General features: G+C 45.3%; 2 protein-coding genes across 3 annotated transcripts; one reads left to right on the top strand and one right to left on the bottom strand.

Annotated features, from left to right (window-relative positions):
* The first annotated feature begins 33,898 nt into the window (after nt 1-33,898).
* GRHL3 (grainyhead like transcription factor 3) lies at nt 33,899-96,008 on the top strand. Of its 2 annotated transcripts, none has more exons than XM_055000082.1 (16): nt 33,899-33,989; nt 58,676-58,862; nt 61,291-61,352; nt 63,193-63,529; nt 65,430-65,509; nt 66,381-66,534; nt 66,736-66,847; nt 68,340-68,434; nt 70,925-71,083; nt 72,662-72,740; nt 75,698-75,831; nt 76,897-76,934; nt 78,907-78,995; nt 80,181-80,266; nt 84,469-84,533; nt 95,031-96,008. In XM_055000082.1, exons 1-16 carry the CDS (start codon nt 33,973-33,975, stop codon nt 95,143-95,145), a joined length of 1,809 nt encoding a protein of 602 aa, XP_054856057.1. In that variant the 5' UTR covers nt 33,899-33,972; the 3' UTR covers nt 95,146-96,008. The 2 variants fall into 2 exon arrangements, with proteins under 2 accessions (XP_054856057.1, XP_054856056.1); XM_055000081.1 differs by having other exon boundaries at nt 76,894-76,934.
* Nucleotides 96,009-101,373: 5,365 nt separating this feature from the next.
* On the bottom strand, nt 101,374-141,187 carry STPG1 (sperm tail PG-rich repeat containing 1). Its single transcript, XM_055000083.1, has 9 exons — nt 141,171-141,187; nt 138,094-138,240; nt 135,035-135,138; nt 128,229-128,330; nt 123,130-123,303; nt 116,553-116,664; nt 115,242-115,410; nt 110,496-110,686; nt 101,374-101,647 (listed from the first exon to the last, which is right to left on the bottom strand). The coding sequence occupies exons 2-9, from the start codon at nt 138,125-138,127 to the stop codon at nt 101,571-101,573; spliced, it is 963 nt and encodes a 320-aa protein (XP_054856058.1). The 5' UTR covers nt 138,128-138,240; nt 141,171-141,187; the 3' UTR covers nt 101,374-101,570.
* Between the last annotated feature and the right edge of the window lie 2,992 nt (nt 141,188-144,179).

The raw sequence follows: 144,179 nt of genomic DNA, 5'->3' as shown, positions 1-144,179 counted from the left end.
GTTGGCGGAGAATACCATTGCAGGAGATTGCCTGCCATTGGTGGGAACCTGGCAAGTCTAGCCAGATATTCCCTGCTGGGAACTCAATTCACAAATGTGTGGGGACTTAAGTGGGGAGAAGGTGCTCATGTCTTCCTCCTGTGCCATATTCCCAACTGGGGAAAGCAGGGCCGTCATCACACGGGCATCTGTTCCGTTAAATTTACAGCATATAGCATCATCACTGATATCGGCACAGTAACATTTCTTTGGGTCACCTCGCGTTTCTTTGCGTTCCCAGCTGTCCACACCTAAGCGCTCTGTTCTCTCTAATGGACGGAGAAGCAGCTCCTCCCCCTTTTTAAAAAATATTTCTTTGGTGTTTAATTCCGCTATAACGGAATAACATTAGATAATGTTAAAAAAAAAACCGGAAAATGACTGAACACGGCCATTTTTAGCGAGGTGTGGTTTTGGGTTAAAATAAAAATTTCTCTAATGGCAATTCAGTCATTTTTACTTGTTTTCTTCAGCAGAAAATTTTCATTGTGTGATGTCGTTATAGCGATATAAGGACATTATTACAAAAAAAGGGGGGAGTCATGGGAGAAATGGATTCTGGGATTGAGGAGAGAAAAAAAGGTGGGCCTATGGTGTGGCGAGGCAAAAAACGTCAATGTGAGGCATTCACACTAAGGCGCAAAATATCGCGATTATCAAGCACAAAGCAGAAGAGAGAAAATCGCATCAGTGTTGGAATAAGGTGGGTGTTTGCCAGGAAATTGCGCCATTTTCGTGCTAAATAGAAGCCCGTGTGACGACGGCCCAGGTCTGCCACATCAGTGGAAGATAGAAACCCTATTTCCACCCTCAAATAGAAACCCTATTTCAACCCAAAACAAACCCACAGGACTGCTATTCGCCTCACTGGGGAAACTTTTTGAGTACCCTATCTGTATGCATGGTTTCCCACCCAGAGCAAGTAGCAGCCCCATAGGGCCATTTCAAGTTGGGAAAATTATGGGGAGGGGGAGGCTGAAGCCCAGTCTCTTCACACTCCCAACAGCCCTGAGCCAAATTGGGTCATGTTTCCCTGGGAATTGAGTCCCAGTTAGAAATTCACAAGCAGATTGGATCCTGCAGATCTAGGGGAAAATGTAACATGTAATTAGATCCTCATTACCTTCCTTGTTTCATTTGCAGTTCTGGTATCTGAAGGGGATACAGCCAGAAGGTGTGCTTGTTGAATGTATCACAAACATGCGGATATTATCTGTTGAGTTAATATTATAAAGTAGCACTCTCATCTCTACCCTCTCTCCCAATAAAGCTTCTGTGGGCAGAGTTCAAATATAGAAATAGGCACACATTTCTTCTGACCTCCTGCCAGCCCACCACCTATTTATGTCATTTTTGGAGTAGGGGACTAGAATTTTTCATTCTGATATGCAAGACTGAGTGTGATGGTAATGTTACAACTAGAGATGGGCATGAACCTAAATACGAACCAAAAAAACCCCACGAACCAGCCCGGTTCGGGGTTCGTGAACCAGGGTTCGTGGAAGCTCATTTCCACAAACTTCCTCAAACTGGACTACTGGTTCGTTTGGTTCATATTAAAGGGCCAGTTTAAATGGCCATTTCTCCAGGGGAAATGGCCATTTAAACTTTTCCTGCCGCTTGCAAGTGGCAGGGCCCTTTAAACTATCAGCTGGCAGGGGGGAATTCCCCCCCTGGCCCACTGCCAGCTGATAGTTTAAAGGGATCTGCCGCTTGCAAGTGGCAGGGTCTTTTAAACGGCCCAACCACCAGCCCCACCCCTGCCTGCCAGCTGATAGTTTAAAGGGTCCTGCCCCTTGCAAGCGGCAGGAAAGGGCCCTTTAAATGATAAAATGCCCCTTTCCCTGCCGGAAAGGGGCATTTAAATTCCACAAACCATGAACCATGAACTGGTTCGTAACTGGGCCAGTTCCGTGCTAGTTCGTGGTTCGTGGAAACCCCACGAACCATGAACCCCATGGTTCGGGTTTTCTCTGGTTCGTGCCCATGACTAGTTACAACCCCAGAGGGATAACGCTTTAGCCCTGCTAGTTTGTGTAACACCAGCCTGTCCGGTGCAAACTGAACAGGTGCAGTTTTATCCAGCATGCCAATGAAGTATTCGAAAGGATAAATGTCTGTCTCAACAATATGCCTGTCTAGGGTTACCAAATGGCTAGTCTGGCCTGTTACTGTCTCTGTAAGAGAGAGATCAGCTAGTGACGCTTGTAGTGGCATGGAGCAAAAATTGCCAATCCTATTTCCAGCCTCACAAGCAGTTGTTAAAAGCATGGGAGCTCTGCCCCCCCAAGCCCTATGGCAACTGTATTACAAATATAAAATTAAGTAACATCTCACTTGCCTCCCTCGCGTACACACACGCTCATAATTCTTTCATAATGCATTCCTACAAATACTTGCAGTCTGAATCATGTTCTTTTTTGGCTGACCCAGTAGTGTAAGTAGGGTGGGGCAATAAGGGAACCTGCCCACCCTCCCGGCATAAGCTGGACCAAGGCAGAAAAATTGGTATCAATGTTCATGTAACAATATCCACATGCAGGGCTTTTTTCTGGGAAAAGAGGTGGTGGAACTCAGTGGGTTGCCCTCGGAGAAAATGGTCACATGGCTGGTGGCCCCGCCCCCTGATCTCCAGACAGAGGGGCGTTTAGATTGTCCCTCCGTGCTGCTCAGCAGCACGGAGGGCAATCTAAACTCCCCTCTGTCTGGAGATCAGGGGGCGGGGCCACCAGCCATGTGACCATTTTCAAGAGGTTCCGGAACTCCGTTCCACCGCATTCCAGCTGAAAAAAAGCCCTGTTCACATGTATTTAAAATAGTTTTTGAATAAGTGATGGTTTCCATTCTGTTTGGAATAATGAGACAGATTTTCAAGGCAGTAAATGAAAACCCAGGGTTCAGAGGCTTAGTCAGGCAGCAGGCCAAGTAGAGTGGCAGCGCTGTAGCTTTTCCTTGCTTTGTGCCTGCAACCCAACCCAATAAAGCACATTAAAACTTGAATTGTGACTCCTCCCAGAATAAACCTGCGAGAAGAAAATCACAGCACGTGGCTATTGAGAAGCTGGCATTTCAGCAGTAGTATCCAGAAACTATATTAACTCACTGTTGATTTTTTTTTCCAGTCACTCATCGGAAATGAACATTTTAAATATTTTAACTTCTTTACACATTAGAGTATCAGATCATATCAGGACCTGGGAGCAGGAGTAAGGACATTTGAACTGAGAGCCTGGTTCAGAGCTGCCTTAAAAAGTACCATGTCCTCAGTATTCATGGCAGAAACACAGGACAGGGAATTGCGGGGGGGGGGGGCACGATTACTGTGCAAATACTTCTCCATGCTTTCCCAGGGTGTGGTCAGAGCATACTCGATCCCATTGCTTGCTTCTTTTTTTTTTTACCCCCATGTGTGCAAACAGAACTTCATACCGTACTGTAAGACAGCCTATGCGGTCCAATGGCTGGAATGTTTGACTTGGAAGGATGAGGCCTGAGTTCAGGATACTTGTCAACCACCAAGCTGAAAATGCATTTTGCCCCAGTCTCTCATCTGACCCTATCTCAGAAGGTTGTTGGGAATGCTCTAGCTCTTTGGACAAAGGGAAGGATACAACTGCTATAGGTTGTTCAATCATACCTGCTGCTATTCTTTTTGAAGCGGGTCTCCTGCCATGCAGAGAAGTATAAAAGCAGAATGGCATGTCAAAAGTTACACACTTCCATATACCAAATTAGCAAAAAGTAGCTAAGAGCCCCTTTTCAATGATGGGCATCACAGTATTTGTGTAGGAGTCTCTTTTACTTGTGTGAGTGTGTGTGCTGAAACCCAGCTTGCAGACCCTCCAAGAACACAAAGTTTACCCCTGAATGGCAGATGCTGGGAATGAACAGTGCAATATCTACATGTCCTGTTTGCATGTTCCCCCAAAGCATATGGCTGGCTATTTTTGGAAACAGAAGATGGACTAAACAGACATCTGTCTAATCCAGCAATGCAATCCAGCTAACAAATATACTGGAATCCCTTCCTAGGCTTTCTCCACTTTCCGAGCTTCTGAACAGTCCTGCATGTTCCTCTGACACCATGAGGACTAGTGACTTTTACAAAGCCGGAATGCTATGCAGAAAGGGGGAAATCGAAGCAAAGCAGCAGCTACAGTGTGTGAACTGGAAAATGTGAATATGCGTTTCTTAAGACCGAAACTTTCAGCACGTTGATAATGATCAGTGGCTGTGATGGAGCTTAACTAACCACTTCCATGCGATAAAGCGCAGCTGTTGCCCAAATGCTTGTTTATGCGAAACTGTTCTCATGCATGTGCTGCTGTAGCGTACATCAGCTGAGAAGGAGAGGCATGCTGGGATGAGCCAAGAAATAAGGAACTGAGATCTTGAGCACATGATAATGGGTTCACATTTTTTTAAAAAAATTTAAGCAGAATCATGTGATTGCTGCTGGTTGTTTGGCAGGAAGTTGTAAGATGCTTTCTTTCATCATATTGCATTTCTCCTTGTCAGGTTGCAGAACACAGGAATTGTATTTCTGGATCAAGCCAAGAAGTCCACCTATTTTTCAAGCAATAACTTTGGAGAAGGTTGCAAACTTGCAATGCATCCTTTTCCATGTCTTTGTCGCCAATATTTGTTACTCAGAGGCATGAAAGGGAGACCCACAAAGCCTTGCAGGGGACGGGGAGTGATTTTCCCTCTTATTTCCTCTCCACCTCCTGCTTGCCCTTGCCTACCCAATCACCACTGCTTTGCCTATCCCCTCCCCATTAACATTGCCTTACCCTTGTCCTGGCCATCTTGGAGGCCACCAATTGAATCACCACACAGATACCTTGATATGAGATGTGTTTGCTTTGACAATCCAAAATACAGACCAAACTTCAGTCAGAAAATTTTCAATGACTGCACAGACAATGCACTTAAATTTGGGGGTAGTGTGTGTGTGTGTTAACCCTTTCTTTCCCCAAATTTAGGGGGGGGGGTTGTCCTGCAAACCTGGATTTGCAGACCCCTAGGCAGTTGTTGTGGCTGGCCTCATTGCCTAGAAAATGTAATCTGGCTGTTAGATACAGGGTTTGGTATACGACGATTTCATTTAGCTATTGCGGCGACTAACTGTTGATAGGCTGCTCCTGCATGTATATGTCTAAACCTTTATAAAATCATCCAAGCCACTGGCCGTCACATCTAGTGGCAGCTTAGGGATGTGCCACACCTGTCACTTTAGTTCCAGTGCATAGTCCCAAGATAATCACAGAAACTCTATGCGGATATCATAATTTTTCAGTAATGTAGGCGCCTGATGTGCGTTTGATTGTGCATCCCACATGCAGATTCTGCCCTTTATTTACTACAACCTGTACAATCAGGAGCACATCTTGTGCAAGAGTTGACGCATCCAGCTCTTGGATTGCTGCTGATAATGTAACTATCGAGTGCTGATTCTCCCACAGTCCACTTCTTGCGCAGCCCTTCCTGTGCCCCAGAAAGCTCATTCTTGGGGTCCTGGCACCCAACCTATGGGGAGATCTAACAGCAACAAAGTGGAGATTAATTGATTATTGGTTTCTAGATGTGCTAAGGAGCATTCATCTCTGACAAACAGTGCAATCCTAAACACAGTTACTCCAGTCCAGTTAACAATTATTAAAAAGAGATCAGGTTGGTCTACAGGCTTAGAGTCTCTCTCTGTCTCCCTTCCAATGCTCTTAGATGGATACTGATGTGTTAGGTCAGGAGAATGGAGTCCTTTCTTCTGGGACATTTCACAAGTTGCATGGCTTTTTAAAGTCACCCCTGCCAACCATGTGTGGATTGTTGAAGGGCGTGCTTGAGACAAAGCAAATAAAGTTTCCCTCTACTGAGTTAAACCATAGGTTTATCATGGTTAGTCTTGTCTACTCTGACCAGCAGAAGCTCTCCAGGGTCTCAGGGCAGAGGACTTTCACATCACCTACTACCTGATTTTTTTTAACTGGAGATGTCGGACATTGAACCTGGGACCTTCTGTATGCCGAGCAAATGCTCTGCCTCAAAGCCATGCTCCTTCTCTTGCCCACTGCAGAGATCAGGTGCATTGAAAAAACAACTCATGGAACCTCCAAGAACAGAGGCAACGTATCTCTGAACACCAAATGAGAGGGACAGAAGAAAAAGAGATTGTTTTCATGCCCAGCATACAAGTTTCCTGGACGCATACAAGTTCCCTGAACAAACAAACAAACAGACAAACAAACAAACAAACAAAAACAAACAAACAAACAAACAAACAAACAAACAGGTTGGTTGTTCTGAATTTTCCGGGCTGTATAGCCGTGGTCTTGGCATTGTAGTTCCTGACGTTTTAAAAATTAAACCATTAAAACAACAAACCATTTAAAATGAAAACCATTAAAATTAAACCATTAAAAATTAAAGCATTTAAACAACAAACAAACTTGTTGTTTACATTTAAAAAGAAACAAACAATGAAAGCACAGGACATGTGCCCTGTACCAGGTGAGCCTGTACACACAAACAACACACATGGCACTGCCTGTTCCCTATCCACTCCCTTCTAGTTATAAAACCGTACTACCTATAACATAGGGCGTTTTCACACGCGCCCCGGGAGATCGCGCAAACTCATGACATGAAGCGTTTTCCTAGCACGATCTCCTGACACGATCCCCTTTAATGGCCTGATGATGTCAGAAAAAGGGCCATTAAATGGTATCGTGCTGAGAAATCGTGCTAGGAAGACGCTTTTATGCCGTGAGTTTTGCGCCATCTTCCAGGCACCTGGTCATGTGAAAACGGCCATAGTTAACTGCCACCTGCATTCTTTAACAGCTGCAAATGATGCCATGCTGGAAAATACCGATGCAAATGGGCTCTGACTGTGCATGACACACACATGGAAATGTGAAACCGAAGTCTTCCCAGATTGATTCCTTGGATCACAATTAGGAAATATCAGCCTGCTGCCAGCTACTGAGAACCTCCAGATGCCCTTGCATTGGGAAAGGATTTCACATTTGTACGCAGCTCAGAAGGTGAACCGACAGTCACCTACAACTGCTGTTTTTCCTAATTAGACTAATGGTTTAATTTTTTAAAATAAAGGAATTGGAACTCAAGCCTGCCTGAAAATCATTCCTCAATGTCCTGAAATCTGTTGCAGTACAATGTGTGTGTGTGTGTGACCATTCTTTACCTCCTCCCTCGCCAGGTGTGTCCGCCCTGCACCTGATACCCCCTGATGTTTCCATTTAAAGAAAGGAGTATAGGCATTAAATTCCATGTGTGTAGGCATAGAAACTGAACAGTTCTATGCCTGCTCCCCACATTCAAGATTTAACCATGCAATTTGGGCAGACGTGAATTGGATTTTCCATGTTTACCTTTTTTTCAAACGTTATAGCCAGGCATCAGAGGCAGGGCAGAAGAGTGGGTTCCAGCTTTCCTACACTGAGTCCAGCTTGAGAGAATTCTTGTGTATTTGGACGTGCATGGAAGCAGCCAGGAGAAAATATTACGCGGGCAGGAAAGGAGATGCAAAGGAAAGGCAGCAAAGTGAGGCCAGCCAGTGCAGGCTTCTTTCCCTGCCCTGGTTGCAGTGACAGAATGGTGAGAATGGCTCATCTGTGCTGTGTCTTTCCTGCATGAGCATCCTTGACTTTTGGTGACCCTTAGAAGGGTGGGAGAGAATTGTGTGGGGACCAGGAGGCGCTGATTGCTCTGCATCAATCTTATCTGCATCTTAACTGGGATGTCCCTAAGGCAAGAAATCCCCCATCCCCTATGATCCTTGCCCTTTTGCCAATTGAATCCAAGAGAGGTATAAAAGCAGATAAGTACAGCAGGGATCTGCATGTGACCCTTCTAGCCACCAGCCATCCTGTCTCCTATGGGGAGATCAAACACTGCAGTCTTCATTCTCCCAATAACTCTCTGTCACCTTCTGGTATCTGCCATCTGCAAACCTCTGGAGTGGCTTATCCCAGCATCCACTCCATACCATTCCTGGAGGCTGCGAATATCCCAGAGTCATTGCAATAACTTCAGCTTTCTCTTTAGCCACCTACAAGCTGCAGAGCACACCTTTGGCAACACAGCTGAGATAACAGAACGGGGTATTTCATTAATTCACATTATATGAAAAGGGTACTGGGTGTGGGATTAAAGAGCAGCACAGAGAATATGAGTTTTCTTTCTGGACTTTTCTCCCCAGTGGCATTTCAGAGGCAGTGAAAGGCCTTCACCCCCTAATCCAGCTGTCCTAAAGTCATGATTTAACTTGTTTGATTTGCAAGTTAAATCTGAAAAGACACGCCAGAACAATATCCATCAGCAAGGAGTCCTTTATGGTCACGTTTACCACAACAAGATTAAATTGGAATACACCCGCAACAGTACCCTAAGATTTTCACATCCCCGTCCACCTCCGGACATTTGCAGCCCTACAGCCTATGTATCTATTTATTATGGACTGATTTTTTTACAATTTGCAATATTGATTATAATATTTATTGTACTGTTCATTCAAATGTTTATTGTATGTGTATATTTATTCTTGTAGTGTTTGTCAATGAGCGGCAGCCATTAGGGATATGATCAGATGATTATCGTGTATGAATTTGTGAATGAAGCCTCTGGTGAATAACTAGTTTAGAGTGTGCCAGTGGCCAATGTATCAACTGTAACTGCTCATAACAGTCAATTTCACTTGTATTTTTGAGCATTTTGCAATTTAAAATTGTAAGAAATCACTACAGAGACTTTGTCAATTGCCTTTACAGGGACGTGAGTCTATTGGTTATTTGTGGATTTGCAAGTTAGGACTCTTCTGTTCCATTGGTTCCAATGGATTCTAGTACTGACTAACTTCAGCTGTATTGCATCTTACAGCTATACTACAAATGTATATTGGTTTTATATCGGTTCAACTGTCATAGCTTCCCATATTTCCCAAAAGAATCCCTGGGATTCTTAAAATTCTCTGACAGACATCCCTCATCCATCCCCTACCCTTGCAAACTGTAAGTCCCAGGGGTCTCTTGGATACCGCAAATAGCTATTAAATCCATTTGAATTTGTGGTATAGAGATGTCTTAAATCAAGGATCTTAGATTTTTGGATCAAGAGTTTGAGTTTAATGCTTCTTGTACAAGTTTATTTGAACCAAGGCCATTCAAATCTACTGTTACAAATCACTTTTACAGGATGGGGGAGGTAGTTTTCTCAAACAGAAATGGACCACATGGATGTGGCCCACTAAACCTTGATACACACACCCCAGACTTATTTTCTCTGTAACAGTACACAAACAAGTTGGGTTAAAGATTATGGAGAGGGAAAATGGACTTGCCCTACAGATCACGTCTTTGCTGTGTAGAAGCCTTGGAAAAGTCTTCAGGAAATTCAGCTGCCCTCTAGAGTTTGTTCACATAAGGAACGTATTATTTCTCTGCTACTCAGGTGGTCTTCACTGGCATCCCCAGTCACAATGTAAAGTGCTGATATGGACCTCAATGTCTTGGACGGTATGGAAGCAGGGTACCAGAAGAACCATCTTCATCCATACAAGTTACATTTGGAGGTCTATCTCTGCCTTTACCTTAGTAAGCTAGGCAGGTGTCTGTCTAGAAAATACTGGTGAATACTGGTGAATATCTCCAGTATACAAAGACTGAGTTAAGATGGAGATGGGGCTTTTTCTGCAGCTTTGCTTTGTTTATGAATGTCCTTCTCAAGGGATGTTCGTCTGGTGCTACGTCTATAGAACAGGTGACATTTCTCCCTTCTCTTGAGTCTTTTGCAGCTAAAGCCCCTCCCCCCCACCTCAGTGCTGTAGTTATTTTAAAATTAGTTTTCATTTTTACTGTTGCTAGTCTTATTGCTGCTTCTCATTGTGGACTCCTGTTACTACATATTGTTTTTCTTTTTAATGTTTTGGGAGACACCTTCAAAACCCCACAGACAGAAAGGTTAGGTATATTCTTTATTTAAAAAATAAATAAGGACATTCTGATCATAACATCAACTTTGGTCCTAAATGTTAAAAACAAAATAACTCTGACATCGGAAGCAACCCTGAGTTAAGTTCACACCAAAATACCTGTTTGTCTCACAGCATTATTAAAAAAAAATACCCCAGAAAACATTCCTTTTGTAATACTTGGTTGAAGAAGGACTCTTAAAAACACCATGGATGGCAGTTTAGAAAATGTTACTGCAGGCCCTGAGGGGTATGGGGATTTTCCCTCCTGCTGGAAGGCGCCTGCGTCAGGACAACGCACGTGATTGCAAAACAACACGCAGCTTCTGTAGCACTGCAATGGAAAAAAAATAACACCCCCCAATCCCATTAGCGCCCCCTCCTTATCCAACTGATGAACATATTGATACATTGACTTGCTGAATCAGACCAAAGATCCATCTTCTTTATCCCACCAACAGTGTGTGACAACAACGGCCATTCCTTATTGTTCCTTCTGGTATTCAGAGATATACTGCCACTGTATGGGGAGGCTCCGTTTAGCTGCCATGGCTAATAGACATTTGGTAGGGTTGATGGGAGCTGAGTAAGTTTAGCCACGAGAAGGCCGAGAGGAGATGTGACCCTGCTGTTGAAGTACTGACTCATGGCAGAAGGCAAAAGTTTGTTCTCTGCTGCTTCAAAGGGCAAGATCAGATCTAACAGGCTTAAGTTAGCAGAAAGGTAGATTTTGGTGGTAAGAGCAGCTTGACACCAGAATCAGTTCTGGGGTGGGAGTGGGTTCTCCCTCACTGGAGGTCTCCAAACATTGAGGTGGAGGTTGGACTAGATGGCCCTTTCCAGTTCTAGAACTCAGTGGGAGGAAATATTTTCTGTTTTTTGCATAAGACTGATGGACAGTCTTATACACAAAAGTATGAATGGACACATTTGATATAAACAGCTGTTCATTCTATATATGGTAACAGCGGCATGGCTTTTATACGCCCCAAAATGGAAGGGCAAGGATCTACCTTCATTGGAAGATTGGACTGGAAAGATGATGGCCTTAGCAGAGATGGCCAAACTTACAGCGTTAATGAGAGACAAAATACTCTCTATATTCATGGCAAATTGGAAACCCTTTAAGGACTATCTGCAAGAGATGAAACGAATGAATTAATGATTTGTGGTTTTGATTTTTAGGAATAAGGATCTGGGATATCAAGAAGATGGGATATAGAAAAAGGATATTTAGACCATAAGCTAATTGATACTAAAGGAGGAAGTGTTGGAAGCGAAAAACTGTAATGGGTTAATAATATGCTTATTATGTTTTTTACTTTTTTATTTTGTAGGTAGGCCACTGTGGGCTCTTTGTAGTTGTGTAGTTCCTTCTTTGCTCTATATTTTAACTTTTCAACAATAAAAAATAATTAAAAACAGGTGTAATATTCAGAAGTCTATGGGAATATATTTCAAACTACTGGGATGCATGCCAACCTGTTCTTCAACAAAGGAACTTCAAAAGGAGACACCAAAGTAAAAAAAAAATAGCGGTTTAGAATTCATCACTTGGTTTAATTGTATTAATTAGGGCATGACACCTTTCTTAGATGCTACAAGTGTGAAATTGCTTAACATAACTAGGGAGACTTGTCAGCTGTTGTGAATGTTCAGTGGCTTTAATTCATACACTTTTGAGTTTTGATTAGTAATGGCACAGATTTATATCTCTTGCATTTAATGCCCTTTTAACCACATAGGTCACAATATTCTCTCTCTCTTTTCATCTATATATCTATATCTATATCTAGTGACATCCGCATACTGAGGTTTCACTTCATGCATCTAATCAAGTGTGCCGCAGCTCAGGAATGCTTTATAATACAATCAATTAGTTGGTCTTTAGGGTATCACATGCCTTCTTTTTGTTATTCTTTTGAACAAAAATTGTGATAACTCCATATAGATTCAGACTAGAGTCAGAATAATATTTATTGCATGTGGCCAAAGGTCATCACAATTAAGCAAATAACACATATAACTAAAACATGAACAATAAACAATAAAAAATATAATGTTAAAAACACATACAAGTACATTTCAGACACATTGCCCCTTTGTTATACACAATCTCAACCATGGCCATTTCCACACGGCTCCCTGCTGCTTGTAACAAGCTGGAATATTGCGAAAAAAACGTGGAAGATCGCGTTTTCTCGCACGAGATTTGCGCGACGTCACGTGACGTCACGCAAATCTCGCGTGAGAAAACGTGATCTTCTGTGGTTTTTTCGTGATATTCCGGCTTGTTACGAGCAGCAGGGAGCCGTGTGGAAACGGCCCATGAAACACATCGTGACCCCAGATTTTTTTAGCTGCCAGGGCAAACTCTGCTAGTCTGTAGCAAATGTATGGATCCAAATTGGAATGAAGGAGGGTTAGTTTTTGCACCACAGGAGAAGAATCCTTGTATACAAAGGGCAGAACAAAATATAGAGTGAACAAAAGGGCAGAACAAAATATAGTCTTTGGGGACAGAAGCTCCACAAATACAAAAATCGGCAGTGACGGTGTTTGTGTGTAACGACTGTCTAGAATGGCTGAGGGAATAGTCAGAAACCTCAGAGAAATTAAAGGCATTCTAAGACTAGAAAAGATGATTTTGATCAAATAAGAGGCTCTGCCATGGTCCCTTTTGAACAAATTGAACCAGGAAGAAAATTTAGGGCAGAGTTGTGCTTCTGTCCAATGCAGCATCGATCTTAAAGATCCTGCCTCGTATATTGAGACCAGGCAAGGAAACACCCTGAAAGTCATCCACCAGAGAATAATGACTGAGGATGATAATTCCATATATTCCATAATTCCCTGATCTCCTTGAAGGAAAGAAATGTGGGACAGAAATCTGATAAATGCAAACAGTTGTAAAGCACACCCTCTTAGGGGATTGGCTTCAGGTGTCACTTTATGATGTATTTTTGCATCATTTCTCTCTTCCCTGTGTCCATAAAACAGGCACAGGGGTCAAGCTGGTGTTTGAACTCCTAGCAAAGAATTATGCCATAAATGGACATACCACATTTCATTGCATTGTCTCACTGCCCGAATGAGATATCGCGTTCCAGGGCATTGACATATTTGCTGGTCCTTTAGAAAACAGCTGCAGGGATCATGCTGGAGCCTGACTTAGGGCCAAGCTCGTCACTTCTAGCTTGGCCTTTAGTATGGTACCATCAGGGCTTTTTTTCAGGGGGAACGCGGGGGAACGGAGTTCCGGAACCTCTTGAAAATGGTCACATGGGTGGTGGCCCCGCCCCCTGATCTCCAGACAGAGTGGGGTTTAGATTGGCCTCCGCACCACTCAGCGGCACGGAGGGCAATCTCAACTCCCCTCTGTCTGGAGATCAGGGGGCGGGGCCACCACCCATGTGACCATTTTCTCTGAGGGCAACCCACTGAGTTCCACCACCTCTTTTCCCAGAAAAAAAGCTCTGGGTATCATAACAGCAAACTGGAAAGCCCCTGTGTTGATAATGATAAAACAGTAAAATTCTGTTACCCATAGACAACGTCGGGGCCTCTAACTAATTGTGGGAGCTCCCTAGGTAGGCAGAAAAATATAACAGTAAATTAAACAAACGGAGGAAAAAGAACTCTAAAAAAAACCCAGATGACTGAATATGCTCCAGAGGGCAGGAAAAGTCTACAGCAGCAGAGGATCTGTTATTCATTAATTGGTTTGTTTACATCATCTCATTAATTAATTTTAAAAAAAAATATCACTGAAGAGCCAGAGGAAAAAATGGCTCAAAAATGGCCTCCACGGTGACACTCTATGAAATTTTCCATGTCTCTATGGTCTTTACCATAGAAATTAGGGGAAATCCCTACAGAGTCACCCAGAATTGACATCATATCCTCCTCAAACTCCACTCTTCCTGGCACCACCCTCAAAATCTCCCAGTATTTACTGAGGCAGTGCTGGCAACTCTAATGGTCCTACAAGAAAACGATGGGTTGGATCCAGACAGACATCTAATTAATTCTTTCTGAAGAATCCTTGCCCCTTGTGGCTCTTGTCCATACAGGTCCCATAATTCCCAGCATAGCTCTTTTCAGTGATCAAAGGAGACCTCTGCCTACCCTTTCAATATCAGAAAACTGGCTAGATCCAACCCAATATTATTACAAAATGTTACCTACCTGGTTTCTTTGTAATCTCCCAGTCTTCAAGGGGGGGGTCCAATATGTCATCATAACATCATCATAAACAGGTGTGCTTGTTGAGGTCGGTTGTCATCTGGGAAAGCACACATCAAATTTCACTGAGCTCTCTCATAATAGAACTGGTAAATGTGTGTGTTCCCAAATTGAGGTCATGCGATTGTGGGGCTAAGAGATGGGCACAGGGGAGAGCATCCCCTTTCTTGTACCCACTGGTCTTCCCTGTAAATGCCCCTGAGTCTCATATCCCTCCCAGGCAAACTTTTCCCCACCTTTGGAACATAGCTGGTTAAAAACACCAATGGGAGGGCATTGACAAAGGAGAATCTGTGTACGGGGAAAAGGTTAAGAATGTTGTTTTGGACAGGAAGATATTGGATAAAAATACATGAGGAGATGCAAAAGATATTGAAGTTCCGCTTTGTGCTAGACCCTAAAAATATGTTATTAAATATTTTACCAAGTACTATAATAAAAAGATAGCAAACTTTTTAAATATATGCTAACAGCAGCAAAAGTAGTATTTGCAACAATATGGAAGGCAGAATCTTGTCCAGGTACGACTGACTGGATGAATAAATTGTATGAATATGCTTCAATGGCAAAATTAACTTCTTATATACATAATAGACTAAACCAAGCATTTCAGAAAAAAATGGAAAGCTTTTTTTAATATGTAGCTGTGAATTAAGGAGAATTAAGCATAATTAATATTAAGATAGATCAATTGTTAAATTAAATAGTTAAATTAGTAACCTAATATACTGAACATAATATGGTTGAATATAATGTTGAATATAAAATGCAAAATATAAAATGTTGAATGTAAAGTATTTTAAGTATGTATGGGGATGGAGAGGAGAAATATTATGTAGTGCCACTACTCTGATTTACATTTTGTTTTTACCTCTTATGTATTGTTCACTGTTTATTGTTTAAATAAAAATATATAACATTTAAAAAAGAATATCGTTTTACTCTATGATTCTTCTCTGAAAATACGTATACTTCCTCCACACCAACAGAAAACTCAAGGCTTGGAAACTCCATTTTTGAGTGTAATGTCTAGTTCCCCCACTCCCACGTCTTTAAGTCAGATATCTCAGTACATCTTCCTTACCCTCCCATCCAAAAAAGGCATGTTTTTGTGTCAGTATTCATACTTGAAACATAGAATTATGTCCTGAAAGTGTTTACCAAATTTCATTCCAATATCACATTGCAAACAAGCAAGCTTACAATCAAATAGGATCCCAAAAGGGAAATTACATAAAAGGTTTCACTTGGCCAACAGTTCAGAAGATGACTCACAATGGAAAAAATGGGGCAAGTTAGTTGTGGCTGACATACGTCCCCTACTTTTTCAGTGCAACTGGACCCTCCCTGGATTGGGGCCAGGACAAAATGTACTGAATCATGAAAACAAGCTGATTGTAACAAAAGGCATTCTTTTTTATTTTTACTGAGTCTGTGAATTTGGTTCAGACAAACAACATCACAACCAGATTTTGATGTCCTCTTGTTATCAAAGGCCTCGAATCAATGGTTTTTCCTGGGGACAACACTCCTTGTTTCCATTTTGATGGGAATTAGGCCAGATACTTTGCATGGTATGTTTTGCTTCCAAGCCAACCAACTCTTCAGATACTGCACATGAATCAGAGACCAATCCCCCGGCTCCTTTGATGGCTGGCTTGTTAGAATAGGAATAAAGACAGAAAGGTGTGAAGAAATAATATTTGCATGGTTTGGAAAGAGGCCTTCTCTTCTTCCCAGGAGAGGCTGGGGATTTTCAGTGTTTCCCCAATCAATTTACTAATACCATCCAATATGATAGGCATTGGTGAGTCAAGAGGGAGCTTTCCCCAAATGTCCTCTTTGATACAGGAGTGCCAGAGAGCAGTGATTCAGGGCTGGTTCATGGAAAGAATATGTAAGCTGCTGCAGCCTTTTCCTTCTTTTTTTCCTTTGTAAAAGAATTGCACAGAGCACATGGCGAGGTACCAGAATAATTGCTGTAATGCTACCACTGTACTTGGCACTTCATGGGGTTTCAGAACAGCCATCAGATCTTTCTATCTCTTAGAGCTTTAACCTGCCCCTTCCTCTTGTACATTACAAAGTCCTTGTGTGCGTTGGAGTGCAACAGGACAACTTTGCCTCCCAGATGCACACTGGCTGTTTTCTGTTTGTGACAAAAACTAGGAGAAAGGAAGGACTTTAGCCTCTCATCCCAGGTGTTTCTACCTTGGGCGAATCCACATTACTCGTTCTAAGTCGCATGTTCCCCGCATTCCCCACGCAATCCCGAGTGCTGGTCACATTACCTCATTAAACAGACGCATTTCATTCGCATTTCTCCCGAATATGTGGTCACAGGTTTTCAACGGGAGTTTCACGGTGGCCGTGAACGAGCCAATGCGCAATTTACGCGGTTTTTTTAAAAACCACCCCCCTTCCTGTCTCTCCGGCCGTTCCAAGAGTTCCTATTGGCTGATTCAACTTGCAAGTGCTCCGTAGTCTGCAAAAGACTGTTTTTGACTTCATAGCATTGGATTTATTGCTGTTTCTGAACCAAATCTGGTAGTTTGAAAAATCATTTTGGGGTGAATCCATCCTCAGAACGGACTCGTGAAACTTCCTTTTTAACTGTTTTTTTTATTTATTTTATATTACTGTAATATCGAAATTACAATATCCTTATAAGGAAATGCAATATCCTTATAAGGCAAGATTGAAATAACGGAAAAGTAATTAAAAAAAAAAAGGCAGGAAGATTTGTTCCCTCCCTCAAAAGCGGAAAATGCGGGTGTGAGGTGAATGCGGATTCGGCCAGTGACTATTGGGAACATAATGACACTCCAAGGAAGTGAAACGTCAGTAAAATTCAGGCACTGAACTGTCCTGCATAGGAAATGCCCACGAAAGCTTCCCACATGCTTCCAAATTTCCAAAAAAGAAACAGGAGAGAGCCATCAGTGCTGTCAGTGGGGGAAAGAGAGGCATCATTATCTTCAATGATGTTTCTTTATAAGGCAAGATCGAAATAACGGAAAAGTGCACTCAAAAAAATTTTAAAAAATGGGCGGGGAAAAAAAGGTCCCGCCCAAAAAAGCGGTTTTCAAGCGGCCGTGTGACCGGAGGGACGCGCGAGAAAGATGGATTGGAAGCAGGAATGTGAACGAAGAGGAAAAAATCGCGGATTGGAGGCAAACGGAAGATATCCGATAAACATGCGGGTAATGGGTGAATGTGGATTTGACCCTTCTCCAACAGTGGTCAAATCCACATTCACCCATTACCCGCATGTTTATCGGATATCTTCCGTTTGCCTCCAATCCGCGATTTTTTCCTCTTTGTTCACATTCCTGCTTCCAATCTGTCTTTCTCGCGCGTCCCTCCGGTCACACGGCTGCTCGAAAACCGCTTTTTTGGGCGGGACCTTTTTTCCCGCCCATTTTTTTTTATTTTTTTGAGCGCACTTTTCCGTTATTTCGATCTTGCCTTATAAAGAAACATCATTGAAGATAATGATGCCTCTCTTTCCCCCACTGACAGCACTGATGGCTCTCTCCCGTTTCTTTTTTGGAAATTTGGAAGCATGTGGGAAGCTTTTGTGGGCATTTCCTATGCAGGACAGTTCAGTGCCTGAATTTTACTGAAGTTTCACTTCCTTGGAGTGTCATTATGTTCCCAATAGTCACTGGCCGAATCAGCATTCACCCCACACCCGCATTTTCCACTTTTGTGGGCAGGAAGAAATCTTAGAATGAGCGCGCGATTCTCACATTTTAGCCAAGTATTCAATTTTTTTTTTTGCTTGAAACTTTGGTATAACGATATCATGATATATAGATAACGATGTCTTGTCTCTCTGATGCATTGACAGAGACCCAACAGTGTGCCCGCATGTCTCGCGCCCCATTTTCCTTGTGTGAGGTTATAGAACATAATCCCTGACAGTTTTCGAGGAAATGTAAAATGTCATTGGGGACCGATTATAACTTGGGGGAAACATGGAGGAGTGATGGAGGTCCTGCTCTGTGTTTTCTTTATTTTGAATGATTGATTCACCGTAATTTCGATATTACAGTAATATAAAATAAAAAAAATAAAAAATAATTAAAAAGGAAGTTTCGCGAGTCCGTTCTGAGAATGGATTCACCCCAAAATGATTTTTCAAACTACCAGATTTGATTCAGAAACAGCATAATCAATAAATCCAATGCTATGAAGTCAAAAACAGTCTTTTGCAGACTACAGAGCACTTGCAAGTTGAATCAGCCAATAGGAACTCTCGGAACGGCTAGAGAGACAGGAAGGGGGGGTGGTTTTTAAAAAACCACGTAAATTGCGCATTGGCCCATTCACGGCCACCGTGAAACTCCCGTTGAAAACCTGTGACCACATATTCGGGAGAAATGCGAATGAAATGCGTCTGTTTAATGAGGTAATGTGACCGGCACTCGGGATTGCATGGGGAATGCGGGGAACATGCGACTTAGAATGAGTAATGTGGATTCGACCAGTGCTAGGGAGCTGTTGTAAGTTGTGAAACTTACATGTAGCTATTTACGTAACATAATTTTTACAATAACTGACCAATGGAGCTGTTTGAGGATGCAAAAACTCAGGTTAAAGCCAGAGACTCCATGACTTTTCAACAATAACTACTTATTGTCTCCTCTGAGTTCTTTTCCTGTGTCGTGTTTCTGTTTCCCTCTACTCTCCGTTAGGACTACTGGATCCTCTCCTTTGGGCCTTGTAGAAGTTCACATTTCACTATGAAAACGGTGGAGGGAGAGGCTACAACCACTTCTCCCTGCTTGCTTTGGTTGCAAACAGAAAAAAGCCAGGCTGCATCTGAGAGGTGCAAAACTCCCTTTGTACATATGATACAAAGTTGTTCCCCAACAAACAGGAGAACTTTTGCGATGTGTAGCTGAGCCCTAAGGGGGTCTGTGACATGACAGAGGTTATAAAATTATGCATTGGGTGGAGAAAGTGGATAGAGAGAACTTTTTCTCCTTCTCCCATAATAGTAGAATTTGAGGGCATCCAATGAAGTGGCTGGGCAGTAGATTCAGGACAGAGAAAAGGTATCTGAAGAAGTGAGCTGTGGCTCACGAAAGCCTGCACCCTACCACACATTTTGTTAGTCTTATAGGTACTACTGGACTCTTGCTCTTTTCTACTGACAGAAGCTACAGTCACACCAAGGGGTGATTTTTAGTGAATCCCCCTCTGAGTGACCCATAGCTTCTGCATTGCACTAGAAAATGGCATCATTTTCCAGCACAATGGGTGGGCATGGAAGATAAGTACCCACTGCCCCGCATCCCCCAGTTTGGACTCTGGGGGACCTGGTAAGGCTAGCCATTTGGGGGACATAGCAACAGCTCTTAAAAGAACTGACTGTGAACGCAGTTCCAAGAATTTGGGCCCTGGTATGATACATTCATATCCGGTGTGAATCAAGAAGAATAGAATGGGACATGTAACTTACTTCTGATGAGCGAGTGCTATAATTTCCTACCAGTTCCAGGGACTCATTTCAGGCAACTCCCCAGGCGGCTTGTGGTGCTGAATGACAAGAAGAGAGAGTGGAAAAAAAATTGTTTTGCTGTTTCCTATTGTTTCTAAAGGGTCAGATCATCGGTCACACTCCTATTAAACATTGAGAAGCTGTTTACACAAAGCTTCAGGCTAAAGGTATCCTTTGGCATCTGAAAAACTCATATTCTGGTATAGATGATTGCAGGCATACCTGAATGTAACCTCTGTTATATCCACGCATACCAGGAGCCTGGCAACTGTGCATATTGGGAGCAAGTTCTTCTCGTGATCCTTCTAATATACACACTTGCCATATTGTTTGAAAAGGGGCAATACATAAAGCTATGGTATGTGCAAACCAGGACCCCGGAAAATCTGGTGGTTGCTTTGCACATACCTTGCAAAATGGGCATATTGCCCATGTTCAGACAACATAGGAACCACATACATTGGGAGGAATTATGTGTGGTAGCTGACCTTCTGATGTACATGGATGTAACATTTGAAAATGCTGAGTGCCATCAAAGTTCACTGTATTTTATTTATTTACTTTAGAATAAGTATCCCATGCCTTGCATAAGTTCAGGGCAGCTAACAAGAGAAAAAGCCACCTGTAATTCCAGCACAGATCAACAATAAAAAAGGCCAGAAAAATAACCCAAAATGCCAAAACATCTTTGAGAGAGATGTCTTACATGATCTCCAGAAAGAGTGACCTCCACACTCCTTCCACACATGGTCACAGAGGTGGAGAGCAGCAAGCAGGAAAAACCGTGCCCTTGTGTTGCTGAGATATAATAATAATAACATTCGATTTATATACCGCCCTTCAGGACAACTTAATGCCCACTCAGAGCAGGTTACAAAGTATGCCATTTTAAATATTTATTATATTGTTTGATATTGTTTTAAATTGTTATACGTACGTTTTATTGAAATGTTTTATAGAGACAACACAGATCACTTCCCTTGGAGAAAATGGCAGCTTCAGAGGGTGGCCTCTAAGGCATCATATCCCTGCTGAGCTCTCACACACCCCAAACGCACCCTTTATGGGCTCCACCCCAAAATCTCCAGAAATTTTCCAGCCCAGAGTTGGCAACCCTATAGCATGGGACAGCTGCTCTGATATTACCAGAGGCATGTGTGAATGGGTGGCTCCATGGTGGGACTTCTTTCTGGAGTCCACAGGGTAGTTCCATAGTGAGATGAGGTCTTCAACATTACATTATTATTGGTGTCCCCTCCTCTCCTTCTTCTTGGTGGTGTTGCCTGGGGCCCCTCTATGTCCTTGCCAGTATCTCCTCACACACCCGGAACAGAAAGGCCTTTAAAAGGCAAAGAGCAAAGGAAAAATGTAATAATCTGTGCATTTGACAATGCTAGAGATTAGTTTTAGTTGGTGCTCTAAGTAAAGAGTAAATCAAATCGTAGTAGTATGTAGCATAACTTCCTAGGTTCTCTAAAAATAATTGTTCTCGAACTAGGTGAAGGGTGCATGTGAGAGTACCCTTAAACAGAAATACAGAGTGTGTGTATGAAATTTGTTTACATATTTAAACTGAAAGCAGTTGTCTTTAAGACAGTTAAACTGTTTACAACCCAAACCTTTTTACTATATGAAAACTGGTAGAACCAGCTAAAGCACACACACAAAAAACAGGAATTTTCCTAGAGACTTTATTCTACAACCCCTGGCAACAAACTAGGGCATTTGTTTGTTACGGTCTTGTGGCTTCTACAGTCCATTTGGGGAAAAAAATATATTGCATTTTTCAGACAGAGGACTTTGTGTATGGGTCAGTCGTCCTGAGCTTTTATGTGTATGCGTGCTACAACAAAAGTCTGAATTTTTGTGAATGTGTCTACTTTACTTTGAGAATGTTGCTGACATGATGGCCCTAAACGGATTTTCATGCATGATTGAAAACTCAAAAGATACATGGATGAATGTTGACACTCTAAATGGGACAGGTAGAAGAGTGAAGAAATATGTATCTATTATTCAGGACTTCACAAAGCTTTCACTGGGATTGATTTATTAATATACAGACATTACTTTTTGGTACAGAAAGTGGCTCATGTCATAAAATATGACTAAGCATTAAAGATTTTAAAAAAGTCACCACTAAAACCAATAAAAGAAACCAATAAAACAGTAAGGCCAGGACTGTGAGCAGCAAAAAGAGCTGGGAATAGGAAACACGCGTGAAGAACCAGGAAGTGGACCATTGTGAAGAACAAATCAAGAGTCAGAGCCAAGGAGAAATCCTCTTCACCACTGAGTCACCCTCTTGTGTGTGCAAAAAGAAGCAAGATGAGGTGGCTTGCCAGGCCCTCTGCTTGTTTCCTGAGCAGCAGCAGGAACATTTTTTAAAAAATGGCTGCCGGACTGACAGGGTGACATCACTTCCAAGGAAACCCTTGTAGTGACTTCAGTCCTCTCTAGGAATCACCAGAAACTCAATAGTTCTATGGAAGTGGTAGAAATGCTATGGTCTGTAGGTAGGGTTGCCAGGTCCCTATGCCCACCAGCTGGGAGGGGGGGGACCTGGCACTTACCTTCTGCTGGCAGCAAGCAGCAAGATCTTCTTTGTGTGCGCATGCTCCACCACCTGCGCAATGACATCACCCCTGGAAGTGATGTCATCATGCCTGCCACAGGAGCGTTCCTGTGTTCTGTGCGGAGCTGATTCTGCTGGTTTGTGGCCCAAATCGGCCCCAAATGAACACTCCTATAGCTGGCATGACAGGATCACTTCTGGAGGTGATGTTGTTGTGCCTCTTGTGAGCACATACACAGCATGCATTCCTGGGGTGCCTGTCACTGGCAGGCAACCTCCAGGAGCTTGCCACCTCCCACTGACCACTGGGGGTTGGCAGGCAAGATGGCAGATCCTGAGGAGTTTGCCTGTCACTGGTGGACACCTGGGAACCCTATCTGTAGGAGAAGCATAATGCCACTTCTGGGTTTTCTGGGAATTGATGGCATGGTGATGCTGACAGCCACCCCTCATATTCCTGCTCCTTTGGGTCGGTTGTCTTCCTGTGGTGTCCTTGCTCATGTGCACTAGACGTAGAACCTTCCCCTGGGTAGCCAACTCAAAATGGCAGCTGTAGAGGGCTCATGACTAGGGACTGCCAATGCTGAGTTGGGAAACTTCTGGAGATTTAGCAGTGGAGCCAGGGGAAGATGGGGTTTGGGAAGGTAGGCCCCTCAGCAGTAGAGGTGGCCACGAACTGGAAAAAAACTGAACCGTGCGGTTCGTGGTTCATCACATTACAAACCACGAACTTTCACGAACCTGTCCCAGTTCACAAACTGGTTCGTTTGGTTCATGAAAACATCACATTCAAGTCAGTAAATCTTCACTTCCAGGTCAGCAGAAGGTCACTTCCAGGCCAGCAGAAGGCCACTTTTGGGTCAGCAGAAAGTCTGCAGGAAGTCCATCCCCTGTTGCCTAGGAAACTGATTGAGCGGCGCCAGGCTGTCTACAGTGACAAACCAAAAAAAGAACCAAACGAACCAACCTTAAGTTCGTGGTGGTTCGTCAGAAATGGGCTCTGACAAACTGCTGATTTGCGAACCTTGAACTGGCTCGGTTCATGCTGAACTTTGGTTTGTATTTTGGTTCATGCCCATCTTTACTTAGCAGGGTATAATGCCATAACGTCCAACGTCCAAAGCAGCCATTTTCTTCACCAGAACTGATCTCTGTAATCTGGATATCAGTTGTAATTTCAGATCTCCAGGCCCCACGTAGAGGTTGGCAACCCTACTTCTGACCCACCTGAAAGTCCCTGGTCCATGGGGGTTTCCAACAACTGGATTAGGCCACCAGTTTATTAGTGCTTTCCAACGGATCTCACCAACTAAACCATTCCAAGGGAACATACCATCATTGCACCAGATCTGTTGCTACTCCTGCAGTCAGGGTTGTCTGGTGGTATATCCAGCACTGCCAATTCCCACTGTGATTATCAAACCACCTGCTCAGTTTTCCTAACATATCAAAAAGGCACTTGAGCAGATTTTGCCAAGATATTATGTGTTCCCAAGAAAGCAGTCCCATGTGTTCCTCAGACATATTGTTGGTTACGAAACACACCACAGCATTGTCATTTCTTCAAAACCTCCTCTTAAACACCATCTCTTGGTCTTCAGTTTATGTTAACTGCCTGTCTCACTTTATTTTTAGAATGTCATAATGAGCTTTTGTTCTGAAGTATATTTGGCAGGGGAGTGGAAGGAGAGCTGGCCAGTCACATGCACAGAGAATGTCTTCCTTCTTCTGTCTCTCCCTTCCCACCCATGTCCCCCAAACACTCCCAGAAGGTGGAGTGTTATATTTTTAAAGGAGAAAATACTAATTAAAAATACCAAAATCATAGTAATCTCCAGGTGCCCAGGCCTAGAGGCATCTGGGCAGCTTGTAAGAGAGACTATTTCAACATGCCTCCAAATCATGTCAGAGGTGGAGCAGAGGTGGTCTTGTCTGACTATATGTTACTGTGAAATCAAAGTGTCTTTGACAATCAGCAAGTGCAGGTAGCAGCAAACTAAAACAGAGGTCTTGTGGCACTGTAGAGACTAACAAAATTTATTTCAGCACAAGTGTTTGTGAGTCAGTGCTCACTTTATCTAGGGTTTCTATTCCCCCAGTGGGGACGGGGGATCCCCTACTCCCAGCCTCCATCCCCCACTACCTCTCACCTGGTTGATGGGACGTGTGTGCAGGAATGGACCCACGGAATCCCTGAACCCTGCTCCCACGCTCTCTGGAACACTTCTGGTGGTACTAGGAATGACATCTTTCCCAGCGTAACACGGAAGTACTCCGGATCAGGCCCCCACGTCCCCCCACACATCATTCCCCACTTTCATGCCCGGCAATCTGGCAACCCTAACATCACCGGATGCCTGAAGTGTGTATCTATAGCATATTAAGTATATATCTTGGTATGGATGTCCACTTCATGCATCTGATGAAGTGAGCTCTGCCTGATAGAAGCCCATGCTGAAGTCAATTTTGTTCGTTTTTAAGTTGCTCAAAGACTTGATGTTGTCAAATAGCTAAGGGGAGGGGGAATGTCCTCTCTCATTAATAGAAGTTTAATATTCAGAAATGAGCAGCTGAAGCTTTTCATTTATTTGTTTAGAAAATGTGTACGCTGCTGCCTCTCCAGAGAACTGTCACCACTAATAAAACAAAACTATTAAAACACAAGCATGACACATAGTGCTAAATCACATCAGCTGATAATTGCTGCTGACCAAACTCATATTAAAGGGACAGCTAGAGGGATCCAGTGAAAAACTGGCAACACTGACTATAGTTTATTTCACTGTAGGTCTGCCACTCTTCATAGAGGCATGGCAGTCAGATATTCAACAGGGATTGCCCCTTGCAAGAGGGAAGCTGCCTCAATTCCTACCTGTCATGAACCACAATGTCTTGGCTGCATCTGACCAAAGTCCATCTAATTCAGTATTTCCGCTCCCAGAAGAAGTTAGCTTGATGACTCTAGATGCCCACTCTGTTCGTCCCCAGTGTCTCATACTCAGAGGTATACTGCCTGTTTACATGGAGGTTTTATCTTTTTGTCATTGTTAGTTAGATGTTGATAGAAATGTCCTCCATGAATAGTATCTAAAACTTGCCTTTAAAGTTAGATGCCTTCTCCACTTCCTGCAGCAGTGAATTTCATAAATTAATTTTACCATGGGTTGAAGAAATATGCATGGTTGTAAAAGCCACAGATGCTACACTGGGCAGAGGGTGGGGGGAAGCCACAGCCCTAAAAACGGAAGCAGAGAAGCACGGCTCCCACATCTCTGTGGCCACTGCAAAGCCAAAATGTTGGAAAACTTGCCCTGTGGTATAGTAGTTAGAGTGTCAGACTAGGATAAGCGACATCCAGGTTTGAATCCCTATGGAGGCTCACTGGGTGACCTTTGCCCAGCCTCACACTGTCCGCCTAACTACCCCACAGGGTTGTTGTGAGAATGAAATGAGAATGATGCAAGCCCAGTTGGGGTCCCCACTGGAGGGAAAGGCAGGTTATAAAAAAAGTAAGTAAATAAACAAGTATTTGCAGTATTTTTCATGTTGATATTTTAAATTCTGCTTTTTTATGTGTATATATTTTATATTTTTGTGTCTATACTGATTTTTTGGTATTTTAGTGTTTATACTGATTTTAATGTATGCCACTTTGGGTGCATTGTGCGAAGAGGCAACTACATGATCTAAATAGGTGAAGTTTTAAAAAAATTCTTTATCATACATCTCAGCTGCTTTGTCTCATTTCCCTGCATCACCTCATTCATATAGAGGATTTAAGGTTGAACTTTGCCAAATCTTTAGTTTTTTTTTCACACTGGGGGAGAATGGGTAAAAGACCTTTGGCTTCTGTCTTGGCAGAGCCAAAGTTAGTCCTTCAGCCCTTCTGCAATCAATTCAAAATAGGATTGCTGTCAAAAACTAAACAGGAGCTCTGCGCCACCTTCAAGACTAACAAAATTTATTCAATTTACATAAGACAGAGCTTACTTCATCAGGTACAACAAAATGTACACGGATTAGGCTGATGCATTTATATTAAAGGTAAGAAACAGTAGAGCCTTCCTGATATATTTCCCCAACAATCCTGGCTTTTTGTTATTTTCTACATTTAATATATAAATGCTTTGGACTAACCAATGTATACTTCATGCATCTTGGAATTGTTAAAATGAGTTGCCAACCAGAGTAATACAGCTTTTATGTTAAACTGAAGTTAGCGATCATCAAAAGAACATTTCACATTCAGAAACAAAAGGCATATAAGGTCTTGTATTAGTAAGAAACAGAATATCACAAAACAGCGTGCAAGCTTTCGAGTTCTATGGAACTCTTCATCAGGCTGCCTGTTGAAAAGAGGGGGAAGGGAGCAGTTTCAGGCATGAGTCAGCACCTTTTGATCATTAGATCTGTTTAGGAGTGCTCTGCAAAGCTCTGACTCTGCATATTGAGCAAGGTCAGTTGCAGATTAGCACTACAACATGTTCTTTGGAAGTAAGTCTCACTATGTTGTGAAGCACACTCCCAAACAAGTGGGCCTAGGCTTGCTTGCAGCCTAAATTCTGTAACTTTGTGCTGGACAGAGACTGTTTCCAGTTGCACCTAAGCCTTCTTGAAAGAAGAACAGAAAACGGCAGATACCATTTTAAAAAGAAAAGCCAGTAGAGCAGCAGTTTTTCCTCCAGCGCCAAATGGAACATACAGGTCTCTTAAAAGGTCAAGAGCAGGGCAGGTATGTTTTAGTACTTACTTCTATTACGAAAACTGGAGACTAACCAACATATGGCACATTATGTAGGGCTGCCAACTTCCAGATGGGAGCTGGAGCTCTCCTTGAATTACAATTGACCTCCAGACTTCTGGGATCAATTCCCCTGGAGAAAATGCAAGTTTCAGAGGATGGCGTCACATCTCTGCTGAGCTCCCTGCTGTCCCCACACCTAAGATCTGCTCCCAAATCTGCAAAAAATTCCCAACCTGGAGCTGGCAAACCTATGCCTTAGTTAATGGAAGCCAAATTGGGTAGGAACCCCCCCCCCATAAATACAATCTCATCACAATATTTATCTTTCTCCAGTTGAAGAAACCTTCACTTGCATAGGTAAATTCAGCATTGCCAAAATTAGACAGAGATCATAGATAAACGTGTTAGTCCACAGAAAAACCCACAATTCTTTTGCGTTGGTTGGTTTTACATTAACATTTTTGTGTTTGTGAACTGAGAGGTAAAGGGAATCCTTGCAATTTGAAGCGCAACCTATGGTTTGTTCTCCTGCCTCTAAATTAGGAGTCCAACCAGGGTTGCATCTTCACGGATGCGCAAAAACAGGCAGAGGGACTTAACAGGGGCCTCACCAGCAACGTAATGACATCACGGGTGATATGCAGATGTCACTCCTCATGTGCTTGGAAATGTCTGTGTCTCACTGGGGACTCTCTGGCAATTGGGCAAAACTCTGTGGTTTAACCATAGAGTTTTGTCCAAATGCCAGAGCATCCCTGGCATCCCCAGTGACATGCTGAAATCACTTCTGGATGTGTGAGAAGTGATGTCAGTGTATCAGATCCTGCACTGGATCTCTCCCATTTTCCTACCCATTTCCCTTCCACCAGCCAGCTTAGTAATGGGGGGAAGTGAAACTTACACCAACCACTACCATGTTCCTGCTCTACTCCCTGCTACTGCATTCCCCCTACTACTCCCCCTTTCTCCATTGTGGTGATTTTGTCCCCCTGCAATGGGTTTGGGGGAAAAAAACCTTCCCAACTGAGCCATGCTGTAAAACTGCAGACATGGCTCAGCTGGGAAAGGTTAAAAAGCACTTTAAAGGGCTAAATGGGGATATGGCCTGGGGATATCCTTGTCTCACACCATCTATGCTTGGGCAGGAAAAATTCTGGCTCTGCTGACGTCCTGGGTGTTTTTGCTGGCTGAAGCAACTCCCTTGAAAAAATGAAAAAAATGAATGAACGCCCCGGGACGTGCCTTGCAGAAAGGAGGAAGGCCTAGCTCTGTGGCTCTCCCTTGGGCTATGTGCTACAGAAAGATTTTTCAAGAGTGCACCCATCTCAGCTTCCTGCCTGAGAAGGGGAGCTTTCGAAACACCACGGCCCCTTCCCCTGCCGAGGCTGCAAACAGCAGTGTCTCTCTGCCTTGTTCCTGGGCCTCTTTAGAAACATTTTCTTTTTTCACCATCCCTCCCTCAGTGATGCAGAAGAGGAGCTCCAATCCCAGTTTTGGGGGTCCAGCTCATCCCAGTCCCTCCCTCACCTGCCTGTATCCCATAAGCCAAGGGTCCCCAATATGATGTCTGTGTAGGGTTGCCAAACTCCAGGCAGGTGGGGTTGGGGGAGGGGAGGGACCTCAGCAGGGTATAATGTCATGGAGTTCACTCTCTTAAGCAGCCATTTTCTCCAGGGGGATGGAGATCAGTTGTAATTTCAGGAGATCTCCAGGAAGGATTTCCAGGTCCCTATACCCTCCTACGGGGAGGGGGGACTCGACACTTACCTTGTGCTCTATAGATAATGCTTTTTGCACCCACGCTTTGTGAGCGCATGCCCCCAGCACTTGTGTGAAGATATCACTTTCACTTCTATTGGGTTTTCTGCCCCTTTCCTCCAATTGTGGATTTCCATTTCAGTTTAATATGGAGGTGTGTGGCATGATGATGTCACTCCTGGAAGTGATGTTGCTGCACCAGCCACGCGAGCAGTCCCACGCTCTGTGCAGGGCTGATTCGGCCCATTTGGGACCAAAATTGCCCCCAAACAAAGCGCGGGAGTACTCTCGCGGATAGCCAGGAGGATCAAAACAGCATCCAACAACATTCAGCAGCCTAAAATGATATCTGGAAAACAGTTCTCAGGCCAGAGGCAAACCATTTAAAACAGCTTTTCAAGGAAGAATCCCTCAGTTATAAGGCTGGGCAAAGAGAACTATTCGGGCATCACACTTAAGGACAGTATAGAAGATGCTAGGTGAGCCTTCAGGCGGAGGGCGCTCCAAAGGTAAGGTGCCACCACTCAGAAGGAAGTAGGGTTGCCGCTTCTAGGTTGGGAAATTCCTAGAGATTTGGGGGCAGCACATTGGGATGGTGGAGTTTGTGGAGGAAGCTTATTAGGGATGTTATTTCATAGAGTTTTCCCTCAGAAGCATCCATTTCCTCCAGAGGAACTAAGGTTCCCATACCAAGCCTGGCAACCAATGGGAGAGTGGGGGGCAGGGACATGGGGAGGGTACAACATCGTTGGTACACTACATCGCTTCCAGGAAAAAAAACAGAAGCAGGGCTCATTTTGAGGGGGAACGCACAGGAACGCAGTTCCAGCAGTTCCCCAAAGAGGTCACATATCAGGTGGCCCCGCCTACCTGACTCTCGGCCATTTTTGGCCCATTACAATCTGGATTGGGGCCGAAACGTCCCGGATCGGGCCTCTGACGGGTGGTGGATCACTCTCCCACTCAGCAGTAGCCCAATCCTGACCATTTTGGGCCCCTTTTTGGCTATTTTCACCCCCTTCTTGCCATTTTGGGCCCAATTTCTGCCCTGAATGGCCAGGATTGGGTCCAAAACAGCCAGAATAGGTGATGTCAGGGGTGTGGCATATGCAAATCAGTTATGCCAATGACACACTTCCGGTGATGGCAAGGGGCGTGGCATATGCGAATGAGTTCCTCCAGCTCTTTTTCTATGAAATGACCCCTGACCAGAAGTAATGTAAGTAGCTTTAGGAATTGATGGAAAATTTATGACTACTCTACATCATGCTGTGCTAGTTTTCTACCTGAAATGAGGTTTTTGTTTTACATTAAAACAATGTGATGCTCCATTAGGGTTGCCAACAGGCCTGGAAAAAATGTCCTGTCACTTTAACAGAGGTTTAATATGCAGAAATGGGCTATGCAGCTTTTTGTGGCATGGAGGTAAATAACACGCCCTAGCAAATAACACCCCATGAAGCCTTTTAAAGGGACAAGACATTTTTTTTCTCCAGGCTCCCTTCTTCTTTTCTTCATAAAATCACTTGTCCCACCAGACTTAAATGTGTTGTGAATTGTCTACAGTGAGGGATATATGTATGTAACTATGTACATATTTGCCGTCAAGTCACACTCACGACTGACTTATAACAATCCCAGCAAAGGGCTTTCAAAGCCAGTGAGGAGCAGAGGTGCTTTGGCAGTGCCTTCCTCTGCAGAGTGTTCCTTCGTGGCACCGACCCTGCTTGATCTGGCCACATTTCAGAAAAATCTGACGGAGAGTGGGTGACATAACAGTCACATGCGAGTTCCTCAGTTCTGACACGCATGGTGCCTGATTTGGATTATGACTGCGGCACGTGTGGAGAAGGAGCTTCGACCTCCCCCCCCACCCGCCCACACACACACACACACACACCAGGACTGTTCCAGGTCAAGAAAAGGGGGGAGGAGAATAGTGGATCCTCTTTTCTACATGCACCGCAAACATAATCCAGATCAGGCACAGGAAGCTCATAGGTGACTTTCGCACGGGGTGGAAGTACCACAGATATAACCAGTGTGCCCCATAATGTGGAAATTGGCCCTTATATTTATTATATTGGCCCTATATCCTTTTTACCTAAAGAAAAAAGGTAAAGATGCAAGCACTGAGTCATTACTGACCCGTGGGGGATGTCATATCACAACGTTTTCTTGGCAGACTTTTTACGGAGTGGTTATTGCCTTCCCCAGTCATCTACACTTTACCCCCAGGAAACTGGGTACTTGTTTCACCGATCTCGGAAGGGTGGAAGGCCAAGTCAACTTTGAGCCAGATACTTGAACCCGGCTTCTGCCAGGATCGAACTCAGGGCGTGAGCAGAGCTTGGGCTACAGTACTGCAGCTTACCGCTCTGCACCACAGGGATATGACTACCAAAACAACTGCCATTTTGATGGGCAAGGGGAACTGAGAGTCCATATCATGTTTGAGAGGGTGGGGGTATCGAAGAGGACAAATTCCTCTTTCCCTCTGGGGTCCTTCTCAGCAGAGACTGTCCACCCTGTACTAAGGGAACAGCCGGAGGTTTTGTCCCCTCCCTCTGTTATGGACCACATTGCTTTACGTTTTCTTTCTAGAAACTTCTGCTCATGGGAGAAAACACTGTGTGTATTGGAAACACTGTGGGGCAGGAACTAAATTTGTCTCCTTCCTTAGTGACCCCAGTTTCCAGAGGGTCGGAAGCACATTATTGCACCTGGTATTCTGGCAGGTTTATCCTGGAAGAAGGAGACGGAAGCAATTTTTTGTCCCTTGGTTTAGTTACCAGTTGAGGTGGGTGGATGAGCTGACGCAGATTAAACAGCAGGTGGAGGGAAAAGAAAGAGAAGGAGAGAGAAAGATGTGAACTTTTTTTTTCGTATGAAAAGGCTTGTTCTAACAGGTCTTTTGGAATCCTTTCGTACCCAGCCAAACTGAGTCACACGCCAAGCCCATCTTTTGCCTGTTCTTTGCAACGTGGGTGACAGAAACTCTGCAGGAGGATGGGAAGAGCTTGAATTCTCAATGAGGTTTGTTTCTGTTGCATAAATCTTACTCCGTGCTTGAATGTGCTGCAGTGGCGCGAGAGCCCATGGCCTGAAATCCCTGTAACAGCAGCAGCAGCAGGAAATCACCTAAAGGTCTCCCTAGAGTTCCCTTCCCAATGGTTATGGGGTTGTGGAAGGTTAAAAATGCCAAATAGGTGTCTGGAAGCAACTCCACATAACCTTTGCTCCTAAACCGATGGATCCCATAACCGTGTGGTTAGCAATTGTGATATGCTAATTCAGGCAGCAGAACTTTTTTTTTAATTAAGCAGGATTGAAGGATCTGCTGCCTGCAGTATATTATACCAGTTTGTCTGTTCTGACCCAGACATAGAAGGAGCTTTAGTGGTTGGTGCTGGATTGTCCAGAACCCCATAGCCTGCAGACTGATCCATAAGATCCACACACCCTCATAAGCCTTGACCTTTTGAGAGCAACATGAATACAGAAGGCATGTAGCTATCTTTTTACCAAGTCAAATTTTTACTCCATCTTCTTTAGTATTGCCTGCTCTGTCAGGCAGCAGCTCTCTGGGAGAAAGAGGTCATTCACCTACAGACATCCTTTAACTGGAAATGCCAAGGAATTACCTTAGGAACTGCTGCGTGTAACTACGTGCGTTCCTAGTGAGCTGCAGACCCTTTCCAATAGTGTATGAAGCTCTCTTATACTGGATCAGACCATCAACTGGCTCACTATTGTCTGCTCTGACTGGCAGCACCTGTTCAGGGTTTCAAGCACAGAAAGGTCCTTCTTTATACCAGAGATCTTGTTTACCAGATTCCAGATTGAATCTGGACTCTTCTGTACACACAAAAAGTCATTAAAATCAACCTCCAACTTAAACATGTTGCAATGCAAATAAGAAAAATCTACCAGTGCAACATTGTGCATGGCTGGTGTCTTGTCAAAACCAAGCCTACAGATGTTGTGTGCGCAATGTGAACGCTCCAGCACAGACTCTGCCCATATTCCTATTTGTGCACGTACTGATGAGGCATCTCAGGTGCCGGAGGAGTCCAAGATCATGTGACTCTGCATGTCTAATTTCTTCTTGTTTGGCGACATTCACGGTAATTTATTTATTTAGATATTTGTACCTGGCTTTTCTCTCCAATGGTGGCACAAAGTGGCTTAAAATGTCATCCTCCCCGACTCCATTTTAGCCTCACAACAACAACCCTGTGAGGTACGTTAGGCTAGGAGAGAACTGACTGGCACAAGGTCACTCAGTGAACTTCTATTACAGAGTGGGGTTTGAATGTAGTTCTCTAAGATTCTAGTCCGACTCCAAGACTCTAGCCACTATACCATGCAAGCTTTCATGGGTAATATTCCAATCAATCTGTAAAGTGTCCAGATGCTGTGTAAAATTGCTGTTTTTTAAAAGAAACATGCAGAAGGGGGAATTTTAGTGGGTGCAGCTTCTCCGGAAATTGTGCTGCATGGGTGAGAAAAGCAACTGAAATTCCCTTGTTTACAAAAGGGGCTAAGTCTGGTCCCTCTTTGGAATTGGTCAGCCCAACTCTGCACCATAGTTATCACATGATGCATATCACAAAAGAACCAGACAATTCTTTCCTCACAGACAAAGGAAATTAATTTTTCCGAGTGTCAGGCAGACATTGTGGACACTTTACCCAAAATGTGCCTAAAATTCACAATACTGATAATTAATATGAAACGAATTATTTCATAAGATAATTCACTCCTTTGTTTTATTTCCCCTTGAGAAACATTCCCTGGCACTTCCCTCCTCCTTCTCCCCAGTTCAGAAAGGGGCATCTCTGTTGGCTCAGCTTTATTGCCCAGTTGGCAAAGGGTTAAAACTGCTGCACCTGCTGAGGTGTACCTGTCTTCTGGCACCTGTCTCCTCCAGCCAATCAGCAGCCAAGCTCAGAGGGAGCCTGCCTGTCAGCAGAATGCTTGCACACATAAACCTCTAAGATGAATCAAACCCTTCACTTTGCAGGTGATGTCTCTGTTTAGAAGGTACTAGGAGAGAAACGGCGAAAGGTCTGATTGTTGGTGACGGACTGGAAAACTTTGTGGGAAAGATGTCTAATGAGATTGAGTAAGTCAAATGGCTTTTATTCTTCCGAGTAATCCCCCCGTGTGCATACGATGGATTTCAGCGGTGAGAAACTTCAAGACTGCTTGCCCTTTGAATGAATTAAGGCAGTTGCCAAAGGGGGAAAAATACCTAGGAAAGTTCAGCTCTTTATTTTGTTGTGTGGAGTGCTTTGATATTCTCCTTACTATTGCAAGCCTTTGGCATGTGCGTGCATGCACATGTGGTTTGCTATAAGGTATCTTAAGTACAAAGTAAGAAAAATGATCCAATCTTAAGTTAAACATTCTTGGAAACTCCTGTTGATTTTAGTGGATGAAAATCAAATGCTTGCTTAGTTTGCATGATGAAATAAGTTGAAGAACAGCTTCTAAATTTTGAGAACTAGCAATTGAAAGAGATGTTTCTCTGACAGTCTATTTTATGGATGTTTCTCAATTAAAACCACCCTGGACGTGAATATATATTGGATGTGATCCTTGTTTAAGGTTATTTCTCAATCAGGTTTTCCACGGATGTGTTTTAGTTTTGGATCTGATTCAGGATTCTTCTTAATACACAAAGAACAGCAGTAGAATTAAGGAATTTGACAAGCGGTTCTTCAGACCTTTTTTTCTTTTTTTCTTTTTTGCTGTTTGGGATTCGATTCTGAGAAGGTTCTGTAACCAGGATACTGTGCATAAGACGGGTAAAATTTTACAGTTTTTTTTTTAAAAAACAGTTCCAGATATTGTTAAAAATACAGTTTTGGGGAGCTTCCAAGATCCAGTGAACCACTGCAAGGCAATGCAGGCTTACTCTGTATTGTCTCAGTTTTCTTCAACAGATCTACTCTTGAGCTGATGACATGGATTGGAGTGATGGGTTTTGTACCTAATGACCCATCATGGATTAAATCTAGGAAGTTATTTATTATTGTTGTAGGAGAAAGAACCAAGAATGTTGTGGCATCTTAAAGACTAATTGATTTATTTGAGGCCGTAAGCTGTTGTAGGTCGGGTTCTGGGTCGCTGTTCAAAGTTGTTGCCTCTTGGACTGATTTTTGTGGTTTTAATGTTTTCATGTAACTAATATATTTAATGGATTTTAATGTGATTTTTTAATTTTGTTGTTACCTACTCGGAGCCCGCTTGTGGGGAGAGCAAGTTATAAATTTAATGAAACAAACAAACAAACAAATGAAAACCTGTTTCTTGGGATGTATGCTGATCATCACCCTGTCAGATTCTGAGAAGCTTGTGTTGACTTGGTTAAAGTGAGACGTGGTGGTGGCAGCCTTGAAGTTGCCTTGCATATGATTCACTGGAAAATACTTTCTTTGCACAATTGGGCAATGGAAAACAAACTCTTAGTTTACAACCAGGAGAGAAACAAACGGAGGGAGAAAATTCCAGAGGAGGAGTAGTTGGATGCCGCAGTAGAGAGTCTGGTGGCATCTTAAGAACAAGCACATTTATTGTGGCAAAAGCTTTTGAACACACAAAGCTGCCTTAGACTGGAGTCAGACCATTGGTCTAGCAAAGTCAATCTTGCCTGCTTGGACTGGCAGCAATGTCCCAAAATCTCAGATGGGGGGGTCTTTCCCATCGCCTCCTACCTGATTGTTTTATCTGGAGATGCCAGGGATTGCACGGGAGACCTTTTGCGTGTGAGGCACTGAGCCAGAGGCCTTTCCCATAACACACTTTCCCTAGCCCGCAAAAGTTAATCTTTAGAGTGCCAAAAGAATCGTTATCATTTTAGATACAACAAAATGAATGTGTAACATTGGCTGATTCCGCACACGTTGGATAATGCACTTCCAATCCTCTTTATAGATCATTTGGAACAGATTTTTTCGTGTGCGGAACAAAAAATCCACCTCAAATGATAGATAAAGTGCATTGAAAGTGCATTATCCAACATGTGTGGAATCAGCCATTAAGTGGTTTTTATGGCACTGCGGGAAGTTGTGAGATAATAGTTGATGGTGCATTTCTGCCATACATACATCTGGCATTAACTTTTCCAGATCTGAGTTTCTGTGTTTAGAGGGGGTGGAGCTGCGGGGTCCAGAACAGGGTCCCTGTGCTCTCTTCAGTGAAACTGCAGAATTCTTGAACAAACATGAAGCGCCTTCAAATAAAGAGCTGTTTGGATTTAGTGTGCACAGATTTTGTTCTAGATGTCTCAAAGAATAACTTGTCTTATTGGACCAATCCTTTGTTGCTGTATGTTTTTCACCTTAAGAGTCTTTGAAAGTAAAAAGTCAGCATATAAATGAATAAGTAAATAAGCAAGTTTCCAGTGAGATGTAATTCTCTGAACGGGGGAGATAACTGTCATAGAGGATTGTGAAAAGCAAGTTGGTTCTTCTTCCAAAGTGTGTAAAAGCTTTAGACGGTGGCCAAACTCAGCTTTTTGAATGCAGCACGGGAGGAAAAACTTCTAAATCTTTCAGGCGCAGAATACTGTAGCCAGTGGCCACTAGGGGGTGAGTTCTACAAACGATCAGACTCTCTGTCCTGTAAAGGTTATACATTCAGAGCTAAGCTACAAGTGACGCCTGACACAGGTTGGACACGTGTCAGCTTCCCTCAAGTTTTGATGGGAAATGTAGGCATCCTGGTCTTGCAGCTGTAATGGAGAGCCAAGCTGTAAAACCAGGATGCCTACATTTCCCATCAAAACTTGTGGTAAGCTGACAAGTGTCCAACCTGTGTAAGGCGTCACTTGTAGCTTGGCTCTCAGATTCTCTTTTTGTCTTGGTTACCTTTTTGGAAAGCATACTTTCCTATATTGCCGTTTTGTTTTTTTTTAAGCCCAGTATGCTGTACTGATTAGAGTAGCAGACTTGGGTCTGAATGGTTAAAATTTGCACTCTGTCGTTGAAGCTCCCTGGGTGACCCTGGGCCAGTCACACTCGCAGCCTAATCCACCTCACAGGGTTATTGTGAGGTTAATAGAGAAGAAATGCTGTTGTAAGCCAGCAATGGGAAGAATAGAGGAGTATAACACCCTTCCCCCTTGTATGGTTTTTTTCCACCATTGACATCACAGAACATAGATCTCTCTTACTTCAGAGTATTGCTGTTTATATAACCCTCATGATGCTTCATGAGGATTTTTTTCCAATTGCTCAAAATGTTTCCCAAGAATCACCTCAGTCATTCTGGAGTGCAACTTGAAAGATTATGCCATAGTGGTTATCTGCTACGACTAACGCTAGTTTAGCGGTACAACCCCTTTTCACCTTCTCAATGCCATTTCAGGCACGCTGTGATCTGTTTTCCAGGGTGACCAAGCATGAGTCTGCGGGAGCAATCCTAAACCAGTCTACGATTTTATTTAGTGGGACTTGCTGTCAGGAAACTGTTCTTGGGATTATAGCCCTTGGCTAAGAAACTGTAAGATACGGCATTGTTGTTGCAACATACTTTTGGGGTACTTACACCACGGAGCCTGTAGATTTGAATGTCTCTCCAATTTTTGTTCTCTTTAGATCTCAATTGAGACTACTTCCTCCCACTCGTATAGATGTTAAATTTAGGGCTTTTTTTTGGGAAAAGAGGTGGTGGAACTCAGTGGGTTGCCCTCGGAGAAAATGGTCACATGGCTGGTGGCCCCGCCCCCTGATCTCCAGACAGAGGGGAGTTTAGATTGCCCTCCGCGTGGCAATCTCTCAGCCAAATCTAAACTCCCCTCTGTCTGGAGATCAGGGGGCGGGGCCACCAGCCATGTGACCATTTTCAAGAGGTTCCGGAACTCCGTTCCACCGTGTTCCAGCTGAAAAAAAGCCCTGGTTAAATTTACATAGCAAAGCTGTGTTGTTGCCAGTCACTGCAGTTGTCATCTGGTATACATTTTCACCAAATTTGTGGATAGAAATGTCACAAACTGTCCCTACTGCATTTCACAACCATTTGAGTCCACTGTTCACAATTATTATTACACCTATATCTGCCAGCTAAGAAGAATACTTTGCATACCTGATCCAGCGGGCTCTGTGATCTATGAAACTTTGTTATAAGAAATCTGTGCACCTTTAAGGCAAAGGTGCTACAAGATACCATTTTCGATGTATTTTATTCAGATACCAATAGCCCACATTTCTTTCCAACGAGGTGGCTTACAATGTTCATGGTGGTGGTAAAATGTGCTGTCAAGTCATAGCGGACTTATGGTGAACCCCCCCCCTTCACTGGGTTTTTCAAGGCAAGAGACTAACAGAAGTGGTTTGCCATTGCTTGCCTCTGCAACCTGGGCTTCTTTGGAGGTCTCCCATCCAATTGCTAACCAAGCCTGCCCTTCTTAGCTTCTGAGATCTGACAAGATTGGGCTTGCCTGGGCTATCCTGGTCAGGGCGACCTTAATCTTCCCTACTCCATTTTATCCTTGCAACAGCATCCCTGGGAGGTTTGGGTGAGACAGAGTGACTGGCCAGGACCTGATCCAGTATGCCTTACATTTTTTGTCAGAAGCAACTGCAGTTTCCAGTGTGGTAGGGTGAGCGAGGGCAAGCTCTCTGCAGCAGAATTGCAAGAGTGTATGCAAGCTGTATGCTTGCACATAGAGATAAGCCATTGCCATTCATTATCATATCATCATCCTTTGATGCAGCTGGTGTATATGGTCATGGTGCTTTACAAAACAACGTGAAACAGGCAATTTCCCTACTATGGAGCTATCCATCAATGGCTTTGTAATAAGACAGTGTGCTTCAGCTGTTTGTTTTTCTTTGTGAAGTTTTAAATTGGTAAGAGTTTGATTTTCTTTTTGGTTGAACTAATAGACCGGTCTGTGTATGTGTGCGCCTTGTTAGCTGAGGTTTGGTCTTTGTTTTTAAAAAATTCAGAGAAAGGAGACTACGGTGTGAGTTTACTAGATCATGAATGCTCATTTCTTCTGTAAAACCAACTGGCTTATATACTCTCACCTTCAAAGGAAGCGGACAGCTCTCATGGCTGGGGTCCCCTTTTTGTAATGCTGATTTTTCTGATGGCTGATTTTTTAAAAAAACTGCACTTGCCCTCCTCTCTCTGATCTGTATGGGAACTTGTTTTTGTTTCATCCCTGGCTCGAGGCCTTCAGCGAAATGGATGCCTCTTTCTATCACCTGGAACCTCATAGATATAGCTTTGTAGATGGAGGCAAGCATTTGAGAGTGATCAATGAGACAGCTGACGGCTCTCACTGCAGATGTTGAGAGAAAGGGAGAGATTTTTGTTTTAAGAATAATAGGAGTCATATCCCCTCAAGGGACAATGGAAGAGAGGAGGGTAAAGAGGAAAGATGTGAGGGATTGTTCCAGAAACTTTTCTGCAATTGCTGGCCACTGGTTCCCCTCCCTGGAGGAGAAAACTCCAGGTTCAAAACAAATTTCCAAAATGGTTGCTCACCAGAGTGTGTATGTTAGCTGATTGCTTGAGCTGATTACCTCCTATCCTGAGGTAGTTTGGTTGTGTCTCTGTCATCATTTATTTATTAAACTAATTTCAGTCTGCCTTTCTCTAAGGACTCAAGGCAGTTCACAAAATTACCTAGTGGCTATGGTTGCCAGCCTCCAGGTAGGGCCTGAAGATCTCCCAGAATTACAACTGATCTCCAGACTACAGGGATCAGTTCCTGAGGAGAGAATGGCTGGTTTGGAGGGTGGACTCTATGGCATTATACCTAGCTGAGGTCCCAATCCCAAACTCCATCCTTCCCAGGCTCCACCCCCAAAGCTCCAGGAATTTCCCATCCTGGAGCTGACAACAGGACTAGTGGCACTTAAAAAAAACCTGCACTAAAATAATACAGTATAAATCATATATAAAAAAAGAATGGTCTGATACTACTGACTCATTCCGCTTGATAGACATTCTGAAACAAAACTCATGAAATAATTCCCCCCAATTAAAAGTGCTCTGAAATAATACACATACCTTCCCCCCCCCAAAAAGGTGACCAAAGTACTTGACCTTCTTCAGCTAGGAATACTAACTCCAGGGTGGAACCTGGGGAGGACAGGGGTTGGGAGGGGAGGGACCTCAGCAGGGTATAATGCTGTGGAGTCCGCCCACCAAAGCAGCCATTTCCTCCAGGGAAACTGATCTCTGTAGTCTGGAGATCAGTTGTAATTCAAGGAGATCTCCAGGACCCACCTGGAGGTTGGCAGCCCTACCTTCAGAAAACTGCCTCACAGAATTGGTCCAGTGACTGAAAAGGCTCTGGGCTGAGCAGAGGAGGTATGCATGGATCTATGGAAGGGCAAACTGTGAGTCACAGGTGAGCAAAGGACAACAAATGGATCACGGGTTCCTATGAGGAAATGAGCATTTCAGATATGTGGGTTTCAGGTTGTGAAGGCTTTAACTGTCATCGGTGTTTTACAACATATCAGATATAAGTGGGTGGTAAAATATTCATCTATATGGGTTCTTCTCTGTATTGTCTTGACAAGTCATGAGGAACATTTTCTCTCTCTCCAGCTTCCCTACTTTTTTTAAAAAAAAAAATCAAGTCCAAAACCATGTTAAACTCCTCTCTATTGGGCAGTCCAACACAGATGACCACAAATGGACTTACCAAGTAGTTCCACCTGTACTCCAACTACCTCAATATTATCAGGCTTATTTTCTTCCTCACTCTTCGACACCTGTCCTTAGCAAAACACTATAGTCCATGTTTTGCCCTGGAGGAGATTTGGGTGCAGGTCTTACTTTAAAATGTAGTATGCTTCCTTTTGCCCTAATGTCCACATTCTTCAGATCTCAGTCTCCTCCTCTAACTCTAGAATTTTAAACCTACGGTTGGGACTGGAAACATTTTGAGTTCATAAATGTGCATGCATGAAATAGTAAGGCACCATTTATGGTACGCTATCTGCCGTATTTTCAGATGGGTAGCCGTGTGGATCTGCAGTAGAAGAGCAAGATTCAAGTCTAGTAGCACCTTAAAACCCAACAAAGTGTTCAGGGTGTAAGCATTTGAGAGTCAAAAATCCCTGAGTCAGATACGAATCTGCCGTATCGCATGCTGTGGACAGTGTGATTTATTTGCAAGTATTACTTAAGAATGAGACCAACTATTGCAGAATAAATTACTGCAGCAGGGAGACAAGAGTTTTCAGAATTTGGGGCAGGTTTACTGGTGTGAAAACAAGGGTGGAGTGTGTGTAACATGTCCCTAGTAGTTGGAGGGCATCTGTACACCCTTCTAAGTAACCAACTGGGTTGTCTACTTTTATTTTCTGTCCATAAATGGCAGATCAATCCCAGTTCAAGGTTCGGGCGGGGGATGACACTTGCTGTGTTGGGCCAGCACGGGACTGGCGGAAGATGCATCGGTCCGCAGGGTGGCCCTCCGATGCCAACGGGGATCTGAGCCCAGATGCTGGGCCAATGCTCCATCAAGCTGTAATCCATAATGCTGTGGCCATTTTCTAACCCAAGACAGTTGTTGTGTGAGTCACTTGAGCCAAACGCAGACTGACATAACACATAGGTGACAAACGGCAAGCTCCAGCACCCTCTCCCCTTCAGTTACCTCCCTCTCTTGTTATTTGAAAAGAGGGAATATAGCATTTTGTGGACAGCAGAGTTGGCCAGGCTCCTGTGTTCTTAGAGCCAGATGTGTTAAAAAGTGCAAGATTCGAGTCCAGTAGCACCTTAATGACCAAAAGATTTCCATGATAAAAGCTGTTGAGTGTCTCAAAACCCTATACCCTGGAAATCTTCTGGGTCTTTAAGGTGCTACCGGACTAGAATTTTGTTCTTCTACAGCAGACCAATATGGCTACCCACCTGAAACTATCTTCATGGAATGTTAAAATGGTATTTCTAAGGGAAGGACCGTGTGTTTGGGGCTGCTGGTAGTAGCCTTGCAAACAGAGCTGAAACAAAAGTTTAAGAGACATTCCTTGCTAAAATGTGAACGTGCATATGTGATAATGTCAACCACATTGTACTGTATGGGTGCACAAGCTTGAAATGGGTTTATTGTGTTCTGAACTGCTTTAGAATTTTAAAGTGGATGTGATCTTGCATATGCATGATTTGATGGATCGGTTTTTGGATCCATCCAGTTAAGACATTGAGATGCCAACCTAGCCCTCCAGGTAGGTAGAGGTATGCCTGTGTGGGATCAGAGCCTAGACGGTCTGCAAGCATGCCCAGAGCAGTAACCATCGCAAATAAATCCATCTCAGGTTTTGTGCTGAACCAAGAGGTACCTGTAGGGCAGGAGAAAATAGCTGGCAGTCTCATTTAGATTGGGAGGTAATATCTTGAAGATGCCTGTCTCTTTCGGCTGGCAAGAGCTCCAGGCTGTGATGCTTTCTGCATTGAAGGTGCTGTAAGTGGACTCCTAGAAATGGCAGGAGCAAAGGACAGGTGCAAACAAGCCTCTGCCTGTGTTTTGCAAATGCATTTATTATCCACATGAAAGGATGGTTCACACATGGGTTCATCTCTTGTGCGGGGTTACCACCAGCGGGCCTGGAAAATAATGATCTCTCCCTTTAATAAAGGCTTAATAGCATGTTATTTACTAGGTGATGTTATTTTCCTCCATGCCATGAACAGGCAGTATGGTTTAGTGTTTAGAGTACCAGATTAGGATCTGGGAGACCCAGGTTTGAATCCCCACTCCGCTATGTAAGTCACTGGGTGACCTTGGGCTGGTCACACACTCTCCGCCTAACATATTTCACAGGGTTGTTATGAGGATAAAATGGAGGAGAGGAAGATGGGGCAAATCCACATTACTCATTCGAAGTCGCATGTTCCCCGCATTCCCCACGCAGTCCCGAGTGCCGGTCACATTACCTCATTAAACAGACGCATTTCATTCGCATTTCTCCCGAATATGTGGTCACAGGTTTTCAACGGGAGTTTCATGGTGGCCGTGAATGGGCCAATGCGCAATTTACGCTGTTTTTTTAAAAACCACCCCCCTTCCTGTCTCTCCGGCCATTCCGAGAGTTCCTATTGGCTGATTCAACTTGCAAGTGCTCCATAGTCTGCAAAAGACTGTTTTTGACTTCATAGCATTGGATTTATTGATTATGCTGTTTCTGAATCAAATCTGGTAGTTTGAAAAATCATTTTGGGGTGAATCCATCTTCAGAACGAACTCGCGAAACTTCCTTTTTAACTGTTTTTTATTTTTTTTATTTTATATTACTGTAATATCGAAATTACGAAATATCAAAATAATGACACTCCAAGGAAGTGAAACTTCAGTAAAATTCAGGCACTGAACTGTCCTGCATAGGAAATGCCCACAAAAGCTTCCCACATGCTTCCAAATTTCCAAAAAAGAAACGGGAGAGAGCCATCAGTGCTGTCAGTGGGGGAAAGAGAGGCATCATTATCTTCAATGATGTTTCTTTATAAGGCAAGATCGAAATAACGGAAAAGTGCGCTAAAAATTTTTTTTAAAATGGGCGGGGAAAAAAGGTCCCGCCCAAAAAAGCGGTTTTCGAGTGGCCATGTGACCGGAGGGTCGCGCGAGAAAGACGGATTGGAAGCAGGAATGTGAACGAAGAGGAAAAAATCGCAGAGTGGAGGCAAACGGAAGATATCCGATAAACATGCGGGTAATGGGTGAATGTGGATTTGACCATGATGTAAGCTGCTCTGGCTCCCCCACTGGGAAGAAAGGCGAGGTATAAATGAAGTAAATAAATAAAAAGTTTCACCTGCATATTTCCACACATTCTGGTTATTTTATTTACTTCATTTATACCCAGTTTTCTTCCCAATATGGAACCAAACTGTCTTACAACATTAAGTCTCTATTAAAACAACTTTCTCAGCCATCTCTTTCCCTTTATCATGCACAAACATGAAAAACTTTTTTTTTAAAAGTAGCTCTTCATGCTTCTAGCCCATACTGTTTCCTGTTGTTCTAATTTACTACCTCCAGTGACTTTTCTTCCAGAAGGGGAAAATCGAAAATCGTGTTCCCCCCCCCCCATGATTTGTCCAGTCTATTCTACTCCCTCCATTATTGAAAGGATAACAAGACCAGCTATATTTTCCCCTTAGTATACATTAATTGACCTTAGTATACATTCATTGGCCACTGATTAAGTGTACAGGAGTCCATGAAAAATAATGTACGCATTTGTTAGGGTATCAGGAGAAGATCTGCCTCTTTGTTACAGTACGCGATCAGAGGCAAACCTATGTAGCCCTATGCCAAGCCGCCACCCCTCATCCCTGTAAACTTTCTGGGTGAGGCAATGGCTAAAAATGACATCCAGTGATGTCACATCGGCCCCCAAACCCAGATGTAACATAAATGTGTCAGGCAAAGCTCTGGCCCTCACCCAAAACTCCACAGTACTTACTACAGAGCTTGCAGGGACTACCAGAACATTGCCCAACGTGGTTAAGCCACATGTGGGTTTTTGGGTGCTGCAGGATATCATTTCCAACCTGGGGCTTTTCAACCACCATTTGGAGGGTCAAGGGCTGGATCCCATTTCTCTGGTGGGTTGGCGTATCCCTGTCCCCTGCTCCCATTGCCTGCCTTTTCTCTAGGGCTGCCAGACCCCTGGTGGGGGCGGGGTATCCCCCGCCCCCATCCTCCCAGTCCCGCCCCCACCTACCTGGTCAGCGGGGGGGGCGCACCTTCAGTGCATGCCCCCCTGCGGTGCTACATGCCCCCGCACACAGCAGCAGCCAGGATCAGGCCTGTTTTGGCTTGGATCGGGGCCCCTGTGGAGCGCAGGAGCGTCCCTGAGCTCCGCAAGGGCCCACAACGGACCCAATCCACGCCAAAACGGGCCTGATCCACGCCAAAAAGGGCATGGATCGGGCCCATTTTGGCACGGATTGGGCCCGTTGTGGGCCCCTGCGGAGTGCAGGAACGCTCCCATGCTCCACAGCGGCCTTAAATGGACCCGATCCATGCCAAAATGGGTGCGGATTGAGCCTGTTTTGGTGTGGATTGGGCCTGTTGTGGGCCCCTGCAGAACGCAGGAATGCTCCTGCGCTCCGCAGGGGCCCACAACGGGCCAAATCCGCACCCAAACGGGCTGCGTGGTGACATCACTAAGTGACGTCATTGTGCTTGCAGGAGTGCGCATGCATACACACACACCCCTCAGGTAAGAGCCAGGCCCCAATCTCCCACTGGGAGATTGAGGGGGCCTGGCAACCCTACTTCTCTCTGAGTGGTGGTGGTTCCTAAAGCTGATGTCACTTCCAGTTTTTTAACCAGAAGTGACTTGATACCATAGCTGGTATTATGTATTGTGATTTCTGCTCATAGTGATTTCAGCTAGTAAGGATTTCAGCTCATAATAACATCTTTATTGAAGACCAGAAGCAGACAGACAGCACAGGCTCAACAGGAGCAAATATATACACATATAGCCCACGCCCCTTTCAAACAGTAACCAAGAAGAACACACACAACTGGAATCCTTAATTTGCATCAACTATATACAGTGTAACTGATTTGCAGCCCTTTGGTTGGTCTTTATTTCTGTGGACCGATTGGCTGCTGCCTATGAAAAGTAACCAATGAACATTAAGGCATTAGGAGCCTAACTTAGCCTGAAGCTCAACCCAGTACACAACACCTGGCATCACAGCCCACCCCCACCCCACCCATATCCATGCCCACAGTCTTCCTGCTGGTTGCTGGCACTGCCTAGGCTAGAGGGAGAGCCAAAGCATCAGGAGGCCTCCTGCCATAAGCAGACAAATGGCGTCCCTGCCTGTGTCATGAAACAGGTGATGGCAAAAGTCCAGGGCCAGAGGGCCAGATTTAGGCATTCCAAGGCCCTAAACTATGTCAAGTTTATGGAAAAATGGCCATTGAGTGATTTTTTTTTTTAAATTTAGAAGCGCCTCAATAATCTGAGGCCCCGTGCTATAGTTAATTTAATTTGTGCATCAATCCAGCTGTGCAAAAGAAGGATGTGACTGGCGGCCTGAACTCCTTTCAACGAAATTCTGTTTTCCAGAAGGAAAGCAAGGTGGAGATCAAACTCCTTACGTGTGACTCCCCCCCACCATTACCAAACATCTAGCCTAGTTGGTGATCCAGATGTGCATTACGATGGCAGCAGCAGGCAGCCCTGAAAGAGTTAACCAAGAGCTGCTCCCCGCTGTGGTTTTGTGGTCGAAACCATGATTGCCAGGAGCAAATTTTTGTCATGCAACAAGGTGTGCTATTAAAATGTCGAGTTATACTTTTTTAGGGGGGAATGAAAAGGTTAAAGGCTTTTATTAAATCCCGTGAATGCTTGTCACCCTGGCAGCAAGGGATCCGTTTCCAGGCCAACTGCCTTTCTTTGTGTTTTTGTCTTTTCTTTTAAACACATTTATGTGTGTGTGGGGGGGGGAGTTTGATGGCTTGACTTGCAAGTGTACCTATTTTTTTAAAAATAGATACAGTACCTGTTTCTCATTAACTGGACAGGTTGGTAATGCATACTGCGTGTGTCCCTCAAATAGTGTTCCCAGTTCTGGGTTGGGAAATGCCTGGTGATTTGGAGAGGTTGGGCCTGGGGAGGATGGATTTCGGGGAAGGGAAAGACCTCAGCAGTGTATCATTCCATAGAATTCACCCTCCAGTGCAGCCATTTTTTCTAGGGGAACTGATCTTAGTAGGCTGGAGAACAGTTGTAATCCTGGGACAGCTCCAGGCCCCACCTGGAGGTTGGCAACCCTAATTTCAAATCGTATTTTCTTTGCCAACTAAACTGAGGGCAGGTGTGTTCTCTAAATTGGCAGTTGTGTTGGGCACACAGTTCCCCAGTAGTCCACTAGCCAGTTCCCAGAAAAGCAGCTGGTACCTCTCGGTAGGATTCCTGCAAAGAATGCGGGATTAAGCAACTCTTATTATAATCCTGCAAAACTCAGTTTAGGTTCCGAAGCAGGACTGCATGCTCCAGACAGACAAACACAAGTGAATTATTCCTAGAATGTTACATTTGCTTTGCAAATTTCAATCCTGCTGGTGGGTCGTGCAACTGGCACTGTGCAGGATGATGCTCAGCACCTACATTTTCTTCCCAGCTGGAATCAGTGTCATCTCTTCCTTCTCCTGCCCAGGGCTTTTTTTCAGCTGGAAGGTGGTGGAACGGAGTTCCGGCTCCTCTTGAAAATGGTCACATGGCTGATGGCCCCGCCCCCCAATCTCCAGACAGAGGGGAGTTTAGATTGCCCTCCATGCCAGTGGTGCGGAGGGCAATCTAAACTCCCCTCTGTCTGGGGATCAGGGGGTGGGGCCACCGGCCATGTGACCATTTTCTCCGAGGGCAACCCACTGAGTTCCACCACCTCTTTTCCCAGAAAAAAAGCCCTGCTCCTGCCCCACAGGCATTTATACCAAGAAGGCATCCCTCTGTATTGCTCTGAATTATCTGGCACTTTTTAAAATAGCTGCGTCTTTAAATCTAGAAGGCGGACTTTGCAGCAGGAACCCTTAATGAAAGAAAGGGTTTTTTGTGTGCACCGGAGAGAGGCTATTAATTTTTTTTTTTTTTTTGCCTGAGGTAAGAAGTTAGGCTGTATGTGATTTTTAAATTTGTGTAAACAGACATGGATTATATGTACAGTTAAGCAAATGAGTGTGTCTCTGTTTTCAGCTTTGATCAGGGATAATGTTATGTTATCGTCAGAATCGAACGTTAGGAGGGCAAAAAGATTAAAAGAATTTGAGGAAGAAGAGTCTGCGTGCATGAGCGTGCACACACACACACATAATGTATTTGTGCAGAAACAGGTATAAAGAAAGGGGGGGACAGTTATCTCCTGGTTTGACTACTTCATTGACTAGTCCCCCAAATACTGTAAGATAGATCAGCGGAGCCATTCCACAAACAGTAGCATGTTTCCCCAGGCAAGGAGGCTTCCCCTGAACCTTTGTATCAACAGAAGGTCCCGTCCATTGGAGAGGACAGCACTGCTGTTCTTGGAATGGATCTGCAACCAACCCTGTATCCTTGGCACAGTATTGAAGATGGCTAGGAAGCTGTTGCAAATCCATAGAAAAGCAAAATCATTGTTGAGTAACAAATGGTTTGGCTCTGCTGGTGGTCTTGGGGACTGGGCCCAAAAGGAGTTCCTGGCAAAATGCTTGAGCTTCTGTTTTAGTAGGGTCCAACTAGACAGAAAGTTGCATACATGGTCTGTCTAGGCCATGCACAAGGACGAGTCCTGCAACCAACTCCCTTGAAGACAGTGCTAGAGAGCATTTTCAGTTTGTGTGCATGCGCGCACATGCATACACACATGCACATTCTTCTCCACCCATCCCCAACAGTGATGTCGCTTCTCCCCCTTCTGGCCAGTGAGAGGGTTCATAAGCCAAGTAAATCATTAAAAAGGAGGCTGGGCAAACAGATGGACCAGTCTAGCCCAGTGTTCGGTTTCCAATGGAGCATAGCTAGAAGCCTCTGAGAAGGCTGCCAGCACAGCCCGGAGGTGTGATCTTCTCCTGTGGTTTGACATTTGGAATCACACTGCCTCTGCACGTGGCATGGAGGCTCCAATTAGCAGTTGGCTAATAGTCATTGATAGACTGATCTATCATCCATGCATTTGTCTAATCTCTTTTCAAAAGCCTTTTCTGCTATTGGCCTTGTGGCAATTGTTCCATATCCTAATTATGTCTTGTGTGTGGTGGGTGTTTCTTGGACCTACTGCCAAATCAGAGCCAAGCTAGAAGTGACGCCTTACACAGGTTGGACACTTGTCAGCTTCCCTCAAGTTTTGATGGGAAATGTAGGCATTCTAGTTTTACAGCTTGGCTCTTCATTACAGCTGCAAGACCAGGATGCCTACATTTCCCATCAAAACTAGAGGGAAGCTGACAAGTGTCCAACCTGTGTCAGGCGTCACTTGTAGCTTAGCTCTCAGTTTCATTGCATGACTTGGAATTCTACTGTTAAGAGAGAGGGAGAAAAAACGATTCAATACTTCATAAACCTTTCTCAGGTCAGTATCACTGGAAGGATCCAAGAAGCTTATTAATAACACCGTCTCAGCTTAACATACTTTGGAGGGTTGTTGTGAGGATAAAATAGAAGAGAGAAGAACTATTTAAGCTGCTTTGGCTCCCCATTGGGGAGAAAGGTGGAGTATGAAACAAATAAGTCGAAATAAAGTTTGAGCTGTGATGCAGCAATTTGCTGGTTTGAATTTCACTCTTGTCATGAACTCACCCAAGTGGCTTTGGGTAAACCACTCCCCCAGTTCCCCAGCGAGGATAATAACACTGACTTTATTCGCCACCCTGGGTAGCCACTAATCTGTCCAGAAGTGCGGTATACAAATGAACTATTATCGTTATTATAAGGTAGGGTTCCCAACAGTCCCTATACCCTCCCAGTGGGAGGGGAGGGACCCAGTACTTACCGGGAGTGTGTTGTTCACACGTGTGCAAAGTGCGTGCTCCCGGCACCAGTGTGATGATGTCACTTCTGGAAGTGACATCATCACACCAGCCGCAGGAGCAGTCCTGCATTCTGCGTGGGCCTGATTCTTTGAGAATCAGCCCCAAACGAAGCACAGGAGGACTCCTGCGGCCGGCACAACAACATCACTTCCGGAAGTGATGTTGTGTCCGCTGGGAGTGCACACACACCGCACGTGTTCCCGGAGTGGATCCCAATCTCTGGGCAGCCCAAAACCTCCCACTGGTCGCCAGCAACCTGCTGGCAAGCAGGTAGATTGCCGGGAGATTGCCTGCTACTGGCAGGCACTTAGGATCCCTATTATAAGGTCAGAAAGTCCCAAGAACTACACTTGGTGAACGTGTGTAGGCCAGCTTTGGAAATGTCCATTAAAAACTTACTAGCCTGCCAAAGAAGAAAAAAAAAGTAGCAGCTCATTAACACAAACGTGGTGGATCTGTAACACTGCCAGTGTGATGTAGTGGTTAGAGAGTCAGACTAGGATCCGACAGGCCCAGGTTAAATCCCTACTCTGCCATGGAAGCTCTCAGGGCAATCTAGGGGAGGCTACTGTCTATCAGCCTGATCTACCTCACAGGGCTATTGTATGTAACTGAGGAGGAGAGAAACATATATGCCGCATTGAACTCCTTGGAAGAAGAAAGGGAGATAAGGATAAACATATAGATCAACAACCTAAGTTTTCAAACACTCTGCAGAGTAAAGTAGATGGGATAAGTCAGGCTAATTTATAAGGCCAGGCTGAGCCTAACAACCAGCAGGTGGGGCAGGGACAGTGGAAATAAATAAAAATAAAGCTCTGATCTTGTCACTGGCACATCATTCTGGAGTCCTCTCGTAGAAAAAGAGCTGGAGGAACTCATTAGCATAACTCATTAGCATAACTGATTTGCATATGCCACACCCCCTGACATCACCTATCCTGGCTGTTTTGGACCTAACCTTGGCCATTCAAGGCCGAAATTGGGCCCAAAATGGCAAAAAGGGGCTGAAAATGGCTGAAAAGGGGCCCAAAATGGTCAGGATTGGGCCGCTACTGAGCGGAAGAGTGATCCACCACCTGTCAGAGGCCCAATCCAGGCCATTTCGGCCCCAATCCAACCCGAAATGGGCACAACATGGCTGAGTCAGGTGGGCGGGGCCACCTGTCATGTGACCTCTTTGGGGAACTTCTGGAACTGTGTTCTGGCGTGTTCCCCCTCGAAATGAGCCCTGGGCACATCGCTCTGGGGTACAACATAGAAGTGACAATGGGTAGCTCTAGGAATTGCAGAACTTTATGATAAGACTCTGGTTTTACCATAAGAGTTTCCAGGAACTCCTAGATCTACCATTGTCAGGTTGTACATAGGGTTGCCAGGTCCCTATACCCTCCCAGTGGGAGAGGGGACCTTGCACTTGCCTCATGCCTTCTAGATTGCCAGTGAGCAACTGGGAAGCCTAGTTGTACCTTGGAAGTGATGTCCTGACGATAGGGTTCCGAGGTGCCTGCTGGTCGCCGGCAGACTCCTGGTGGCTTGCCCCCGTGCCTACTGATTGCTGGCTGTTGGCAGGAGGTGGCAAGCCACGCGGCTATCACCTGCCACCGCCAGGCAACTCGGGCAAGTACACAGCGGGTATGCTCCCAGTGGGGCACAGTGATGTCACTTCCTGATGTGGCATCATTGCACAGGCTGCAGAATTGCTCCTGTGCCTCATGGGGGCCAATTTCGGCTCCAAACAGGCTGATCCCAGAAGAATCGTGGGAGCATTCCCACAGCCAGCACGATGATGTTGATCCCAGAAGTGACATCGTTGCACCCTTCTGGGGGACTGTGGGGATCATAGTAAGTGCCAGGAACTCCCCCTTCTGCCAGGAGCAGAACCTTATTTTTAATTAATTTTTTCCTGCCTCAAAGAAAATTATCTGGACATTGCCTTCCAGAAGTGGGCAAACGGTAAGGCTTCCCACAAACCAAATGCATTTCAGAGAACACAGATCTGGCCACATATTGTTGAATTGCTCTGGTACTATGTCCATGCCACACGTGTGCCTAGAAATGGAAGCAAGAGAGCACCGTAGGTTTACAATCCTCCAGGTGGTAGCTGGAGATCTGGAATCACAACCAGTCTCCAGACAACAGAAATCAGTTTCCTTTCCCCTCAAGGAAATGACAGCATTGGAGGGTAGACCCTGTGGCAACTCTTGCCCTCCCAGGCACCAGCCCTGAATCTCCAGGAATTTCCTAAATCAGAGTTTGTGATCTTAGGGCGTCTAGAACAGTTATACAAAGCAGGCATTCAGACAAATCATATGTACAGTGGGGAACCTTATGAAATTTCAGAGTTGTTGAGGGCTCCTACAATGATCCAGTTGTGCATGGGCTCTTGCAGAAGGTGTGCTCTTTACACATTGACTTCATCCATGTGCACCGTTTTCATGAGCCACATTGAATAGAAATGGAAAGCTTTTTTAAAAAGACATTTTACAAAAAGACTTTGCTTTGACAAAGGTCACCTTGTCTAAGGCATAAGTTACAACAGCAGATTTCCCTCCCACCCTCTCTTCCATCACCCCTTTAAGTCTGACAGCTACACAAAAGAGGACAGCTTGTAAAAAAAGAAAGTTTGTTTTGCAAAGAGACTTCCCGCACACACACATTACATAGAGCTCAAGATTAGCATGACCGAGTCTGCAGGAGGTGGGGGGGGGGGAGGTTTGGGGGCATTCAGCAGAGCTCCTCTCTCCACTAAGAAAAGAAAGCTGCTAAACTGGGGAGGAGCAGATAGACGGAGGGCTTTTGCAGTTCCATCATTTCATGGCACTTTAAACTGAGATTTGTTCCCACAGCTCAATTCTGTGCCTTGCTGTTAGCCACTTTTTACAATTGGGGAATTAATGCCAACAATACTTGACCCTGGGCCTCTTGAGAAGATTTTTTAAAAGAAAAACCTCCAGAGATTATTTATTTAAGAATTTATAGGCCACCTTTATGAAAATTCTCGAAGACAGCAAACAATAAAATCAGACTTAACTACAAAATCATAAGGAAACAGACTTAATAGAGCAGAGAGAGTCCATAAAACTAATCACAGAAGTGAATAACTGTTGGGTAAAATGGAAGAGACACAAATCAAGCAAAGAAAAGCCTTGGGGGAATAAAAAAAGGTATTTCCAAAGGAAATTAGGGGGCTCAGGAATTTGTCTGAGAAAGCTATTGCATAAATGGGGAGCAACCACTATAAAGGCCCTGTCCCTAGTTTCCACCTGCTTTTTCTCTGAAATCATTTGAGGAAGGCCCTCTGATGCAAAATGTAGAAACTGGAAAGGTTCATTTTATTCTGTACTGTGAGATTTGGCCAAACCCGATCCAGAGGCCAGCCCTGTAGTGCAGTACGCTGCTCCCATGTAATGGATAAGAGGGTGGTGTGTGGGCTGTAGGTGTGATAACTGCAAAGCTTGGTGGTAGGAAATCCTCAGGCAGGATCTGTCCTGTCTACCATGTTACATTTAGTTTAGCTTTCCCACCAACTGACATATCTTTGCTGAAGCCAAACTAACTTGCTTTGCAATCTGCAACGTGCTCCTGGAAAGCTTAAGAAGTCAAAAAACTGATTTAACTTGAGCAAGAATCTTTCTTTATAATCATGAATACAGGCTGGCCATTGGCACAAAATAAATGGATAGTTCGGGGTTGCTTTTTAGATGGGGAAGAAAACGGTTTGTTTGCTTTTAACATACCTTTTGGACCTAGAATCTGTAAAAAAAGAATCTTAAATATCGGAATGTGTGACCTTGTTTTATTGGGTGTTTACACTCTTCAGCAGATGTGGAAATTTCTAGGTTGCAGTCAGAACCTTAAATCTTATCGGGCAAGTATCTTCGGATATTGACAAGTATGATAAAAGGATGCGGAGCTGGAAAGCTCTGCCTTATCATTCACTGAATAGGCAGATAATTTTTTGAACTCCTCTCTGTGTTTGGGTGATCCTCAGTACTATATAAACTCTGGAATAAGTTCAGATAAGACTGAATACCATGGATAAAAGATATTTCCAGTGGACCTGGTGCCTACTGCCATGAAACTCTTTGGAAATTCTTCCAAAGAGTGCTGGATCAGGTGGACCTTGTATAGATGTAGGAAGGCACAGGGGGGAGGATGGATAGAAAAGATGTCGCTAGTGAAGTCAGACACAGAGTTACACCTTTCTGAACTGATTGCCTTTAGAAAGGTGTAACTCTGTTTTGGATCGCAGTGTAAAAAGGTCCCGGGGCAAGCTAAGCCAAGCGCTGCGAGAAATGCAGGTAGTACTTGATTTTTTTACTTACTTACTTCATTTCTACCCTGCCTTTTTCCCTGATGGGGGACCCAAAGCAGTTTACAGGTTTAATTTAATCCTCACAACAACCCCGCGAGGTAGGTTAGGCCAAAAGTGGCTGGCCCAGGGTCACCCAGCCAGCTTTCATGGCAGCGTAAGGATTCGAACCTGAGTCTCATGTATCTTAGTCTGACACTTTAACCACTATGCCACACTGATTGCAGGGTCTGCTTGGTTGAAACCTGGGGTGGGTCAACAATGACTACGGTCTGAGCCAAGGCGAGCCTGCCGCGATGACAAGAGTTCCTTGTCATAAATACTGCAGCCTTGGTCCAAAATAACTGACCCTGCAGAGTTCCCACCACTTGAGACGCCGCATGGCTCAGCAGCCTTCCTTGGGAGCTGCCCTCCGGGAACTTTCCTGGTAAGTGAAAAGGTTGATCCGCCTCTGAACTGAATGCACTTCTTAAGAATTGCATGCTCAGACTTACTAAACACAGATGCTTTACATACACTCTTGCTTTGTAAATTAAAAAAAACCAACATGTTGGGGATTCTAGTAAAATACAGAGGACCACGCTAGACTACATTCTGCTTACCCTTGGGGTAAACAACATCGTTGCTGACTCTTCTGCTCTCCCCTCCCCACGCTCCTTTTCATGTGAATATTTGGGATTCACGCCGGTGAAGGTTCTTGTCTGAACAGGATTAAACAAAGTCGATGGTTGGTGAAACCTGAGTCATCCTAACGTGTGCTCCTTGGAGACAGCCAGGGCGGCACTGAAGGGGAGGAAGGTCTGCGTGAGAAAATTTAAAGACAACGAAACTTGCAAAAGAAAAAAAAACACACCTGTTAAAGAGGTTTTAGGCAGTGGGTGAAACCAGCTAGCTTTAGAGCATCGTCCTAGCAGGGGAGAGGTGGGGGAATGCGGGTGGGGGTGGTTGTGTGTGCAAGGACATAAAAGACGCAAAGCAAAAGGCGAAACTTTTTGCCCTTGGAGATCTGGGTTGGATTTTGGAGTGGGGTTTTTCCTTCTTTTCGCTGGCGGCTGCAGCTGGAGAAAGGGAAGAGCTGTAGGGTGATTTAGGCAGGGGCAATCACTGTAAAAAAGAAAACTGCTGTCTTTGGAAAAGCTCAACGGGATGAGTTTTGCTTTCAATTTTTAACCACAAATGAGCTTCTCTCTCTCTCTTTTTAATACACATTGTAAAATCAGCTTGCCATCAGCAGATGAAGGTTTTGAAAGGTTTGTGAAGCTGCCTGCTACTGTGTCAGGCCATTGGCCGATCAAGGCCAGTATTGCCTGCTCTGACTGGCAGTTGCATTCCAGGTGGGGAACTTCCATATCACTTATTACCTGAACCTTTTAACTGGAGCTGCCAGGGATTGAACCTGGGACCTTCCACTGGCCAGTCAGATGCTGCACCCCTGAGCCATGGCTAGGGAGACCAGGTCTTTCTTCCTCCACCCTGCTACTCAGCAGGGCAACGGTGTGTGTGTATGTGTGTGTGTGTGGGGGGGAGATACCAGGGGAAATGGGGGAATTGGTGTGGCACTGTCTGCATGATGTCCCTTCTGGTGTGACCCAGAAATCATGTCATTGTGTCAGGTGATGCTCTAGTATTTGCCCCAAATGCTAGCACGTCACGTGGACACGGAAAAGGGAAGTCTCGACACTCTGTGATCTGCTGGTTGCCAGTTATGGTCAGTTGGTAATCCAAGATGACGCACATTCAGAAATATTAGATGGCAGATGAAGATGAATGCAGATAGGGACTGAAGCATTTACACAGCTGCTGCTCACCAGCGACATCACTGCTGTAACATTTCTCTCTCTTTTTAAACCCCCTTTTAATTTTGAAAATCATATATAATCCATTGTAATATTATTGCATAAATTTCAGAACAATATTCAGTTTGAAAATCAGAGAACATACTTTCATTTCTAACTATACAGCACTCTACTACTAAATTTATATGTCTGATTAAAGTTTTCCAGCTTTCTTCTTCATACCTTGTATTTCCCAAATGTCACTGCCTGTAACATTTCATCTAACTCTTTGTCTCTAGGAGGCAAAGTCAAAGAAAAGGGGTGGGAGAAATGGGGTGAACTCCTTGGAGCTGGGCAAATTTACTACCTACGATCTACTTTATACTTTAAAAAAAATGTGTATAGGCAGATTTGGTCCTCCATGGCTATGGCCCAGTTTGCTGGTTCAGCATTTCTTATGAAAAGATTATTCTGGATGGGAGAATCTTCTCAGTCGTCTAGCCTTGTTAAAAGTTTGTGACTATCAACAGCAAATAATAGTTCCCATTTTGTTCTGGATGTTGGAGTCAATAGCGATCTGAGGAAAAAGTCTGGCCCCTATGGCCATGGTGTCTCCATGTAAGAGTGGGGTTTGGCAAAGATGTATTTGGCCCTGTCCCCGAGGGCCATGCAGCTCTGTGTCTGCTCTCCTGATTCTTTTTCACTTCCCATCACCCTCATCAAAGGCTAAAAAAAACCCTGCAGAAGATTCTTCCTCTAATTTATCCCAACAGCAACCCTGTGAGGTAGTCTAGGCTAACTGACAGTGACTGGCCCAAAGTCTCCCTGTGAGTTTTGTGGCTGAGCAGGGGTTTGAACCTAGATTTCAGAATTCATCCACTACACCCTATGTTGGTTCTCCAGACTGGTTCCATTTGTTTGATCCAAGGTCTCCGAAAGTGATCATAGAAGCAAAGCCTAGACTGTTTGCTGTGCACTACTAAAAATCCTGCAAAGTCCCAGCCTAACCTACCTCACAGGGTTGTTGTGAAGAGAATTATGAAAAACACTTTGGGTCCCCATTGGAGGAGAAAGGTGGGGTATAAATTAAGTAAATAAATATCATATCTATACCACTTTTGAAGGGAGGGGTGTGCCCATAGCTCAACAGTGGGGCATCTACTTTGCATGCATACCGTCCCAGCTCTGATCCCTGGCAGGTCCAGATAAAAGAATCTGGTAGGAGGTAATGCGAAGGACCTCAGCCTGAGACCCTGGAGAGCCCTGTCGGAGCAGACAAGACTGACCTTGATAGACCAAGGGTCTGCCTAAGCAGTTTCATGTCCTCATGGGAGGGGGCAACCCTAGTTACTGGCCAAAGGTGACCCAGCAGGTCACCCAGCAGGCTTCTGTGACAAAGTGAGGATTTGTGAGTGAAACTGTACCTGCCAGACTTTAGTCCCACATTCTAAACCATTACTTGCTATGTCTGAAGAAGAACAGTGTTTAGTGATTCTGTGTTTCCTGTTGACCTAGAGTGTGTGGTGGTTTCTTATCACTTATGGGAGCCTAGAGGTTAAATAGTATGGATAGAGTTTTGGGGGGGGAGTAGAGTGACAGTGTTGTTTGGAGCACTTGCTATCACCTGGCTTTTGCGTTACCATGGATTCGTCCCACGCCTTTCAAGTAGAGCGCGACGTAAATCCCCAGAACCAAATAATCACCCAAATATTCCGAAAACAAGAGGTGAAAAAGAGAAACAAGCCCAGATGTGTTGTGTTCCTCCATTCTCAAGCCTTTGTTCCCCTTTCTGTTTCATAATATTTTGAGAAGCTTTTTGTAGTTGAGATTTTATAGTGGCAGCATGAGAATGTCATACAGTGCCATCTATGTAACTGTTGTCCTGAGTGATGCATATAAATTTGAGAAAGTGAGAGAACGGCCTGATCCTCTGAGTAAAAAGGGCCCTCTGAAGCTCAGAGGCATGATCTGCAAGCTTTGAATTCTCTTTTTCATGGGGGCCACATGCAAAATAAGGATAGTCATGTGAGAGCAACTAGATGGAGTTGGGCCAGTCAGACACACTCAGCTTAACTTACCTCACAGGGTTGTTATTTTGAGGGTGATCTGGGCCGATTCTGCACGGCTTACCTGAAGCTGGAACATTGTGGAACATGCCGGAAAAAAACGTGGAAGATCGCGTTTTCTTGCGCGAGAAAACACGATCTTCCACGTTTTTTCCAGCATGTTCCACAACATCCCAGCTTCAGGTAAGCCGTGCAGAATCGGCCCTGAAGGAGAGGAAAATGCTCTTGTAAGTTGCTTTGGGTCCCCACTGAGGGAAAAAGTGAGGTATAAACAATGTTGTTGGGTTGATAAACCTTTTTGCCAGTCGACTTTTTGGAGCCATCTTTCCTTTATGCACATATTGAAAGTTATATGGTTACCAGTTTGTAATTTTCTCATGATAGGTTTGCCAGTCTCCAGGTAGGGTCTGCAATTCTCCTGGAATAACAGCTGATCTCCAAACTATAGACCTCAGTCTCTCCTGGAGGAAATGGTTGCTTTGGAGGGAAGACTGTATGGCATCACATCCCCTCTGACCTCCCTAAACTTCACCTTCCCCTGGCAACCCCCCAAATCTCCAGGAACCTTCTAAGTCAGAGTTGGCAACCCTATCTCATCTTGATTTATGGACCAGTGAAATTTGTAAAATTAACATTCAGTTTGAGGTATTGCAGTCTAGGTTATTTTTTGTGTGGATCAGAGTATAATCGGGGCCAGAGAAGAACTCCCTGCAATTTACCTGTCTAGTGGCAGGAAGTATTCTCTGAAGGTCACTCTGTGAACCCCCACCTTAGTGCTTTGGACAAAGCTACGACAGTGTCATCAACACAAGGAACCCTGGGACATGTAGTGTCCAGAGCCTCTGATGTCCATTCTAAGGACTGAAATGAAAACAATGTTTCACAGGGTCCCTGGCACATAAGGTGCTATTCTAGTGGTGCTCAGGGGGGAAAGAGAAAGAGAGAGAGACCTTGTATGAAGGTCTCCCTGGTGAAAAGGGAAGAAAACACCCATGAGAATAAAATCTCTCCTCTTAATAGACATATCCAGGTCATCTCTCCTTTCAAGTTGGCTCATACATTTTTAGCAATGATTAAAAAAGAAAAAGATAAAAGTGTCCCCTGGAAAGATCTTGGAGTTCAACGTTTGCCCTTTGTGTTTCAACTCAGTTTCAGATCCGTGCGCCTTCTGAAGAATGACGGGATGGGCTTTCAGAAATATTCCTACGTCAATGAAGATGAGGCTTGGAAGAGCTACCTAGAGAATCCCCTGACGGCAGCCACCAAGGCTATGATGAGGGTAAACGGAGATGATGATAGCGTGGCTGCCCTGAGTCTCCTCTATGACTATTACATGGTATGAAATGCAGCCAGCATTAGAATAATAATAATGTTTATTGCTTTTCCGGCCGAAGCCATAAGCCATACAAACACCAACAAAATATGAACTGTACACTTGAACATACCCAATTCACATAGACATAACTCGTCATTATCACTTATCGCTTCTCGGCCTTTTGGTTAAGATCAAGTGTAGTATCGCATTAGAACTGGAAGTAACATTGACTACTCCTCTGGCGTTTCTTGCAGGATGAAGGATTGGGTTCAGATTACTCTTTTCTGTGTGCACAAGGATTTCTGCCCACAGAGTGCAATTTTCCCACCTTCCTTGTCTCAGAAATTATATTCTTGGGGGTTCTCTGAATGCGATTGCGGTGGGGGAGGGTGTATTTCAGACTACTGGTGGGGGGAGTCTGGAAAACTCACTCTATACACAGAAATTCTTGCGCCTGCATAAACGTTAGTCTGGATCCAACCCAAAGACTGATATTGATGGCCAAACCACAACAGAGTAGGTGGGGCATCCAAATCATACTGCCAAATTGGCTTTACAACACGCTGGATGCAGATGTGTTTTTGTGCTTCATTCAGTTTTGGAATCAGTTTTCCCTCAGGAAGAGTCAAACCTTTAGTTTAAAAACATCTTACCTCTTGACCCAGTTATGGAATAACTGGACATAAAAACACTTGATTTGTGCCCCCGGTTGGTTGTATGCCTCTTAAGGGCACCAATGGCCTGCTATTCATCTTACCATGTGGCCAGTAGCTCTCAGTCCCCTGCCCTCAATAATTTGGACAATGGGAGAAAAATTGGAGGGAGGTTAGATTAGCATCAATGGTAACACACTAGGAATCCTCATAGTCTCTATGGTAAAGAAATTGGTGGAGATTCCTAGAGTATCATCTGGAAGTGACATCACACCCATTGGCCCTGTATCCAGAAGTGACATTCTGCACCAACCCCAGGCACTATCCCCCAAATCTCTTGGTATTTACTAGTGCTGGGCTGGCAATCCTAGTAGCTGCTGTTGGTGTTCGTTATGGTGAATTGGACTTGATTTTTCCTTCAAGGTGTTCATCCTGTATAGGAGTTCTCAGGCAGCCGCCCAACCAAAGTATTGGTCTGATGCAGCCCTGTTCCACTTCAGCAATGGTGTCAGATGCTTGCCTACCATTCCCTGGGCCCAAAAAAGTCCTGCTGGGAAAATGAAATCTATACTAGGCCTCTAATGGGGCATTCCTAACCAGAGCTGCACCTTGGAAGCCCATTGACTTTAAGGGCCTCTGCTTTGGATAACACTGATGTAGCCAGTAGTTGAGGTTCTCATTGTACTCTTGGTACGTGAAGGAACATCTCTGTGCATCTGTTCCCTTCTTCATTTTAGGGTCCTTAGGAGGGGGGTCTTGCTTTGGACATCCACACCATCAAATGTGTATTGGGTGGTTTTGGGACCTGAATATATTTACTTCCAGTCAGTACTTTGTTACTCTCATGGGGCAAAGAATGGGTAGTCTACTCTACAAACCTCCATTGGTTTAGCCCCACTTTAACTGATTTGGCTCGCCCCATTCCCTCCCCCACCTTCCCACCCCCTGGATTTCTGGAAACTATAGTTACGTGAGGATATAGAGAGCTGCAGATTAAAATCCCCACAAATCCTTGGGAAGAAGTAATGAATGTTAAATCTGAGTCCTCAGTGTTGGTGTAGTCCTAGCTAGTCCTGGGGTCCCCTACATAATGTCCGTGGGAGCCATGGTGCCTACTGATGTCTTTCCTAGTGCCCACTTCCTTCATCTCCAAAGCACAAAGTCAGCCCAGGATTTCCTCTGCTTCATTTGCACAGGAGGTGTTTCAGAACAGCCCAGGAGGCATCACCTTTTGTATCTGCAGGTAGCAGATTCATTCAGGAACAGATACCTCCATCATAGGAGGATGTGTGGCTTGGAGACTCCCTAGGTTTTGTGAATGGACCCATCCCCATGGCAGCCATTTTGTGGTAGTACCAACTACCTGTTCACAGCGTCCAAAAACATTGCCCATGGGCGCAACAAGGTTGGGAATCTGTAGTCTAACCTTGTCTCTTTGTTCACACCTGGAGTCATTTTCACTCAATATTTTTGTGTTCCCTGTATGGGCAGGCAGACATCTTATCTTAAGAGAAGAACTTGCTCCTTGATAGAAACACAGTCAACAACCTGTTGACAAATCAATTTCGTGTATTGCTCGTTTATAAGGCATCTGTGCATGTAGGCAGGCATGAAGGATTGATAGGCAGGAGTCGATCTGTGTATGAAAATTATAAGCTTTGGCAAAACAGATGCAGATGAAAGCAGCTTTGCTCAGCAAGCATGAAATATTGACCTTCCATCAAATGGCAGTGGAAGGCCAACTCCATAGGGTGCTTCCTTGTTGTGGAGTCAGTGTTTCCTTTTTCCCTCTGCAGGTTCCGAAGGAAAAGAGGATCCTTCCATCAGGAACGATGGGACGCAATGAACTTGGGAAGAGGTGAAAGAACATGATCCATTCTGCCCCGCATGTTTTTGCACGTGTCCATGAACACTGGTGGCCACAGTAGATCAGCTTGGCTTACATCTTACCAAGTTCCAACTGTCATCAAGCGGAAGCCAATGACACAAATTTTGTGATTCCTTGTTTTAATGTTCACCCTAAGCCTTTTATTTATTTATTTAATTCAGGACATTTTCCCCTCACCCAAGGAGGTCAGGGTGACAGATGTGATTCTCTCCCATACTCTGTTTTTATCCTCACAACAACCTTGTGTGGTAGATCAGGCTGAGAGAATGTGCCTGGTCCTAAGCCAGGTTTGATGGCAAGTGAGGATCTGAACCAGGGTTTCTCAGGTCCTAGTTGAATACTCTAACCACAACTCCACACTGTCCCATTTAAGAGCATCATTACTTATACATGTACATTGTATGGATGCCAAAGCTGCAGGTCTTCAATCAGCAGACCACCTTGTCATAATAATACTGGAACTGCAGAAAGCCTTAGTTTGTTAGTGTGATTAACTGAACTTATTGTAGCTAGTGCAGTTTCAAACTCATTCATCAGCCAATGTACATTAAAAATAAAACTTGCACTGGTCTGGGGTGGGTGGAAGGGAGATTTTAGTCTATCAAACTTCCAGGGGAAGAGAATTCCACAGTGGAGGTGTGGGCCTTGGGAACTGCCACCACCACCACCCCAAATACTAGCAAAGGACACAGAGAAACTTGGAGTCTCTTTGTGGTCTTTCTAAACTTGCCGTGAAGGTGATTAGCTGGCTTTTGTTTCAACTGTTTCCAAAAACAGGCTGCGTTCTTCCTTTCATCCCTTTTGGCTTCCCTGCAATCCAGATAACCCTACCAAAATAAGTTAACGGTCACTCTGGTATCTCTCCATTCAGTTCCACTTCCTGGACTCGGTGTACCCTTAGCTATGTGTTATTTTTTATTTTAAAAAACTATTTTCTATTTTTAAACTGCTACCCTTCCAGCGAGTTTATAAGGCTTTGTTTCTTTCCCTCCTTTTTTGCCTTTGGCCTGTGAGGGCCATTGGGGAAGCCCGGGCAAGACTAACTTCTGAATCCCAGTGCCAGGAGGTAACATCAGGAGAAGGCCTCAGCCTCTGTGCCCTGTTTTTTGGCCATCTGAGCAACTGGTTGGCCACTGTGTGAAATGGACTGGATGGACTATTAACTATGAAACTCTGTAAAGTTCTAAGTATGCTGGTGGATTGGTATGGATGGTATTCCTGATACATATTAATAGATCATCCTGATTCACTCAGTCTAAACATCCATCTATATTTATAGGGTATAAACACAGGTAGAAGGAAATATATCACAGGTTCTGTGTACCACCTGCCAAGGAACAATAATAAGCAGGGCTTTTTTTCTGGGAAAAGAGGTGGTGGAACTCAGTGGGTTGCCCTTGAAGAAAATGGTCACATGGCTGGTGGCCCCGCCCCCTGATCTCCAGACAGAGGGGAGTTTAGATTGCCCTCTGCGCTGCTTGGCATTGCAGAGGGCAATCACAACTCCCCTCTGCCTGGAGATCAGGGGGCGGGGCCACCAGCCATGTGACCATTTTCAAGAGGTTCCGGAACTCCGTTCCACTGCGTTCCCGCTGAAAAAAAGCCCTGATAATAAGACTGTTTGATGATATATGACCATTGCTAGGAGCTTCTGATACCAATCAAAAATCTAAGGAAACAAGAGGCTGATGCAATTCTATTAACCTCTATAAAGGACGGTAAATCTCTATAAAGGATGGTAATGCAGTAGTGGTTGTACTAAAATGGTCTGGGTTCCCCTGATTGGCTTCTTTCCTGTTCTTTGCTCTAGACACTGCCATGGGATGGAATATGAACCAGAGATTTCATCCTTTGAAAGTTCTGCTCATCTCATGAAGCTCCTGGCTGAAAATGTCTCCATGAACCAGGAATATTCTGACGTGCCCAAGAAGAATGGCTTGGGCTTGGACAGCATCCCTCCTCCTCACAAGCCACCCGCGCTGCCGCCTGGCACCAGCAAGCTAGAGACCAGTCCGGACAGCTACATGATAAATTCAGGGGACGTCTATGACAATGGCTCGCTCAATTCTCTCTTTGACGCGATCCACGTAGCCCCTCCACAACAGAGATGGCAGCCAGACAGCACCTACAAAGACGACCCTCAGGAGGTTAGAATTGCATGCTGGTTTGTAGCTTTTTTGCCTGAGTGGCCGATTATCCTGTAAATAAATAAACTGGCGACATGGGAGGAGGAAAACAACAACAACACCTTTTGACCCAGAAGACCTGATGGAATCTGGACTGAGAAATTGTGTTTGTCGAGCTTTTCCAGAGCCAAACTGAGAGGTTCTGCCCATCTCTGTACAGGATGTGACACGCATGGTGTATAAATGGGAGCAGCACAAATTGTACTAAATAGGCATGCAGAGGGAGCGTCCTTTACATGCCATGTTAACCGTCATGGATATTCAAGAGATTTTTTTTCTTTTTTTTTAGTTGTGGTTGGAAAGACTTTTTGATGTTCTTTCTCCTTCGTTTGGTTATCTCCACCCCTTGTATGTAGGCTGGGGCAGCCTGGTCCTTTACTTTACTGAGAAAGTTCCTGGAGGATTGCTGAGCTAACTGGCCCCTGTGGCACTGGCCACACTATAGGAACCACTTAGCTCAGATGGGCAATCCTACACCTGTTTCCATAGCCTCTATAGACCAAGTCCAAGCCAATCACCTGCTGTGGTTCTGGCAGTGCTATAGGGACCCCTTGGTGGCCTTGCTCCACGGCAGTTTCAATTGCCTGGTCTGTTCCAGACTTTTATTTGCTGCGGGTAAGGTTGCCAACCTCTAGGTCGGGCCTGGAGATCTCCCAGGATACTCATCAAATCAGGATCAATCCATCCACTGTGACTGGACAAAAGCAGAATTGCCAACAGATAAAAATAAAAAAGGAGATAGAGACACCCCCGCTGTCCCTAGTGAATGCTGTCTCTCTATCTGTATACAGGGGATACATCATTTTTTATACTTACCATGGTTGCTATTTTTTGTTAAATCAATTAAAGTTTTGGTTGAGCCTGGGTGAGGCGAATAATAGGGTGGAGATCTCCTAGTCAAAATGATACAGTGGGCATTGTGTATTCACATGGGAGTCAGTTTAAGGTTCTGGGTTTATCAGGAGCTGTCCAGCCAGCAGCCCTTTCCACGTATCAGCTTGATGCCCCGGCCCCGAGTAGGATAGGAACAGAATGAAGAAAACTTCCTATTATCTCCTCAGCTTGCTGGAAAATTTTCTGAGCAGGAAATGTTTGGAGTAGCTCATAAGTCATAATTTGTGCAGCTCATATTTTACCTGACACTGTCTAGAAAAGATCACACTCTTATGTATAATGATCTATTACCATTTTGACAGTACATTTCCTGGGATTTTCTCTTAAGTTCTGTTTAAGAAGCATAGTGCTGCAAAGCTGGTCTCAAGAATTGTGCCTTTTGTTCAAGGCCTGACCCTGCTGCCGTTAAATTGCTAGGGGTGACAACTTTCTCTTCAGGCCACACAAAAGATTAAATAAATTAAGCATTTGGGGGGAGGGGTCATTTCTCTACATCAGCCAAAGCTTTATTGGTTAAATTTCTGCACATTGTCAAGGTAGGGGTTGCAGTGAAAGGCACAGCAGTTGGGCTGTTCCAAAAATGGAAAAGTTGCCAAACATTCCAGTTTCAACCCCCCCCCCCTCCCACCTCCAAATGTAAAAATGATTTTCAGCCTTGATTCCAATAAAGGTTGGGACGTACCTTTTAGGGTATGTGTTAAGATCTGTTTTGTTTTCTTTCAATAAGATGGCAAATTGCATGCCCCCCCCCCCCCAAACAAGGCAGAGAGCTATTCCATGGCCAGAGGATGGAGAAATGGCATGGGGGCGGGGGGATTGAACGTCCATGCCCCATACAGAGTCCCAATCAAAGGCAGCTTTTTACAAAACAACAACCCAGTTGCGGATCTTCCTGAGACACGACTGATTTCATACCTACATTAGAAAATAATTCATATAGATCTTCTCTGGTTTTGTATCTCGACAGTCAGTGATCTTCAGTGATATTCTCAAGTCCCAGACAGAAGCACCATGTTCAGAGGCATACTCCACTGAGGATTCTAAGAGGTAACAAAAAAAAAGTTGAGGAGAAGGGTATAAGTAAATATATATATTTTAAAAATGATCCATAGACTTTATTAAAGAAATAACAATCTAGCGAAGTCAGAAATATATATCTAAAAGACACTAATTGTGTTAGTCCATTTCGATGAAGTCTTCATCAGCGGTCTGTTATCACAAAGTAACCATACAACAAATTTTCAAAGAATGTGTTAATCTATTTTCAGCTTAGTGGGTGACAGATTACCCCCCCCCCTTTCTTTTTATTTTCAAGACTTTTTGTATCGTTGCTCAGCATTTATCTTTCTCTCCCCATCCCCAAAACCAGATGAAACTCTCTGGATTTTTCTGAAGAGAGCTCTGGGGTGACTTCAAAAATCATGCAAGGTGGTGATTCTGGTCAAAGCCACAGTGGGAGGGAGGGTTTAAGCCTGATGGTTTTTAAAATAATTTTTAATACTTCTTGGTTTTTAAATTTTTCTGTCTGTATGTTTTAAATAGAATTGGTGTTTTGTGGAGATCTTAATTATTTGAATATACCAACCTCAAGAATCAGTTCTCTGACTGAAGGGTGGGGTACCAATGTTTTCAAATGAATAAATAAAACAAAACAAATAGCTGTTTGCCTGGTCATCTGTAGCATGTAAGAATCATCCTAGACAACCAGGCATGGAAACCTGATACAAGTTGTCTGTTGTTCATATTTGTGTGGTTATTAAGCTATTGAAGTATTTTGCGGCCTAGTATGAGGGGGAAGTCAAGTCACTCCAGTTGCACTATAAAAATACACAGTCTAGGACAAGTCTATGTCATTCAGGGTAAAATGGCACAAACAGTTCTATTCACAATCCTTATTTTTTTTAATTGTTCCATCAAGTGACTTTGAATATACATTGGGATCCCCCAAAGCAATTCACATCAAATCGGGTGATTCGCCCATGGCCTACCTCAACAAAGGGCAGTTTTACCCAGTTACTCTGAGGACTGTTGGAGACGCCAAATGTTTACACTTGACTTCGAATAAAGTGAAGGTAAGAAAGGCTCCAAGAAGTTACTACCCAAATATACAGCAGGTTTCTGAGTCAGTTGCTGTAGTGATTTAATTTTACCTTTTTATAGAGAAGCCCCTGCTGTGACAGCCAACTTCTGTAAAGTGCCGTAAAATAAATGTATATGCTAAGACTGTGCATCAGTGACTTGGGACCTAAACTGGCTTTCCCTTCCTTTTTCAGAGTGTTGTGATGGTTGTTTTTGACAATGAAAAGATCCCAATGGAACAGCTCAAGTTTTGGAAGCACTGGCACTCCCGCCAACCCACAGCCAAACAAAGAGTCATCGATGTTGGTATGGAATGGAGATATTTTTGGCTTGGGGGCACTTCTTGCCTTGAAAAGAAATATATCACAAACTCCTTTTTGTTCAATTGTCTCCAAGGACTTGTGGCAGTCCTTGGAGGCAATTGAATTGGTTTCCACAAAATGATTTCTAGCCCCCCCCCCTTTGCTATCTTCCCAGTTTGGTGTAGTGGTTAAGAGCGCAGGACTCTAATCTGGAGAACCGGGTTTGATTCCTCACTCCTCCACTTGAAGCCAGCTGGGTGACCTTGGGTCAATCACAGCTCTCTTAGAGCTCTCTCAGCCCCACCCACCCAGGGGCGGAGCAAAGGTTTACCTCGCTCACGGCTGGCCGGCCGGGCGCCCCCACACGCGCGCGCGCACCGGCCTGCGTGATGACGTCACGCGTGACGTTATCACAGGAGCGCATGCGCCGCTGCCGGCTCAATTGCTGCGGCGGGCGGCCTCCGAGCTCTCCCGCTCGGTTGCCTGAGCCGCCGCAGATGCCTGCCCGCGGTGGCTGCGCCTGGCCAGGGGCTTGTGCTGGCGGCGGCAGCAGCGCGGGGTGGGAGGGATAGGAGGCTGGTGCTTTGTGGCGCGCGCTCCTACCCGCCGAGCCTCCTCCGGCGCTCCCTCCGGCACCCTGCGCCTGTGGCCACCGCCTACCTGGCCTCAATAGGCCCGCTGCCCCTGCACCCACCTCACAGGGTGTTTTGTTGTGGGGATAATAATGGCATAGTTTGTAAACCACTCTGAGTGAGTGTTAAGTCATCCTGAAGGGTGGTATATAAATCGAATGTTATTATTATTGTTATTGTTTCTGTAGTAGCTCCCTGGAAACTCTATGTAGTAGCATCCCATAAGGCGCAAGGAGCTGCCCCCAGAATGGAAAATGGCCCTGTTATCTGTGTAATAACTTCCCCTTTAAGGCTCTTCTCTTTTCGGTTCCAGGAGAAAATATTTCTTTTTACCCAGGCTTTTAACTAGGATTTTTTAACTTAAAAACTCTTTTTTTGCAATCTGCTTCTATCCTGAGGACTGTTAATGAGGATTGTTTAGGCTGCTAAATATTTTGTGTTCTGGATTTTAATGTGCTTTTATACTCAGGGGCTTTTATGCTTTGTTTTTAGTTTGCTTTTTTGATCTAGTTTTTTATTACCTGTTTTTTTAATTGTTGCTAATTTTAACTATTTGATGCTTTTTGTGATTTTTTAAAAAAATCTTTTTTATTTTGTGAGCCCTCTCAAGCAGAACTCTGACGTGACAGCTTATAAATGTTTTAAAATAAATGAAAATGGCGAAACCCTTCTTTCCATGAGTGTGTATGCCCAAGCTTCTCTGGATTGTGACCTTTGCATGCAGGTGGCGTTTAGGAAGAGTTTTTAATGGCTTAGCAGGGTGGGGTTTATCACACCTGTTTAAGAAGATGGGAGTTGCTCAATTTTAAAAAAACCCTAGAGTTTGGCAATTAGAAGAGTCATTATGTATTTAATGCCTTTCAGCTGACTGTAAAGAGAATTTCAATACCGTGCAACATATTGAGGAAGTGGCCTACAACGCCTTGTCGTTTGTATGGAACATTCACGAGGAAGCAAAGGTATGATTCTGGAATCTTGCGAAGGACAAGAATCTGGGCCTCTTTCTGGGTCAAATTTAATGTGACAACAGCCATGAGTCCAACCTGTGGCCACCAACACCATTTTAGAGGAGAATTTAGTCACTTAACAGTTGCCATAAGGGTCTGATCCATTGGGCCCACAGCATGCAGTCTTGTTCTGCCTGCAGCTTTTCAAGTGCCAAAACAGTCGTGGGGTGGCTGTTTCACTACTTTAAAAAGGGCAGGGGAGATCGCCCAGTGGTGCTTTGCCTTAGTGGCAATTTTTAAACAACTAAATTCGCCTCTAAAATGATGGCGGTGGTCCCAAGTTGGACCCATGGCCACCATCACGCCTAGTTTGGTTCTCACTGAATCTGGGAAATGTAGTTTGAGAGTCCAAACAGCTCCTACTCAAGCTGCAGTCCTCATAGATCCCTAAGGAGAGGGAATAAAAGTTTAAAACCACTTTAGGTCTGTAATACAAGCGCTCCTTTTCGTTTGTCCATTGTGATGGAGAAATATGAATCTGGGCTGGAAGCAAGTCCAAAACAGGTTGCATGAATTGACCTGGACTTTCTCCTCATAGGCATGATCCATAGCAAATGAAGTGTCCTTAGGTTCGGGTCTAAACCCTGGCCATTTTCACACTGCTTACCGGCCACGGAACATCGCGGCAAGCTCCCAGAACGACAGTGTCTTCCTGGTGCGATTTTGCACGAGAAAGCACGAAATCATGCCAGGAAGATGCTGTCGTTCTGGGAGCTTGGCACGATGTTCTGTGGCCGGTAAGCAGTGTGAAAACAGCCCAAGTCTAAACCAAGGCCATGCGCCCAGAAGATCGTGCACAGAACTGCACTGCAGGTGGTTGTTTTTTGTTCCGGGATCTCAAAGAGACCTCTCGTTCAAAGATCCAGAGGAGTTAGCCATGTTAGTCTGTAGATGCAAAATAGCAAAGAGTCCAGTAGCACCTTTAAGACTAACCAACTTTATTGTAGCATAAGCTTTCGAGAACCAGAGCTCTCTTCATCAGATGCAGTTCAAAGGCACCCTTGGCCCCCGTTTTGACTATTTTTATCTTTACACAATTCTAAAAGGTTACAAACTCTCTCCAAGGCAACATCCTGTCATTTTCCACACCCCCTGCACCCTCCCCCAATAGAAGCATCCCAGGCATGCAGCTAGTCCTGTGGGGCACTGAGGTTAGATGCGATTTAGCTCTTACCAGAAAGGTTGCCTCCATTCTAGCCTGGGGCTATGTTAAGGTTTAGGACTTCAGAGATGTAGATGTCTGTTAGAGTGGTTGTAGGAGGCCCTTTTCCAGCACCTTCTGCTCCTCTCCTCCTCACCTCTAAACTTCAAACAACACTTGTAAGTATCTCTGTGCAAGGGAGCCATTAAGCAAAGTCCCCCCCCCCATCGCCACCGCCAAGTTCCCAGTCCTTCTTCAAACAAGAAGCCACCTGTGTTTGTTCTATTACTTTAGGTTAGCCAGTCGTGCCTTTTTCTGCTGGGGCAGTTTGATGAATTCACAGCATCACTGCTGAGTGAACGTACAGCTCCTGGCACTGGAGTCTAAATAGCACAGTTGATGAGAGGCAGCAGAAGAAGGGATCAAGAGGGGATCGGCTCCTGCTCTGCATTCCTCGCACGGAGAGATGAACGCTTAAAATGTTTGTTTAAAAGCGTGTTTTGCCCATTTGAACTCTGGGCACTTTTGGCACCCAAGTCCCTAAAAACTCGAATAGGGGTGTGCTCCCAGCCCTGGGGGATTCATAGGCATCCTGTTCTAAAAGTTTGCTGAAAGAGCTTTCCAATTAGAGAGGCAAAACTTCCACCCTGGTTGGGAGAACGTTCCCCAGTATTCAGGCTCCGAATCTCTTGGCAACAGCTGGCCTCGTAGCCCTACTCCCTGGTCCATGCCTATGTAGCATCACCCCTTCTCATCTCTGGCTGTGCCACCTTCAGGGCCTTTTGAGCATGTGCAGAGTGCGTCTCCTTCACCACCAAGTCACTGCTGATTGTCTCTGAACCATTAGAATTAATAAATGGTGCTTCCTTCCTGAATCTTGGCGACCCTCTTTTTAGAAAATACTCCCACCTAGAGTTACCAACTTCAGCTCTGGAAATTCCTGGAGATTTGAGGGCGGTGCTTCTGGAGGTCAGAGTTTGGGGAGGGAGAGGAGCAGAGCAGGGATGTGACTCCATATAGTTGGCGCTCTGGAGCTGCCGTTTCCTCTGTAGAACTGATCTCTGAAGTCTGGAGATGGACTGTAATTCCAGGAGAACTCCAGGCACCGCCTTGAGGTTTGTAACTCTGCCTCTGACTGTACAAGTCCCGTTGCATCCAGCAGCTTCTTCACTGACAAGCTGGTGTGGGAGGCCTCTGAGCAATTATGTCTAGGATATCATAGTGCCAGGAATCTGCTGGAGTTTAGAATATATTTCAGGCCTTGGTTATTGAATGATGAAATAACTCATTTTTTCTTGCAGGTGTTTATTGGGGTGAACTGCCTGAGCACAGATTTCTCCTCCCAGAAAGGTGTGAAGGGTGTCCCTTTGAACCTCCAGATAGACACCTACGACTACAGCACCGGGACAAACAGACTGGTCCACCGAGCTGTCTGTCAGATCAAAATATTTTGCGATAAGGTAGAGTCAAGCTTTGGGGGAAAGCTTTCTGTGAGGGCTGGTGGGAAAGGGCTGGAGGCAAGGAGGGTCTCCCACTGTGGCTTCCCGAAACGAAGGCATCAGCTTTTAAGAGCAGCTTTGCAAGAGCTCTCTTGCTAGCTATGAGGAAGATTTGAAATGATGAGCAAATAAAACTGTGCAAGACTTTAGTTGTAAATTAATCGGGAATCAAATGTGTACAGTGATGAGCATCTAGAAGGGTTTTTTTTAAAAAAACTGCTAAGTGGTAAAGGCACAGCTTGAGTCAGTCTGACCCATGATGCATCAGGCGTAGGCAACTGTTCCAGATTAGTGACTGGTTTCACTTGGCTGTTTTTGATTGCTTTGCAACCGGAATGAGTTGAAAAGATATGCTAGTATAGATCTTTGGCCTTCATTTAGAGTTTCCATATAACTTACGCTCATTTTGAAACTGCTTGTGTCATTATAACTCTACCCCTGTCTCTGTGATCTCCTTCCTTCTGGGTATGCCTTCCTGAGAGTCATTTTCCTTCATACAGTAGGTTCTTGGTGCCAGGTTTTTTAATGATTGCCCTGTCAAAATTGGCCCTTGCCTTAAGCAAGAGTGCTCTATGGTGAGGATATCACGGTATTCTCCCACTTAATGTTATGCAAGATGGTTCAAATGCTTACGTTGTAAGCTCCCTGGGACAGAGAGCTGTATTGCTTGTGTGCTTTTTTAAAAGCATGATGCACAGTTATGGTGCGGAACAAATTATAATTGTATGTATATGAGTATGTCTATGTATATATCAAGCGAGGGAGCAGAAAGAAGAAGAAAGAAAACACACACCTAGAGGAGGGGTATGAAACTATCTGCCTCTATTTGCAAAGTTTCTCCCTAAGTGCTATAATTAGGGTTACCATCCTCAAGGTGGAGCCTGCAGTGCCCCTGGAGGAAATGGAAGATTTGGAGGGTGGAGTCTATGGTATACCATAGAGTCTAGGAGAAACAGAAGTCCCAGAGTGACAACATCCCCACTGAGTTCCCTCCTCTCCTCAGGCACTGCCCCCATCTCCAGGAATGTCCCAAGCTGGAGATGACAATCCTAGCCATAATACAAATTAAAGGACCTGTAATTTGCAGAATAGTTGAGAGGGGGTGGGAGACCAGTGGTTAAAATCTCCAGCACTATGGTCACCAGAGGGAGAATTAATTACAGAGCCAAAGGTATCACTGCTGCATCTCATGGCTTTTCCCTAAAGGGAAAATGTTGGGGGCCAGAAGCATTTGGGACAAGATCAATCTGGAAGCAAACCTGACCATCCTTGGTAGTGATGATCCCTTGCTTGACAGCAACACCCAGGGCTACACAATATCAGGCACCTTTCTGTGTGCATTCGCAAGTATGTGTTTGTGTGTGCAAGTGTGTGCAACGTATCTCTGTGTAGTTCCCCCCCTCCCCATCATCCCTTTCACTTATAGGCTTTCTGTTTGTGCACATCCCACATTTTGCTAGAAAAAAATTATGCAAGTGCTCAGGGGTACGTGGTTGTGGTGAGGAGCTCATAGGAATCTCTTTGACTTTTTCCTCCCAGGGAGCAGAAAGAAAAATGCGAGACGACGAACGCAAACAGTTCAGGAGGAAGGGGAAATGCCTAGATGCGAATAATAATGGTTAGTGTGACTAAAGCCGGTGGGGGCTGTTTGTGAATGCTGCTGTACAGGGAAGGATGTTTAGGGTCGTAGAATGCTGGCCCAGGAACCAACCCTTAAAGGGCACAATTCATATTACAAAGTCACTGTGGTGGTCACAAGACTGCGAGTCAGACGTCCATGGGAGCTTTTGCTCCCCAGATACACACGGGCCTGATTCTGAATGTGCACACATAGAGAACGGTCTTCAGCCCTGCCCCACTCCTTTTGCATCCTGAAACAACTCCATTGCCAAAATCGCATCGCTTAGATGTAATTTTTGCCGTGGAATGTTACAAGATGTGAAAGTGGCAAGGGGGGTGGGGTAGAGAATGAAGTTCCTTCTCCATTTAGGGTTGCCAACTCTGGTTTGGGAAATTTTGGAAAATTTGGAGGGTGGAGCCTGGGGAGGACTGGGCTTGTAAAGGAGAGGGACCTCAGCAGGGTATAATGCCATAGAGTCCACCCTACAAAGCAGGTTTTTTCTCCAGGGGACCTGTTCTCTGTGGCCTGGAGATCAGTTGTAACTTTGGGAGATCCCCAGCCACTACCTGGAGGTTGGCAACCCTAGTCGTGATCAGAATTGGCCAGCCTGCATCTGGGAGAGAATGGGAGAATGTGCATTGAGCATCTGATTCACAATCTTTGCGGGAGCCATGAAGATGTTGTAACACATGAATTGGCCCTATGGTGGTCTCATTAACACAAACACAATGCATGATATTTTAAGATCCTCCGTCGCAGCAAACTTGCTTTTTTTCTCCTGCCCGGAAAGGATTCTGCAATGCTTAGCTGCCATGTGGTTGCAGAGGAGATATTTATTTATTTAGATAATTTTCTCTTTTCCCCCCAATGGGAATCCAAGGTAACTTACAACAGCATTTTTCCCATTACCATTTCATCCTCACAATAAGCTAAACTGAGAGTGTGTGGGTGGCCTAAGGTCACCCAGCAAGCTTCCATGGCAGAGTAGGGTTTTGAACCTCAGGGCCAAGCTAGAAGTGACGAGTTGCACTTGAATGGCAAGTGAACAGACTCACACGTATTCCTCCCTGTTCACTTGTTCACGTAGTGATCGAGTGGAACGTAAGCGAACAGGGAGGAATACATGTGAGTCTGTTCACTTGCCATTCAAGTGCAACTCGTCACTTCTAGCTTGGCCCTCAGTCTTCCACATCCTAGTCTGATGCTATAACCACTACACCACACTGCAAAGACGATCTGGTCCCAGGCACTAGCTAAAGGACTAAGATCTGTTGGATAAATTGTACCACCTTTATCCCAGCAAGAGCACCAGCCAGTGGAGATCAGCCTGGCCCTAGCTGGGATTGAAATGCGTGTTTTAAAAGTTGCCTCTTTGTTCTTTGCAATGTCAAACTGATCTTCATCCTCTGCCTCCCACCCCCACCCCCGCCCTTTTCTTTGGGCGTCTGGTCTTTTAGACTGCAAGCCGACGGGCAAGACCTGTGTCTTCATTGAGATTAATGAGCAGTGCCAAGTTACTGTAGGCACTCTAGGAATTATTATTAATAATCATATTGCGAGACAGAGGCTCCTGTGCTCTGTTCTTGATTTTTTCTTTTGTTCCCTAGACACATATAATCATTCTTGTCTGAGAATGAGATCTTGCAGGTTATACCAACACCCTTCCCACGCAAACTCTGCAGGCCTCCTCTCTCTCTCTCTTATCTAGTCACTTGAAAGCCAAGATTGCTTTATTTCTGAAGGCTTTAGGGGGGTGAGGGTGATCAGATTATATTAGTCATTCCTGCGTTCATTCCAAGATTTTTGTTTGTTAGCTGTTGGTTTATGTGCTTCATGTTTGTTATGTTTATGTTTGTTTAGGGGACATTCATGCATGCTAAAACTCAGTTTGATTTTCAGACTGCTTTATGGCTTTGACTGCTTCCTCATGGAGAGGATTCTCCATATAGGTCTTGTTGCTACTGCGAATGCAGAAGTGTCTGTAGTGGCAATGGAGCATTCACACAGCAGTTTTCCACACAGTTTCCTTCCTTCAGCCACTCTATTCCTCCCCCTATTGGTGGGCTTTTTGAAAAATAAGGACTTACTAGAACACTGTATTATTATAATTACCTATGGGCATGATCTTCTAGTTTCCTGCTTCCGTTAATTTTTTTTAAAGTAAGTCTCTAAGCATGTTTCATTGTGGAGTTATAAGGGGAAATGAAAAGTGTCTTACAGGACCTTTTAAAGAACTAAAAGGTAAAAGCTGGAAAAAAAACCTAAACTGGAAGAGCTATCTTAGTGGTTAAAACACTGGACTAGGATCCGAGAGTCCTGAGTTCAAATTCTTTCTTCTGCTGTGGAGCTCACAATGCCCTTGGGCCACTCATATTCTCTGCATCTCACAGCCTAACCTATCTCACAGGATTGTGATGAGGATGAAAAAGAGTGGAAGAATTATGTCCACCTCCCTGAGCTCTGTAAAAGAGCTTGATGCCTTTCACATTCATTAAATCTCCTATATGTTGTCCAGCACTAATTTCCAAAACAGTGATTTACCAGGAGCAGGCCTCTTTTCTCTCAAAATGAGTAATAACAGTAACAACAACAACATTTGATTTATATACCGCCCTTCAGGACAACTTAATGCCCACGCAGAGCGGTTTACAAAGTTTGTTATTATTGTCCCCGCAACAATCACCCTGTGAGGTGGGTGCGGCTGAGGGAGCTCCGGGAAGCTGTGACTGACCCAAGATCACCCAGCTGGCTTCAAGTGGAGGAGTGGGGAATCCAACCCGGTTCTCCACATTAGAGTCCCGCTCTCTTAACCACTACACCAAACTGAAATAAAGCAATGAGGGTTATTGGAGTTTACCATCTCAACAGAGGGTCTTACAGCTGAGAAGAGGCTTTGATGCTCTTCTCCTTGACATGTCAGTGGTTAAAAGAGGGATTTTTCTTCTGCCTTCCAGGTCTGAAAAGCTGTTTGGTTTCAGGCTTCCGAGGCAATGAAATCACATACCTCAAGCCCCAGACAGACTTGGAAACCCAGCCTGTCTTGTTCATCCCAAATGTCCATTTTCCAAACCTCCAGAGATGTGGAACGGTAGGTTTCTGTTTAATGGCACTACCCCAAGGCCTTCAAATTCCAATCAAAGCCTTGAGAAGCTTGTGGTGTTATAGGAAGGAAGGCTCCACTCTCAGTGTTTTTATGAGAGGATTTTAAGATTAAATTCTGGTTTATTTGAAGAAGCGTTGCAATTGGGTAAGGAGGATTTGGGGTAGGAGAGCTAAGGTATGGGGCATTCTGTATAAGGAGTTAAACTGTAACTTTTGGGTGGGGAGAGAAATGAAACAACAGGAAAACATAGCAACAGCTGGGTATGGAAACCAATTCACAGACTTAAACTAGGTTTAAGGCTTATTTCTGCAGTTCTGTCATCCTGTGTTGGACAGGGATCTGTGACAAAAAATTTAAGGCACCCTCAAACTAGAATTCTTAGGATGCTTTGGGGGAAGCTATAAGGGCTAGTCTGTTCTAAAAGCAAGCTATCCTTGTAATGTAGCTATCATCTGGAAGAAGATGTAGGAGGAAGTCCCCACAGAAAAATGTAGGCTTTGGGGAGGAATTTAAAAGTGGAAATTCAGAATGTCCTATGAAGTGGGAGCAGATTTTGATGTAAAAGAGGCGGATGAATGAGAGGGGCTGTTGGGCTTGTTGGACAGAGACGTACCATTTCAGAGAGGGAAAGGCAGCTCTGGATATAAGATTAAATTGCCTAAATGCAGAGTATAGTAAGAGTATGTGCCTGTGTTTACCTCTGCATCACAGGGGCAATTATCTACACAAACATCAGTCAACCTAATTTTTATTTTTAACAAAGAGATTTGTGTCTTTGTCATACCTGTGGTGGTGACCTTTTGGTTTTAAACAAATAAACGTGACCCCCCCCTTCCCCATTAGAAAGCATAGCATATACATGATAGGTCCACTGTGTAGTTTGTAATCGTGGTGAATCAGCCAGAGACACTGAAGAATAACCACACAAGGTCTCTAACAGAGTGGAGGAGAGGAGAACTCTTTCTGAAGGGGCTGTGCTCTTGTCCCTCCAACTTGGGGTTTTATTTTGACGTTGAAGGACTCTCTCTAAAACTTCTCTTTCTTCAGCAGGCATTACCTACAGCTGGTGTTCCTCATGACCCTACGAGGTACGGAAAGCGTCTGCCTAAAATCTTCTCACGTTCTTAAACCTCTTATTACCCTGACATTTGCCCTTCCTCTGGGGGGCTCAAGGCATCATGCAAAGAGTTCCAGAGTGGTCTCCTGTCTGGGAACTGATCAAACTCAGATCTGCTTAGCTTCACTTAGGTTGCTGCGTCTGGTGCCTTCAGATTGTGTCCTAGGCACAGTTTGGGGGATACCTTCCCTATGAACCTCATTTAATGGAACTGCCTGGGAACTGTGTGGTCATGGAACTGTAGGCTCTGATATATCTTGAACCATTTTGGTGTAGTGGTTAAGAGCGCGGGACTCTAATCTGGAGAACCGGGTTTGATTCCCCGCTCCTCCACTTGAAGCCAGCTGGGTGACCTTGAGTCAGTCACAGCTCTCTCAGAGCTCTCTCAGCCCAACCTCCTCACAGGGTGTTTGTTGTGTGGATAATAATAACATACTTTGTAAACTGCTCTGAGTGGTTGTTAAGTCATCCTGAAGGGCGGTATATAAATCGAATATTATTATTATTAAGGAGTGAAAGAAGAGAGTTTATTCAGGAACTACAACTTTGACAGAAAGGAAAGAAACAGAATAGACACTAACTACCTCAGTAAAATGGGAGGAGGGACTTCTGGGAAGAAACAGGAAGCAGGAAGTAGCCTAAAAATACCAAACTGGAGACATGCAAGAAGGACAGAAGAGAGGAGGGAAGAAGGATCCCACTCTGCCATCCATCTAACTGTCAGACCTGCTGCCCCCTGCAGATATTCAGCGTCTTCTACTTCTGTGTACACAAGACACTGGCCATTTCCACACTACTCACCTTCATTCGGAACGCTGCGGAACGTCGCAAAAAATGCGGAAGGTAGCGTCTTCTTGCGCTATCTTCCGTGTTTTTTTCACGATGTTCCGCAGCGTTCCGGATGAAGGTGAGTAGTGTAGAAACGGCCATTGTATTTCCAACAGGAACTGGCTCCCATTTAGGCTGAGATCATGGAGATCCTCATGGACTCAGCCATGATGAATAAACCAGCCCTTCCATCTGAGAAAGGGCCGAGGAGGATCTTCAGCAGAGGATTCCGGAGCATGACGATGCCCAATGCCATACTTAGCTGAATCACAAGGGCAGTTTTGGGCATCATTGAGGGTGGCAGAGTGAGACCAACAGATCTGATCCATGGGGCAAAATCCACTGGAAACTTCAGCTTGTGAGCCCCGTTGAAATGTGCAGGCACTGCACACAAGTGCTTTAAATAAAGAGCACAATTTTTTTTTTATGTGGACATTTTTATATCCTGATTTTTCTCTCCAGTACTGAGTCAGTCATGACGCAGAGTAGGTTCTCTGGAAAGGCAGTGTATATATATTCAGAATAAACAAACAGCATATAACATCATTCTCCCCTCCATTTTTCTTCACAACAATAACCCTGTGATGTATGTCAGGCCAAGAAAGAGTAACATGCTTAAGATCATTGAGGAGCTTCTATGGCAGCATAGAGATTTGAACCCGGGTATCCCTAGTCTAACTCTCTAACCACTTAGTATTACCATCACCACTTCAGCAAATGCCTGAAGAGGGTGCACTTTGGGGAGGTTGTGATGCTCTAGAAATTTCCCTAATCTCTGTGGTAAAAACTAAAGAGACATGGGGACATTCCTAGAGCATCATACGGAGGCCATTTCCTGCCCTTTTTTCTCCTGGTCCTCTGTTTCTCAAGGGCAGGAGACTAGTACCAAGGGTAGAGCTAGGGTTGCCAGGCAGCACCTGGCAACTGGCAAGAGGATTCTGGGGATGCTTTACCATAGACTGTTTCCTAGAACTACCCTTTGTAACTTCTGGGTTACAAAGACTGGGCTTGGTATATCAGTGGTTTGACTCCATGTAAAAACGCTTCACATGTTTATAGGTTCAGAATGAGGGCCTCTGTAGACATCTTCTGACCACCTGTTTTTCCTGACTCAGGTTACCCTTGAAGCGGAGCTGCCCTTCATTCACAGATGAATTTGAAACTTTAGCTTCAAAACACGCGAAGGAAGAAGACCCTCAGCGAGGTAATATTGGTACTGGAGCTTCTCTTCCCTGTTCTCTCCATTAAGCCTCTCATTAGGCTAGGGTTTCCACTGTGGGGAGTAGGGTTGCCAACTCTGGGTTGGGAAATTCTGGAGATTTGCAGGTGGAGCCTGTGGGAGGCACCTCAATAGGGATGTGATGCCATAGACTCCGCTCTCCAAAGTAGCCATTTCCGCCAGGGAACTGATCTCTGTACACTGGCGATCTGTTGCAATGCAGGTCCCACCTCAAATTTGGCAGTCTTTTTTTTGGAGGGGGGGGAGTAAGTAAATGAGGAGTACAGTAGCCTTATATTACATGGGTGGGTAAGCTTGGCTTGTAGACCAAAAGAAGGCCAAAAGTGCAGCGGGGAATAGCTTGGGGTACCTGTGGAAAAAACGTGGCAGGATCAGTTAGACCTTGCCAGTGCCTAGCAGCAGGGTTAAGGATGGGGTCCCATACCAACCTCCAGGTGTGAGAGAGTTGCTAGGCCAAGCCTGGCAACCAGCAAGAGTTTGGGCGGCAGCAGGAGAAAAATAAATAAAAATAAAACTCTGACCCAGTTGACGGCATGTCACTTCTGGGGTGCAACCTGAAAGTGACAATGGGTAGCTTTAGGAATCACAGAACTGTGGTTTTACCATAGAGTTGTTGGTGATTCCTAGAACTACCCACTGTTTCTTCCAGGTTGTACTCCAGAAGTGATATGCAGGCAACTAGGCTGGAGCCCTGTTTTTATTCTGGCAACAGACCAAATTACCTGGAGTTTGCCCACCATAAGAGGGCAAATGGTAAGCCTAAGAGCCAAAACACACGAGAAGAAATACCTAGGTTCAGCACGTGTTCTCTTACCTCAAGGTTTGCCGGGATCTGTAGGCATCCTGGAAGCTTAAAGTTTAGCATTTACAGAGCAGCAGGAAGGGCAATATAGGCGCCTGTATTTCCCTTCCTCTTCCTGCTGCTCTGTAAATGTTAAACTTGTTCTCTTACCTCAAGGTTTGTTGGGAAGTGTAGGTGTTTTGGCAGCTTAAACTTTAGCATTTACCTTCAGGAATTCCCCAACGTGGAGTTGGCAACTCTACTCTGCATTGAGGGAAGGCTTCATTTTAATACTTATAGTTAAAGCTGCCCAGACCCCTCCCCAAAGTCAAGACCAGGCATTCAAGCCAGTCTCTTCCATCTTTCAGTCTTGCTCTACGTGCGGAGGGAATCGGAGGAGGTTTTCGATGCTCTCATGCTGAAGACGCCAGACCTGAAAGGTCTGAGGAATGCTGTAAGTTCCCCCAATCTTATTTCTATGTCATAAAGTGTGTGGTGCTACTATTGTAAGCATGTTAAGGCAGGGATGGTGGACAAACATCTCCAAGGGTTGAAGCTCATCCTGGCCTCCCAGGCACTCCTGATGTTCTTACTAGGTCCTTTTTCATACCGCTTACCAGCCATTGATCATCGCGCCACGCTCCCGGAACGACAGCGTCTTCCTCGCGCAATTTTGCACGAGAACTTGCGCGCAAAATAGCGCCAGGAAGACGCTGTCGTTCCGGGAGCTTGGCACGATGATCAATGGCTGGTAAGCAGTGTGAAAACAGCCCAGCCATCCATTAAGGTACAGTTAAGAAAATGGTTGCCTATGGTTTTACTGGTGAAAAACTGCTCTGTCAGTCTCAAGAATGACCCTCTCATGAAAGAAGGTGAAGCAACTGTGCACGGCAGGCAGATTTTGGATGCTGCTAAGGCCAGCAGTGCGGCAGACTGATGCCACCCCTGCAAACATTCTCCTGCCCAAGACCCACTGAAATGAACTAGCATGGCACATGGGCGCAGCAAACTCAAATGAGCTTGCACAGGAGAACTTCCTGGTAGATCGTGTCCCATATTAATGAATGGAGGGAGCCAGTAGGATTTTCTGCCTAAATCTCTTGGTCCGACCACACATAATTTTGTTGTCGTTAGAATTAAATGTGTTTTGCAAAGAAATGATGGCACTGGATCGGCAGCATCCCAGTCCCATTCTAACACCATCCAAAGGTCATTTGCACCAAACGCAAGCAGCCAATTGCAGCCTCTATCCAAAGAATGTAGCTGTTTTAGGATTTTGGAGGTAGTTGTTGTTAGCGTGGCGTTTGTATTTTCCACTGCCTTTCCAATCAAACTCCCAAGCTTGTTTCTCTGGGGCAAACGTTCCTATTCATTCTCTCCCTGTGGCCGCACCTCTCCCTTTTCCCCTTGAGCTGGCTGGAAATCCACCGCCACCCCTTTTCTCAGTGTTTGAAGAGCACACAACATATATCTCAGATTCCTATCGGCTAAATTCCTGATAACCCACAGCTCCATCTTTGCAGAGGTGGGGAAAGAGAGCAAACAATTCTCCAAAATGATCTGATAACCTTTCTGGGGTTTTTTTACGGCTATGCTTGGGGGGCGGGTAGTGCAGGGAAAGAGTTTGTTTATGTGCCGATTTTGCACACTTTTAAAATAGAACAGAGCAAAAGGCCAGGAACAATATGTCAATTTAAAGAAGCAGCAGCATTCTAAGAAAAAATGGCAGAGAAATTTGGGCTGACCCCAAAGATTCTCCAGTCAGAGAATCTTAGCAGTTGAAAGATCTAGAGGAGTTAGCTGTGTTAGTCTGTAGTTGCAAAATAGTAGAGTCCAGTAGCACCTTTAAGACTAACCAACTTTATTGTAGCATAAGCTTTCAAGAACCACAGCTCTCTTCGTCAGATGCATCTGACGAAGAGAGCTGTGGCTCTCAAAAGCTTATGCTACAATAAAGTTGGTTAGTCTTAAAGGTGCTATTGGACTCTTTACTATTTTACAGTTGGAATACAGTCTAGTCATCCTGCCTTGTGGCCAGTTAAAATTTATTTTTATACTGTATAAAAAGTGTTCCAAAAGTGCAATAGATAATAATATAATACGAATATCTTATCATTAAAAATCTGTAGTTGGGTCAGACTCAGGACTCATGACAGGAGTGCCAGGTTCACTCCTATCTACCTATGACAATTCACAGCTAGGCATGTGTGTACCCCACCTTTCTCCTGACATCCAAAGTGTCATCCCAGATGACAGCAAATAAAATCCAAAAATATTACATTATTTAAAGCACAGAATTAAAAACTGATCATTGAAAAACTGAAGCAGATAAAGCAATTAAGTGCCTGCTTTTTTGCCATCCTCTCTGCTGGCTTGAATGAAGAAGACTAGCAGAACACAATCTGTGCGCACAAAAAGGTCCCATGCCAGAACTTCCAGTTTAAAAGAAGAAAACTAGCTGTGGGAGTGTCAGACTTAGTACCTGCATTTCTGTCATGCTACTTAACGCCTTGAGTTTGCCAAAGAGCTGGAGTTGGTATAACTTCAGTTGGTATAACCCAAAAGCTTTCCGCTACTGTGTGATGACTCAAAAGCAGAAGAACTTGGCACCAGGCCTAGTTCCTGCAAGAGGAGGTGTCAGGATCCATACCAATGAGAGAACGGCTTTGAGATTTGGAGTGAGATTTGGATGCAGGGTGTGGGAACTGAACATGAAGGTACTTATTTATTTTTCATTTATAAAGACATAAGAAGAGCCCTGCTGGATCAGGCCAGGAGTCCATCTAGTCCAGCATCCCATCTCCTGCTGTGGCCAACCAGTTTACTATTGACCAACAACTGGGCATAGAGGCTGAGGCCTTGCGCTGACATTGCCTCCCTTGCGCTGAGATTCAGAGGTTGGCAGCTTCTGAGGTTCTGTTTAGTCACTACTGATAGACCTCTCCTCCATGAATCAATCTAATCCCCCTTTTAAAACAGCCTGTGCCTGTGACCATTGCTACATCCTCTGACCGAGAATTCCACATTTTAATCACCTGGATAACCCAGGAGAGCCTGATCTCTTCAGATCTCAGAAGCTAAGCAGGCCTTGGTTAGTAATTGGATGGGAGACCTCCAGTGAAGAACGGGATTGCAGAGGCAGGCAATGGCAAACCACCTCTGTTAGTCTCTTGCCATGAAAACCCCACCAGGGATTTTCAACTATGACTTGAGGGCAGGATAAATCAACTATGACTTGAGGGCAGGATTTCGTTCATTCATGTATAGACGTATACCTTGACTTTTGGCCAGTAGGGACCCAAAGTAGGGTTGCCAACTCCAGGCTAGGAAATTCATGGAGATTTTGGAGGGCAGGGTTTGGGAAAGGAAGAGACCTCAAGGATTTGAACCTTGGCCTCCCAGATGCTAGGAATGATACAGCATCAAATGCCCCTTCATTTCTACTTTCATTTGGCAACATCATAGATCTGTGCCTGAGTGGAGTCAGCTCCACTCCCAATCCCACCCACCCACCCCCCAAAATTATAGGCGCAGTAGGGTTGCGAGGTCCAGGTTGGGACATTTCTGGAGATTTTGGGGGTGGCGCCTGGAAAGAGTGGAGTTTGGGGATGGGAAGGGGCCTCGATGGGTTATAATGTCATAGAATCTAGCCCAGTGAGCCTGATCTCATAAGATCTCAGAAGCTAAGCAGGGTCAGCCTTGGTTAGTACTTGGATAGGAGACCTCCAACAAAGACCAGGGTTGTAGAGGCAGGCAATGGCAAACCACCCCTGATAGTCCCTTGCCATGAAAACCCCGCCAGGGGTTGCCATAAGTTAGCTATGACTTGAGGGCACTCTCCACCACCACTACCTTCCAAAGCAACCATTTTCTCCAGGGGAACTGATCTCTGTGGCCTGGAGATCAGTTGTAATTCCAGGAGATCTCCAGCCAGCACCTGGAGGCTGACAACCCTATGCACAAGGTGGTGGATGAGTGTTGTGTTTCAATATCTGAAGATTATTTCACGTTGATGTTTAGACATTGGTCTCATTAGGCAAAGGGCAGTCTATAGCTGGACTGACTAGATCCTTGTAGACTGAGCGGGGAAGTAGGGACTGAGGAGGAAGTCAAGCCCGGTCTGAAGGATAAAAATCAAGGGTAAAACCTTGAGTTAATAATCCTGCCTTGCATGATCTCCTGGCCCACAGCAAGGTACAAAAAGGGGCCAGTAACGATTGGTGGGGCACGCTCTGTAGAGGAGTATTGGCACCATTCAAGTACACAGAAGATTTCTGGATCAGTGTATCTAAACGGCTAGGGCTCAGTTCCCTTGGCTGAATTCCTTCGCACAAGTGTGTGTGCATGCTCTGGTTGTTACAAACAGGGCTGTGCATGGAGTGTGTAGGCCATCATGATTCTGGGCATTGCAGCCATTGAAAAAGCAGAGCTCCAGTTGGGGAGGCGGCTGCTGGAGTCATCGCTTATGTTGTCCTTGACAGACACATTTGTATCCCGAAGAAGCACCGTGAGAAATTGCCATTCATTAACTATCCTGTACTATGTGATCATCAGCGAGGGCATGAGTGATTGAATCAACGAGCGTTTGGGCAAATACCTCGGAGAGGGTTTCTTAAAAATATATCAACATTATTTTTGTTTGTTTTTACCTTCTAGATTTCAGAAAAATATGGTTTGCCTGAAGAGAGCATCTACAAAGTGTACAAGAAATGCAAACGAGGGTAAGCTTACTTAGTTGCGTTAGTGTTCCTTCAACCATTGTCATGAACAGAAAACACAATTAGAATACTAAAGGGGTTTAGAAGTCCAAAAAGCTATCATTACTATCAAATATTTTGCAACCTGCGGTGTCATTTGTTGTTTCCAGTCACTTAGCAACCACGAGTTGTTAGCCTCTGCAGAAACAAGATTCTTTCCAACCAAAACGAGGGTAAGCAACGTTGTTAATAGCAGGTGTGTTGGAAGTAAAAAATGAAAACAAGTTAGCAAATATTTATTCACATAGGACTGTGCTAGCTTTGGAGTTACGCAGAACCAGGGCTTTTTTTCCTGGGAAAAGAGGTGGTGGAACTCAAGACCGCACAATGACGTCAGTTTGGGTCAGCTGGAGCAAAGGGGGAGTTTTTAAAAGTTTAAATTGCCCTTGGCAAAAATGGTCACATGGCCAGTGGCCCCGCCCCCTGATCTCCAGACAGAGGGGAGTTTAGATTGCCTTCCGTGCCGCTGGAGTGGCGCAGAGGGCAATCTAAATTCCCCTCTGTCTGGACATCAGGGGGCGGGGCCACCGGCCATGTGACCATTTTTAAGAGGTGCCGGAACTCCATTTCACCACGTTCCCGCTGAAAAAAAGCCCTGCGCAGAGCTCTTAAGCAACCTTCAACTTTGTTGCTTTCTGACTAGAGGAAAAGCTGTGTGGGGTTCACTACAGGTTAGTTTGTTATGCGACTGCATTTGTTGGAGTGCTAGAGCTGGGGGAGGGAAAATTTAAGGTTTCAGAACCCAGTTAGAGCTCCACAGTTTATGTGGAGTCCTGGTGTTGGGTACTGTGTGTTCATATGGAGGACATGTGCTGCGGATCCATGAACAAGTGCTTCCCAGCTCATGTCCCACAGTATTTAGAAATCCCCCTTTCATATTTATACTTGACACACCTACTCTGTTAAGGACAAGTGTAGACTGGATGTGGCACAAATGCAAAGGGAGATCCTGGTTGGTGTAGTGGTTAAAGTGTTGGATTAGGATCTGGAAGAGCTGAGTTCAGATCCCTGTTCTGCCAATTAGCCTAACCTATGTCACAAGTTTCTAAATTCCACTTGTTTGGCAAAAGGGCAGCGGAATGCAAATCAAATAATAGGTGGGAAGGATTGGGCTTTATTGGCTTTGTATCATGTGACGGATCACTGTAACTGAGTCTCTCTCTACATGAGACGTTCAGTTAGCCAGGAAGTGTAGTTTTAAAAGACAGAGCCGGCAGAGATTGCTCTGGGGGAGAGGGGGTTGGATTCTCTCACAGTCCTCCACTGCCTCTGGCATGCTAGCTGGTCTCCCCTTCCGGAACCTTTGCCTTCCCACCCTAACGGCTTAAAACTTTGAATTAACTGAGCCTTGGCAGAAATCTTGTGTAGAGAGAGAGACTGAGGAAAGGAAGTAATTTGGCCCCCCAAGCCACATTTCCTGGTGACTTCAGCAAAGGCTGGAACCCTGCAAAGAAAAGGCAAACCCAAAAATCCCTCCTTTGAGATGTTGTTAAGTGATTTTCTGCAAGTTTTTAAAGTAGCATATTTTCCTATGGAAAAGGAATTAGCAAGTGTATGTGTATGGGACAGACTGGGTAGCTACTGGACATTCTAACTCCCCAAGCGGTTGCCTGAGGTCACAACAGATTTCCTTTATCTTTGACATCGGGACAGCAGTGTTTGTTTTCCAAAGCCAGCTCGATTTTGCAGGCACCTTGGCTTTCCTCAGATCAGTAAAGCAGGGTCAGCGTGACCTTTGGGCTTTCAAGGAGAAGTGACAGCTGGTCCAATGTGGTGGAGAATGGAAAATGTTGCAACATCTCTCCAGAGAGAAGAGGGCTGATTAGGTTATAAACACCTCACTGGGCTGGAGCAGCTGCTGGTAGGACCAAACCAACTCTGCCTAGGCTCAGAGGGATTAATGAGGTCTAGCTGCATGATTGGTTTCACTTATCGTTGAGCTGGTGCCCCTATGGACAGTTTCCTACTACCCTGATTGCTACCAATTTAGTGTCTCTTGCCTCAACATTCAGAGTCATCATGTAGAAAGCTTTCCCACCCACCCCTGCTCCCCATAAGGGGGGACCTGCAACCAGGTGTGGGGGAACTGTGCCTTGTGAGAATGACAGCTCCAGATTATAAGCATCAAATGATATGGCTGGAGGGGGTGAGTGGTAAACTAGTCACAGCTACTCATCTCTGAGGCAAGTATTATCTGCATTTTTGTCCAGGCTAAGGGTGATGAGTAGTAAAATGGTTTTTTATTGGGGCTTTATAGCCCATCCTAAAGTAAGACAGAGATGCGGGTGTGGGCTGTGGAATGATCAGCGCTGTACTGGCCCACACTTTGTACCCATTCTTCGAGCCCAAGATCCCCCCACCCCCCACCAGCTAGAATTTTCCTCCTCAATCCAGCTAGGGGGAAAAGAAAGATTGGGCCTAGTTTTTCTGACCTGGATAGCCCAGGATTTTGTCAGGTCTAAGAAGCTAAGCAGTCAGCCTTGGTTAGTACTTTGAGGGGCGACAACCAAGGAAGTCCATGGTTGCTATGCTGAGGCATAGCAAAGGGAAAGGGAAAGCAAAGGCATAGCAAAGGCAAGGCATAGCAAAAGCAAGGCATAGCAAAGGCAAAGGGAAAATACCTCTCAGGGCCAAGCTAGAAGTGACGAATTACACTTGAATGGTAAGTGAACACTCACATGCAGGGCTTTTTTTCTGGGAAAAGGAACTCAGTGGGTTGCCCTCAGAAAAAATGGTCACATGGCTGGTGGCCCCGCCCCCTGATCTCCAGACAGAGGGGAGTTTCGATTGCCCTCCGTGCCAGCGGTGCAGAGGGCAATCTAAACTCCCCTCTGTCTGGAGATCGGGGGGCGGGGCCACCAGCCATGTGACCATTTTCAAGAGGTTCCAGAACTCCGTCCCACTGCGTTCCTGCTGAAAAAAAGCCCTGCTCTCATGTATTCCTCCCTGTTCACTTGCACTCCACTCGATCACGTAGTGGAGTGCAAGTGAACAGGGAGGAATACACGTGAGTCTGTTTACTTCCCTTCAAGTGTAATTCGTCACTTCTAGCTTGGCCCTCAGTGTCTCTTGCCTTGAGAGCAACATGAGGAGAGGGGTGCAAAAGTTGACTGTAACTTGATGGCACTTTCCACTTTGTTTTCCTATGGTCATTCTGAAACTCCGCGTGCCTCTCTTCCACCACGCACCCTACACAAGACACCTTACACGGGAATGCTCAAGTGACTTACTTTCTGTGTGGTCTTATATTCATGTGTACCCTGTCTCCCTAGCAGAGCATGTATATCCACAATGAGAGAACAAGTGTAAGATCCTTCACTTGAGCATCCCCATGTAAGCTGTCTTGTGTAGAGAGAGAAACTCCCTGTTAGTCAGTAGATGAAACTGACCAATTTACAAACTCCTCCTCCCAACCATGAGGACTGGAAGCTTACTTTTTCCCCAGAAGGGAAACAGGGGTCTTTCTTCAAATGACAAGCCAAGCACCAAGTTCCTGGCTGCTATGGCGGTGTCACAGGCACCAAAGCTTAAAGAACAGGAGTTTGGACAGCTTACTGTTTGTAAGCCAGTTGCTGAAACATTGTTTTTTCTGTTTGGGCTTAGTGATGTTTTCCCCTAGCCAATTTCTTCCCATGCCCAATAACTGAACAGCCCCCCCCAGCACTTCTTGGAACTTAACCCCCCCCCCCAATACATTCTGCTTCTTACTATTCAGACCTGGAGAATAACAAATGGATCAGTGGAAGGCGTGAGAGAGGTACTAATCTCTCCCCAGGCATTTTCCTCCCCCCCCCCACCTCATTGGCAGACAAGGAAAATGTTTGGAAGGGGGGGCTGCCCTCCTCTGACCTCTCCCATAATCTTGTTGTGTCTAGAAAACTGCAGCTCTTTGGTCCATTGTGGAGACGGGAAGTTTAGTTCCTACTGCTGGCAAGCTGCTCTCTCTCTAAAGCCCTCCTGGGAGTTTGTGAAAATAGGCTTTATGTGGAGTTGTACAGAATGGTGCTTAATGTCACAGGATCCCTGTAGGCTGTTTTTGCCTTCCCCGCCCCAATCAGAGATGCAAGCATCTCATAAAGGATTGCTTAGCTTTCTTGCTTGCTTGTTTTTTTTAAAAAACTGGCTGTTCCAGGAAGCAGGACAGGTGGATTTTAGGGCTATCTGGCAAACAGAAGGAAAGGCAACACAAACACAATCCACAGGGAGTTTCTTCTGTGCAAGTGCAATGGAAATGGGCCGAGCTCCTGAGGCATTAAACTTATCCTGAGGTGGTCTGGAAAGTACAGTAGCTACACATGGCCCCAGATGCAGACGAGAGACTTTTAAAAAGGAGAAAAATGAGGACAAAATTTGCACATGTGAATTGACAATCTCAGGTACAAAATTTGGTGGTAAAAGTGTCAGGCTAGGATCTGTTTCAGGTGGGTAGCCCTGTTGGTCTGTAGCAGAATAGCAAGATTTGATTCCAGAAGTACCTTAAAGATCAACCAGATTTCCAGGGTATGAGCTTTCAAGAGTCAAAGCTGATGAAGGGAGATTTAGTTAGTAGATCTGTAAGGAAATTTAGTTGATCTTTAAGGCCCTACTGGACCTGAAACTAGGATCTGGGAGATGCAAGTGTGAATCCCTGCTCTGCCATGGGAGCTCACTGGGTGATTTTGGGCCAGGCACACATTCTCAGCCCAACCTACCTCACAGAGTTGTTGTGAAGATAAAATGGAAGGGAGGAGAACAACTCAAGTCACCTTAGGTCCTGAGTGGGGAGAAAAGTGAAATAAATAATTAAAAATGTAAATACATCTCCCCCTAGGAGTATCTCTGTCAGTTACAGCAGGTGGAGATCTACTGTTTGAGGGACAGCCTGTTGCTCAAATGTTTACCCAAAAAATTCTTCAGCCCTCCCCCATGCCATTCCAGCTGATTTTATTGGACAGAAACACCTAGTCTTTTCTAAGGACAGCCCCCCCCCCCAAGAGGACGGTCCTCTGAAGAAGAGGAGCTCCGGCCATGCTACTTGGAAGCTCTGTTTGAAGGGAAGCAGCAACCAACCCTTTGAAGCCACAGGGGACTGCCCCTCCACATATGACCACCTGCACGAACCAGCAGCAAGGCCTCCACTGAATGATGGAACTGCCAGACCCCACTGGTCAAATGCAGCCATTGATTTCTTTGGCTAATGAAAGCCCAGATTTACAGCTTGCATTGGTACATCTCTCCCAAACAGTTTATGCACCCTCGGCCTGGGGGGGGATCCGGAATCTAGAAAGAGTCCCTGGCTAAAGCACTCACCCCATGTTCTTCCTCCCTGGTTTCAGTGCTAAAGCAAATCCTGACCCAAAGCAGTTGGACCAGCGCTTTTCGGTGTATGGGGGAATTTAGGTTGCATGAAGGGCTTGTGGTTGCCATGTAGCTAGACTTGTCAACTCTGGCTTGGGAAATTTCTGGAGATTTGGGGGTGGTGCTGGGGAGGGCAGATTTGTGGGGAGGGAGGGAGCTTAGCGGGGAAGTGATGCAACAGAGTCAGCCCCCTGAAGCTGCCATTTCCTTCCAAGGAGCTGATCTCTTTTCTCTGGAGATCAGATGTAATTCCAGAACTCCAAACCCCATATTGAGATTAGTAACCCTACATGCTTTGCACAGGCCAGGCCAATTTATACAAGACACTGGGGGTGTATAGAGTTCCCACAGCAGAGTTCCTTTTGCCTGTACCGATATCACATTTAACCATGCTGCAGCATGAAAGTGTAGAGCAACCTCGCCTGCTCTGCATCAGAGAGTCTTGCCACTTGGGTGCTGGGCAGAGCGTTTCTAGAGCCTGATTGCTGCGCTGGAGGAGATTATTAGCCCTTTCTCTGCCTGCGGATCCTTCCCTTTTGTGGTGGAAGAGAGCCAGGAGGGGCTGGGGGACAGGCACAGAAACAGAAGGCCTGTCTGTTCTCTCCAGCCAAGTTGAGAATCACTAGGATTAAAAAAAAAACACCATGCCAATTCCCCTCCTGCAAATCATCTTTTTTCCTCCCTTTGGTTGGTTTTAATAAAAGGGATTAGGTGGTTTTTGCTTATGGATTTTCCTTCTATCTGCATTGCACTTAGTTGTGTTTGCTAAAATAGCCCCAAGTTCTGCCTTTGGGAGGGGGGGGCGGGAAAGAGACTGAGAGTTTCCCTCTTACCTGTTCTGTGCCTTCAAGTAGAAACTCCAGGCAGCTGAAGCTCTTTGGGAAGCAGCAAGCTAAGCAGAGAGGGGGGTGGGGAGTTCCTTTGTGTACAAACAAGCTCATTATCTCCATTGCTCTGTAATTAAATCTGTATACATGCTCAAATTTATAAATCAAGCCAGCAACACAAAATGGAGGGGGGGAAATAAACCACCCGCCTCAAATTAGTCAGTCAGAGGTTGAAATGGGAAGGAGGCACCTGCTGCTTCCTTAAGAAGAAGATGTTTAGCAGCACCTTAAAAGCTGCCGATCATTTATTCCTGCAAAGATTTCATGATCTTTAATCCACAAAAGTTTTAAGACTCACTGTTGGTATTTGAGGTGCTGTAAGACTCTGGTTTATTGTTGCTGACACAGACTAGTGCGGCTACCCCTGCACAGTTTCCAAAAAGGCAGGAGGGGGGGTTCAGTGGTTTAAGATGCCCTGCTGGGTCAGACCAGTGGAAGGCTGCCAAACAGAGCACATGTAGGAGTGCCAACCTCCAGGTAGGAGCTGGAGTTCTCTTGAAATTATAGCTGATCTCCAGAGATCAGTTCCTCTGGAGAAAATGGCAGTTTTGGAGGGTGTACTGTATGGCATCACATCCCTTCTGAGCTCCCCAGGCTCTGCCCCAATATCTCCAGGAATTTCCCAACTTGTACTTCCCTTCATGTATCTGTCTAATTCCCCATTAAAGCCAGCATCCTGATTCGGGCCCGATTCGGCCCAAATCGGGGCATAATTGGCCTGAATCTGGCTGCTGCAGAGCGTGGGAGTGCCCTCGTGCCCGCAGCAGCCCAGTCCCCACCCCCACCAGCCAAGTAAGCAGGGGGGGGGGCAGAGGGTGGGAGCAGGGGATCCCATACTCTCGGCAGGGGACTGGCATCCCTATTCCAGCATCACCACCCCCTCCCTTCCCCAAAAACCTGGAATACACATCTTCCATTTTTCATTCTAAAGTACAAATACATTTTCAGTAAAATCCTAAACAGATCCAGAGGAGTTAGCCCTGTTAGTCTGAGTAGCAAAATAGTAAAGAGTCCAGTAGCACCTTTAAGACTAACCAACTTTATTGTAGCATAAGCTTTCGAGAGCCACAACTCTCTTCATCAGATGCATGTGACAAAGAGAGCTGTGGCTCTCAAAAGCTTATGCTATAATAAAGTTGGGCTGATTCCGCACACGTTGGATAATGCACTTTCAATGCACTTTAGCTATCGTTTGGAAGTGGATTTTTTGTTTCACACTCGAAAAATTCAGTTCCAAATGATCTCTAAAGAGGATTGGAAGTGCATTATCCAACGTGTACGGAATCAGCTTTGGTTAGTCTTAAAGGTGCTACTGGACTCTTTACAATTATCCTAAACTGAGTTACTCCAGTGCAAGCCCACTGATTTCAGTGGACTTAAACAGTAACTCTGCTTAGGATTCCACTGTTACTCTATCAAACCACCTCCCTATCTTCTTCCAGTGACATCTCATGTAGGTCTGTTGACCTATTAAAGAATTGTTGGCTGATTAACTTATTAAATGTAAATAAATTAATGAGCACTTCACTCTGCATAGTTGCTTTTGTACAGGCATAACATCAAATTGAATTAAAAAGAAAAGGTGATGTTTAATATTTTTCATTTACATTCCTTACTGGTGGTGGAGAGTACCCTCAAGTCATAGCTGACTTATGGTGACTTCCTGGCCAGATTTTTATGGCAAGAGACTAACCGAGGTGGTTTGCCATCGCCTGCCTTTGCAGTCCTGATCTTCCTTGGAGGTCTCCCATCCAATTACTAACCAAGGCTGACCCTGCTTAGCTTCTGAGATCTGACAAGATCAGGCTTACCTGGGCTATCCAGGGCCGTTTCTACATGGCCTACCTTTTGTCGGGATACAGCGTCTTCGCATGCGAAATCGCACCGGGAAGACACTGTTCTCGCGCAATTTTGCAAAAGGTAAGCCGTGTGGAAGCGGCCCAGATCAGGGCCGTTTCCAGACGGCTTACCTGCCTCCAGAATGTCGCGCCATGTTGCGGGGAAAAAACGAAATATCGCGTTTTCTCGCGTGAGTTTTGTGCGACGTCGCGGGACGTCACGCAACATCGCACAAAACTCACACAAGAAAACACGATATTTCGCGTTTTCCCCGCAACGTGGCGCGACGTTCCGGAGGCAGGTAAGCTGTCTGGAAACGGCCCAGGGCACATTCCTTGCTACAGTCTAGCTAATCTTTAGTTGCCTGTTGTAAAGTATTTATAAAACTGGCATTCTGCCATTCCACCAATCATCTCAGGGTAGTGTACTTGGGTGTTGCCCTGTTTTACCTTCTCAGCCACCCTGCAAGGTAGATGAGATTGAGAGACAGGCAGAATGCAGCTGGCCCAAGTTCATCCAGCAAATTTGATGGCTGCAGTTGAAATTTGAATTCGGGCCTTCCACACTCTGGCCACGACAACAAAAAGTTGTCACTGTTGTTGCAACCTGAAGGCTAGGATTGCCAACAGCAGGTTCAGAAATTCCTGGGGATTGGGGGGTGGAGGCTTCAGAGCGTGGGGTATAATGCCTTAGAGCCTACCCTCTAAAACAGCCATTTTCTCCAAGGGAACTGATCTCTGTCGTCGAGATCAGATGTTATTTCAGGAGATCTCCAGACCCCACCTGGAGGTTGGTAACCCTAAGCCTAAGCAGTGTGACGGCAGCGTGAGAATCTAACCTGCTGTCAGAGTGCTTCAAAACAAACATCTGTATGAACCTGGCGAGAGCTTGCTTGTTCTTCTTCTCTGAGGACTTGCTCACTGCCAAGCTGGGTTCTCTCATCAGAGACCTGTTTCATCTGCAGAACTGGCCAAGAGGCCCTCTTGTTCCGGGAAGTGGGGGGAGCTTAATTCCCTGGGAATGAGCTAGCGGAGGTTTTCCAGAATGACTTCTGAAAAGAACAGCTGCATCTCTGAACCGCCTCAGGTCTTCTCCACCAAACCACAGCCTTCTCCCCTTGCCTGACAGATGCGGAATGTCTCCACTGCTGGCAACCTTTCTCCTTTCTTTTCTTAAAGTCATCCTTGCCAGTGAGATACAATCAAGCACCCTGAGTGTCTCCCCTTCTCCCGCCCAGTTCCAAAATCAATGCTTGGAAGATGAGCTCATTATTTTCCTTGGCCCCAGTCCAAGCCTGTTGCTGGAAAAACGAAGCAGGGAGCAGAGTTTAAGGTGCGCCTGATGCAACCTGCAGCTCAGCAGGGCTTTGGAGGAGGAGATGGAGTTACTGGTGGGGTGGGGGCACTTGTTTTGAGAATCCAGATTTGGGGTGGGTCAAGTTTAGCCAACAGGTTTCCCACCAAATCCAGCTGATCACTCCAGCCATATATAGGGATCTACGTGGCCCTGCATCCAGCCTCATGAGATCTAGCGATCAAGGCCTTTGTCACATGATAAATACAATTTTGTTATGAGGAGGATGTCCAGGTAGCTGCCTACTGGGAGTAGAGTGGCAACGGAGAATGTTTGACAGTAAATGCATTAAAGGTAACTGGCTAGTATTTGGGGAGGGAGGATGTTGGCATGATGGCAACTGACTAGAGGATTTCAATTCAGGTGTCCTGAATCCCACATCACACTGGCTCTCAGAGATAAAAGGTTATTCTGTAATCTGTGCTATATCCACAAATCATTAGATTTTGCTCCTCTGTCATGATCAGTCACATCTTGGGTTATCTTGTCCACACAGCCTATTATGCCATCATTCCACTGTAGCGACCGTGGTTGAACCAAAAGGGCTTTCCCTCTTTTTTAATGGACAAAGATTACTACAACACGAGGAATCCCTAAATTTTGTTGTCTCAGTGCTTCTATAGCTACAGATCTGTACAAAATACACCTTTCTGCAGTGAAGATGGAGTGAGAGCTGACAACCATCTGTGTAGTTCAGAAAATGCAAAATATGGCAAGAATTTACCTGGTTTCTGGTTTTGTGGGCCTGGGATTCTCCCTCCTGTGTCTGGGGGTGGCTGGCATTCCTTACATTTTAGCATGAAAGGGTGCAGTGCTCGTTGGTCAAGATGACATTTAAACTGGGAACTGGCATGCTTTAGTTGCACTGAGAGCAAGCCCCAGGAGCTCCCAAGTTCGTATCTCTCCTCGGTCACAAATTCACCAGGAGAAATAGAGCGGGTCTTTGAACCTGGGTCTCTCAGGATCCTCGTGTAGAACTCTCCCCTCTACATATCCAAAAGGATAGCTTTGAACTCACCATTTCTTCTCTCCGTTTCTCCTCCAGAATCCTAGTTAATATGGACAACAACATCATCCAGCACTACAGCAACCACATGGCCTTTTTACTGGACGTGGTGGAGGCTGAAGACAAGTTCCAAGTGACCCTCAAGGAGCTCTAAGGACTCTGAAGGCTGTGCGGCTGTCGAAATGTCGCTTACAAAGCTGAGGAGTTCAACACACACACACCCCAGCCCAAACCATCGACTCCGTGTGTTGGACAAACACAATCCCATTAGAGGGCGAGAGAAAGAGAGAGACTCGGTTGCAGGGCTGTGGTTGCTAAGAGGCCCTCCTTACATCATCCATGCTCAATGTGAATGTGGAACTTCTCTCTGTGGAGTTGTTGCTGATATTTTATACCTTATTATTAATTATAATTATTAATACACACCTCTACCAGGCCATGCATTCTGACCTCTTTCAAAGTCCCATACTCTGAAACTGATGCATTCTTTCAGGTAGTTGCCGAGGCAGATGAAAGATATGATGATGGCTGTTGGCCTCTGGCTCTCGTGGCTTGGTAGGTAAAAAAAAAAAAAGAGGACCTACCAGTCATGCAAAACCATCAAATTGGATCGAATAAGACTGGCAGAACTGCATCCGATCATTGCCAAAGACACACACATACACACACATACACACACACGATCTCAGTGCCTTACTCCTTGCCTTTCCAACTGGTTGTAAATATCCCCAAGAAGAAGCACCTGGAGAAAGTGACTGTTTTATACATTTCCAATTTCCTTTTAGTATTTTATAAATATATATATATATATATAAAGGTGTGTGTGTGTGTGTATGTATAAATATATTTTGTTTTATACTGAACACAAATGGAGGAAGTTAGAGCATTTCAAAACCAGGCTGCTTCACATTTCCCCAGTGAATTTGTTTGATTGTGGGTTTTTGTCTCTGTTTTGTTCATTTTTGTAACTTTGTTTTGTATATTCCATGGTAATAAAAACTCAGAGACAGGAAAAAATGTCTTTGATGTAGCATCAGCATTAAACGTGGAGGAGTCTTGTTTCTCAGTGCACTTCTAAAGTAAAAATGGCTAAGCTAGAAGTGACGAGTTACACTTGAATGGCAAGTGAACAGACTCAGACATAGTGATTGACTGGAGTGCAAGTGAGCACAAGTGAACAGGGAGGAATACATGTGAGAGCCAAGCTACAAGAGACGAATTACACTTGCCTGGCAAGTGAACAGACTCGCCTGTATTCCTCCCTGTTCACTTGCCTTTCACTTGCGCTCCACTTCAAGTGAATGGCAAGTGAACAGGGAGGAATACACGTGAGTCTGTTCACTTGCCAGGCAAGTGTAATTCGTCTCTTGTAGCTTGGCTCTGAGTCTGTTCACTTGCCATTCAAGTGTAACTCATCACTTCTAGCTTGGCCCTTTGATTATTTAAGGGGTGGGGACTGCCTATAGAGGAAGCAGAATGGATAGCACTTCATAACGTGCCTGTGGGTTTCAGGAAGACCTCTTTAGAAAGCATCACCTTGCTCTCCTGGTTGTGTTGTAAGCCAGGAGTCTCCAATAAATAGCTCATGAGCTACCAGTACCTTTATTTTTTATCACATTTCTAGACCGCCCTCCCTGTCAGACGGTACCTTGTTACCTGCTGCAGAATAGTTCACACATTCCCTAGAAGACCCAGGAAAAAACCAGGGGGGGGACTGCTTTAGGGGTTTTTAAAAGCATTTTATGGGATTTTTCCTGGCGCTTCTAGGACAGTAACATCCAGTTGTGAGGGGAGTCGCTTGGGATATATTTCATTACTATGTTTGGGAAATACCTGGTGATTTCTGTGGCGGAGCCTTAAAAGGGAGGTTATCATAGAGTTTGAACTCTGAAACGGCTGTTTCCTCCGGGGGGGAACTGATCTCTGTAATCTGTATTTCTGGGAGGATTCCAGGACCAACCTTGAGGTTGACAACCTCACTGGTGAGCCTTGCTATAAGCCATTCCTAGTAGTGTTGGAACTAAAAGTGATGGGTAAGGAAGGAGGTCTTATTTGGTAAAAAGGTTTAGAGTGGTGGCTGCTGATCAGCAATTTATCTGGCAAGAATGAATTGATTACAATTGGGCCTGACATCTACAATCACTTTATAATCATATTAGTCAAACTGAGCCAAAACGGGAAGCATATTTTGTAAACATTCTGCCTCCCTGCTGCCCTGAAGCACAATATACATCCCATCTCAGGGGTCATTTCGGAGAAAAAATGCTGGAGGAACTCATTAGTATAACCCATTAGCATATGCCACACCCCTTGACATCACCAGAAATGTGTCATTAGCATAACTGATTTGCGTATGCCACACCCCCTGATATCACCTATCCTGGCTGTTTTGGACTCAATCCTGGCCATTCAGGGCCAAAATTGGGCCCAAAATGGCAAAAAGGGGCTGAAAAGGGGCCCAAAATGGTCAGGATCGGGCTGCTGCTGAGAAGGAGAGTGATTCACCACCCGTTAGAGGCCCGATCTGGGCCGTTTCGGCCCCAATACAGGACAAAATGGGCCCAAAATGGCTGAGACTCAGGTGGGCAGGGCCACCTGACGTGATCTCTTCGGGGTACTGCCGGAACTGCATGCCTGCGCATTCCCCCTCGAAATGAGCCCTGCCCCATCTACTCTAATGATTGGAAGAGAGATCTTTAATGTTGGGAGGAAATGTCCTCATTATTGCAACACCCATTCACCAAGAGCAATGTGCTTGCCCTCATTCCAAACTGGCTTCATGATGTTGCTGCACCGCAAGATCGGATAGGCTGCATAGTATCATGATCTCGGATTGGCTGGGATTAGTTGGGGAAGAAGGACAGTTGAGCAGGTGGGGGGTGTTACACTCTTGAAGCAATAGCAGATTGCTGTGAACACAAAAAGCAAAACGATACACTGAAAGACACCCCCACCCCAACTCAGAACACTTACAGATTTTGTTATGGATGGATATTCAGCAAAGCTGTGATACTTGGGCCGTTCCCGCACAGCTTACCTGAACCCGGAACGCTGTGCAACATGCTGAAAAAAAACGCAGAAGGTGGCATTTTCTTGCGCGAGTTTTGCACAATGTTGTGCAATGTCGCGCAAAACTTGCGTAAGAAAATGCGATCTTCCGCGTTTTTTTCGGCATGTTGTGCAGCGTTCCGGGTTCAGGTAAGCCGTGCGGAAACGGCCTTGGTCATAGAAAAGAACTTCAAGGACTCCTTGCTACCGCCCAGCATTCTGTTTCATATTTGAGAGGGGAGCAGAGAAAGGCTCTGTGCCCAGAGGCGTATGGGAAAGCCACGTTTCTGCACATGAACAGCATATCCAAACTGGATGGGCACAGAAGCTCCTCTGATGCACCGCTTCCTGCATTTGTCCTTCTCCGTAATCTTTATTTTGCAGGATCACATATGCGAGTACTTCAGAGAAACTGCAGGTTGCAATTTTTCTCATCACGATTTAAATCAGACCACCAGACACATTAGTGCCTGCCTGTCCTTCACCTTGGAATTATGTTGAAAAACTCAGTGTTGTCACACACACACACGCATCCATATGGGGTGGGGCACGGAAGATCCAAAATAAAGAGCCAGCACACCAAGGAAGCAGCCCCGTTTGTGCCTTGCAAATGCAATCCCAGTTAAAATCGGCTCGCAGAGAGGCTCTGCTGGAGAGATGAAGTAGCTTGCTTGTCTTCCAGCTCTGGTTGATCTCTGGGAGGACACACTGCGGCCTCGTATTCAAACGGGGGAATTCACTCAACTGCTTTGCTCAGTGCAAAACTGCACGTGTGTGAGCTCAATCCACATCCTCTGCATTCACACTTGGTCTTCTGAATGGGCCCTTAGTACTTCTAAATGTGGCTTCAGTGAAAGCCACCCTAATGCCATTCTAGGCCAACTTACACCATCTGATAGAGAGGGGCTCATGGGACAATTTATGAGAGAACCTGGTAGAGCTGGAAGCACAAGGAATGGCTTCCAAGGAGCATTTCTTCAAAGAAGACCATGTGGGCGAGGTCCATCCTACATAACAAGTAACGGCATGCTTCACTTTTCACCTAGAACCCACTGATGTTCTTCTGAAGGTAAGCATGCAACTCTTGAGGTGACAGGAATAACCACTAGTCACATGGCTAACCCCATGTGACGTCCGAGGGCTCCTGACTCTCACAGAAGCAGCAGTATCCCGCTGAATGCCAGGAGGTGGCCGGTTTGGACTGCCTTAAAGTTGTTTATCTTCTATTTCCTCCCAAAAGCCGGTGCTCAAGGTAACCTTTGCTCAGATATTCTTCAGCAGCGAGTGTTTGAATGTGATGGGGCCTGGGTGGAAGGTCTGAGGATGATAAAGACTCGGCACAAACTGGTACATTCAAGGCAGGATCAGTACAGGCACAGAGAGTCTAAGACACGCAGAACGTATCTGATTGTTTCTACGAAAAGGCAGCAGCTTAGGAGACAATTAGAACAGCACAACATCCTGTCTCACACAGCGGCCAACCAACTAGCTGCCCTGGAAGGCCAAACAAGGCGTAGAGTCTACGGCCTTCCTTTAATGTCTCCTCGCACTGACATTCAGAGGTAGATTACCTGCAGCCATGAAGGTTCCCTTTAGTCACCATGGCTAGTAAGCAGTGAGGTCCCCCTTTTCCTCCATGAAGCGATCAGACCCCTTCTTCAAAGCCAGCCATGCTCGTGGCCACCACTCCATTCCCTGGCAGCGAGTCCCTCCCCTGCATTCCTTGTTGAGTAAAGAAGTATTTCCTTTTGCCCACCAGGAATCTATTGTCCATCAATTTCATTGGGTGATCTCAAGTTCTGGTGTTACACAGGACAGAGAAAAAGTTCCTCTTGTCCACTTTCTCTGCCATACGTCATTTTATAGCTCTCTGCCATGTCACTACCTTCGCTTTTTTCCTAACCTGAAAAGTCAGGAAAGGTGTTCCAACCCCCTTCCACTTCTGGCCTGCCCTTACTAGGACCAAGGTGACGGCCCCTTGCCCTTCCTAGGAGCAGAGACTTCTGCAGCCACAGAGAAGGTTCCCCCTCCCCTCGCTCCTTTGCTTTCCCTGCAGCAGAAGTGGGAGGGGGGCTCATGTGACCCTTTGCTCTTGCACAGAGATGCCTCTCTGTAGTGACTGCACACACCATTCTGTAGGCTTCACCTTTATGTGGGCTTCTGCTACCAATTCAACTTGGCTCAACAAAAACATCTTTGGCTCCTAGGCCTCCCCACCTTCTAATCTGGAGATAAGGGCTGGACTGTCCGGTTCTGTTTCTTTCCCCACCTCCGTGTGCAGACCAGAAGAGCAGAATGAGAACCAGCAGCCCATTCTTGCTGTAAGGGCTCTGCTTTTTTTACTGGCTCTGCTTCTGTGTCTTTAACAGCAGCCTGGCCAGCAGAAATGGAGCCTGGCAAGTTTCTTCCTGGTTTGGAAATAAAGTGATAAGGAAAATAGGTTCACCTTAATTTCCTCACTCAGGGAGGGTACTTTCAAAGGCCCAAGTCCAGAAAGAAAGAAGCCCTGTACCTGATGAATATCTGCTGCTGTTAAAGCAACTGGAGTGGCTGCTGTGTCAAAAACCTAGTAGACCTATGTCACCAGTATGGACATGTGCAAGAAATAACACACAAAAGTGTTCCTGAGTATGTGCAGAATAAACACGGTGCTGGCAACTTGCTGAAAAAAATGTCCTGCTCTTTTAACAAAGGCTTAATGGACTGTTATTTCAGGCGCAGTTCTGTCATCCATTGACCTTTTCCACACATTAAGCAAGGGTTGCTGACTCTTGCTTGGGAAATTACTAGATGTTTGGAGGTGTAGCCTAGAAAGGTCAGAGATTGGGGACAGAAAAGGTCTTAGTGGGGCATGATGCCATATAGTCCACTCTCCAAAGCTGCCATTTTCTCCAGGAAAATAGATCTCTGTTGTCGAGTTATCAGTTGGTAATTCCAGGAGACCTCTGGGGCCTACCTGAAGGTTGGCAACCTGATATCAAGCCCCTGTTAAAGGGCCAAGACATTTTTTTTCTCCAGGATGTCGGCAACTCTAGAGAACTCTAAGCCCATTTTAATGGCAACATCTCTCTCTTTCCTTCTCCCCCCCACCCTACAATTTAGAGGAAGATTTTGCAAATCAGTAAACATCAAAGGTAACACCTCTAAACAAAAATAATAAAACCCTGTCACAGCAACCCCCTCCCCCAGGCCAATTCAACCCTAGATGAAGTGAGTGGGGTGGGGGATTGTCAGTTACTGTTCCTAGAACTAATAGGCTTGGCCTAATGAACAAAATCAGAGTCCAGCCTGTTGGACTTCTTAAACAAAGATTGGCACTTTTATTAATGAATAAAACGGCCAGGAGAGTTTGTTAACCTGAAGTCGATGGTAAACAGTCATCCGTTTCTATTGAAAACCGTTTTTCTAGCACGTGAAATGCAAAGAGGGCATGGCTCAGTGATCCACTCAAAGGAATACAAGATTCCAAACTGATGGATTTGGGGGGGTTGCTTCTCTCTGGCAAGAGAAACCCTTGCACGGCCCTCTCCATCAAAGTACTGGCACCCATTTATTATTGGTATTGTAGATGAAGGATTGCTTCTGGGGTACTGGTAAGTCGTATGCCCCTGCAGTGAAAACAAATAGGCATGAAAGATTTCAGGGTTGGTTTTAGGATTAGAAGTAGAGTTTTTTAAAAAAAACTTTAATGGTTACTTTCTCTTCTGAATAAACTGTATGGTTGCACCACTTCACATACTTCCAGGAAGAGTCATTCCACACTTTGTGATGATAACTGAGAAAATGCAGAAGAGAATTAACTGGGGTGACTGAATTACCAAGGATTATCTTGTACCTTTTAACAGAGGTGCAGAGGAGCAGTGTCAGCAGGTTGCCACCTTTTTCTGGGAGGGGGATTAAGTGTTATGTGGGGGGAGGGTTAAATAGTGGCAGCATGAGCACTCTATGGTTTTACCATAGAGTTTCCAGTGATTCTTGGAGTTACCCTCACTGCCAGGTCTTCCCCAGAAGTGATGTTGTCATGCTTGCGAAGCTGCTAAGTATTTAAAATCCCACCCCCTGCTCTGGCCTACACTTGCAGTGGTCAACAGGAACTCGGGATGAGGAACTGGGAATATTGGCAGCACTATTCCATAGTTTGCAGATCCAGTTGCAATTCTGGGAGATCTCCAGGCCCCCACACAGAGGTTGACAAGTGTATTCACAGATAACACTAGGAGCTGAACCCAGGTGGGGTCTCTTGGGTTGCCAATCTGTTGCTCTCCCACTGGGAGTGATTCCACACACGTTGGATAATGCACTTCCAATCCTCTTTATAGATCATTTGGAACGGATTTTTTTGTGTGCAGAACAAAAAATCCACCTCCAACGATTGATAAAGTGCATTGAAAGTGCATTATCCAACGTGTGCAGAATCAGCCTGAGTCACAGCTGCTCTCCTAATTCTTACCCTTACACCTTCTAAGCAAGGACTTATTAACGAGATTCTAAACAACAAAGTATTTATGAGAAAAAATCTAAACAAGAACGTATTTATGAGAGCCAGTGTAGTACACTGGCTAGAATGATGGACTCAGATTCGGTTCCCTGCTGTGCCATGGAAGCTCGCTGGGTGACCCTGAGCCAATCACTCACTGGCTCAGGAGCCATACACTCTCAGCCTCGCTTACCTCACAGAATTGGTTGTGAGGAAAAAATGGAGGAGAATGAGGGAAGCCATTGGGGGAGAAAAACGGGGTATAAATGGAGCGTTGCCGGTGACATGACGGTGTCACTTCTGGTGTGATCCAAAGGGACATCAGCGCATCGCCAGTGATGTCACGATGTTGCTGGTAAGGCTCCCCCACAGAGGAATCTCCTGCCTGTTGCCGGTTTCAGGCTGGCAACCTGACCCTCTCACCCCTGTACCGTACTGGTGCTCTTTATTCTGAGCCATCAGGAGGACGTGTTTCCCACTGAAGGCTTTTGTTTGACATGGCTTCTTTGGACGTCAAGGGAGGGCAAGACAGCTCCCCCTTTTATCCCTTTCTGCATAAGTGGCAGCAATACAGCTGCTGTCCCAAAACAGCCATGCCTGTAAACGTGAATCTGCCTTTGCCCAATCTGTCCATTGGCACGACAAGCTTACTATTGTCTGCCCTGGCTGGCAGGAACTGCCTGCCACAGAAAGCTCTTTCCCAGCACCTGCTTTCTGGGAGCACTTAATTACAGGTACCGGAGATTTAAACCTGGGACCTTCTGTGTGCAGGGCTGCCCTGAGCCACTGCAGTCAGGCCCCAGCCACAGATGCCCTCTGGGGTCACACTACCCAGATCCAGTCCAAAGATCAGATAAAAAGAGATCACCCGACCTATAAAGCCATTGCCCCTGGAACTTTGTCCCTCTAGGACCCATTGCCGCCAGCAGCGCCATCTGGCTTCAAAGCAGCTGCTCTGTTCAAGCCCTTGACCTCAGGGACAGCTTTAGAAAGGGTGTCAGTCCTCAGGAATTGGGAGCTGGTGTAATGCTGTTGACATCGAGCCATCTTTGCCATGTTTAAAATATCAATGTATAAAAAAAAAGAGATTAACCATATATTATTTACTTGTATTTTAAAAATTAGCAGACGTTTCTTCTCAGTAGTATTTGTAAAAGAATATTGGCAAGACAGTCCAATGAGACTCACACAGTCTACTTGTATTTTTGATCATTTTTTCCTGTGAGTATTGTATATGGCAGTTACAGAGGCTATAAGATCCATGCGTGTGGTTGTTACTCTTGTTGTGATGCAGCAGTATGTTGCCTTTGATATAACAAACCACTAGGGAAGACATTATATACAAATACATTTGGTCTTCTGGGAAGTGTTTTAGATGTTGGCTGATTCCGCACACATTGGATAATGTACTTTCAATGCACTTTATCAATCGTTTGAGGTGGATTTTTTTGTTCCGCACACAAAAAAATCCGTTCCAAATGATCTATAAAGAGGATTGGAAGTGCATTATCCAACGTGTGCGGAATCACTCGTTGTTGTTTGTTTGTTAATTTACTTCATTTATACCTTGACTTTCTCCCCAGCGAGGAGCCAAAAAAGTTTACCACCATTCTCTTCTCTGTTTTATCCACTGTACTACATCAGTACATGTTATGAGTATGATTATTTTGTGATACTGCTGTTTTATATATTTTGTCCACTTATATATTTTGTCTATAGACATTTTGTCCATTTTAAACAACAGCTTTATTGCTACTCCTTTTCCTCCACAAACTTCTTTGGGTTTTCTGGTTTATGTGTAGTTTCGTAGCGTTGTCAGCTCCAGGTTAGGACATTCCTGGAGATTTGGTGGGTGGAGCCTGGGGAGGGCAGGATTTGGGGAGGGGAAGGGACTTCAGCTGGCTATAATGCCATACAGTTAACCTTGCATGGCAGCCAGGGGAACTGATCTCTGTTGCCAGGAGATCAGTTGTAATTCCAGTTGTAATTCAAGGAGACCTCCAGCTACCGACTAGAGGTTGGCAATGCTGGTTGCAGATCTATTCCCCTCTCCCCTCCCTGTAAATTTCCCTAAGAGTGCACATCACAGCCCCCTCCCTCACCCCAGTGTCATTGTGGGTCAGGAAAGTGGTGTGAGGGAGAAGGCTTAAGCTCTATCTCCTTGCATGTCATGGTTCCACTCCAAATTGGGCCCTTGCACATCTGGGAATTAAGTTCCCAGCAGGGGACTCCAGGCACACATCTGATTCCAAAGTCCTCGGGGTGGCCTCATCTGTGCCAAGTGGACTTTGTCACATGTGAATTGCCTCTTGAGTGTGCATCAGAGCTCGGTGGAGTTTTGGATCATACTCAAGATGTGAGTTTGTAAATGAGTTGTGGATCTCAAATTATATCTAGAACGGTAGTTCCTAGTTGGAAGTTGCATCAGATGCTGCTCTTTGGAATAAATGAGAGTCAAATTTTCTGCTGATCTCTCTGCAGGAAGTGATGTTGGGTGAAAAAAAATAGTTGCTAACTTAGATCACTGCCAGGAAAGAGCTGGCAGGTACATGGTTTTATAATTGCAAAAACTGTCCTGACGCCATTGACAGCTGAAAATCCATTTGCATGGGGTTCCAATTAGTCCTAGGAGATGTAAGGGAAACATTGATTCCTTTACCCTTTTCCCTGCCTTTCACTTGATCTCTCACCTTTAATTTCTTCTTTCATTTAAATCTTTAATTTGTTTTCAGATCATTAGCCTGTGGCTGTTGTGGAAAGGGTGGGAACTTTTTTGTGAGCCCCCAGACAGACTCCAGCAGAGAGTTTATGATGTCTTGTATGTTCAAGACCTTCCCTTTTTGAAAAGCCTTGACATATTTTCCAAACGCCTTATCTATGAGCGAGTGTAATATAAAGTAAGGATCCTGAACTATGAGCCAATATATATCCCTGATTAAAATTTCAATGCAGCCCTAAACTCATAGGATTTTTTATTTTTTTGGCAAGCTATTCTGTTAGCCTCCGTCCCCACTCCCACCCTTAGTAATATTGGAGCAAGAACACAGACCTTTTTACAGAATTATTACTGAAATAAGGGAAGCAAAGTCCCAAGGAAAAGCACTACATTAATTCCAAATGTTGTTATTATTTATATGTACTCCTTGGCAGGGCTTTTTTTCTGGGAAAAGAGGTGGTGGAACTCAGTGGTGGAACTCAGAACTGCACAATGATGTCACTTTGGGTCAGCTGGAACAAGGGGGGAGTTTTTTAAAGTTTAAATCGCCCTCGGTGAAAATGGTCACATGGCTGGTGGCCCCGCCCCCTGATCTCCAGACAGAGGGGAGTTTAGATTGCCCTCCGTGCTGCATGGCACAGAGGGCAATCTAAACTCCCCTCTGTCTGGAGATCAGGGGGCGGGGCCACCGGCCATGTGAACATTTTCAAGAAGTGCCGGAACTTCGTTCTACCATGTTCCTGCTGAAAAATAGCCCTGCTCCCTGGGGTGACATATCTCTTCCCGCTGACTAATGTACTTTCTGCTCCCCTGATCTTTGTGTATGATGGATGTCCCAGGTATAACCCCCTCCCCCGACCACTCCAGTTAAAAGACTCTTAGGCAGCAAGATTAGAAAAAACCCTGTCCAGTGTTGGAATGGCATCTTCTGCCAACCCATGCATGTTACCCAAATGTTTGTCTGTGGGTTAATTTGAATGCGAGGATAAGGTGCAGCATTTGCAGGGGAGGATCGACAGGTAAAAAGTGGAAGCGCTTAACTTTTCCTGTGCCCACTGATCTTCTTCTGCAAATGCATTTTTGGACCGTACCCCACCCCTTCCCGCAAGCCAGAGAAGGAGAAAGCAGTATAGCCAAAAGACATTTGCTGGGGAGAACTGGAGTTCCTGAACATCAGGACAGGTTAATGAGTAACACACAGATATGTACATGATGAACAGAGACAAATTCCTCATTAATCTGCAGCAGCCAAAACAACTAGGAGTCTTGCAGCCTCTGAAAAACAAACTATATCGTGGCTCAAGCTTTCGTGGATCAGGGCCCACTTCATCAGGTAGGTAAAGTGGGTCATCATGGCTCCTGAAAGCTTCTGCCACAACAAGCATGATTCATCTTTAAGGGGCCACAAGACTCTCTGTTGCTCTGAACAGAGATGGCAGGTTGTTTCTTCAGGTGAGGCTGGTCAGCGGCAGAGGAAAGCCTGGGCAGATAGACCCAAAGGGGTCTGTCCTGCGGAGAAGGAAAATGGAAGTCTCTTGCTTGGGACTTGACAGTTGGGGCTAGCCACTGCCAGGCTGCTAAAGAAGGGAACCGGGAACTGGTTTTCTCCTCTTCCCGCGAGCATTGCTGGATTTGCGACCTGGGGACTGTTTCCCTCTAGGGTCAAACTAGATTAGAGAGAGAGATCATGGATCAAACAGCATCTGTTAAAGATAGATTTCAGGTGTGAGGCCTGGATTTTGAATCAGGGCGATGCAAGGAGGGGTTTAATCCTTGGCTCCCTGCATGGTGGGGGCAATTTCAGAAACAAAACTGTACAAGCCTGGAAGGATTAAACTAAGCATGCCAACCTCCAGGGAGGGCCTGGAGTTCCCCTGGAATTAAACCTCATCTCCAGACTACATAAATCTGTTTTTCTAGAGGAAACGGAGCCGGAATTTTGCAAGATAGAATTGGCAACCCGAGTTTAAACCCTTCTCTGTCCCAGTCTCATTCTCCCGACCCACAGTGGTCCTGGGGGAGCACAAACTTGTGGGTTTGCTCAACTGACCAAATAATACCCCCATGGATCATTTCAGATCAAGAAGGTGGGTGGTGGGGGCTGAAACCCCTTCTCCGTGCCTGACAAAGCCATGATTTGAGTTGGGTATTGCATCACACAGCTGTTACACAGGACATGGGGTGGGGACTACAGACCTGTTCGTGTTCTCAGCAATGTGTGCCTTTAGGGCACACTCCCAAAACCTCTTTCAACATGACAGAATGGCTCAGGAAAGTATGGAGGAGTGATATACATAAGACAGGCTATAAGGAAGCAGGAAGGGAAGGCGATCCAAATTCCTGAGACAGAATGGGATCCCTCTGCTCTTGGGGCATTCAGATCTTTTTCTCTGAGAATTGTTCTTGTTTTTTTGTTTTTGCTTTTGCTTTTGATGCTGTGGATTAAAGGTACGGGAGCTCTGTCCTTTGTATCTGGTTGTCCTGTTGGCAAGGATACCCAGTCATCCAGAATGCTTAACAGCCGTATGAATCCTACTGATGAATCAAGCTATCTGCATACCGTAAATAATGGGCCCAGTTGACATTAATCTGTCAGGAGAGCTTAGATTTGTATTTCCTGTACATCTTACTTCCTTGAATAAGTCCCAGTCACTGGATCATGTTACTCATGGCCCTGACTAAAGTTGCCAACTCTAGCTGGGGAAATTCCTGGAGATTTGGGGGGTGGTACCTGGGAAGGCGGAATTCTGTGAAGGGGATGTGATGTCAATCTAGCCTTTCAAAGATGTCATTTCCACCAGGGGATCTGATCTCTGTAGTCTGGAGATTATTTGTAATTCCAGAGGCATTCCTGGGCCCGCCTGGAGGTTGGTAATCCTAGCCATGACTGTTGTGAAGTTTCAACCACCCTTACTCATTTGGAGTGCCTTGTTAAACTGCCCATTCACACATTCAGGAATATCCAGAATTATTTTAAAACATACACATGTACAAGTACTTAAAGTTTCCTGTCCAGAATTAGCACAATCATGCATTTCACAGAGAATGCATAATAAAACTTCTTATTCCTATCATTTGTATACATCTTCACAGCCCTAGCGTAGGGTTGCCCTATGCCCAATGAGAGTGGGAGATCTCCCACCCCCAGAGGTCGTTGCCCACTTCTACTTTGGTGTCCAGTGAGAGAAAAAAATGCCATAGCTGATGGTGTGTCATCAATTCCAGGAAAAACCCAGAAGTTACATCAGTCCTCTCTAGCATTGATGGAAAATCTATGGTGATGTTACTTCTGGGGAAAAAACTCAAAGTGATATCAGTCCTCCCTAACAATCATTGGAAAATCAATAGTAAAGCCATAGAGTTCCCAGCGATTCCTAGTGACTAACGTCACTTTTGCGGTTTCCCTGGAAGTTATACCACTCCTTCACCAACAGGGCCTCCCCCTGCCCTGTTCCTGCCCCTTCTCAGACTCCTGTTCACATGGCCAAACTCTTCCCTTCTGTGCCTTTCTCCCAACTAGAAACAATCTAGGGGTGGGGTGCAATTTGAGGAAACTCATGTGTCCTCTGGGATACATGTGGGTTTCCCCAACAGGCCCAATAGCTGTCCCTGTTCTAACAGGGCACTGCATATACTGGGAGAATCCACGACTCACATGTGTTTGTGTTACATCTGGGCTTCCAGACCCAACCTATGTATTCTGTACTGTGTGAAGAGGTATTTTGCTTTTATTGTTCTGTCATCTGCCCCGTGCTTTGAACAGGGCGGGTTCCAAGTTTAAAAAAAGAAAGCTAAAATAAATAGATCTGAAGGTAGCCTTGGACAACTGATGGAAAGTGAAGCTAACTATTAAAAGTACTTCCTAGCTGGGCGAGTCAAGCATGACAGGCCTCAGAATCTTTGTCACTCTCCTCCTCCTCTGACGCCACCTCCACCCCTTTTACCTCGTCACAAGCTAAATTAATGAAATAAATCTGCTGCCAAGGCAACACAAGAAGTTGAATGTTGTTTCCCCAAATATGGCTCTCTCTCTCACTCTCTCTCTCTTTTTTTTTTGGCTGAAACTACCTGTAAACCTGTTTGTGTGTCAAAACCTCTCCCCGCCTAGTGACATGCTAATGTGACTTAACCGAGCAAATGTTCTTATTAAAAAATGTAATTGGGCCGAACTTAATGCAGTGGGAGTAATTTGGCAAGAATAAACTTGCAGGTGAGTATCGGCTTGCTAAAGGTGGAAAAGCACATTTTCTGGTGCTACCCTCCCCAACCCCCACCCTATTTTCCTTTTTTAAAAAAAAAATCCCAGCTCTGGCTAATTCATTTTGGGTTTGGCATAGCCTCTTCTTAAATGGAAAGTATCTGATTTATTTTAAAAGGTGGAGATAGGTGAGCTGCTAGAACTCTTTGAGGACTGAACCCCAAAAGCTGCTTGATCTGAAGCAGCCCGAGGGGGATGTCATTGCTCACCTGGGACACTCTCTTGATCTACCCCAACTTTCTTTTTAGAAAATAACGAATTGCTTAATTTGTGACACAGGCCCATAGCTGACATGATGATGGTCATAGATCTTTGTTCATCCGGAAAAGATAAATTGCAAGTGTACATGGCCATGATTGAAGTGTTCAAAACCTTCAGCCACACCTGAAATTGTGTTTGGGAGAGCAAAATGACAGGGCTTTTTTCTGGGAAAAGAGGTGGTGGAACTCTCAAGAGGGAAATGAGGGAGAAATACACAGGATTCTTTGAAATAATATTATTTTCATGCGCTACACACTTACATCAGCTGTGAAACAGAACTCCCTACCTTGTGGGTGGGATGGTATTAAATGACATAGGAACAACCCAATAGGATCATGCTTATCACAATAGTCGTGAACTCTTGCCCCATGTGCAAAATTCTGAGGGGTGCAAAATTTCTCCAGCCCCACCTCTATAACCTCCCTAGGGCGGCCAAGGCAAGTCCCTCGTATCTACTGGGAAGACCCATTCCTCACAACGATCCAGCTTCCCCTCCCCGAGCAGCCACTCAAGCTGGATCTCCACACAGCACCAAACAGCCCCTCAGAATTTTGCGCCCAGGGACTCCGTTCCACCGTGTTCCGGCTGAAAAAAGCCCTGCCCACCCGGACAGTCCATAGAAGTCTAACTGTATTGGTCCTCTCTTGGGCGCTTAGTAAATGATCATTATTGCTAAATGAAGACATGTGATGCCTCATTTTTTGTAATTGCTTTCAAAACCTTTAAAAATAACTATACTCTTACCTGGGCCGGGTATTTCTTGGTGGAATTTATCTCTGAAACAACGGTCTGTGTTTGAGACGAATACAGCACTGGAAATGTAATGTTTGCTGGGCCCTTCGTAGTCTACTATTTCATACTGGCCAGGCCCGGGTGAAGGGGGAGATTTGGGACGAGGAACAGGTGGGGCAGAGAAGTTCAAGATGTGCTTTCGCCTAGAAGAAGCAAACAGAGATGCTGTTAAAACTGACATAAGCAGTTTCAAACTGAGCTATGACCCATGGTCAGAATCTATAACAGAGCTGTGTATGCAGACCAGAGATCCCTGAAGTAGCAACACGTCAGATTGGAGTAGGGTGATGTTGGGTGCATAAAGGAAGGCAAGCAACTATTTCTGTAGATACATCCATCTCAGTGTCCCCTGGTGTATTTCGACATCAGAAGAGGGGCTTCCTTTGATAGGTCTCCCAGTTCAATAGCATCTGGAACGCCAAATGTGACTATACAAATTATCACATCTAGATAGAAATTAAAGATAAGATTGGTGTTCAGGCCAATGTGCCTGAAACTTACCAGGACTCTCCCCCTCCTGAGAGGATAATCTCTAATTAAGACCTTATGTTCCCTCAAGACCACGAAAGGTCCTGTCAATCAGATGTATACATGGAAAGCCATGCTTGAAACTTAATTCCTAATTCAGATCAGGACTGTGGCATGTGGGGAAAGGGGGCTTAAGCCATCTCAACCATGCCATTTTTCTTTCTGGGAACACAATACAGGAGGGAATGGTTAAGTCCCCATCTCGCCATACACCATGGTCCTGATCTGAATTGGGCCCCCACACCCCTGAGAATTTAGTTCCCTGCAAAGAGCACATCTGTCAACCGACCCTAGCCTAGGATGACAAAAATCCTTGGGCTGACCCTGTTCCTGACGGACAGACAGGTGAGCCAGTCAATGCTGTGCCTGGCTTCAAGAAAAGTGGAGAGATACTTCAGGATTCGTTTGCCCTTTTCTCAATTCAAATCTGGTTTCTGCTCTAAACTAGAACAGCAGATTTCCCCCCTGAGCCTAGATTCAGGTGGGTAACTTTGCTGGGCTGTAGTAGAAGAGCATGATTCAGGTCCAGTAACACCTTAAAGACCAACAAGATTTCCAGGATATGAGCTTTTGGGAGTCAAAGCTCTCTTTGTCAGATCCTGCCGCTTAGAAGGTTATATCTGTGTCTCAATGGCACCGCGTACATTTCTGGTATGAGTTTAAAAATATGGCTTGACACATAGATGCTCCCTTGGAATAGTTAGTTTAAAGTACTAGGGGTGCGGGTGGGGAATGTCCTGTCCCACTTACGTGAGCTCCTGGCTTTCCAAGTTGCTGAGTACGCCAAGGAAGTCCCTCCATGCGTCTGCTGCAGAACCTTTCTACCTTGCAAAGTAATCTAAGGAACCTTGGATCAGACCAAGAATCCCTCTAGTCCAGCATCCCATTTCCCACAGTGGCCAACTCAATGCTCTGGAAGCCCATAAGCAGGTAGGGAAAGTCTCTCCTGGTGTTGCACTCCAGCCACGACCTCTGGACAAGAGCTCATTTTTAGCTAAAATGGCTCACAGCCATCGATAGACTCATCAGCCAAGAATTTGTGTCTATTCCTCTTCTAAAGACATCGGAGGTAATAGCCCTCATGCTATCTGTTTGGCAGTCCCACAAAATGTTATATGGCCCATTCTCAGTTTTGCATGGTGGGGCTGGGTAGCCTTGCTGGTCCCTTGGTATACCGAATGTGCACCTTCGAACACATGGTAATAAACTGAAGGTTCCATTGGTAAGCGTCCAGGAACCCCCAGGATTCCCACAGTGTGAACACCACCATGATATGAGCAAGAGTCCAGTAGCACCTATAAGACTAACAAAATTTGTGGTAGGGTGTAAGCTTTCGTGAATCACAACTCACCTCTTGGATAGCTGAAGAAGTGAGCTGTGACACACCAAAGCTCCTACCCTACCACAGATTCTGTTAGTCTTATAGGTGCTACTGGACTCTTGGCTCTTTTCTACTGCTACAGACAGACTAACACGGCTGCTCATCTTGATCTACCACAATGGCCAGCGCATGTGCTATTTTGGAGCATGAAACATGCATCCTTTGTGGTGATGGCAGCAGCACCTTCCAGTCAGGCTAGACTAAAACATCACAAGGCCCTAAACTATATCAAGATCAAGGGGCTCTGTATCATTACAAAAAAAATGGTAATTTAATACCTCCTCTCTTTTTTGCATTTAGAGAACCCCTAATCAACGGAGGCCCCAAACTGTAGATTACTACGCTTGCGCATGAATCCAGCTCTGCCTCCATCCAGCACCTTTTGTGTTTGGGAAGAAAAATGACCATGTAGGTGAGCCTGATCTCGTCAGATCTCAGAAGCTAAGCAGAGTCAGCCTTGGTTAGTACTTGGATGGGAGACCTCCAACAGAGACCAGGGTTGCAGAGGCAGGCAATGGCAAACCACCTCTATTAGTCTCTTGCCTTGAAAACCCCACCAGGGGTCGCCATAAGTCCACTATGACTTGAGGGCGCTCTCCACCACCATTGGTCTCTCTTTCTTTCTAAATTGCAGCTGTAGCTCCTGCTGGTGCAGCCAAATTAGCTTTGCTGCAAGACCTGTAACACCAAACCCAACTGGGTCAATAGGAAGACTGATAGTGGGCCGAGTATTTTCTGACCGGTCTGGTCCTGTTCTGGCTGAGGGCAGGGGACTTCAGCGAGAATAAACTGGAAGGGACACATCGAAATCCACGGGACTGATGCTCATCTGGAGCAAACTGGTCTTGACTCCCTGTTGAGTTGATGGCTCTACACCAGCTGCCACTCTGGCCCCGGAGGCATTAATCACTTTGACATAAATGGGAGATGGATTAGCCTCCAAGCGGCTGATAGGTCTGGTATTTTCTGCCAACGCCGATGGATGTTCCTTTGCCTCGTCAGTTTTGATTTACATCTTCCCTAAGTCATGTTGGTTTATTACATGCTAAGCCAGTGCCAGCTCTCCCTCCCTCTTCCTCTACAAAGCCCTGCATTTCAAAAAAAAAAAAAAAGCATGAGAAGTAGTAAAGATACCCCTGACCACGTGCAAAGGGCTCCAGCTAGGAGGAGCACAGGGGCAGGAATGCAGAGGGAGTGAGATCTTAATCTTATCTCAAGCAAACCAACATGGCTGTTTACAGGTCGGTTGCCATAAAAAAATAGCTTGGTTGAGTAACTGGCTGATAGTTAGATTTATTGGACCTCAGTATGGGGGGAGGGCTGTGGGTGACAGGGGAAGTGAGGCTCCCTATAGAGTGAAAATAGAAAATTATTTTATTACATGCCATAATGCAGCTGGGACTCATGCATATTGGGATTCTGCCAACTCTAGCTTGGGAAATTCCTGGAAATTTGGGAGTGGAGCCTGGGGAAAGTAGAATTTGGGAATGGAAGGAAGCTCAGTGTGGATGTGATGCCATAGATCCCACCCTCTGCCATTTCCTTCAGGAGAACAGGTCCTTGTAGTCTGGAGATCAGTTGTAACTTTTGGTGATCTCCAGGCCCCACACAGAGGTTGGTAACCTTGTGGAGTTGTAATATAAGGTACATCTGGAAATGGGCAGAGTGCCTTTCCTTCTTTACTGAGCAGCCACCATCAGACCTACTCATCTAAGATCAGAAAGAAATTGGGGGAAGAGGGCACAGTCTGAATCTAGCCCTGCCGCAAAACTGAACTGAACTGAAAGACAGCTTTCTCCATAAACATGTAGAGACAGAGTGACACCTCCTGTCTGTTCCCCACAGAATAATGGCAGCTTTTAGTTCCCATTCAGGTCATATGTGATCTGGGGGCGGGGCCACTGGAGATCAGGAGGCGGGGCCACTGGCCATGTGACCATTTTCGCCGAGGGTGATTTAAACCCCCCCCCCCCGGTTCCAGCTGACCCAAAGTGACGTCATCGTGTGGTCCTGAGTTCCACCACTGAGTTCCACCACCTCTTTTCCCTGAAAAAAAGCCCTGTATGTGGACTGGAGTGTCCTAGGGTTCATGCTAGCTCTCTTTAGCCATGTCCTTCTGGTGGTGTTGCCGACCCTATTGAGAACCCCTGACCGAAATGCCACCTCTTAATCACCCTCCCTGCTTCAAGCTTCCTACTACTCTTACAAATCCAGAACTAGATTGCCCATGAGTGCCTTGTTGTAATATAGTCATGTTTTATTTTTTATTTATTTAGGGTTATTTATTTATAACCTACTTTTCTCCTCGATGGAGACCCAAAGCAGCTTACGACATTGTTCTCCCTTCCTCCATTTTCACCCCACAGCGACCCTGGGAGGTTGGCTAGCTGAGAGCAACTGTCCCAAAGTCACCAAGCGAGATTCTGCAGCAGAGTGGAGATTTGAACCCAGGTCTTGCTGTTCCTGGCCTGTCTCTCAAATCATTACACCACCCTGGCTCTGCCATCAGTGTTCATGGTACTGTAGTCTAGAGTGACGCAACAAAAAAGGCAGGTCCCCACTCCAAGAAACTTCTAAATGATTTAAACCTTTCCCTCCACTATTATTAATATCTCTAGATGACGAATGCTCCACCTTTTACAATGCATCAGGACCAGATATTTTCTCTTAAAGAGTCTTGATGCCATCTCTTTTGGCATGGGCACACCTCTTCAGCTCACTTTCTGTTTAGGCAAAGACCTGAAAAGCCCTAAGTTCATTTATTTTCAGTAATGCAGGTAATAACTCACACGGCAACCAACTTCTTCGGTACTGAGATGGGGCTCCTTGGGCGTTGATAGGCTGCAGGCCCTGGGCTCAGTGACTCCATTTTGGTTTCACGAATAGTTCTAGACTTGAAGCAGGACACCAATACTGCAGGTGACTGCCGTATGAAAGTGTCTTTAATTTGGTAATGACCTAAATTTAAAACAAACATGGAAAGTATCACCAAAATTGGCCTAGCTGAGTCTTGCATTGCAACTGCCCTGTAATGACACTAGTGTACAAGAGGCAGAGACTTAGAGCCAAGCTACAAGTGATGCCTGACACAGGTTGGACACTTGTCAGCTTCCCTCATGTTTTGATGGGAAATGCAGGCATCCTGGACTTGCAGCTTGACTCTCTGACTGCTGTCCAATGGACTTTTCAACTGTCACTTGTCCAACATTCTGCCCAGCTGCCTACATTTCCCATCAAAACTTGAGGGAAGCTGGGTATTAAAAACTCTACAAAGTTTAGGAGACTCCAGGCCAATTGTCCTCTTATGACGTAGGCAATAAATTCCAAATGCATCCCTTTGTAGATGCAAAGGTTCTGAAGTATTCAATAAGTATGGGGGGAGGACTGCTCTTTACTTTGGGGAAGAAGTAAATGGGAGCCATAAAACCCATAGGTAACACATGGAGGACCAACTTAAAACAAGACAGGAAAAAGAAATGCCATGACAACTTTGGGAAACAACTTTGTAAACAGTGGAAGAATAAAAGTTGCTGTACCTTTAGCATAGGTAGCAGGGAACATGCTAACTGTTGTGGTGATCTACACCAGTTTTGTAAATAAGGGGACATTTTGTGTTATGGCTTCTTTTTTTTCCTTTCAGATCACCATTGTGACTGACATGAATAATTACTATAGGGAGAGGCAGGGCTTTTTTCTGAGAAAAGAGGTGGTGGAACTCAGTGGGTTGCCCTCAGAGAAAATGGTCACATGGCCGGTGGCCCCGCCCCCTGATCTCCAGACAGAGGGGAGTTTCGATTGCCCTCCGCACTGCTCGGCGGCATGGAGGGCAATCGAAACTCCCCTCTGTCTGGAGATCAGGGGGCGGGGCCACCGGCCATGTGACCATTTTCAAGAGGTTCCGGAACTCCGTTCCCCCATGTTCCCCCTGAAAAAAAGCCCTGGGGAGAGGTGGATAATAACCATTACTCAGACAGAGATAATCTCTCCCACCTGGTTGGAGGAAAGAAAGGAAACGCCTTTATCACGCTATGAGTTTGATTTCTGATGTATTTGGGGGAGCTATAAAAAGGGGGGGTTGGTAAGATATTATCATCACTTACAAGGAGAAGGAATTCTTTCCTTGTTATTGACTGGAAATTCTCGCCTTGTTTTGGACGTGAACGCCGACTTGGCACCTATGTTCTGGCCCTTCTTGCAGGCATTCAGGGAGACCTGTGAATGAAAATGAGATTTCTGCAGAAAGTTTTCTGGTGGTCACTTTAACAAACAAACAAACAAACAAACAAACAAACAAACAAACAAAATCAACTGCCTGTTATTAATACAATGGCAATTCCTATGAGATCCCGAGCTGTAATCATGGCAGCATGTGGGTCAAATGCGATATGTGAAGTGTGTGTGTGAATGCACCTACTCTGAATTAAATTTCAAGAGCCAGCTGGCTGCCAAGTGAATGCCCAGTAGCTGACTTGGACTGCAGCTACACATCACTTGGTATTATGCTACTGCTGAATTATTGTAACTGGATTTTTCTGTTGGGAACCACTATATAATAATAGCACAATATCTAATAAAGTGCAGCCCTGGACAGTCAGCGTGAGATCTAAGCAGGTGATTTATATACTGCCCTTCAGGATGACTTAACACCCACTCAGAGCGGTTTACAAAGTATGTTATCATTATCCCAACAACAATAATCACCCTGTGAGGTGGGTGGGGCTGAGAGAGCTCCTAGAAGCTGTGACTGACCCAAGGTCACCCAGCTGGCTGCAAGCGGAGGAGCGGGGAATCAAACCCGGCTCTCCAGATTAGAGTCTCATGCTCTTAACCACTACACCAAACTGACACCAGTAGTGGGTTGTGTGATAGGATCAGCCAGCTAGAGGATCACACCCACCTCAGACCCGGGGTACTGCTGCCTGCAGGTAGTCAGGAGTTGCTGCTGGAAAGGGTGTCCAGACAGCACTGAGAATCTGGGCTCAGGAGGGCAGAGCCTGCCTCTGATGGAATAGCTTGTGGCTGGGCCTGAGCAAGGCCAACAAAGATCAGCAGTCACAGCAGAGGCAGGGTGTAGCAGTTGCTCATTTTGTGCCTGCCAATGCCTGGCACACGCATACGCATCCTATTCTACAACAGCTACATGAATTCCAGGTCTGATTCCAGTGTTGAGCCAAGATCAAGAGGGCCAGTGTAATGTGGTGCTGAAATTGTTGGACTAGGATCAGGGAGACCCAGGATTGTATCCCCAGCTATGCTCATAGATCCAGAGGAGTTAGCCGTGTTAGTCTGTAGTCGTAAGATAGTAGAGTCCGGTAGCACCTTTAAGACTAACCAACTTTATCATAGCGTAAGCTTTCGAGAACCACAGCTCTCTTTGTCAGATGCATCTGACTCTTTACCACTCTGCTATGGAAGCTTGCTGGGGGACTATGGGCCAGTCACGCTCTTTCAGCCTAACCTCTCTCAGCCTAACAGAGTTGTGAGGGAAAATGGAGTAGAGAGAATGAAGTAAGCTGCATTAGGTCCCCATTAGGGAAAAAGGAGGGGTATAAATGAAGTAAATAAATAAAATAAATAAATCTTGTTTTGGTATTTAAACATGGCTTGGAACCTCAATCCCTGTACAAACAAGCATATGACCAAGTTTAGGTATAATCGTGCAGCTCTTTAAGCTATGACACTGCTCATTGGGTACGTGACAGAAAACACTTGGGCTTTTTCAATGGGTGTCCCCATGGTCCCTGAGGAGGTCGGAAAACCCTCTGTGGTCCTTTCATAAAGGCTGCAACTTCTTCTTTCCTCAAGTTTTTTGTGAATAGTGTGGCGGCTTTTCTGTCAAAAATGGGCCTGTTTTGTACAGATATATGCTATGTTTCATTTTATATGGAATGTTTTATTGGTGTTTGTAAACAACTGAAAGATGGAATATAAACTTTTTTAAAGAACTAAATGCTTGTAATAGGGTTGCCTGCTTTCAGGTAGTAGTTGAAGATCTCCCAGAATTACAACTAATCTCCACGCCATAGAGATCAGTTCCCCTGGAAAAAATGGCTGCTTTGGAGTGTGCACTCTATGACATTATACCATAAGAACATAAGTGAAGCCATGTTGGATCAGGCCAATGGCCCATCCAGTCCAACACTTTTGTGTCACACAGTGGCCAAAAAACCAGGTGTCCTCAGGAGGTCTGCCAGTGGGGAAGGGACACTAGAAGCCCTCCCACTGATTGCCCCCCCCAAACACCAAGAATACAGAGCATCATTGCCCTAGACAGAGAGTTCCATCTATACCTTGTGGCTAATAGCCACTGATGGACCTCTGCTCCATATGTTTATCCAGTCCCCTCTTGAAGCTGTCTATGCTTGAAGCTGCCACCACCTCCTGAGGCAGTGAATTCCATGTGTTAATCACCCTTTGGCTGAAGAAGTACTTCCTTTTGTCCGTTCTAACCCGACTGCTCAGCAATTTCATTGAATGCCCACGAGTTCTTGTATTGTGAGAAAGGGAGATAAATACTTCTTTACCTTCTCTGTCCCATGCATAAAACATCTATCGTGTCACCCCTCCGTCGTCGTTTCTCCAAGCTAAAGAGCCCCAAGCGCTTTAACTTTTCTTCATAGGGGAAGTGTTCCATCCCTTTAATCATTCTAGTTGCCCTTTTCTGCACTTTTTCCAGAGCTATAATATCTTTTTTGAGGTGTGGTGACCAGAATTGTACACAGTATTCCAAATGAGGCCGTACCATTGATTTATACCCTGCTGAGGTCCCTCCCCTCACCAAACCTAGTCCTCTCCAGGCTCCACCCACCAAATTTCCAGGAATTTCCCAGCCTGAAGCTGGCAACTCTAGCCCATAAGAAGGCTCTGGGGGACAGTGGCTGCAATTCTAAAGACACTTCCTAAGAGTAAGCCCACTGAACAACATGAGAATTACTTCTGCAGAGATCTAGAGGTGCGCATTTCCAGGTAGGGCTAGGGATCCTCTGCTCCCACCCTCCACCCCCGCCCCTGTTTTCCTGGCCAGCGAGGGGGAAGGTGAGGGAATGTGCCTCCCAGAGTGCATTCTCAGGCGCGGTGCACTCCTGCACACCACAGTAGGCCAATTTCAGCCTGAATCAAGCTGCTGTGGAGCACAGGAGCACTCCAGGGCCCGTAGCACCACCCTGGCAGCGCTCCCACACTCCACAGCCGCCTGATTCAGGCTAAATCAAGTCACTGTGGAGCACAAGAGCACTTCAAGGCCTGTTGCACGGCCGCAGTAGCACTCCCGCGCACCTGATTCAGCCCACTGCAGAGCGCAGGAGCATGCCAAGGGGTGGCACATGGCCTGCGCAATGGCGTCACTTCCCAGAAGTGACATCATCATGCAAGCCAGGAGCATATGCGAGTGTGAGGGCACCACTGAGGTAAGTGCCAGATCTCTCATGCCCAGAGGATAAGGGGATCTGGCAACCCTAGCCTGGAGATCTCTCAGAATGACAACTGATCTCCAGACTACAGACATCAGTTCCTCTGGAGAAAATGGGTAGCTTTGGAAGGTGGGCTCTGTGCCATCAAACCCTTGTTAAGATCCCTCTCCAGGCTCCACCCCCAAATCTCCAGGAATCTCCCAACTCAGATTTGGCAATCCTACACAGACCTGTTTAGGTTGCTCCAAGACCATTCCTGTCTTCCTTACAAGATGGCATTTTTACCAAGACACATTATTTTTTATCTTGCGGCCTGAGCCAGCAGCCCTAAAGTAGGTCACCAACTGCCATTTTATCTTAGTTTAGTTTTCCAAAAAAAGAGCTTTGCTTGAGTACCGGCTGCAAAGCTGGGCCCTTAATGTCTTCCCATGATGTCTCTCCTGCCCATGCCCATAAATTATCCCAGCCCTGGTGCCTTTCAAATGGATCATTTCCTGTTTGGCTTGGCCAAAACATTACACATTGTCGTTCAGAGTAAATCACGGGTTAGTGATTAACTCAAGAAGGTTCTTCCCAGAAGAAATCCTCTTTAGAATATCAAAATATAACCCTAATATTTTTATTAGGGGTGTGGATGACAAGTCGGTAATGAGGAGCTGTGAAAACAGGGAATGTCTACAGGGTGGGAAAGACAACGTGCTCAGTCTGTTGACTTCAGTAAACACTGGTGAAAGGCTGGTGCCACCAGCTGGGCAGATGACTTGGGACTGTCAAAGACACATCATGGGGAAAGCGGGAATCCTGTTTCCTGGTGGGGGACTTTTCTGCACCAGATTTTTCTCCAGCTTGGCTTCTTAACTGCATCGGCTTTCCCCCTCTTACACACAGCATTGGTCATTTCTCTCCTAGGTTCCGCTCCCCCTCCCATTTCAATTTTCCCCACTTTTTACAAAAACGGAAAATGGCTAATGATACTGTGCGTCAGGGAGGGAAAGAAGCAATGCAGTTAAGAAGCCAAACAGGAGCAAAAGCAAAAAAAAAAAACCTTGCAAAACCCCCTGTGGTTTAAACACCTTATAAATGGAGGGGGGGGGACCACCTCTCAGGTCAGGATCGTGGCGCTGGGGGATGAAATGGTTAACTGTCTCCTGCTAGGCTTGCCAGCTATGGGTTGGGAAATCCTTAGAGATTTGGAGGTGGAAACTGGAGAAGGCAAAGTTTTGAGACAGATGACAGACAGGATATAATGCCACAGAGTCCAGCTGCCAAAGCAGCCATTTTCTCCAGAATTGATCCCTGGAGATCAGATTATGGTTACCAACTTCCAGGTGGAAGCTGGAGACCTCCTGAATTACAACTCATCTCCAAGCCACCGAGATCAGTTCCCCTGGAGTAAATGGCTCCTTTGGAGGTATTTGGACCCACACCTTTCAATGGCTTTCCCATCCCAGTTCTTGCCAACATTTGAAATCTGTCCTGGCTTTCATCATATCCTGGCTGCTCTCCCCCTCTCCATAGCAGCACGGGGGACATTTTCTGTCAGGAAGACAACAGAGGGAAGTGATCAGGATTACTAACCTCCGGATGGGGCCTGGAGTTCTTCCACCATTACAACTGATCTCCAGACTACAGAGATCACTTTCCCTGGAGAAAATATCAGCTTCAGGGGGTGGGGTCTGTGGCATCGTATTCCTGCTGAGCTTCCTTCCGTCCTCAAACCCTTCCCGTCTTCATCCACTAATCTCTGGGAATTTTGCAAGCTTCCCAGGCCAGAGTTGGCAATCCTGGGAAGGTGAGACTCCTGCAGCACTGCAGAATGGATTCAGATCACCCCCTGGCCCAGCTTTTAAAGATTTAAAAAATGCAAGATTTCCCATGCAATGTACAGTTTGACGCTCACATCACGCCTGTTTGTGCTTTGCGTCTTTTGTGGAAGAAGGTGCGTTTCCTACACACTGGTTCCATTAACAGCAAGCAGAAATCTGTACTGAGCTGAAACAATGCTAAAACCAAGTATAAAAAATGAAAATTGAAATATTAAACAATGCAGAAACTACCCAGTAAGATCATACTTACAGCAGCAGACAGTACGCAGTAGTATAGTATACATTCCCTATCCCTTTATCAATGCATCTCTTTGAACCATTTCCTTATAGTACAGCCCTCCGACCTTCGTAAAAAAGCCCTCCTGAATAATTCAGTTTGGCATAGTTTGCAGAAAGCCAAGAGACTGGGAGCTTTCCTAACCTCATCAGGCCTTTCCTTAAGGTGGGGGCGCAACAGAGTCTATGCCTATACGGGCAGTTGGTGACTTTGCCATTTGCAGGGTGGCACCTGCAGAAGGCCCTTATCAGATGAGCAAAGCTGCTGTGGAACAGCATGTGGAGAGAGGCAGTCCTGTAAATGTGAAGGGCCAAGGCCATGAAGGCTTGTATACAGCTAATATCTTGAACTGAGCCCTGTGACCGATGAACACACAACAGAGTGACTGCAGAATAAGAGTAATATGCAATAGAGGTCTTGAGTCGCTGCCTGACTGCTGTGGGGTACCCAGGCATGCACACACCCACATCCCTGACCTGTTCCCACCTGCCTCCCCTCCATTCCCCCTCCCATTTCCCCCTGTCAGCCAGCTGAGTGGTGGGGGGGGGAGCAACAACTGGGGGTTGTTCAAGCTCTGTTCTGCTTGTGACGTAAACTTTAGTTCTGTTCTTACTACAGTAAAGAATTCTCAACTTCATCAAACATCAGATTTACAATTTTTTAAAAAGTTGGTCTAATTTTAGCAGCTAACGGTTCCAATTTTGCACCTAGGCTTATTCAGATATACTTAAATTCATGTATATGTCCATTGTGTGGGTCCAAATCCCTCTCACTGGACTATATCAACGAATGAATGGATTCTGATGGAAAGAGTACATGAATGAATATAACAGGGGTGGGGGGTGGGTGGGCATCAAATAGTAACTCTAACAGGGTAATCCTAAGCAGACTTATACCTTTTCAAGCCTGTTGACTTCAGTGAAACAGCAAGATCCAGGTCCAGAAGCACCTTAAAGACCAACTAAATTTCCAAGGTGTGAGCTTCTGAGAGTCAAAGCTCTCTTTGTCAGACTCCAAAGGATGTAACTCTGCTTAGGACTGCGTTGGACATGCTCTTTTCAATGGCTTTTGCATCCCAGTTCTTGCCAACATTTGAAATCTGTCGTGGCTTTCATCATTTTCGGGCTGCTCTCCCTCCCCTCTCCACTTCCGCAACCCATCTTACGTTGTATTGGTTGGGGGCTGGAGTGACTGCTTTGGGTAACTTCCTAGCAATTGGTTGTTGAAACATGCTGGAATAGCCCAAGCTAAAGTCTTGCTTAGACTGAAGAGTAGGTGGGAGGCTGTAAGCATTTGCAGCAGGATAGCTGGGGACTCTGTGACGAGCGATACGTACATCCTGGGAAGAAGAAAACAAAAATTGACTTGTGTAGGTCTCTGGTTTGTCTACACGATCAGAGGGGTTAATTTTGGTACTGAAGTGCCTTGAAAATGTCAAAAAGGTCCATGAGTAATCAAAGGCTCTTGAACCTATTGCCCTTCAGACGCTTCAAGAGCAGCACCTGGCATTCCTGGGTTTGTAGCCAGGATACTGGAAAACCAGCCAATCTGGTTGCCATCTTGAAAGCTATAGTGACCAGGCACCAAGACAGTCCCAGTGCCCTAGAACAGCTCGTTCTGTCTCTCAGCCTCAGATCCCTATTTGTAATATGAGGATTATAAACTGATATACTTCACAGGCAGTGGCATAGCGTGGGTGGGGGGCAGAGGGGCGGTTGCCCTGGGCATAAAATTTGTAAGGGCACAAGAGACTGTACCATGCTCTTGTGGAGGCGGCCTGCGCCACCTGCGTGCTGACAGGGCGGCCAGCTCGCTGGGCGCTGAGTCAGCCTTACTGCAGCGGCCCAGCTGGCTGCAGTGGAGCAGGCAGCTGCTGCAGAGGGGAGGGGGCAGTTGCGTCCTGCACAATGATGTCACTGGCAGTGATGTCATCGCGCGAGCCCAGGAGCGCATGTGTGAGTGAGATCAAAACAGAAAAGGCAGGATACTTGCCTTGCCCGGGGTGCTCTTAATCTACGCTACACCACTGTTCACAGGATCTTTCTAATGACTTCTGGGGGAGAAATGGTCTGTTCATTCATTATTTCTGAAGATGGGTCTGAACCTGGCTGTTAAGAGTTTATCATGTGCCTGTTCCTCTCATAGGATGGTAGCCATCCCGCCTGAGGCTCAGAGCCCAAGGGGGGGGGGAGGGTCAGTGGGTTGGAACTGGGGCAGTGAGTTGGTGGAGAAAGGACCAGATCCTATATAATCATTTTGGATGGCATGTTTCCTGGGCGATTATTGCCTTCTGTGGTTTCAAAATATATTTATTACACCTGAGGAACCTATAGGAATTTACGAGGGAGAGCAAATCTCTTGACTGGCCCCTGCTTCCCCCCATTTTATTCAGGCTCTCCTTTTCATCCCTCCTCCTGCTAGACTATGCTACCTTCCCCCCACCCGCTATGTTTTCTTATTCCCCCACCCTTGCTTGCCCACCAGCCGGAGGCCCAGTTGCTCCTGCCTCCCCCCAGACATTCAACCCACCCTATGGCTCCACCCCGAAATCTCCAGGAATTTCCCAACTCAGTTGGCAACCCTGTTTTTTAACACACATACTCCCCACTCCCATCTTTTTCTGCCAGAGTGAGGGTTTCAGAAACGGCTACCCTATTTTTAAAATTTATTTTACTATAACCTTTTTAACCTATCTCCAATAAAAGTCTCAAGTCTTGAGTGGCCCTGTTATGTAAATATCTTGATCCTTAGGGTTGGGTCAACCATGGAAACTAGCTCTATTGTTCCTTATTAGTTGCATCTGCCTCTCTAGCAAACTATCCCAGATACTGAGACTAACAGCTGATTCAATTGATACACAACCATGGCATGAGGGGAACAGTGGCTTCCCGACACGCCCCCGCTCCATTTTCATGAAGAATAGAGGTATTATAGATTCACACAGGTGTCCTCACATGGCACACATCTTATGTTGAAATGTTGTCTCTTTTAGCTTCGTCAATGAAAAAAAATGCAAAGTATAGATATTTTGGCCTCTCAACTGCCATCTGCCAGCACAGGACAAATGAACACTTCCAGTCTTAAACACATTTGCCTGGAATTAAATCTAATTAATTTCAAAAGCATTTGCCTTCCAAGGGTAAGCTAAGGGTGGAATTCAAGTTTAATTACAGCCGTCTCTGCCATAATTAATTTTCTTTCTCTATCACAGGTGTATTCCTGACAATAATAAACTTTATTATTACTGTAGCTCTATTATGCTGCAGCAAAAAAGCTTAAGGTGTGAACATTTAACATTTTTTTCAGTGGAGAGAATGACAAGGGCTTCAGAGCTCAGCCTCTGGCCTTTTCTTCTTGTCATTAAACATTTATGGATTTGTCTACTTTATTTGTAGCGTGCCTTTTTCGTTGAGACTCCAGCCAGATTACAAAATTAGGGGGGAAATGCAATTGAAACAGGGGACATGACATATCATAATCCAAAAACTAGATTACAGACATTAGAAAACAACAAGCAGGGTACCCACAAGGACTTGTGGGGGGCATTTCATTTCTCCTTCCCCCTCTATTTCCCCTTTCCCTTCCCCGAAAGCCCCCACAGCGTCTCTCCTTTTCCTGCTGCTTTCTCTCCTTTCCACACACCAACCAACCTACATTTACCTGCTCCCCTATCTTCAGCTTTCCTTTTCCCCTGGCAGCCTCGCCCTGAGAAAACTCTGTATGGCTCCAGCCACTGGGCCAAGTCAGGTTCAGTTAAGTGGTGCCAGCCCCTGGCCCAGTTGCACAGTGCAGAACCCTCAAGGACTTGAAGGGGCGGGCGAATCATTTTCTCATGTATCCCCCTTCCCACATTATTTCTTTTTTTCCTCCCCCTGTCAACTCCCATATTCTCACCTTTCACTACTTCCTTTTCTCCTTCCCACTCACCAATCGACCTGCCTTTTATCTGCTCCCCATTGGCTTCCCCGTCCAAGACACCCCTCATTCCCAGTTTGGACCCCAGGGGCCTGGCAACCCTAGCTCCCCATCTTCAGCTATATTTATTATTTACTTCTTTTATTTATACTCCACCTTCCTTCACACTGGGGAGCCAAAGCAGTTTACAGTATTTTCCTTTCCTCCATTTTATCCTCACAACAACCCTGAGAGGTAAGTTAGGCGCAGAATGTGTGACTGGTTCAGGGCTGGATCTAGGGTTGCCGGCGCCTGGGGCAACCCTAGGCCGATTCCAGGCGGCCCTCCGCATCGCGAAACGTCGCGCGTCGTCGCGCAGAAAACGCAAAATATTGCGCAAAACTCATGCAAGAAAACGCGATATTTTGCGTTTTCTGCACGACGATGTGCGACGTTTCGCGATGCGGAGGGCCGTCTGGAATCGGCCCTAGTCTCGCCTTGCGTGCTCCCGGCGCGGCGTTATGACGTCATTTTGGTGACATCATCATGCAGGGCGCCGGAGGCAGTGTGCGGGGCTGGGAAGCCGCCCGCGCCATTCGCTGCTCCTCAGGCGAACGGCGCGGGTGGCCTCGCAGCCCCCCGCACTGCCTTTCGCCTGCCCTGTGGGACAGGGGGCGGCCGGCTTGCCGCGCACCGCCTGTCCTGCAGGGCAGGCAAAAGAAAGGCGAGGCTGCCCATGCTGCCGCTTGCACGCTCTGGCAGCTGGCAGCTGTTCCCGGCGCCCCCTCCCTGGCGGCGCTGGGGGCAGACTACCCCCCCGCCCCCCCTCAATCCAGCCCTGGACTGGTTTGAGGTCACCAAATGAGCTTCCAGGGCAGAATGGGGATTTGAATCTGGATCTCCCAATCCTAGTCTGAACCTCTAAACACTACACCACACTGGCTTTTGTGGAATAGCTGCTGTCGAGTAGTAGTAAGCAGCCAGGCGACAATGTGGCACATGGTTGCTACTGGGCCCAATGAGACCTCCTTCAAAGGCCGAAAGAGCCCTAAAAAGGGCTCTGCCCCCTTCCCCTGCATTTTACTGACAGGAACCAAGCTTGGAAGGCTGGTTGTGGTTGCTTAGCAACGGCCACTAAAGGTGTCTGTTTCTCAAAGATACAGGTGCTCCTTTTATCATTTTGTGGTAGGCTGGTTACACCCTTGCACCATCTACCCCCTCCCCTGGTCCTGCTCACCAGGCCAGAGGAGGGGGGTATAAGTGTGTGGTCTTCTGTGCTCCCCCTTCACGCTGGAAAATGATGTCATTCTCCAGCTCAATGGGGGAGCTGCAGGTGACGCTGAAGTCCGATTCCTTAAAAATTGCCTCCAAACGGCTTCAGCTTGACTCACAGCTCTCCATTGTGCCAGAAAATGATGCCATTTACTGGAGTGATGGGGGAGCAGGAAGCAAGTGCCCAGCTCTCCCCCAGCACTTGCCCCCCTGATCTGACCTCCGGGAGCCCTGGCAACCCTGTGTTGTGGGGGGTTTTAAACCCCCAATGGACTTTATTTTAAACATTTCAGATTTCTCTGTAAACACAGGACTTTTTCAGGTTTGTAGAAAGATCTTTCTTGTCTGTCCATGGCTCCAGTCTCCATGTTTAAGTATTCACAGATGGAACCATGTTGAAAATTAGATACTAGATATTAGATATTAGTTCCCTCGGCCAATCATGGGGCAGATTTTGGAAAGGGCGAAATTGTGCAATAGCACAAACTATGGCGCCAGTTTTTTTTAAAAAAAAGGAAATGGGCGGAAATATGCTGTCGACACCCACAACGTGAGCACATCCTCCGCCCTCTGATGCTCATGAATGGGAACATCTGGAAACGCAAGGAAGTGCAACTGCTCGTGAAATTGCGAAAACCACCGACGTGATAGCGGGATCACCAGTATCGATTACTGGCGCTTACTTCGCACGATATTGGGCAGAGTGAAAAGGGACTAGGGATTTCTTAAGAAGAGACTTGCCATTTCCCCACCCTCAGTGAGTAAACCCCCACCCTTGACCCCAATTCCCAGATTTTGAGAAACAGAGAAAAAATGACAAGAAAATGGCCTCCATAATGATGTTTTAGGAACTTCCCTAAAGACCATAAAGACTGGAGAAATTCCTAGAGTATCATGTGGAAGTGCTATTATAATTCTCTCCAATCTCTACCCTCCCCAGCCATTGCCTTCAATGTCTTTTGGTATTTGCTGTGGCAGTGTTGGCAGCCCTACATGAGAACATACAATAAACAGCACAACTGACTACAGCCCTATTCTCTTTATATCACCTCCCTCCTGAACCATTCTATTTTACTTCAACCCTACCATTACCCTTACCAACGAAGGAAAAAAACAGGTTCCTCTCCGGGACTGAGAGACATGATTGAGAAGTGTAGATTGATGTGTGATATTATAGCATCCCGGACCTGGATTTTCATTCTAGGAAAAAACATAACACATCATCACGACAAGGTGGAATGATGTCGCAGAGGTTGTTCTGCCAATATACAGGGAATTCCTTATGATTGATGGAGTTTCTGAAAACTATTGCCAATGAACCATTTCCAGTTGTTGGGAGGCATCCAACCATGCATATCAGTAGCACACACTACCCGATTCTCCCGATCTGTGCATTTACTAGTGTTGTGGGGCACTGTGCTTCCAGGAGGTTTTCCATCTAAGCTAGGCTAGCAATGAATCAGCTGCAAAGTCTTAGGGGCCGGGTTTCACATGTACTGTGAATCTTCAGTAGGCTCAGAAAGGCCATAAAATGTGGCATTCCCCCAGTGTCTATTTGTAAGTATGGCAATGTGCACATTCCCTAGGATTGCATCTGTTAAACTAATTAATTGGTCAGGTGAAGGGTTGATCAAGTAAACATTCTGTAAACGGTTGTCAGCCCTATTAGAAAAGGCACTGAGTGTCAAAACGAGGGCACGTTGTTTTCCTCCATCCAGCGTATGCATGACATGAGCATGACCTTGTGGGTGGAGACCCATACAATGGCATTACAATGTGGGCTCAATGCATTCCCTCCCATGACTTAAGCCTCTGGATTTTTTGGCTGGTTTTTGTCAATTGTCACTGTACGCTAAGCAGGCTCTTTGCTTGTTTCAAAATCAAAATAATCTCATTTTAATGGGGAGTCTCAAGTTGCACAGCAAAATGGGTCTGAAACGGAGGATTAGGTTTCTCCGGTGTCTGTGCGGCAGCACGAAGGAAGCTTGGGGAGTTCAAATCCATTGCATCCCTAATCCCACCTTTACATCTTGATCTGGCCCAAATTATTTCAGTGTGTGGGCGGAATGTATTATTTCAAGGTGCCTCGCCCCTCACTGGCTCAACCTCCCTTCCAAAAATGTCTTTTCTTTTTATTCCAGAACAATTTCTGGGTGGGATATCTATTTATAGAATGAAAGAAAACAAAAAACCAATTCACTGTCCTGGACACCACCTTGCAGTCAAACAAACAGGGCTTAAGAAGGGGAGATGGCTCATCCCGGAAAGTCGAGGGTCAACCAAGTTGTCTGGGGGGTAAATCAGACGATCAATCTACTAAGCGGAGATGGGCAGTCAACCTTTTGCAATTGATTCCACCAAGCAGAGCAGGCATTTTGTTGTGGCACTGGCACCCTTTCCCAGGTGCCACAGGCCAAAGTACAGACTTCTTGACAGGCAGAGAGATTCAATATTCAGATGAGGAGGGAGTGGAGCCCCTTACACCACCACAGCAGGAGGCAGCTGAAACATCCCCAGGAGCCCCCCTTTGATGCAGGAGAAGCCCCAGAAGTCTCTGTCAGTCCACTCACCCTGGGTTACAACCCTGCATTCTGACTCAGACTTGGACCCTCCAAGCCACTCCAGCCCCATCAGAATGTGACATAATCAGGTGTGGCCACTTTAAAAACTAGTCGTCTCGTCTGTTCCTAGAGGAGCGGGGCTTAGAGCTGCATCACTACTGTGAGGTAACAGGGGCCGTGGGCATAATGTGGACAGGTATGCACAGTGGCCCTCAGACCTCCTGTAAATACACAGACTGTCATTTAAAAGTAACGTTCAATGATGTAATACTTTGAGCTTGGGATAAGAAGATATGTTTTCTAGGAGACAAGTAGGGGGACAAGGATAGATCATCACGCTGTTCAGAGGCTTAGTGAGAGCAGCCAGTCAGGCAGAAAGAGAGACACACACGCATTGCATCTTTTCACTGGACTGCTGCACAGCATATTCAGACAGGTGTATCATACTAGTAGACTGCCATGGCTGGAGCTGCAAGGGTTTTGATCTCCACTGAATGTTAAAAAGTAAGCCTCTAGTTCTTTTATTTAGAGTCTCTCAACACAAGACACCTCAGTGCATGTTCATCAAGTGTAGGGACATGCAATGTTAGCCAGGAAGCATAGTTTTAAAAGATAGAGCAGGCAGAGATTGCTCCTCAGAGGGTTTGTTAATTTCATCTTTGCCTCCCCAAAGGCTCTGTCAGTTTCACCTCTCCTGTCTAAAACTGTGTGGGATTGCAACCAGAGGGCAGAGAGGAATGGAAATGGGCTGGAGCTGCCTTCCAGAGCTGGGCTTGGACCTGGAGAAGTTATAATGGGTTGAAGTTTTCCTTCCCTTCATTTCACAGCCTCTTCACACAGCTCCAGTGTATAGCAAAGCCTTTGCTCTGCCACCAGCTCTGACTTTTTAAACTACGCTTCCCGGCTACCGTTGCATCTCCTGACACATATTCTTCACATGTCAGATGTCTCGTGTAGAAAGATTCCTAGAGAAATACAAGAACAAACATGTAGGCAGAACTCTATCTCATATGCAAAGTGCATGTCTTTTTATTATTTGATTACACTGATTTATGGCATTAATGGCCTGATCCTATATTTGTTTACAGAATCCAGTCCTTTACAGAATCCAGTTTTGTTGTGTTCGGTGACCTTTTTCCTATCTAAGTGCTTGGGATGTACTGTAACTAAAACCTAGTAAATCGCTAGGTTTTTACTGTTTCCCTTTGACTTAGGATGCCCCCTCTGCCATCATTTCTGGGTGGTATTCTATGAATTCCCCCAATCTCTGTGCCCTGATGCCCACCAACACCTTTCCTGGCACCCACAAAGTTTTTAGAAAGTGGTTAGCAACCCTTGCCCAGCAGGGATTCTGATTAGCCACTGGAGATCCAATTGGCTGGGCAGATTAAAATAACATTGTTTCAGCAGAAGTTGCCACCACAGTGTTGGTTTTATTCTTTCTACCTCTTCTTCTCAGTGTATTTTTAAAATTATTCCCCTTCTCCCTGCACTTGGACTTCCCCTGTGTGTGTGGCTCGGCCTCCCGTGGTGGCAGTCATTTTGTAGTTCTGCCAATCACCCTGTGGCTGTTTTCACATGCCTGTAACCCTCCGGAAAATCACTCAAAACTCACGGCACAACAGCATCTTCATAGCGCAATTTCCCATCGTGATCCTGTTTAATGGCGCAGTTGCTGTTGTCATTGTGCCATTAAACGGGATCATGATGGGAAATCGCGCTATGAAAACGCTGTTGTGCCGTGAGTTTTGCGCAATTTTCTGGAGGGTCACAGGCATGTGAAAATGGCCTGTGTCAGAATACCAAAGGTGCCCATAGGCTTACAAAGGTTGATTGAGAACCCCTGCTTTAAGGGCTCATCCACACACAGAGACCATGACTACCCCTTTTCTAGCTATGGGCCTGTGCGTGGGACTGCCAGGGTGGTTTTTGCTAGGCCCACAGACCATGCCTGTTTTCACACTGCTTACCGGCCACGGAACATCGCGCCAAGCTCCTGGAACGGCAGCATCTTCCTGGTGTGATTTCCCGCGAGAACAGCAGTTCAGTAAGCAGTGTGAAAACGGCCCAGATCTGCAACTCAGGTTATCTGTGAAATCCTTAGAAAGGGATGGAATACGACGCACTCCTTCCCACTCCCTGATAATGTTTGAAGAAGCCATCACATTCTTTAGGGATAATCTGGAGTTTGCCAGTCTTTGGTGTCTTTGTGGTTTGGCTTGCTGCCTACTGGCACTTTGAAGCAGGAAACTCTCAAGCTAAGAAAGAAGCGCATTGTGGGGCTGGCTTCAGATTTTTCAAGCTTTCTTCTGGCTTCCAATCTGAGAACTTAGCAACTGAACTAGCTTGTTGGTTAGACAGAGAAGTATCTATCTCCAAATGAGATTTCTGTACTAGCTCCTGGGTGGGGTCTTGGAGACACTAAGGGGGAGACACTAAGGTTGTAACTACACAATATGCCTGACACGTGTTGGGCCACAGGTGCCTGACTGGACTGGCAATCAGACGTACCTCGGGGGAGCTCACCTTAAACAGTGCTCGTTTGCTAGGTGCTGTGAGAGGAGAGGACATTCTAGTTTCCCTCCCACCTTGCTTTCACCAGCAGAAAAGGCAGAGGAAATCTTTTGCCTTTCTGCTGGCAAAAGGAGGATGAGAGAGAGACCGGGTCTCCCCCTACACAGCACAGAGCAAATGGGTGCTTTTGAAGTTGAGTTCCCCCAGCGTACGTCTTACTATGAGTCGTGTCACACACTCGTGACCACCTGACTCCTGTTGGGCATATATCATGCGCCCTGCTTTAATACTGTTTGTGTGCCACTGAATTGTCACGATCACAGGGTCTTTTGACACGGCGGTTTTCCTGAGGTTTGTGTGCCAAACTCTGGCATTTTTTCTCTGAGCTTCCTCATTTTCTTGTTTTCCAGTTGTTCTCTTGCCATGGTTTCTTCATCATTAATTTCTTAAACCCCTTTTGATCCCATTTGAGAAAGCACAGAGAAAAAAAAGAGGAAACAAATGGAAAATGGGATATGAGAATGTGAGAAAAACTGTGGCGCTTCAGCACACAAAACCTTAGCATGGAAAGACCTGCCATGTTTGGGTCCGTGCATCACACATTATGGACTAAGTCTGTACAACCATTCCAGTGGGAAATTGCTCAGTGTGTTATTTCATCACATTGTACATGCTGTGCAAAACTCTGGCCAGTCGTGGCTCCCAAAAGCAGGCATATGTGGTGGAACCACCTTGTGTGTAGTTGCTTCATTCAAACAAAACAATAGTCTGGGAAAAGATGTAGCTCATTCTTGGTAGCTTTTCCTTCACTGAGGCTTGGCTTGCTCCTGTCCTCCAAGCAGCAGCCCCCCAGAAACATTCCTGATAGATTCAAATGGTCAGTCTTCCCCCTTCCCCCTCCACCGCCCCAAATATTCTCTATGGGGATTTAGTAGGGGAGGGGGAAGGGCAATTTTAGGACAGAAGTGACAATGAGGATTGCAGTGGTGTTTGAGTCTGTCTCTGTGGACACAGCAGTGAGAAAAATCTGCTTTTCTAAACTAGGGGTCACCACTGTCTTTCACACAATGGGTCTAGCTGGAGAAAATCTGTCTTTTCTCTGCCCTTGTGTTCTCCAACCAATGGCTTCTTCTAGGTTGCTAAAGTCGCCCCCCTTCTGTGAAATTCTGCTGCCACCTACTGGTCAGAAGAAAGAGCACCCTTCTTAATCTGAAAAGATTTTGGCAGAGAGAAATAGATGGAATGTTCACTTTTCAAAAGCTTATCTGTTCTAGGGCTTTCCCAGAAGAATCAGAAAGCAATGATGAACGTGAATTAGAGTATAAGGTGGTTTGGCAACTTTTCAGACAAGCCCAAAAAAGTTACTTGCCTGCAAAACAATTTACTAGCCTGCCATAGCTTTTCTATTTAAAAATGTAATTTTATCAGCTGGGGGCTGTGATTTAAAAAATGAGACTGGTAGGGAGAAGGGATACTATTAAATCTCTCCCCAATTCTGGCTGAAAATTTCCACAGCAAACTGCTTTTACTTTCACTGGGAAAAGTTTTGAGATTTTAGAGTGATGGCAGTAAGAGCAGTTTGGAAGAGGCTATTTGCATTAGGAAAAGAAGTGAAAGGAAATGTTTTAATTCTCTCGCACTTCATCAGTCTCGCCCTTGGAATCTCAGCCCTGGCTATTGCATTCTTTTAAAAAATAATTGGGGAAATGGATAACAGAATAACACGTAAAGCAAAGTTCCGTTCTGAATCACTTTGGACTTTTAAAAAAGCAGCTTCTTTGTCTGATAGGGCTGGAGTGGATCCTTGCTCACCAAAGATGACCAGTTGACATTGTCAGGCTAGTATGGAAGTACAGCTATAATAAGTGATTCCCTAAATTGTTTTGTGGCCTTGCTGCTGCTGCTGCTGCTATCGTTGCGGCAATTTTCCATATTGAAACTCTTCCAGGCTGCAAACAAGGCCCTAGTATTCCACACTCCCGGAATTCTTTGCTTTGTTTTCTGAGCGCAGTGATTTTCCAGTACCATTTGTAAATCTCTTCTGGGCAACCTTGGCATGTACACACTTTAGAGTGTATGTAAAATGCGTCCACTATGTATTTCTCATGCACTTTCTAGCTGAGTCTTAGAACCCTGAGAGCTAGAATATAGAGGAAACTTACATGTAACTTATTACTACACCATCAGGACGTGTATGTTTCCCTAGCAGGGCAAACTGCAGCTCCCAGAGCCATTTCCCATTAGGAAAATGATACAGGGCGAGGTCTAAGCCCACTCGCCTTGTATCCTGTATGTTGTAGTTCCAAACTGAATCCCAACCCCTGTGCACCTGGGAATTAAGTTCCTGGCATATCTGGTGCATATCTGGTCAACAAGACCCAAGTCAAGTGCATATCTGGTCAACAAGACCCAAAAAGAGGGATACATGGGGATCATGCAATATATTACTAGATTCTGAGCATTGCACGTGTCTGTTTTCCTCTATGAAATGTGGGGCGATGTGCTGTGCCTCCTGTCCTGCTTTGTGGACTGGCTGGCATCACCATGTAGCTCACAATGCCATGTGTTTTACTGGACCTGGATGCTTTGACTGGGTGCATTCAAACATTACCAAAAACCGCTCACAGAAATACTCTGAGATACAAACAGGTACATACAAAGAACCAAGAGACTTGTGGCACCTTAAAGACTAATAGATTACTTATGATATAAGTTTCAATGAACCAAGGCCTGCTTCTTTAAGCTGCCACAAGACTCTTGGTTGCCTCTAGTGTGACAGAATTTCCACTAGAAAAGGTATCTGAACCTCAGGAAAAGGAGCTTGCTTACCGGAATAATCAGAAACCTCTTTGACTGAGAATTAAAACCTTTCTTTTCAGTGTTTGAGATCACAGAGGTCTGGAGTTTTAAAGGAATGGAAGAAAACTGCCTGCCTAGAAAGGAAAATTGATTATAGAACCTTACTTCAAAGAAACAATGTGCAAATATATTTATTATCAAATTTGATTTTCAAAATGCATCTTCTATAACTATGTAATTATATAATGCAATATGACAACATGTTTTTTTCATTTGCATTATCGTAAGTTACTTGTACAGTAGCTGTTTAGTCTGCACTTGCCATGATTAATTTATTCCTTTTTTACAGAGAATCTTGTTAGCGACCCATTGCAAGCTTGTTTTCTTTGTTGTCCTGCCCTCTTTTTTCCAGAACTCATTTGTTATGATATTTTTTTAACATAAAAAGGACTGCCTTTCGTTGTAAAACCAATGCATGGGCTACATTATACCTGATAGTTTCTGACCACCGTGCCCTCTTTACAGGTGGCTCTCACTGCTGCTGCCCGTTGTCAGGCATTTTCTGTTCCTGTGCCCATTCTGTGGAATAATCTTACTGCGGCGATACAAACAGTTCCCTTTTTACCAGGCTTTAGGAAGTCTTGCAAAACGGTTTTGTTCCAGAAAACCTTTTAAAAATAGTTTATGTGCAATTCACTCTTGCAGTTTTACTTATTTATTTATAAAAGTATTTAAACCCCCACCTTTCCATATAGTTCAAGGCAGCTCAGTTCCGACAGCATCACTTGTTTTAATGCTGGTTGCTTTCAGCTTGAATACGCATTTAAAATAAGTCACTCTGATGGACTTGGAAGGGTTGGGCAAGGATTGTCAAAAGCATAAATAAAGCATGACTACTATGCAAGACTGTCCCGTGCATAGAGTTGATGATGTTTCTCAGAGCTACTAACATTTTCCTCCTTTTCTTCTGCTTCCAGGTAAATTTATTACTTCCTGTTCTCCTCTCCCACTGTCAGCCTCAGCCTTCATGACTCAACGGTTAATTATCAGTTCTTTAGGGTGGGGTGAGGAGCAATGCTGTTTTTCACTTTGCTGGCAAACCCACAGCATATCTATTTTACTTATTATCACAATAACACTTTTACATAATTACAATCATTTAGAAATAATGAGCAGCGGCTTTGACTGCAAAGTGAAAAGTAGTACTTTATTTCTTTATATCCCACCCCCAAGCAAAACTGATAGTTAAGAATGGAGCGAACTAGAAGCAATTAAGGAACAAAAGTAAAACTGCAAGGAGAAGCAGGACCTTCTGAGTAAACATACAGGAGGATCCTGGCCACGTGGGAGAGCATTGCTGGACTTTTATGGGAGCCCCATTTGCCATTCTTCTTGGATTTGACTGTGCCAAAGGAACAATGAACAACACAAAAGCATTATAGTATAGAAGCAGTACTTAGGAAATAAAGATTGAAAATGGGCTGTGCTTTTATTGTTGTTATGTAAGGTCAAACCAACAATTGGGGTCAGTCACATATTACAAAATACACATGGATGGCCTGGGTTCTGCCAATAAGAGTCTGGGAGTTCCATGCTCCTGGAACTTAATTCCCATGCATGCATGGGGCCACTTCAAGTTGGGCCTGAAGCTCATGGGGAGAAGAGATATACATCTTCTACACCACATCATTTTCCCTGCTTGAAATGGCTGCAGGGAGCCACTATTTGCCTTGCTGGGACTACACATATGCCACACATGCTTCCCCACTGGGGCAAACAGCAGCTTCCCAGACCATTTCAGGTCAAGAATGTGGACTGGGGGGGGGGGGGCTCCATGCCCTGTGGTCCCAATCCAAATTGTGTGTGCACACATGAATGGACATCAAGTTCCAAGCAACAGAACTCCCAGACCACACCTGATCAACAGGACCTGGGATGACCATGTCTGGGACATGAAGACTTAGAATCTCTCTAGACAAGACATCTTACACAGAGACACTCAAGTGACTTAGTTTCTATGTTGGTCTTATATTCAAGTGTACTCTTTCTCCTTACCCATGCATGCGTATCCACAATGGGAGAACAAGTGTAAGACCTTTCACTTGAGCATCCTTGTGTAAGATGTCTTGTCTAGACTCTTAGTCATATGTGAATTGCCTAGGGTTGCCTGTCTCCAGGTGGGGCCTGGAGATCTTCTGGAGTTACTACTGATCTCCAGACTACAAAGATCAGTTTCCTTGGAGAAAATGGCTGCTTAGCAGGGTGGATCTATGGCATTATACTCCACTGAGGTCTTTTCCCTCCCCAAACCCTTCTCCAGGTTCCAAATCTCCAGGAATTTCACAATCTGGAGTTGGCAAGCCTAGAACTGATCCAAGGATTTGCATTGATTCTCCAAAGTCCTGATTTGCAGTGAAAGCCTAAATCATAGTCTGGTAGTTCAGATGTAATGGTGAAAACTACTGTTTGCCTTGAAAGCTGAAATTTGCCGGTTCCCTCGTGGCTCATGTAAAACCATACTTTGCTGCCATGCCTCAGACAGCAGAGAGTCCACACCTATTACAAGCTCTGTGCAGTGTGGAATTGTGAAGGCCTGTCTTTGTTGTACCTGTGTGTAAAGTCCCATCAAGTCACAGCTGACTTATGGTGACCCCCCCCAATAGGGTTTTCAAGGGCTGCCTGTGCCTACTGGACATCTTTGGTGGTCTCCCATCCAAGTACTAACCAAGGCTGACTGCTAAGCTTCTGAGATCTGATGAGATCAGGCTTGCCTGGGTTGTTGTATCTGATGGACAGAGAGACACAAGCAGGGCTTTTTTTCAGCTGGAACGTGGGGGAACGGAGTTCTGGAACCTCTTGAAAATGGTCACATGGCTGGTGGCTCCGCCCCCTGATCTCCAGACAGAGGGGAGTTGAGATTGCCCTCACAATCTAAACTCCCCTCTGTCTGGAGATCAGGGGGCAGGGCCACCAGCCATGTGACCATTTTCCCCAAGGGCAACCCACTGAGTTCCACCACCTCTTTTCCCAGAAAAAAAGCCCTGTACACAAGCATTTGGGTCACTTGGTTGTTCAGAAAGTTGCCATACCTTTTTTCACATTTTCTGTTTTCAGACAGTTCATCTTCCTTTGGAATTACAAACTGGGGAGGCAGGACTCAAAGAAGTTCTCTGCAGTCACACAATTATTTTAGCTGAGCTGAACAATCTCTTTGGATCAACCTTGCCATCTTGCTTCTAAAATGTTAAAGATACATTGCTTTAAGTCAAGAAAGGGAGGACTGTTCTTGATAGACATCTGGATTACTGTGAGATTCTTATTTCGTCACTGAGAACGGTCTTGACAAGATGCAGGGACTATGTGAAAAGGATGCAACAGTTCTTACTGACTGTGCAGCTGTAACTAGTACACATGACAAATGTCTCAAGTCAATTCCAAGTCTTCCACAAGGATTTTCATTTTTCATTCAGATGTGTGTTCTGGCTTTCCTGCTGGTAATTCAGTTCCTGAGGTGCTTGAGGTCTTGATTCAGATCAGGACCATGGCATTTATTTATATTTCATTTATTTATATTTCAATTTAGGGACAGGGTGCTGAAGCCATGAGAGGCACTACCTTAGGGTTGCCAGACCTGGCCTAGCAATCTGCAGGAGTCTGTTGGGCGGGGACACAAGGGGGCAGCTGTTGGTGATAGGGAGACATCACTTCTGGGAAAAGCCAAAAGTGATGTCAGCCCTCTCTACGTTTTTCCCAGAAGTGACCACATGCTATTGGCAAAGTCCACTCTGCAAAGCAGCCATTTTCTCCATGGGAATGGATCTCTGTCACCTGGAGATCAGTTTAATTTCAGATTGGCAACCTATCTGGTACTTGCCAAGTAGGGTTCCCAAGTCCCTATACCTTCCTGTCAGAAGCGGGGGAGGTGGTACTTACTGGGAATCGCTCCTGGCATCAACACGATGACGTTGCTTCCGGAAGTGATGTCATCACGCCCGTTGCAGGAGAGTTCCCATGCTTTGTGTGGGGCTAATTCTTTATGAATCTGCCCCTTTGGGGACAAAATCACCCTCGCGCAGAGCACAGGAACACTCCCGCCATTAGCATAACAATGTCACTTACAGAAGTAATAGCGTGACATTTGCCGGGAGCACACATGGCACATGTTCCCGGAGTACCTGCCAGAGGTGAGCAATCTCTGGGCAGCCTGAAACCTCCCACCTGCTGCCAGTGACTGGCAGGCAAGCAGGTAAGCTGCCAGGAGGTTGCCCGCCACCAGAGGGCAACTGGGATCCCTATTGCCAAGTGTTTTTACAAGTGGGCAGGGGAGGGATTCCATTCCCCCAGTGGGGGCGAGGGATCCCTCACTTTCACCATAGGCCCCCCACCTCCACTTACCTGGCCAGCGGGGGAGGTAGGCATGGGAATGGGCCTCCCGGGAGCGCTCCCAGGGCGGTGCAATGATGTCACTGATGTCATTGTGCCACCCTGGAAGCACTTCCATACTTCGCTGCAGGCTGATCTGGGCACCGATCAGGTGTTCCCCGTGCCTGCCTTCCAGTGACGTCACCTCACAGCCATGGGACTGCACGTGCGCAGGTAAGAACAAGGTAAGAGCCAGGTCACACACACACACACACACCGCCGGGAGGTTAAGAAGATCTGGCAACCCTAAGATAGGGCCAAGTAGGGCTTTTGCCCAGCAAGTCTTCAAATTAGCCATGGGTGATTTGATTGGCTGTGCAGATTTTTAAAAACCTTCCTTTGGTAGCAGTTGCAAGGATCTTTGCTGTGTGACTGAAGATAAGCTGTGGCAGCCATTGTCTGGATCGCTCCGCTCTGCTTCCTGTGGTAGCCATTTTGTGGCTGTGTTCACCATGCTATGTCAGAACTCCATAGGTGCCTGTAGGCTGAAAAAGGTTAGGGACCCTTGGAGTACGACCTGGGAGACCCAGGCTCAAATCATTTGAACCTACGTCTCCCGTCTCGTTCTGCCAGTCACTTTTCCTCAGCCTGAACTAGCTCACATGGTTGTTGTGAGGATAAAAATAGGGAAGAGAGAAACATGACCTCCTTTGAGGAAGGATGAGATTAAAAAAATGCTAGGTAGATAGAAATATCTCAACAATGGCTTAAGTCTGGAGTTGCTCTCTCTTTCAAAGGGAACCAAGTCGGGAAAGGGAAGCAGGCCCTGGAACCTCTCTTCGCTTACAGAAATGTGAGGCATAAAAGAGTATCACAGTCAACTTTTTTTAAAAAGCTGCAATCTACATTTATTGCACTCTGGGACCTCCAATAGCAACGGCAGGAAGAATCAGGGCAGCACAAGTATTATGGCGGCGCCTGTAGCTTTTATAAGTCTTTGTATCTGTTGACGACGCCTACATTTTGGATTGTTTGGGATTGATTTTTGTATTTTATGGTGCTTTAAATTTATATTTTATTGTTGTGAGACTCTCTGAGACTGTTTGCAGGGAGGGTGGGATATAAATACAATATAATAAAATAAATACATTTTGCTGCCTCAGGCAAAGCGCAAAATGGAACCCCTCCACCAATCTGTACTGCTTACAGCTCCTCCCCTCAAGAGTTTGGACGCCACACACATGCACATTCTTGGGGCTGTCACTTCCTCCTTCCGCCTCCGCCTGGATGTTGGCAACACTAATTACAACTGATCCCCAAGACTACAGAGATCAGTTCCCCTGGAGCAAATGGCTGCTTTGAAGGGTCAACTCTGTCTCTATGGCATTATACCTTGCTGAGGTCCCTCCCCTCATCAAACCCCACTTTCTCCAGACTTCACCCCCCCAAATCTCCAGGAAGTTCTCAACCTGGAGGTGGCAACCCTACTACAAAAGCTGGTATTTCCAGCAATTCTTGGAATTTTTCCACAGCTGAGGCCTGTTTTCAGCTGTCACTGGACTAAATTGGGAGAAGAATGCTTCATGATGGTATGTAAACCTACCTAAGGGGGAGTTGCAGGTTTAACCAGTCTTTCTAGTTCCTAGGCTGCCCACAAGCCTTCAGGACCGCCCCCCACCCCCGCTCCGTTCTCAAAGCTTCTTTCGCTGGGTTGCTGCTGGTGCTAGACCCCATTGCCGAGGCAATGGATTGCCCTGTGTTGGAAGCCATAATGTCGTACCTGGCTAGCTCTCCTTGCTCTTACCTGGCTTTCAGGGGCTGTCTCAGAAGAGAATCCTGAGCAAGGTTGCATCCTGTTGCCTAGGCAACCAGAGGACAAAAGCATCCTCCAGTCATTTTGCCTGGCACATTTGTTAGTGTAATAGTAGCCCAATCACAGGGAGGCTTTCTGATCCCGTGGCTGACTGGAAACCAAGCTTGATCGAATCCCAGCAACTTCAGTTGTGTGTTCCTTGACAAAGGCTGCTTGTGTGTTAAGCATCTTTCTTAAAGGTGACTTTGACGACAGGATTTGCAAATTTCATCATGGAGCAAAATGCTGCAATGAGATGTAAAGGAGTGCTTTTGATGCTAAGAAAAGAGGGTTGGCAACTTCAGTTGGCAAAAATTTTGCCCCTTGAGCATTCTTTCAACCTTTCCCGCCTGAGGGGGAATCCATCTTTTTAGTTTCATGTAGGTAGCCGTGTCGGTCTGTAGCAGAAGAGCAAGATTTCCAGGGGATGAGCTTTTGAGAATCAGAGCTCCCTTTGCCAGATACAAGGCTTATGAACAGAACTCTGACTCTCGAAAGTGCATACCCTGGAATTCCAGTTGGTCTTTAAGGTGCTACTGGACCTGAATCTAGCTCTTCAACTTTTTAGTGTTTCTGAGCACATGCAGACTGCTTTTGAAGCGAAAAAAAACCTTACATTTGGACTCTACAAAAACCATATTATTTTATTGGCCCCATTATTGACCATATTATCACCAAAGAGGCTTATCTATTTATTTAGATATTTATAACCAATTTTCATCTGCACATCTTTCTCCTCGCCTCTATTTAGACTGAATGTATAAGAGAGTGGCTCAAGATCTCCCAGCAAGCTTCCACAACAGGATGAGGATTCAAACCTGGGCCACCCAGATTCTGGTCTGACAATCTAACCACTACACCATGCTGGCTCTTAAAACAGATGAAAACAATGCAAGGAACAACCTGAGTCCAGGTGGGCAATGATTCTTAGCTCCTCTCAGCAGTGGGCTGCTAAAGACAGACACGGGGGTGGGGGATTTTCATTTTGCTTTATGCTGGTTTTTGGTTGGCAGTGTCTCACACCTGTTCCTCTTTTGATTGGATCTTATAGGGTTGCCAGTTGCAGATTGATAAATACCTGGAGATTTGGGGGCAGTGCCTAGTGAGGGCAGATTTTGGAGTGGGGAGGGGGCTCAGCAGAAACATGAGGGCATAGAGCTGTCATCCACCATTTGAATATGTCATTTTCTCCAAGGGAAAGTTGGAGATCAGCTGTAGTTCTTGGAGAACTCCAGGTCCCCCCTCTCTCATGTTTCACACCAGCCTTTCTTTGTAATATCACTGCCTCCACCCCCTTCTTCTGGGTATTAATCCAGCCTGTTGGATGTACGTTTCTCTGTATTTGAGGAAGTGAACTCTGACTCACAAAAGTTCATGCTAGAATAAATTATTAGTCATTAAGGTACCTTGGGATTCCTGTTTCATTTTTCATCTTGCCTCTAAAGCATACACATGAACATAATAACCCAAAAGAGGGCCTTCTCAGTTGTGGCACCAAAACTCTGGCACTCTCTGCCCAGGAAAACTAGTCTGTCCCCTTCTGTTGCCGTCTTCTTTTGTTTCTTTTGGCATACCCTCAGTGATCCCTCCTACACAGTTTAAACCATTTTAATAGTTGTTTTTATGTTTTTGTATGTTTTTTAAACTCTGGCTTTAATTGTTTTAATTATGTCTTTTGGTTGATTTTAATTTAATTTTGGTATGTATGTTTTAATTTGTTAGCCGCCTTGGTGACCCTTCTGAGGGTTGAGGTGGGATATAAATTTTGTTAAATAAATATGACTAAAAAAATTATTAAGCCACAGTTTTGCATGTGAGCCTCATTTTGAGCTGTGTCTGAGAACAGGGAGAAAGAAAATTGTATTTGTTACATCTTTAACTGAAAAAGCAACTCTCTTCTCGACTTTTTAAAGAAATGCAAGAGAGGCCCTTAAGGGAAATCTGGGGCCTGATTGGTTCTGATATGGGTTTAGATCCAGAGGAGTTAGCCGTGTTAGGCTGTAGTTGCAAAATAGTAAAGAGTCCAGTATCACCTTTAAGGCTAACCAACTTTATTGTAGCACAAGCTTTCGAGAACTACAGCTCTCCTTAGTCAGATATGGGTTTGAAATTCAACAAAACAGTATATGTGTTTGGGAGTGTCTCCCTGAATGCAGAGGTTGGCGTGCAAAAGTCAGTGAAGTGCAGGAATCTTCTTAAGTAACAGCAAGATGACATCCAAAATCATTTATATAGAGATGCCAACAGGCCTGGAGAAAAATGACTTCCCTTGAAAGGAGGCTTAATATATGGAAACAGGCAGCTGAAGGTAAATAATATCCTATTACACCTATATTAAAGGGACAGGACATCTTTTTCCTGCCTTTGGCAACCCTCACAATATATGACCTGCATTTTAAAATTCATTTTACTTACTTCATCTATAATCTGCCTTTCCAACTAAGAATCAAGGCAAATTACAGGATATAAAACAATGCAACCAGACAGCATAAGACTACCAATGAACAATGCAATAGGACTAGGGTTAAAAATTAAGAGTACCATGCAAACAACAAAAAATCTAGGGTGCGGTAGCTTGTGTTTATATAATACAAGTTGTTTAAAAAGCAGTCTTGTGGCATTTTAAATGCTATTTATTGATGCACGTGTTGTGGGCTATGTTCCATGATTATCCTATTGGAAATAATAAAAATAAAAGAGCAAGATATGGGTCCAGTAGCACCTTAAAGACCAACAAGATTTATAAAATAAATATTATCAAATAAATATTTCTAAAAGAAATATAAAAATAAAGGCGATTTTCAGTTTGTGGCCATCTCAATTCTAAATGCGTGTGTGATTATAAATATTATGTATTTTGGGTGTATAGATATGTGTGGGTATAAATATATAAACATTTTAAACCCGCCTCGATTTGTTTGAAGCCGATCTCTTCCCGTTCTGGCCCTTTTAACATCCTCG

Source organism: Eublepharis macularius, chromosome 15 (assembly GCF_028583425.1).
Source record: "Eublepharis macularius isolate TG4126 chromosome 15, MPM_Emac_v1.0, whole genome shotgun sequence".
In the NCBI taxonomy this organism is placed as follows: Eukaryota; Metazoa; Chordata; class Lepidosauria; order Squamata; family Eublepharidae; genus Eublepharis; species Eublepharis macularius.
This window is presented reverse-complemented; position numbering and strand designations above follow the sequence as displayed.

Bases quoted from the DNA above. Each gene is read 5' to 3' on its own strand.
- STPG1 (XM_055000083.1), bottom strand. From the start codon at position 138,127: ATGAACTGTCTGAAAACAGAAAATGTGAAAAAAG. The intron at 135,139-138,093 runs GTATGGCAACTT...TTTCCTTTCTAG, and splicing joins AACAGAAAATGTGAAAAAAG to GCAGGCAGTTTTCTTCCATT. The intron at 110,687-115,241 runs GTGAGTTATTAC...TGCTTCTTCTAG, and splicing joins CCGAAGAAGTTGGTTGCCGT to GCGAAAGCACATCTTGAACT.
- GRHL3 (XM_055000081.1), top strand. The intron at 61,353-63,192 runs GTGAAAGAACAT...TCTTTGCTCTAG, and splicing joins CGCAATGAACTTGGGAAGAG to ACACTGCCATGGGATGGAAT. The intron at 71,084-72,661 runs GTAGAGTCAAGC...TTTTCCTCCCAG, and splicing joins TCAAAATATTTTGCGATAAG to GGAGCAGAAAGAAAAATGCG.